General features: G+C 35.0%; 12 protein-coding genes and 1 long non-coding RNA gene across 17 annotated transcripts in view; 5 read left to right on the top strand and 8 right to left on the bottom strand.

The window, feature by feature from the left end:
• Positions 1-1,120: 1,120 nt before the first annotated feature.
• Positions 1,121-6,006, bottom strand: LOC106716155 (zinc finger C4H2 domain-containing protein). Its single transcript, XM_014509606.2, has 5 exons — positions 5,832-6,006; positions 5,435-5,606; positions 3,496-3,674; positions 1,972-2,160; positions 1,121-1,641 (listed from the first exon to the last, which is right to left on the bottom strand). Exons 1-5 carry the CDS (start codon positions 5,888-5,890, stop codon positions 1,515-1,517), a joined length of 726 nt encoding a protein of 241 aa, XP_014365092.1. The 5' UTR covers positions 5,891-6,006; the 3' UTR covers positions 1,121-1,514.
• Positions 6,007-6,264: 258 nt separating this feature from the next.
• LOC106716129 (PHD and RING finger domain-containing protein 1-like) lies at positions 6,265-16,167 on the top strand. Its single transcript, XM_045679974.1, has 9 exons — positions 6,265-6,656; positions 6,732-7,211; positions 8,040-8,135; positions 8,822-9,172; positions 9,589-9,876; positions 10,251-15,054; positions 15,146-15,243; positions 15,356-15,484; positions 15,995-16,167. Exons 1-9 carry the CDS (start codon positions 6,519-6,521, stop codon positions 16,097-16,099), a joined length of 6,489 nt encoding a protein of 2,162 aa, XP_045535930.1. The 5' UTR covers positions 6,265-6,518; the 3' UTR covers positions 16,100-16,167.
• Positions 16,168-17,196: 1,029 nt separating this feature from the next.
• On the bottom strand, positions 17,197-26,357 carry LOC106716172 (lysosomal aspartic protease). The gene is made up of 9 exons (XM_045679973.1): positions 26,266-26,357; positions 25,999-26,125; positions 19,485-19,608; positions 19,289-19,407; positions 19,066-19,175; positions 18,627-18,713; positions 18,233-18,386; positions 17,824-18,030; positions 17,197-17,602 (listed from the first exon to the last, which is right to left on the bottom strand). Exons 1-9 carry the CDS (start codon positions 26,340-26,342, stop codon positions 17,441-17,443), a joined length of 1,167 nt encoding a protein of 388 aa, XP_045535929.1. The 5' UTR covers positions 26,343-26,357; the 3' UTR covers positions 17,197-17,440.
• Positions 26,358-33,127: 6,770 nt separating this feature from the next.
• On the bottom strand, positions 33,128-35,228 carry LOC123721378. The gene is made up of 3 exons (XR_006756223.1): positions 35,189-35,228; positions 34,387-34,523; positions 33,128-33,380 (listed from the first exon to the last, which is right to left on the bottom strand). It is a non-coding gene; the product is annotated as an uncharacterized LOC123721378 (long non-coding RNA).
• Positions 35,229-35,310: 82 nt separating this feature from the next.
• On the bottom strand, positions 35,311-40,496 carry LOC106716130. The gene is made up of 6 exons (XM_045680080.1): positions 40,395-40,496; positions 40,086-40,212; positions 39,073-39,278; positions 36,774-37,050; positions 35,995-36,316; positions 35,311-35,459 (listed from the first exon to the last, which is right to left on the bottom strand). Exons 1-6 carry the CDS (start codon positions 40,475-40,477, stop codon positions 35,311-35,313), a joined length of 1,164 nt encoding a protein of 387 aa, XP_045536036.1. The 5' UTR covers positions 40,478-40,496.
• Positions 40,497-40,816: 320 nt separating this feature from the next.
• On the top strand, positions 40,817-42,685 carry LOC106716144 (CD151 antigen). Its single transcript, XM_014509589.2, has 4 exons — positions 40,817-41,049; positions 41,203-41,556; positions 41,812-41,961; positions 42,314-42,685. Exons 1-4 carry the CDS (start codon positions 40,984-40,986, stop codon positions 42,542-42,544), a joined length of 801 nt encoding a protein of 266 aa, XP_014365075.2. The 5' UTR covers positions 40,817-40,983; the 3' UTR covers positions 42,545-42,685.
• Positions 42,686-52,086: 9,401 nt separating this feature from the next.
• Positions 52,087-75,373, top strand: LOC106707627. The gene is made up of 6 exons (XM_045679961.1): positions 52,087-52,223; positions 71,692-71,880; positions 73,313-73,516; positions 73,732-73,803; positions 73,996-74,241; positions 74,835-75,373. The coding sequence occupies exons 1-5, from the start codon at positions 52,158-52,160 to the stop codon at positions 74,236-74,238; spliced, it is 774 nt and encodes a 257-aa protein (XP_045535917.1). The 5' UTR covers positions 52,087-52,157; the 3' UTR covers positions 74,239-74,241; positions 74,835-75,373.
• A 3,475-nt stretch (positions 75,374-78,848) lies between these two features.
• Positions 78,849-81,728, top strand: LOC123721422. The gene is made up of 5 exons (XM_045680128.1): positions 78,849-78,916; positions 80,085-80,288; positions 80,754-80,954; positions 81,044-81,189; positions 81,495-81,728. The coding sequence occupies exons 1-5, from the start codon at positions 78,857-78,859 to the stop codon at positions 81,568-81,570; spliced, it is 687 nt and encodes a 228-aa protein (XP_045536084.1). The 5' UTR covers positions 78,849-78,856; the 3' UTR covers positions 81,571-81,728.
• Positions 81,729-83,722: 1,994 nt separating this feature from the next.
• On the bottom strand, positions 83,723-88,878 carry LOC106716169 (major facilitator superfamily domain-containing protein 6). The gene is made up of 8 exons (XM_045680126.1): positions 88,332-88,878; positions 86,280-86,978; positions 86,017-86,209; positions 85,715-85,882; positions 85,156-85,305; positions 84,933-85,046; positions 84,557-84,836; positions 83,723-84,347 (listed from the first exon to the last, which is right to left on the bottom strand). Exons 1-8 carry the CDS (start codon positions 88,454-88,456, stop codon positions 84,052-84,054), a joined length of 2,025 nt encoding a protein of 674 aa, XP_045536082.1. The 5' UTR covers positions 88,457-88,878; the 3' UTR covers positions 83,723-84,051.
• Positions 88,879-89,884: 1,006 nt separating this feature from the next.
• LOC106716132 (glutamate receptor ionotropic, kainate 2) lies at positions 89,885-96,674 on the bottom strand. The gene is made up of 17 exons (XM_045680129.1): positions 96,518-96,674; positions 96,165-96,307; positions 95,849-95,998; positions 95,492-95,640; positions 95,186-95,382; positions 94,791-95,047; positions 94,343-94,564; positions 94,180-94,243; positions 93,819-93,961; positions 92,946-93,107; positions 92,621-92,820; positions 92,134-92,335; positions 91,640-91,725; positions 91,475-91,556; positions 91,035-91,083; positions 90,722-90,837; positions 89,885-90,435 (listed from the first exon to the last, which is right to left on the bottom strand). The coding sequence occupies exons 1-17, from the start codon at positions 96,585-96,587 to the stop codon at positions 89,968-89,970; spliced, it is 2,760 nt and encodes a 919-aa protein (XP_045536085.1). The 5' UTR covers positions 96,588-96,674; the 3' UTR covers positions 89,885-89,967.
• Positions 96,675-99,259: 2,585 nt separating this feature from the next.
• LOC106716133 (PWWP domain-containing protein 2A-like) lies at positions 99,260-101,683 on the bottom strand. The gene is made up of 3 exons (XM_045679953.1): positions 101,412-101,683; positions 100,022-101,324; positions 99,260-99,584 (listed from the first exon to the last, which is right to left on the bottom strand). The coding sequence occupies exons 1-3, from the start codon at positions 101,609-101,611 to the stop codon at positions 99,426-99,428; spliced, it is 1,662 nt and encodes a 553-aa protein (XP_045535909.1). The 5' UTR covers positions 101,612-101,683; the 3' UTR covers positions 99,260-99,425.
• A 378-nt stretch (positions 101,684-102,061) lies between these two features.
• On the top strand, positions 102,062-109,847 carry LOC106716153 (sideroflexin-2). The gene is made up of 9 exons (XM_014509603.2): positions 102,062-102,157; positions 106,621-106,781; positions 107,074-107,244; positions 107,792-107,993; positions 108,311-108,389; positions 108,476-108,563; positions 108,945-109,070; positions 109,352-109,399; positions 109,591-109,847. The coding sequence occupies exons 2-9, from the start codon at positions 106,624-106,626 to the stop codon at positions 109,700-109,702; spliced, it is 984 nt and encodes a 327-aa protein (XP_014365089.2). The 5' UTR covers positions 102,062-102,157; positions 106,621-106,623; the 3' UTR covers positions 109,703-109,847.
• A 2,278-nt stretch (positions 109,848-112,125) lies between these two features.
• The window catches only part of LOC106716163 (uncharacterized protein DDB_G0284459), a 69,467-nt gene continuing 37,413 nt past the window's right edge, over positions 112,126-144,179 (bottom strand). For 3 of the 5 annotated variants that reach the window (XM_014509620.2, XM_014509621.2, XM_014509624.2), the window contains exons 2-6: positions 115,269-117,729; positions 114,476-115,113; positions 113,715-114,030; positions 112,934-113,276; positions 112,126-112,762 (exon numbers count right to left, since the gene is read on the bottom strand). In XM_014509620.2, coding sequence (XP_014365106.2) covers positions 112,351-112,762; positions 112,934-113,276; positions 113,715-114,030; positions 114,476-115,113; positions 115,269-117,729 — 4,170 coding nt within the window. In that variant the 3' untranslated portion in view covers positions 112,126-112,350. Of the gene's footprint in view, positions 112,763-112,933; positions 113,277-113,714; positions 114,031-114,475; positions 115,114-115,268; positions 117,730-131,469; positions 131,548-136,910; positions 137,213-144,179 lie in introns of those variants that run through there. The other 2 variants (XM_014509623.2, XM_045679890.1) reach the window with 2 other exon arrangements.

Genomic DNA, 144,179 nt, shown 5'->3' on the forward strand with positions numbered 1-144,179 from the left:
AAAAAAAAATTATAATAAACATACTTAACAAAATATTTTTTTTGACCGAGTAATTTTAACGTAAACAAAATTTCACTGCACAATTTGACGATTTAAATCAGTCAGTTTATAAACTGACAAAAAATGACATATATGTAACAGTTTATAATATGCACAGACAGATTACAAACGGGCAAATTTCTCAATCAATCGGTGACATAACATTAATATATTTGACTAGATCATGTTGTTGTAGTAGAAGGTATAACTCAACCTTCATCCTTTTTCCCTAGTTAGGGTCAGCACAGTATATCTCTTGCATTGAAATGTCATACAGACTTACAGCTATAGATGTATTACCTATAGATAGTGGTTCATACAAATTTGACTACTAATAGTGAGTCAATTTTCGAAAATATATTGAGGAAATTTAGGACATGTTTTAGTCTTCTTTCCCTTCCCACCTTTATCTTATACGGAAAATATGGAAAGGGGAAGATGATTTGATGGAGGGGATGCATCATCATCAGCTCACTATGCGACCCCACTGAGTTGCTCGGAGTCTACCCTAAGTTAGGGGTGACTAGGTCATAGTCAACCACAGCTAAGTGCGGGTTGACTTCACACATATCTTTGAATTTCTTCTCAGATATGTGCAGCATCATGATGTTTACCTTCATCGTAAGAATGTCAGATAAATGTACATATGTAAATCGAAACTCGAAAAACACATTGGTACATGGTAAGATTCGAACCCTGGACCACCAGATTGCTAGTCAAGTGCTTAACCCCTAAGGGGTCGCATAGTAAGGTAAATTTTCTCATACTGAACATCTTCTCCATCAATTACAGATAGGCAATCTACAATTGCGGTTGTCTATGAGCAGCGGTTGCTTCGCCATTTTAGCGAATTTAGTTGACCGTTTACTCATTTGCCACTTTATAATATAAAAAAATCTCCGGATTAAGTATCTATAGATTATAAATCTATACAGAAAGCATTAAGTTTTATGATCCAAATTATACAAAAACATTAAGTTTTAAGTTTCTTTTAAGTTATATTAAAAAGTTTTAGTATTTATAATTATTTTATGATATAATAAAATATATACACTGTACATTAGAATCTATAATAGCCTATACACAAAGTTCTTAAATGTAATCTAGACCGAAAACATTATCTTAACCAGTGAGCTGACTATATTACAGATTATCAGCGCCTCCTTGTCAGTGACAGTGTTACAAGATCTTTCTCATGCCTATGTAAGTTTTACATTTTTTTTTTTGCAAAAGCATCACTTCTTTCATTGGATCAAATAATTTTGTCTGAATTTATAGTGAAGTTATCAAACAAATATGACATTGTTATAAAAATTTACAAATAAATACCATAAATATGAGAATATGTATTATCCATACATTTTGAATTGTATGGTCACAATCTGTTTATAACCTCAAAATTTACTTACCTTTGAAGTTTACATGGAGATATTGATTGAATGTGTACATAACTGTGTCATAGAACTTTATGGTGACTATTTCTTTTTGGGTTTCTTGGGATTCCTGGAGCGGCTCTTGGCCTTGCAGAGAGGACATATTGGTGCATTCCTGTGTATCTGCTGGTGACAGGACAAACATGACTTCATCGGTGGTGGCTGTTGTCTGCAAATACACAAATCTTCAACAATAAAAATACATATATTTTTAATTATGAGTGATTATTAATTTCATACTAAAAGCAAATAATAAAAGAATAAATGAAATTTAATAAATACTTGCTGCGTTAGTTTCGGTAATACTGTGGTGATTTGTTTATTTAAAACATGTTTATAAATCTCCAAATGAATTGTTTTTTTATAGATTAAGCATCAGAAATCCCATCAAATTGACCACAACGCAACAAGCTTCAACAAGGTAAACAAAATAACAGGGAAATTGGAAAGGAAAGGATCGAAAGGATCAAAATAAACAAAAACAAAATCATAATCAAACCTCAGCGAGACGGTAATGAAATCTTGTTGTAGGGCAGACCTGAACGCGGGCGGTGGGGGAGGCTTGCGAGGAGCGGGGGGCAGGAACGCCGCACCCCCAGCGCCCCCCACACCCGTCGGTAAACCAGCACCCCCCATACCCCCTGCGCCCCCAGCTACGCCAGAGCCCCGCACTGACGCTGGAAAACGGCTGCGAAACATCCGTCGTCACAGATTATAAAATGATCATGTCATAGATTAAAAAATATCTATCATGTCAAAGATTAAAAACATGTTTGTTGTTTTTTATCAAGTCTATGACACGGTAATAATAATACCGTGAGTGAGAGAGATACAGTTATACACAATTCCTGTGACGTGACAAAGACAGGGATAACTATCTTCTGTCCCTTTCTGCGTACCAGGCTTTGGAGTTTGTTTGGAACAAAGGTTGTCCCCTACAAACAACCTAGGTTGTCCCTAACAAAGTTTGACATTCGTTTTATTTTTTCGAAAATTGTGAGTACTTAGTCGCTGTAATTGTGTAAAAATATTTTGATATTTCAGTTTTAGTTAGGTAAAGTTTATAAAACATGGTATACTGCTGTATTGTTGGATGTAAAAGCCGTAGTGAGCGAAAAGAGGAAAACATAACCTTTCACTCGTAAGTACTGTAACTACGCACCTATTCAAATGTATTCATACAAAATAAGGAAGAAAATACAAAATAGTTGTTCTTTACAGTCTTTGAAATAACTAATATGTTAAAATACGTGTAAAATCAGCTAAAATAAAATCGTATTTTTCGAACATTATGCGCCCAAACGCAGATGTCATTTGTGTCAAATAATATACTGTGGATCTGGGAAACAAGCGGCCATATTAAACTTCTTTTCAAATTGGTTGGTTATTACCCGTAAAAATAATACCACCATCTTGTTGTAAAAATTACCCTGAATTTAGGGGAAATAAAGTATATTATTTTGTAATTTGTCATAAGAATCTATGTTTTGTTAAGTTCATTTTGGTATATAAATGATCACATAATAAATAAACTTGTTTCAATTATTTTATATTAAACATGTGACAGAATTTATGACCTGACTAAGTATTACTAAATAATCTGTTTACCTTATCTTAGTCACATAAATAAAAATTACGCATTGTTTTTTATATTTATTACAATTATTAATTACAATATAATTGGGAATATATAAATTGGTATATATTAAATTATATCGTAATTATTCACTTTCGGGATAAAATAAATAACTGGTAACCCCAATCCTTTTACTTATATATAGGTATAGTCTATAGTACTCTCTATCTGTCCCTTACGGGTGAACGCGCATGCCATATCTACATAATTCTTCATCTGAGTTTTTTATAGCTCATAGATTAAATACGAATAAACACTTTCTTACATTCAGCCAGCACTTTGGTTTTACTAATAAAGTTTACAGATAAATATGTCCAAATGTCCGAGTGTTTAGAGTAATCTTACTATGCTATAAAGTGCAAAATTTTTGTAAAGTGTGAAACTCACTCCGGCGTGATGGGAGAGCCCTCCTCCTCGTGCAGGTCGGGCAGGCGGTCGAGGCCGAGGCACTGCCGACGCAGCATATCCACCTCGGCCTTCAGCGGCCGGTAGTCTTCGTGCAATCGTGATGCATTCGTCAGCTTTCGACCCATGCTCTCCTCTGTCTGCTTTATCACTGTCTCCATCTGAAAAATAAATCGTTTCTTCTTTAAATTTGACTCCAGATGGCTTGTTGACTGATCACTAATTATCTTGTGGGTCATACTCACAAAAACTTTAGATTTGTATGAGTTAATTAACATTAACATATGAACCTTAAGTCTCATTTGTTGGAAATAGGCTAATGTGTTTATGACATTCAGTATATTACAGTATTTATGAGAATTCGGCAACAATAAAAAATATAAAAAATAGGTGTATTCTATGGTAAAGAAATATGACAAGAATTATAAGATTACATATTATATATATATTACTAGCTTTTACCCGCGACTCCGTCCGCGCGGAATAAAAAATAGAAAACGGGGTAAAAATTATCCTATGTCCGTTTCCTGGTTCTAAGCTACCTGCCCACCAATTCTCAGTCAAATCGATTCAGCCGTTCTTGAGTTATAAATAGTGTAACTAACACAACTTTCTTTTATATACATATATAGATATATATCAATATTGATATGATTTACATTTTACAAGACAACAGCATAACCCTAATTTCATATGCACCTGGATTTATAATTGAATTTAATGGAGAGATAAACTAGCATGTGCACAGAGTAACTAAGTGTAGACACATTAAATAGCTAATAAACATATTTTGATATTCATTTGCAAAAATATGGAAAGAAAATTAAAACAAATTAAGATAATCATATACAACAGAACTATTTGAGAATTTGTCAACTATACTTTAATAAAATTGTGTATATAATACAAACACAGAAAAAAAAATTCAGAAACATATTTGACATATTTCAGGTATTTTAATAAATTCTTTAGTTTAATCTTTCAAGAATAACTCTTAATAGTGTTTAGTCTGTTGTTACATTAGTCTATGCGGCGGCGAGAAGCGCGGGAGAGCTCTCAAACTAGTTAAAACAAATAAACACAGTAACATGTTACAATTGTGCTCCAACAATAGCCCTCCTCTAGAAATAACAAACATTCTATGTCTAATACAGTGATTCTCAACCACTACGCCATAGCACTTTTGTGTGCCGCCAAATTTTGCAAATATACAATAATGTTAATATTATTAAATTATATGTAGTAAGTAAATAATTTTTATCTTTTTCTTTGTGTGCCGCCAAATTTTGAAATCGTTAAATATGTGCCGCAACAAAAAAAGGTTGAGAATCACTGGTCTAAAAGACAAACAATCCACTCAAATTCTTCTTGATGATTCCAATATTGAAAAAAATAATATAATATATATATTTTTTTTAATGAAACTGCAAAAATATATCACAATGTAAAGTTTTAAATAAACCAATTCTCATTGGATAAACATAATTGTAAATAGATAAATTAATTATGTATAGCTACAAAAAAATAGGCAATTTGATGCAATTTTAATACGTCTTAGCCATGGAAAAAATAGAATTCAACAGTCAGCTTCTGTACAGTGCTTTAGTGGTTAACAGAAAAAAAACTAGATAGTTTTGCCTCTTATGTGTTAAAACTAGTTTTCATCCTATTTTATTTGTAACAATAATTTCCAAAATAACTGAATAGTAACCGTGGAATTTGATGATGTTCATAAACTATGGATTAAATTTACAATTTACTTAGGGGCTAAGAAGGTATGTGCAGACCAAAGAAAGGGAATGTGTAAAGGTAGTGAATTCAGATATGACCTCTGATAGCAATTTATAGAAGAGTAGTAAAAAAGAGTAGCCGCCTCTACGCCGACCCGCCGGAGTAAAAAGTACAGGTGATGTTTACTCACCGCATTTATATCTGCATGTATCTGTCGAAGCTCTTCCACATGGCTCATTTTCTCCTGCTGTAGTAGCTCCATTTCTCTCTTGTATTGTGCCAAGCACCGACCCTCCTGATCACCACTGCGCACTTCATTGAGAATACTTCGCTTCAAGCGTTCCAAAGTTATCGTCTTATTTCTAAAAACAGTATTTTTTTATTTAAATACTAAATGTTATTGAATTATATATCGTCTTTTTTTAATAAAAATTACAACAAAATTGAATTGATGTTTATCAATGCAGCCTCCTGCATATTTCTCGTAGTGAAATAAATTTAAATTCAATAATTATTTTGTGTCAAGTACTTATTGATCGTTGCTACAGGTGCGAAAGCATTTGAAATAACAATCTTAATGAGAGTACCTGATTTCTTTCATCGCTTCTAATTTATGATATATTTCTCGTTCGTTCTCTGCTGTCATTTCTTTGTTATGTTTAATGTAAATAAGCTGTCCGGATTATCAGTTTTTCGAAAATAAATACTAAATGAAAACGCACAAAGCGACAATGCAATAAGCCGCACATGAGATTAACTAGTGATGTGCTGCAATCAAATCAATTTGCTATTAATAATGTCGATAACAGTCGATTTGAGTTACCACAAACAATATAATAATGCAGTTCTACTATTAATTTAGTGAAATCTATCCAACTTTACGGATTTTCAGTTATAAACTATTGAAATTGAAGTAATAATACAAAATTGTGTCGTTAGTGTTAAATCTAAGAAAAAAAAATTAAAATGAAAACCAAGCAAAGCTCATGAGTCGTCCTCATTGTCTATGAATGGCAATAATGAAAATGGCCGCTTGACCGTCTTAAGCGGCTTGCTGTCAAAATATAAAAATAATTTAAAGTAGCGCGTATGAATAATTTTAATGAAATCAAACGAATTTTACCACGTTCTTTTGTATTAAGATTGGATGAAACAAATAATTTTTAGCTCAGATGTTGTAACAATTAGCTCGCAAAGGTCATTTACACCTTTGCAATTCGCTTCGTGTCGTGCGTATTGAAGCAGCACTTGTGAATCGGTGTTTACGTCTCAGGATGAGTGAGGAGGATAGCGAAGGTTCGCCCGTGCGGTTCAAACGGAAAAGCAAGACTGTGGATGTCTTAACTTCTTCATCAGAGTCCGATAGCGATGATAGCATCGGCGTGGCGGATACACGTAGAAAGAGGCTTCGGGTAAATAGCAACATGTTAGTTTAACAATTGGATTTATTTTTAAAAAGGTTTTCTGTAAAAATTGTGTGTTTTCAGGTTTTAAGTGACGAGGAATCTGCCAGCGGTAGCGACAGCTCAGTGGTAGTTGGTGGTGTCCGTAGACGTGAGCTGTATAAACTGAGATATTCAGATGATGAGAGTGACATTTCGGGATGGACTACTGATGACTCCAATGCAGCAAAGAAGCTACCAACACCCCAAAAACCTACAGGACAAACATCAGGATTTGCATCAGACAGTTCTGAAGGCAATTCTGATAAATGTTCAATCTGCCTTCTCCGCTTCAAAGACCAGGAGGTGGGCACTCCGGAGAACTGTGACCATATATTTTGTGTGGACTGCATATCGGAATGGGCAAAAAATGTCAATACATGTCCGGTAGATAGGATTACGTTTAATTCTATAATTGTGAAAACCCATGCTGGTGGAAGTGTCATAAGGTCTGATCCCGTGAAAGTGCTGCCACGGAGACCTTCATCAGATATACTTATAGTGGAAGATTCAACATATTGTGAGGTTAGTATTGAGGTATTATTTGTAATAGTTACAGTAAAATAAAATCTTACAGATTGAATCTATGATCACCTTTACAGTGATATTAAGATATAAATAAGAATATAGACATTTTTAAGTACAGTATGATGGTTTAAATCCTTAGATGATTGGATATTTGCTGATCATACAATATACAAAATATGCAAAGAAAAAAATCATCTGTAAAGAAAATAATCTTAAAAAAAATACTATGATCACTGTAGTGATTTAAAAACAATTCCATGTGAACCCGATGCTATTGTAATTCTTACTCAATGGAATTTATTAGTGTAGAGAACAATATGATTCATCTAGTAACAATGTTTTAACCCAAATTACTATGTGATAAAGATGTGAGATATGAATCTCAGTTTACACTAAAACTTTTTTATACAAAAGATGTTGAACACTTAATACTGTTTATTTTTAATTTGTCACATTTAAATGACAAAAAAAAACTAACTTAAATTAACTTTAATTCAATTATATATATATTATATATAGTTTTAATTCAATTTATATTGCCTTTTTAAAGGCCTATTTTAGGCAAAAATCAAAATGGAGTTCACAAATACAAATATATTGGGTAATAACAGATCATTGAACTGTTAAATGAAAATATGTAAATAAACCTAACCACAGACAATATATATAATGAAATCTATAGTTATTTTAACTTATATTTAATGTCAATCCTAAAAAACATAGACTTCCTTAGATGATTCCGGATCACCAGTACTCTTATAATGGGTTCAGTTGAAGGTTGTTAAATGATACTCAAGTATTAATTACTTTAATTTTATACTACAGGTGTGTTCAAGTCCAGATAATGAAGAAACAATGTTACTATGTGATGGTTGTGACCGTGGATATCACATGCAGTGCCTCACACCACCTCTCAATACAGTATGTACTTTTTTAAAACACTAGCGTATGCCAACAATTTTATCCGAACGGAATAATTTCTATGAATGCATATCTATATATATAAAAGAAAGTTGTGTTAGTTACACCATTTATAACTCAAGAACGGCTGAATCGATTTGACTGAAAATTGGTGGGCAGGTAGCTAAGAACCAGGAATAGGACATAGGATAATTTTTATCCTGTTTCCTTTTTTTTTTTAATTCCGCGGGAACGAAGTCGCGGGCAAAAGCTAGTATTTTAAATAAAATAACTCATTATCAACCTGCCCTTATCCCTATGGAGGGTCGGCACAGTATGTACTACTCCTCCATACATCTCCATCAGCCGTCATATCTGAATTTATTCCCTTCTTATGCATATCCTCTTTCACACATACCATACAAAACTAACTTTTATATTTTAAAGAAACTTTTAATGTTTTTTAATCAAATCTGCAATTTCTGTAGGCTTAGATTCAGTTATATTATTAACATATAACAAAGAGTAAAAGCTTTGCTATTCTTGTCCTTCCTAATCTTTGTTAATATCTTCTTCAAATACTGAAGCATTAATTATAATTGAATTTAACAATAAGTTATTAACTTGAAAAATCATTATTTGGTCAGTAAAATAAAGCATATTTTTGCAATTATATTTTTCTCAAAAAATCATTTTTTAATTCTCAGGTGCCTTTATCTCAATGGCTTTGCTCATATTGTCAAGAACTTCTGGATGCTAACAACACATCTGATGTCGAAGACCTGGAAGCCATCAGGTCACGAAGGTTGCGAAGAAATTTAAGAACAGTGCCAAGAAATTATGACACAATTGAAGGGCCGTCCACATCAAATGGTCGAAGTAATGAACGTTTAAATGAACCAACTACGTCTCGGGGTACGAGTACGTCTCAAAGAAGGTCCAGATATTCTAGAAGATCAACAGGAACGCAACGCAGGAAACGGAAATTAAAGACTAATGCAGATGGAGACAGACAAAATAGAAATAAAAAACTTAAGAAGCTAAAGAAGAAAAGGAGGGTTAGTAGAATTATTAAATAGAATTTTAAATTTGTTTTCTGTTGGTCATAAAATCTTGCTAATATTATAAATGTGAATGTTTGGATGATTGATGTTTGTTTAAAGGTATCTCCCGAAGGTCTGAACGGAATTTGATGAAATTTGGCACAGTTGTAGTTTGGAAGAACACATATACCATTTATAAAGTATTTTTTTAATATCGCGCGAACAGAGTCGCGGGCTATAGCTAATGTAATAAATTCTTGTAGTTTATGTCAATTTTGGATTCGTCAAAAAGTATTTTATCACTAAATTTTATAAGACAAAATATAATGTTTGGTTTGTTAATGATGAACATATGTTCACATTTAGATATTAGTTCAGATTTTCTTATTAATATGTCCTGTAAATGTTTTAATGTTAAATAATATATGCAGACGAGACGGCAACCGAGAACAGCGGCTCGTCGTTCCCATGTGAGAGCGAGTGTGAGAGCACAACTTGTCAATTTGAAAATTACATCAAATGATGTAAGGATCTTCTCCTCGCCATCAGAAGCACAGAACTTGTCCAGTCTACGGCAAAGAGCTGGCATCACTTCACTCAGTCTGTTCGGTAATGACTACGAGCTGGACCATTTCACAGATGATGAACAAGATAATTCTAGTGGACTGATGACTGCCGTTATGAGACCGACTTCTAACATGCTGTCTGCTTACAGACAGGTAATCATTATCTTATACATAAAACGTGATAATACATATACATACATACATTATCTATACATAAATACGTAAAATTTGATTATCTGTATGTAATTTCGAAAAAAAAAACATATTTCGTACACATAATGTATTTACCAATAATACTAAAACAAATTGTTACATTTTTTTTCTGTTTGTTTGTTCCGGGTAATCTCTGAAACGGCTGAACCTATTTTGTAGGGATTTTGACTGGAAGGTAGCTGTTGGATTCGGGAATGTTATAGGATATTTTTTTTAGTTCTGCAGTAACAGAGTCACGGACAACAGCTAGTTTAAAATTAAAGTTAAATATAAATGCAAGGAATGTGAAATAAAATCATGGCTTATGTTTTCAGGCAAGAAGAAAGATGATTTCTATCCCATCTCCTCCACAAACTTCAACAGCACCGGATATTCTATCTAGTATAATAGAAAGTCAAACTTTATTACATTCTAAGAATTCTATCGTCTCCGTATCTGTAGATGGTAGTATTGATATTAAATTAAAAAGAAATAAAAAAAGTAATTTGACGAAAAATAATTCAAATCCAACAAAATCTGATGATAAACTTGATTTATCAAAAGGCGAAGACGCATCTAAGAAAGCTCCATCTTATCCCGGACAGTCTCGTGGCGGTGGTTGGGGCGGAGGATACCGTGGTAACTACCACAGGGAACAAAACTCTAATAATTTCAACAGAGGCAATAATTATGACAATAATTACGGAGGCAACTATCAAAATCAAAGACAGGGAAATATGAATTTTCAAAATAACATGAGGCGTGATGATTCCGATAATTTTGGTAACTACGCGAGACGGCCACCGCAATATTCACACAACGATGACAACTTTTATGACAGACAAGTACCGAATAGAAGACAGATTCCAAACGATGGTAATAGAGGCCAACATTATGGTCCACATCAGAGATTAAATGATCAAGGACCAGGTCGATATAGTTTAGGTCCATCATGGCAATCTTTCCCAATGGGAAGTGGACCACGTCCTGATAACCCAATAACGCACAATAGACATTCTTTCGGTGGATTCGAAAACCCACTTGATATGCGAATGGGACAAGCACCTTTTCCTGTTAACACAATGAACTCAAATAGTGATATGTTCTCACGCTCAGAAACCGTCGTTAATAAATCTCAAACTTCAGATTATCAGCCATTACCGGAACCACCTATATTTAATTATTCAAAAATTACAGAACCTGAAAAATCTGAAGATGAAAAAAGTGATTCGGGCTTGGTGATCGATACTGAAAAATATGATCCTACCGAACCTACAAATGATGATGATGATAGTTGCGAAGATGATAAAGCAATAAAGCAATCGAAATCAGTGTCCCTACCCGCCCTACCCGCTCTGCCCGACCTGCCAGCTCTGCCCGCCCAGCCAGCAGCGGCCGGGCACTCTCCCCCGCCCACACCCGCCGCCGTTCAAAATATATTGGCGGGAATCGATACTAGTACAATGAATGTGCCTCATAATATTTTAGATAGTGCAGTTAGGCAAGTTTTAAAAGAACATAGAAATTTAATATCTTCACCTAAGTTACAATGTAATGTGTCTAATAATGATAAAAGTGATGACGAATCAGATGGTGATTGTCCAAATTTTTCTATTTATTCCGCCACAAGTGTTCACATTGCAAATAATAGTAATAACTTACCTGTAGAGGTCGCTAAAGAAGTACCGCAAGACAATCTTGAAGACCTCGTGCAGGAGGACGATGATCCTCCGCCCGAATTTACCAAAAATGAGGCCTCAAATACACCTGTAATTAATAGCAAAACAATAACAGATACAACAAGCATTAGTAGTAAACCTCATTATTCTAGTTCAGAAAGCAGCATTAAAAAGAAAACAGACGAAGAATATAAAGAGAAAGTATCAAAAAGGTGTCCGATAACTACTAACACGAGAAATCCTATTAAAATAAAACTTAATACACATTCACTTATAAAAAGACATTTAAACTTATACGATGAAGAAGAAACTAATGAAGAAACAGAGACAGTAGATAAAGTTGAGACAGTCGATAAAACTGAGAAAAGTGATAAATGTGAGACAAACGATAAATCAGAGACGACTGGCAAATTTGTCTCCATTGTCCGTGAGCCAAAGCCTGAAGACGAACCAGAAGAGAATTTAAATACGAACCCGGATAAAAATAAAGAAAAACGGGAAGAAGAGACCAATAACCACATATCTAAAGACACGGCTGTTTCTGAAGACAATAATGATACGGAAGCACCAACGAAATCTCCAGAATCTGATAAATTTGTCACAGAGAAAAACAAAGACAACAGTGACTCAGAAAACGCAGACAATGCCGAAATAAATAGTGAAATAGCTACAGAAGAAGTAAAAGAGTTAGACGAAGAGGCTGAGGAACTACCAACGGAACTGTTATCAAAAGATACAGATGCTAACAATAAAGAGCTTGGTAAATCGGATAGCGAAAAGTCTGACAACGAAGTACATTCTGAGGATGAAGATTCCGACGATGAACTCTGCCTTAAAGCTCATTCGCCTGAAAAGGATAGCGTCCCGGAAAAGGCAGGTGTTGAGAAAATGACCGAGTCTATAAGTGAAACCGAAGACGAACGTAGCTACACGCCTTGCCTCGACGAGAACAAGTCGAAAGATACGTCGCTAGAAAACGAAAAAGATAAGGGGATAGAAGGTCTAGACACCGAGATGATATCCGAAGACGAAGGAAACGAAATGTTTTCTGAAAATGAAAAAGCTCCCTCGGAAACGTCGCTCACATCACCGGTTAGAACGCAACCGACCGCCGCTGAGGAGGAAATAGTTTCAGTTAAGAAAAAAGAAAGCAAAGGCGAAGATCGTGATGATGTTAAAAAGAAAAAGAAGAAAGAATCTAAAAAGGAAGCCAGGGATAAAAATAAAAACAAACATAAGAAAGCCGATATTTCCTTTAAGAAGCTTAGCAAAAGTGGTAAAGAAAGGAACTACAGAGAAAGGGATAAGGATGACAAGGGTAAGAATAAAAAAGATCGTCGCGAGTCGAGCGAAACGGCGGAAGAGAAACAAAAAAGGCGCAAAGAAAAAAGAAAAGATTTAGAGCGATACGACGTCCGAACTGTGGTAACGGAGAAAAGAAAAAAGTTGAAAGATGCGTTCGGGCGAGACATCTCTCCGCGTATGAGGTCCACCTCGCTATCGCCGCTCGAAGACCCCTCGCCCTCGCGAACGCGACGGTCCTTTTCCAGGAGTCGAAGATCTGCGTCTCGAGGTCGAAAATCATTGTCCAGAATAAGGAGGTCGCCGTCGAGGGGACGCAAGTCACCCTCGAGAAATAGGCGGTCCCTCTCGCGCGCCCGAAAGTCTCCATCCAGGAGTCGCAGATCACCGTCCAGAATCCGCAAGTCGCCATCGCGCGGCCGCAGATCGCGCTCCCTTGGAAGAAAATCGCCTTCCAGAGGGAGGTTGTCGGTACCGAGAGTGCGCGGCTCGCCTCTCAGGGCGAGGAATTCTCCGCTCAGAGGTCGCAGCTCTCAGCTCCGAGTGCGACGCTCGGCGTCCAGAGGTCGGCGCTCGCCGTCGTCCGTTATACTGAGGCGCGCGCGCGTGTCTCTGTCGCCGCGCTCCGCAACGCCGCGCATCTCCCCGCGCCGCTCGCCGTGCCGCTCGCCGCGCCGCTCGCCGGAACGCAAGCGGCGCCGCTCAGTGTCGGCTCGCCGCCGCGCCTCGCCGCGCCGTCGCCGCTCGCTGTCGCGCGGCAGGAAGCGGCGCAGGTCCGCCTCGCGCAGTCCCAAGCCGAAACCCACTAAAAAGAAGAAACGCTCGCGCTCCGAGCGACCCTCCTCCCGCCGCCGCTCGCCGCGACAAAAATCGCCCAAGAGGAAAAAGAACAAACGCCCGACTGCCAGCCGCTCGCCCGAGCCCGCGCCGCTACGACCCGTCGCGGCAGAATGGTCGCCGCCCTCAGTTGACTCGCGTCTGTTGTCGCCGCGCACTCCGCCGCCCGACCTCTCGCCCGACCCCTGCCAACTGAGAGTCATCGTCGCCGCAGACGACAAGCGGAAGCGCAAGGAGAAGAGGCGGCGCGACCCCGACCGTCAGCGACACAAGCGGATTCGCGACACCGTCGGCCCCTCCAAGGAGGTGTTCACCTCCGGGGACAACATTCTCGTCAGCGTCAGCTTCAAAGATCAGGAGCGGGACGAGCAGGGGGAGAAGCGCAAGCGCCGGGAGACGAAAAGAGAAAAGAGAAAGCGGAAGAGGGCGACCGTGCCGCCCGAGGCGGAGACCGCGAAGCCCGTCGCCATCATCGATCTCGAGCGTTCGCCCTTCCGCGAGCTGACGCCGTCCCCGAAGAACGTCATAGTGCTGAGCGACAGCGACCACGGCGAGAAGGAGGAGACCGAGGCTAGCGAGAGGCGGGAGGTCGGCGTCGTCCGGCCGGCGGAGGTCGAGAACACGGCCGTCGTGGAGCCCCTGCCGAGCGCACCCCCCCCTGCCGGGCCCAAGACGCCGCCCGAGCCCGAGGCGCCGCCGGAGCCCGCCGCCTCCCCGCGCTCGGCCGCCTCGCCCGCATCACCCGCCTCCGCGGCCTCCGCGCGCTCGCCCGACGCCTACGACCCGTACGAGCCCACGCGCTCGCCCTCCGCGTCGCCCGGCGGCAGCGCGGCGGGCGGTGGCGGCGGCGGCGGCGGCGGCTCCATGACGCTGGAGGCGGCGCAGCGCACCAACCTGTCGGCGGACGAGGTGTTGGCGCGGCGGCCGCTGTCGCCCATGGAGAAGGTGCTGGCGCTGCTGCAGTCGACGCGCGAGGAGGCGCCGGAGCCCCCGCCCGGCCCGGAGGCGGAGGCGCCGCCGCGCGTGATGCTGCCGGAGGCGCCGCGAGCACCGCCCAAGCTGTTCGTGGGCAAGGCGGAGCCCATCAAGTCGCAGCCGGTGAAGCCGATGGCGCGGCGCGAGGACGAGGCGGCGGACTCGCCCTACTCGCCGGGCTCCAGCGACTTCGGCGACCTGTTCGAGCCGCCCGCGCCCTCCGGCCCGCCCTCGCTCGCCGGCAAGCGGGACATCTTCGACGCGCTCTTCGACAAGCCGCCCTCGAAGCTGCGCAAGAACAAATCCTCCGCCGCCAAAGTGCCTGTTAAACTTAATAAAAAGAAAGGTAAGTGTGTGGTTCGTGTGCAGAAAAGTTTAAATTTAGTTTTTCAGTCACATTCAGTTGTTACTTCACTGTAATATATATAATTTTATAGGAATCAAAACTCATGTGGGAGTCAAAATAGACGAGGATAACCTGAAGATCTTGGACGACCTGCCGAGCTCAGCCGTCGAGATGCAGGTCAAGAGCAAGGTGAGTTGAAAGTGAACGCACAAGTCTGCCAGGATATAGACAGCAAAAAGAGAAAAGGTCAATAATCAATTGAATGAATATCTCTCAGTCAGCAATGTAACATGTATTTCAGTTCTTGAAGAAGCTGAACCGTCAGGAGCGTGTGGTGGAGGAGGTGAAGCTGGTGCTGAAGCCGCACTATAACAAGAAACACGTCACCAAGGAAGAGTACAAGGACATCCTGCGCCGCGCCGTGCCCAAGGTATACCTCCCCACACCACACACAACTCTACACTGAACTTACACTCCTTGAACCATCTATACTTATATCTTAATGTTATTTTCATCTTTTTACTACCTTTTTTTATGTTTTCAAATATATTTTAAACAAAAAGCAAAAACTAGAAAGATGCGCTACGATTCCAGAAATAGAAGCTTTATAACGTCATACTGTCGCTCGCGACTCTGTCCGCTCTCAATTATATAAAGATTTCATTAAAAGTCCTTCTTCCAGACTATTTTCTATATATGTACCAAATTTCAACGAGATGCGTTCAATGATTCTGGAACTTGTAACAAACATCCATCCATACATCTAAACATTCGCATATACATTATTAGTAAGAATAAGAAAGTATTCAATAAAACATTACAGTTAATTTAGATGAAATTATTATTTTAAAATCTTTTAAAACATAGATAATATATGGCGCTATATTATCTAGTTAGATCCTGTGTAGGAATTTTTTACTGTAAATTGTGTTCATTACAGATTTGTCACAACAAATCGGGCGAAATAAATCCTACGAAGATTCAAGCGCTAGTTGAGGCTTACGTGAAGAAGTTTAGGAAAAAACACAAACTGGGCCTGGCGTAGCGATTGTGTCTAGTTTGTATCATAGTGCAGGCAGATAATCAGATTTATTGTAATTAATAATTTATGTATGGTCACTGTATTTTATGTTTTATTTAATATAAAAATAAATATAGAGTTTACTTGAAATATAGACCTTTTTTTAAATGCAGTGCATTTTCATTTTATAACCCTGATTCAAATCTTTTTAAATGAAACCAAATAATTACTTTTAAATATTTATTATTTATTCACAAACTAAATTATACAAGTTTACATTATGTAGTGGTTTATAAAATAATAATGTAGAGTCGAAAAATGATAAAAAAAAATTAGAAAAATGGACTACAAAAAAAATCATGTAAAGAAAAAAATTTAATTTTTAACTGCAATGAGGCGAAAAAAAAAATGATACATAAAATTGCATGAAAACTTAGTTTTTAAAAAATTAATTCATACAATAGTTTAGTTTCATTAGAACTTTGCTGAAAGTTAATTTTCAAAAGAGATTCTCTTATCTTTGGTAGATATCCTTGTTTTAATGTCTGATATTTAATATAGGAAAGGTAAAGTTTACAATCAGTATTGCATTATAACAATTGCGAACAAAAGTGTTTTTTTTTTGTTCTGAAAACATTAAAGCTAGATAACAAATCTCTAAAAACACTTTACGAGTAAACTAATTGTAACAAACACCGGACAGATAAAATTAACTTTAAGGTTACATGCTTATTGTGTACTCCAGTGTTTCCCAAAGTGGGCGATAACGCCCCCTTGAAGGCGTTTGAAACCTAGGAGGGGGCGATAAGGGGCCCAAAAAATGGGGGTCATTGAAATTAATTAAAGTAATGAAATTGTGGTCTTTAAGTTTTAGGGCTGAATAAAAATTAGAGGGTGCTGAAATATAATTGATTTTCAAAGGGGGCGGTGAAAGAAATAAGTTTGACAATTACTGGTGTACTCTATTATTCTTCAATAACTTATTTAAATTTAAGTCACCAATTTCAAAATGATACTCAAATCTTCTATATATTTATTTAATTCTGGTGAAATCGAATATATGAAATAAAAGTTGTCATCTTTTTGGAGTCAAACAGAGTGAAAAAGTAACATTAATTTCATTATTTTGGAGTCAACAAGAGTGAAAAAGTCACATTATTTCATCATTTTGGAGTCAACAAGAGTGAAAAACTCACATTTATTTCATCATTTTGGAGTCGACAAGAGTGAAAAAGTCATCTTAATTTCATCTTTTTGGAGTTACTTTTTTATTTAATAAAGCAATACTTAACAAATTCTCTCACAAATCATACAAGTTACATGGACTACTATGAAGGTGTCTGTCCGGTATTATTTCGGATGGGTTTACACGGCGGGAGCGAAACCGAGCCGCTTGTTGGCGACGTCAAACTCCGTGTAATACTTGCCTATGAAGACGTCGCCGAGGATCCACAGCGGGCCATTGGGCGGTGGGATGTCCAGCCCCATAAAGCCTGACAGGCAGACCGTTTTACCAAACTGGGATACCTGGTATTAATAATGTTGATTACTTAAGAGATTTAGGAAGTCTCACAATTAGAGTATTTTGATAGTTATAATATTTAGGGAGTGGTGGTTCTTTTAGTCTTCTTTTCTTCCAAATCTTCAGTAGTAATAAAAAAGATGAGATGGGGAGGTTAATTTGTCGGGGAAGGGGATGTTTTCTGTACAGCTTTCAAGGTGACAATTATCAGCACACACAGTATTACCCTTAGTATGTAATCAGTGCCGTCCAGTTCGAAGGTGTTCCCTCCCAGAGAGAAGTATACTCTGGGCAGTTTGGGAATGAGTGTGCAGTCGACTGCGTACTGTCCGAAGGCGATGGGTGTGGCGCCCAGCGCGCGGTTCAGCGCCGCCACCTCGGACACGGGCCCACCGATCAGCGAGGTGCCCGTGTCAGCGATCGCTGAACAACCCTGTTATAATATAGTGTATGTTATAAAACATTTCCAATATCTTGGCGGTGACATATGAGAGTTACAGCGGCATGTGAGTGTAGTGATGGCGGCATGTGAGAGTAGTGATGGCGGCATGTGAGAGTAGTGATGGCGGCATGTGAGAGTAGTGATGGCGGCATGTGACAGTGGTGACAGAGAGGAATGAGTATGTGTATGTGACCTTGGCGCAAAAGGTCTGTCCGGCGAGTGTGACGCTGTCCATGCGGAAGCGCCAGTAGGTGGGCTGCACGGGGACGTAGGTGAAGTTGCCGCGGTAATGCGCCGGGTCAGACCCGCCCAGTATTATCTCCCCGCCCTGGGCCGCGTTCGGGTCCCTGGCAATTAGATCACAATAATGTAATCCACAGAATAAAACTGTACCTAAATAAGAACCCTTTTCCACTGTAGAAATGTCGCCAGTAGATTTGGCTTGTAGCGTTTGCAGAAAAGGGATCTATTAGCCGTTTGGAATATAAGTCACTATAGATATCCTAAAAACTTTTTGTATCGTTATTTTCAGAATCGAACTCCCGACCTCTAAGATATTGGTGTGTCTAACTTTTATGTGAACGTACCTGTTGAGGTAAAAAGAGAAGATAGGCTGCACAAGACCCTGCGCCACCATGTTGTCAAACACTGGAGTCACGCCGTCCACCGCAATGCTGAAGGTAAAATTAACATCACGCTCGAATAATAGGTGGATAAGCAGTATTATAGTATATTGTGAGGGATTTAATTTAAAGACCGCATAAGCCGCTGTTCTACATACTATTATAGGGTTACCAAGAGGTTTACTGTTACTTGGCTAAATCTTAGTAAAATTATAAATGTTAAAGTTTTTATGTATGGTTGGATGTTTGTTAGAAGTTTTCTAAAGAACAACTCAAGGTACCTCGATAGAATTTGGCATATACATAGAACATAGTCTACTAATTAAGTTTTTTTTTTATTCTAGTTAATGAAGAAACTATGGTTTCAAAGACTTTAAATAAAAAAATATTGTTATATGAGTACCTCTTGAATGCCATGCCGAGTATTCCATCAAACTTGGCTGCGACGAAGGCCAGGCCGGGCTCCGATAGTGCCTCCGCGAATGTCTGCCCGCGCACCGTCAGCCCGCCCACCTGAACACCTCCTTGTAGTCAATTTCTAAACCTAAACCTAAACCCTTGGTACTACCGCAACTTGCTGCTGTCATACTTGTTGTGCAACATGTTGCACAACATGATATACTCACGGTGACGTCATCCTGCGAGAGGTAGCCGGAGAGGCTGCCGGAGCCGTAGTGTATGGCGAAAGAGGTACCATTCTTGACGTAAGATCGCGACTTGCTGCTGTCGTACTTGTTGTGCAACACTGCAAACGTAACACAGGCATAAAAAAACTACTAAACAGTACAATATAGTACTATTAACTTCACGAGAGTTACTCACAGCAGGCTATGTTGGTGAAATGACACTTCTTGGATGGCACCCATAGGTTCGAGGAGCCAGTATCGAAAACGACTTTGAATGTCTGCGGCGGGTTACCAATAGAAATTGGTCCGTAGTATTGTGCCTGTGAAATCACATGTTTATTGATATGTCCTATTTACAACTATTGAAAGTTATTTTATGTAAGGACAGTAGCGGTGTTAGGGCAAAGCCAAGTGGGGTGACTGCTCAGGGCGCCATGCATAAAAGGGCGCAGCAGACGCTAGAGTCGGATGTAAATGGGCACCTATGGTGTTCCCCTAAGATACCCTATATTTTGAAGATTTCCCCCGACACACAAAAAACCGGCCTTTTGTAAGGAACATTATTGTATGTATTTTCATATATCTTCACGGTTCAAGGTCATGTATGCGTTCCACAGTTCCCTTCTACGAATCCCTTTAGCTCGCTACTAGGCGTGTGTAAAGTCCAGATCACATAGAAACAGTGAACTGCAGCTCAATAAATAAATTGAGAGTTCGCTCATCGCAATGTAGAATATGCGAGTTGACGCGACGAGAGCTGTCTAGTGTCTCGCAGTTCGCAGCTCGAACAACAAATCATAACTCTATGCAGATACAAATTGAAAGCTGGGAGCACACATCGATGGCTCATACGAATAAGGGCCAACGTACAAATTGACCACTTTACAGTAGAGGCTCTCAAAGTTTCAACCATATAAGAAATTAGGCGGCATAAGCACTTCTACTTCAGCAAAAAACAACAATTATAAATACATAGAAATCTGTATTTTGTTTAGTGCATGTTGTAAACTGTACTAAGCTTAGCTTTTAACACAAAAAAGTAAAGATAATTGATTTGTTACTTTGGCCCTTACAAATAGGACCCATCGACATGTGAACCGTAAGCTGATCTGCAAGTCATCAATTTCGGTTGAACTACTCAAAGCTACGCTACCCTCAAAATTGTGTGGAATATATACCAATCAATCCTTTAGTTCATCCTGACAGTTGAGTTAGCATTCATTTTGCAACATCATGTTATATTTGTGTAAATAATTTTGAAACAATGCCGATAAGAATTTTCTTAAAAGTACTTGTAATGTTTCTAATTATAATTCGTCACAGACATAAATCACCTCAAACTGTATAAACTTTTCAAATCCGTGTAATTGTGTTTACATGCTTGTCCGTACAATGAGGAAAATATTATTTTATTGCCCTATTATATAGCGGTAGAAAAGCATTACTATTGATTATGTATCACAAATGAGTTTAAAAAAAATTATAATTTGATATATTATTAACAAGATTTTACCCGCGACTCCGTCCGCACGGAATAAAAAAAATGCACACAAAACAAAAAAGTTCCTATGTCCGTCTCCTAGTTCTAAGCTACCTCCCCATCGATTTTCAGCTAAATCAGTTCGATCCGATCTTGAGTTATAAATAGTGTAACTAACACGACTTTCTTTTAAATATATACATGATTAAATTATTACATTTTTTACGCCTTTACGACTTTGTCTAAAACAGTCGATTATTTTGTAAAATAATAATAACTAAAATTGATGTGACCTTGAGCAATCACGATACCCACCCAACAAACAAGAGCCCAAACCACACTTTAAAGACATCTGGATACAGTCAAAACCACAGACCAAGCTCTATGAACTGGATTTTGGCGAAATAAAAACGACCGCCATTATAAAAGAAATTGAATTTAGTTTGAGTTCAAACTGTTCTAATTTTTTTTTTTTACAAAAACTGTCTAATTTATTGTTGCTTTCTGACATCCATATATAAAAAATATTATTATCTCTGTTTTTGCCCAAGAAAATAAGGATGACAATGTTTTATACAGTTATTTCAGTCTCAGAAACCAACAATCATTGTTCATTACACAAACAGCTCATGTTAATGTTGATTTAAAATTAAATCAATACTCTAATCTGACAAATAACTTTCAAGTGGCAAATATTAACACTCAGTTAAGAGTTAAGAGGTCAAACTGATTGTATATAATAAACATATAAACATAAACATGGAAGCGTTCACTGACATCATAAATGTATTGTTAAGGTGGTAAGGTTATCACATGACTGGAGAAATCATGGACAATCGTGAAATGTAAAATTGAACCTTATTTCTTTTATGTATAAAGTACTATTTTTATTTGGGATAAAAATCAGTTCTGCTCTAAACAAAGACTGTGTGAATGGGGCCTAATGCTTTGTTATAATATATTCTTGCCTTACATCATAAGTCTTAATAATATTATAAATGCAAATGTTTAGATAGATGTTTGTTTGAAGGTATCCCCTGAACCTGAATGGATTTTGATGACATTTGGTACAGATGTAGAATATAGTCTGGAAGAACACACAGGCTAAGTTTTTTTTAATTTCGCGCAGACAGAGTCGAGGGCGACAGCTATTTAATATAAACTGTTTACATTGAAGTAGTTGATATCACAATTTATATTTGTTATTACAATTATGTTTGTTTTTTTAAATTATCTTAGTCTGTTTATGAATTTGTATTTAATGTATGAGGTTGTGAGGTTGTTTATGAGGTAAATTCCTTTTAACTATTGATTCTTATGTATTAGTTTTCTTTAACATATAGAAAACATAACGATGGGTACCGGGAATAAAGCCGCAATCGTAAAAATGAAAATGTTCAGGAAAAAATATTTAATGAAATTATGGAATAACTATAAAACCACTGAATATCTTAAAATAAATTATATGTCACCTTGTTCGTTATTTTTTGCCTAAAGTACTGTTGCAGTTACAAGATTGTATATTTTATCCAAATAGGAAAAAATCGGTAAAGATCATATTGCTACTATTTATGTCGAAAGGTTGTTCCCATAATAGTCACTTACAGCTTTGTTCCACGAAAAAAAAAATGAATGTTGATACAGTAATAATATGTTACAGCTTTTTTCAGTGTATTATAGGATACACGATGGATACAGTAACCATAGTTTGTGTTCTTATTCCTTGAACTTGATGAGCGTTTTGTGGACGGTATTCATATTTTACTGTATATTCATCGTTGTATGTTTTTTTTAAAATCTTTTATTTTTGCGTGAATATCTTATTTTGATTGACAGTGCTTTTATTATTATTATTTTTTTACTAGAAATATAAGAATGGATCATTTAAAGTGGTAGAAAAAAGATCATTATGTTATTATTAAACAATCTTTTATTGAATCAAAGTAGCATAATTAAAATGACAAATTCGTGACTTTATAAGACTTTTTTACTTATATTATCCATGAAAATTAAGAATTCCTAATAAAAAAGGTACTTATGCTTAACTTTAAAACTTGTGCTATTTAAATTAAATTATTTTATAAAATGTACCTACTCTAATTATAATAAACTAAGACTAGTTTATTAGGAACTGTAGGAAATAAACTCATCTAAACCAACATTCGTATTATCTTAACATAATAAAAAAATTGGGTACCAAAATATTTAAAGCAAAATCACGTCTAAAGACTTGACTCCTGTAGCGGATCCTGTACCTCAGCAGCTTCGTGGGTTCCACATGCCAAAGATTTATAGAAATCGTGATAATATTGTGGAATATCATGACTGTTACAAAGACTCAGTAGATCAGAGTACAGAGCTTTCGACACAGGAACCGGTTCGTTGTAAGCTCCTTGTAATTCAGGAAGAGTTGCAGATTCAGCTGTAGAATACGTAGAAACAACGTCTAAACGTGTAAATTTCTCTAAAATGTCACCATTATGTTTTACTCGTATTTCGGTGTTAATAAATATATATTATCTGCGACATTTAAGTACATGTCATTTACTAAGAAAGCCATCGCAACTGCTAAGGCACAGGCACAAGATAAATTATATGAATCCCTGAACAGCCCGCCGGGACAAAAACGCCTGTTCCGTATAGCAAGAGAGAGAGAAAGGAATGCAAGAGATGTAAACCACATCAAGTGTATTAAAGACGATGAAGGAAATGTATTGGCGGATGATAATGATATTAAACAGCGTTGAGTGGTGTAGGAGTTCGCTGGTGCCAATTTTTAAAAACAAGGGTGATGTACAAATCTGTAACAACTATAGAGGAATAAAGCTCATGTCAAACAGTATGAAAGCTTGGGAGAGAGTGGTGGACGGAAGAATAAGAGAGGAGAATGAGGTAACTCGGAACCAATTTGGGTTTACACCAGGACGGGGGACTACGGATGCCATTTTTGCTATTCGCCAACTTTGCGAGAAATATAGGCGTGTGCATAAAAACCTGCACATGGTGTTTGTAGACCTCGAAAAAGCATACGATAGGGTTCCGAGGAAGGTTTTGTGGTGGGCTTTGAAAGTGAAAGGAGCTGCAGCTTATTCGTGCTATGTATTGTCGAGCCAATACACACATCCAGTCCGCTGTTGGCGATAGTGACAGGTTTGGTGTCTCGGTAGGCCTACACCAGGGTTCGGCTTTAAGTCCGTATCTCTTCCTCCTGGTAATGGATGCGCTAACATCAGACATACAGGAGGAAGCACCCTGGTGTATGCTTTATGCTGATGACATCGTGCTTGTCGGGGAGGATGAATGCGAGGTGCAGAGCAGGTTGGAAAAATGGCGAGATAAATTGGAGAGAGCTGGTCTTAAAATCAGCAGAACCAAAACTGAACATTTGTTCTGCGATTTTGGTGGTCCGACCAGCTTTTCTCCAATCGCTTTAAATGGTGTTGACCTACCAACCTGCTCCGATTTTAAGTACCTCGGTTCACTCGTCCAATACGATGGTGGTGTTGACCGGGATGTGAAAAGCCGAATAAATGCAGGTTGGATGAAATGGCGACAGGTCACCGGTGTGACTTGTGATCCAAGAATGCCACCCAAGCTTAAGGGACAGATCTACAAGTCAATCGTAAGACCTGTCTTATTGTACGGATCTGAATGTTGGGCCACCAAGGTTTCGGATGAAAGAAGATTGCATGTAGCTGAGATGCGTATGCTAAGATGGATGTGTGGTGTGACAAGAAAAGATAAAGTTAAGAATGTGCATATCAGAGGAAGTTTGAAAGTAGCGCCAGTTATCGAGAAATTGAGGAGCAGAAGGTTAGCGTGGTTTGGACATGTTATGAGATTGAATGTGGATGGCTATAAAGGTAGAGGAAGACCAAAGAAAGTATGGATGAATTGTGTGGAAGAGGAGGGTAAATTAAGATATGACGGCTGATAGAGATGTATGGAGGAGTAGTACATACTGTGCCGACCCTCCATAGGGATAAGGGCAGCTTGATGATGATGATGATTTAAGTACATGTCATTTGTAAAATATCAGAAAACAAAAATTTTGACACAGGTACATTAATTCGAATCATGAACAGATGACTATAAAATTGTAAAATAATTATTGTAGATTATTATCTTCAGTAATACAAATAAAATAACTATAGTTTGGTAGTCTTGTGCGTGATTTAATATTTGCTGCCATTGAGTAACGACTCAACGATAGTTTAGTAGGTACAGCAATGTTTAGTGCGAATCTGTTAACATCAAAGTAGGTACAGTAATGTATAGTGCGTTTAATGTTTACATGTTTTATTCCCTGGAAGAAAGCCGTAATTACAATTGCTGGTCTAAAATTGAAACAAAAATTTCACTTTCAACATAACCGTATTGTTCCAGTAATATTTTTCTAAACGTTTACCAGGAACAAACAATTAATGTACAAAGTGATTTTTCTATTTTTGTCATTTTTCATCAGAATTAAGTAAAAAAAATATATAAGGTGTATTTAGGTCCGTAGATACCGAATCTGACTTAACCCGAAGACTGTCGCAATATCCATTGCGACATTATTCCAACTACCCATCGATAACATAGTTACTATGATTTCTTAACAGGAAATTGTTGTAAAAAAAAAAATAACTTTTGCACTTAGACAAGAAGAAAACATTCCAAGATAACAAGGGAATTAGTTGTCTGCACAAAACAATCAATATATATTATTTAATGATAAAGCATTCAAGGATTTAACATAAGAATTACAGTTATAAGAAAAATAGCCAATTTATAGACTAGTGATTTAAGCCACTATTAAAATTTGGAAATTAAAACATTGTCCGCACTATACTTTTGTCAAATCAATTCATTGTTAAATGCAGAATGGTTATTTACGTAGTTTGTATTACTATTTATTAATACATGTATATAATAAATATATTTACTATTATGGGACTAAATTATTCAGTATTTTATAGCCACATTTCATCACTATTAATCCTATCAACATATTTAATCCTCTTATAATAAGAAGTATATATGAATTCATGTTATATATTAGAAACTAGTTCAGTCTACTATTATATACATTATTTTTGGAAACAAAACATTACAACTAGTGTTACATGATTCCAATTAGGAATGTAAAAAATAACAACCAATCAGCACTGATCCTACACTGTTTTATAATGTCTAGAAGTTAATAACTCAATAATAAAATAAATATGATTTTAGGAATTACACTCACATCAAGGTAGTTGGATAACGGTTCAGGCGCTGGTCCGGAGACCGCGTACTTCAGTCGAACCTGTTGCAGCTCAGTACCAACTTCGTGGAAGTGTTTGCGTACTGATTGCATGCGATAGAGCGGCACCCTGATCACAATTAATTGAATACAGTTAATTAATTAATTAGGACGACCATGAAGACAATCTCGTTAATCGTTTGGAGGTTTTTGTAATTAAAAATATTGTTTATACATCTTTTAAATAAGTGGTGTATTTTAAAAGTATACCTGGAAATCCCACTGGCGCATGCAGCGGCGAAAGCCAAGAACAGAACAAATAACTTGCGCATTTTCTTGCAAGTCATACACAGACTCTGAAATTTTTTTTATAACTGTTACATCGAAGTCATAACAGATATATAATTTAACTATTTTTTCTAGATACTCACTGCTAATGGAATGTTTCTCTTGCACCGTTGGAATATACAAGTCGCCTAAAATTATAAAATCGACGTATTTATTTTCTTCGCTTTGACAACTAAACTTGGACAGAGTACAAATTAAATTACCGGCGTTTTTAGACGTCACGTCATTTGTCAACATCCGTGCACAGATTATTGAATCGTAAAATATCGATTTTGAAAGTATAAGTATATCGATTTTTCAATGTTTGATTTTTTTTGTCGATTGCATTTTTTTAAAATGTAGGACAAATATGCCGTTCACCTCAAACAGTATTTCAGCCTTTTTAATTTCAATAAATCGAACGATAATGGGATGCAAACGTGTAGTGAACTTAGGCCTAGGAGGCTTAGGAATGTGTATTACACATATTTAGACCAACAACAAAAAGGCCTATCTGGCAATGCCATAATAAATTAGATTCTGTTCTATTCGATGGTACTTGATTTCTGTGTTTTTGTGGTACTGCCGACATTTACATGTGAAAATTCTATTCATCGACAAACTCTACGTGTAGGGAAAGAATCATACAATCAAGTGAACTTGTGTCTTATTGGATGCTTCATTTAAATTATATGTTAGTATAAGGTTCAATTTTAAAATCAAACAAACCGCAAGTTACTGGCAAAGAAATGCCCTAAATACATACATTTATTAGATTTAAAGAATGTACCATAAAGATAAATACATAAATTATCGTCACTTTTGTGACTGAAAGGCTTATAGCCATTGTCACAGGCTACCACAACAAAACAGCTGCAGATGCTACGTCGACAATCTATATAAAAATATTTACAACTTAATAATAATCTATTCTTGAATTGTTGTGCTTAAAAATGTGGGTACTTAAAAGAAAAATTATTAAGCCATAAATATTTAAAATAATTAACAGGAATTCCTTTGGCGTAAGTCAAATTACTTTAACGACCAAATTCTTTCTTTTTTTATTACACTTTTATTCGCATTACACAAACATCTTCGAATTAAAATACATAACAAGTAAAATAAAACGTGTTATGTTAATAATTAAATTTATGAAATGCAGATTTAAAGAATGCAAAAAACGTAATTTTATTTCACTGGATTGAAGTTCTTGATAACTTTTTTTATTATTTATGCAGTACTTCAGAAAATATTTATATTAAAAATAATATAACATAGCATGTACATTTAAGAAAATGACAATAAAATATTTATCTTTTACTGTATACATGAAGCTTTCCTCATGAGTAGACTATTTTAGAAGTATACAATAAATGTATTGGAATGCATGCAACCGATTGAAACAGTGTAGCAAATGCGGCTGCAACATTTTAATACTAAACAAATAATTATTCAGACCAAGCTTAAGTGCACTCTCGCTATTTACATAAGATTTTAAAAATAACTATACTATTTTATGAACAGAGTCGCCTTCAATACCAATATAAGGCACCAATATAATAATCCAAAATATTCGATTCTCTTATATCCAAATTTATAATTTGTTAAATTTTTTCGTTATGTATTTCTACACATTAACTGTTATATTTATTCAAAAAAATAATTTTCTGACGGTTTATTTTGTTTTAATTTGAGCCAATTCTTAGTTTACACGGACCTAACTTGTAGAATAAACAAGATATTTGTATATATAGGTGGTCAATTTAATAAGTCACATTTGACACTTCATCAAAATCCAACGACGTAACTTTGTGACGGAACGCATAAAATATTATTTATTTTTTTAATCGTGTAAATCGAACGTTGTTACAATGTTGCGACATTGGACTCTTTTTTTTTTTAAAATTTAGAATGATACAAAAAATCGAAAGAAAAATATAGATACTTAAACTGCATTCGATTCCCATTTTTTTTTAATTTCGAATCGATTCATTCCTTTTAATCGATGTTTTTAAGCAGCTCACCTCACTATGAAGTTACGATAGATGTCAAATGTGGGCTATTAAATTGGCTCATCTATACAATAAGCGTTAAAACAAGGGACGGATTCGAAATATTTTTGTTACAAAATATAACTTTTATGAAAAATTATTTTAATATTAAACTATTGAAAGTTAAAAATATAGTAGATAGTAAATATAAATCGATACATATTTGTGCTAAGATCATAGAGGGTCAGTTTGCGTAAAAGACTATACTGAAATAAATTTACCAATTTTGACTATGATTTTTGTATAATATTTTTTGAAGTCAAACTTCTTTAGGCGGAACATTCACGAACAAAGTGCAGTTTTTATTTAAAAAAAAAAAAACTCAATATCGTGAAGTTATTCAGCAAAGAGAAACGAACAGAAAATAATCGATACGTAGAAAATTAAATCGATTTTACCCAACATAACCTGTTTTGACTTCTGTCATACTAAAGTTGACAGATGTTGAAATATCCCTTCTTTCTTTACCATATTGACTCTAAGCGGATAACTTCACAATGAAATTTTTTTAATTAATTTTGGTATTTTATTACAAAATTAGAATTCCATAGAATCTTGTGCTTTGGCACACAAGTCAAAAATATATAAAAGAGTGCACTAAACTTAGTCTAGGTATTGAGGTCTCGAGATTTTTAAATACCCTGCCTCCGAGGTTTATTGATAAACACTAAATTACAAGTTACTTACAAATGGCGACTTTATAAACTGCATTGCCTGATATGTTTGTTGACTAGTTGGGTAGTTATTTATAAAACTTTATGACGCGGATCTATGGTTAGTAAATTACGACATTATCAAAATTAGGGGTAAATAGACATGTTGAGAACATACTAAGATGTAAGACCCTGTAATCTGTCTGATATAATTAAGACCCGCGTCACAGTACCCTTATTTATCAACTATAGTATACAAACAATTTAGATAATGCAATTTTAGCCTGATACGTTTATAGTCGAAGAATTCAATAGAAATGAGAAATAATACATAATTTTACCTTTACAAATCTGTAACCACAGACTTATTAAAATCAGACATGTTTGTATCAAGAATTCAAACACAGAAACTTGTCAAAATAAATTCATAGACAATAATTGACATTGTCAGCCATTGAAATGTGTGAATATAATTTTTCATTTCTATTGAATTGGACTCTTATAATACAATGAGTGTACAATAACTTAAGACAATCGGGTCACACAAGACGTACCCGTCATATGTCGGGATATTTTAGGAGATAGTCTTTACATTATACTATCTCGATGACGTCATTGGTCCTAATTATCATGTTATTGTAACCACATAGTTGTTCTTTATTTAATGTTATTTGGTATATACTACAAATGATTATTGATAACATACATAAATACAGTGAAATTCTTACATACTATAAAGGAAACATTTAATTACAATGTTGTTTTTTATGAAGAATGATAAGGATAGTAAATAAGCAATACTTATGTCTAACTTATGTATATTATAAAGTTATTTGTACACGGGAAATTCGTGTAACAATAGAATTATTAACAAATTAACACATTCAGTGCCACCAACTCAGTTTTATTATTTTACAAGGTGACAAATGAACAAGCCTGAATTCGCCGAAATGGCGAATGGATCGCTGCTCATAGACATCCGCAAATGCAGACGCTTAATCAATAGAGGAGAGAACCCACAGAAAGAGAATATTTCCTCTTCCTATGCGTCCCCTCCTCCATCAAATTCCCTTAGCGTTCCCATCTTCGTCTGATAAGTTTTGTCAAACGAAGAAATTGTGGCACAGAAAGTGTTAATTTATTTGAAGACAGACACAACATATTTTTGGTATTAGCCTTAAGTTCATTAATTAATCTGGTTTCTACATGGTTATGGTCTGGTTATATTTGATATCTATTACAGAGATCTATGATGCATGTTTAAATTAAAAAAAAATATATAGAAATAATTACCAGAAATTAATTATTTTAATATTATGCATCTCTAATATTTACAAAAATATATATATTATTTTGAAAGAATAATATAAATAATTCAAAACTATTTTTTTTCCGAATATACGATGTTAGAAGATGTTTGAATTGTATGGATGTTGTACAAAAAAAGAGAATGTTTAACAAAAATCCATATTTACCAATACGTAATACAAGTAAATCCATCAAAGACATAAAAACTTTATTTTCACTTTTTATAATTAAGTCTTTAATACTAGATTGATGTATTTGAACCCGGAATTCACTTTAAAACTTAACCACTTCACCTACAATCACCATATTGTCAATTTTATAACAATAAAATGCTTTAAAGTCGAGTAAATTTCCTAAACATTTCTATTAAATATTATGTGATTCTCGAAATGCAATTAGGTCGAAAACTTGTCATAGTAACATATATAAATGCCAAATTATAGCTCTTATGACAGTTATTGTACGATATTCCATCTTAAATGGGAAGCAAATTAAATTCTTAGACTACACCATACACATTTTTTTACAATTCCAACTTAATGTTACCAGATATAATATTCACAAATAGTTTTTAAATCCAAGCACAACAAAAACATGTCAAGTTAAATCTAAGTTATAAGCACTTAAGTCTATAAAGCCGCCACATTCTATGAACATTTTTTTGCATTAACACAATTACTTAAAACATTTATGAAAAATTAACAATAGTTAACAAAACGTTACTCATTTTATATTTACATAATTAATTTAATAATCTAATTAAAAAAAAAACCAATATTATTAATGTCTTGAATTATTTTCTTAAAAAAAAATACAAAACTCAATAAATTTATTTTCTATGAATTGCAAAAAAAAAAGACTAGTCATTTAAAAAATGACAGCAATAAATAGAAATTTCACAAAAATGACAAAAAAAAATTATTGTCACCAATTTATTTATCTCAGATTTATTTATTTTTTAATATTAATTACAATGAAAATATAGCATATACAAAATAAATACCATTATATGTCATACATAATTTAAAAGATTATTTATATATTAAAAAAATAACATAATTAAGCAATCATAATTTTACAAACAATTCGTGCAGTGAAAAGATTTTAAATAATTAAAAAAAAATTGCAAATAAATCGAATACAAAAAAAAAATTACTAAATAATATATTTATAATGAAAAACCATTATAAAATTTTGAGCACTACTTGATTACATTCGGGAAAAATGTCTTCACAAAAACAGAATAAAATGCGCTTTTTTTTCTTATAATATAACAACATTTAAAGCATTATCTTACAGCTTTCATGTACATTATATAAACTGTTAAGAAAATATCAAAGTTTCCAGCAGATCAAAACATCTGTTAAAGTGTAAACAACAAATTTAGTATATTTGTTAAAAAAAAAACTAATATTAAAGTAAGAAATTATAAGAAAATTTTGCTTGCCGTTTTTATGTAAACATAGGTTTCCATTGATTTAAACACCTTTCTCTTAGAAATATATAGAAATAACAAAATGTAATCCCATAGATGTCACTGAGAATTAATGGTTTTAAATGTAAGAATTAAATAATAATGAATTGATATCCAACCATAGACAACGAAACTTAGTTTTTGAATAATTTTGGTAGCTAGCACCCATAGATAATCAAGCATTAAATAAATTTAAAGGTACATTAGATACAGATGAACCTGGATAAGTGAACAATAATTTTCTCGCTTTTACAGGTTTCTCTATTATCTAGGTTTGACTGTATCCATAAATAATACTGTTAAAAGTTTCTGGATAATTCTGCTATAAAACCCTCATTACCGATATTATCTACAAGTTTTGAACGCAAGTATCATAGACATTTACAATACGAATTGACCATAGATAATTTTAAATACTGAGATAATGTATAAAGAACGTCAATATCTATACATTTAGACCGAAAATAAATCTCCAATTTTGATAAATTGAAGTTTTTGTTCTAGTCTATTTTTAATGTATACAATTTTTTTAATCTTTCAAAGTCACGGTTACAGAAATCTATATTTATAAGAACTCATTGTACTTTGAAGTATACAGAAATATTAACGTATGGCACAGATTTCCAGAAACCTTACCAATAATTCCATAAAATCCAAAATTTATATTCTGGTCCAATTGTGCTTGAATTAAGATGTTCACAATCCTTGTCTTTGAACACACAACACTTGTCACACACATGATTTTTGTCACACACAATTAAATCTTAACGCACAGGTCAACCTTTATCATCCACTTTTCTTCACCATGCACAGTACTTCATCACTTCACCGTGGGAGCGGTTGCTCCGAGTCTTGTTGCATCACAGTGCGGTACAACCTCTCGTCAGTAGACAAGAGACGCACTGAGAAAGAGTTTGTTGTCAATGGTGGACCTTGCACCATGTCTATGTTGCCGGCGTTTGCCTGGAAATTAGGAAGATTCTTTAGACAAGAAAACATATCTTAGACAAGTAAATTCTAGATAAGTGATAGATTAGAAAACCAATTTATGTTCTAGTCCTATCATTTATTTGATACTAGCTTTTACCCGCGACTCCGTCCGCGCGGAATAAAAAAAATAGAAAACGGGTTAAAAATTATCCTATGTCCGTTTCCTGGTTCTAAGCTACCTCCCCATCAATTTTCAGCTAAATCAGTTCAACCGATCTTGAGTTATAAATAGTGTAACTAACACGACTTTCTTTTATATATAAGAATTACAGTTTTTATAGATTTTTTCTTAATAATTCAAAGCAAATGTAGTCACAAGTAAATTACCAGGAAAAGTGTTGCGAAGAACAACTTTGAGACATCAGTTTGTTCTTTAGCGATGCTGAGGAGTCTGTCACAGTGCACGAGGTCTTGGCTCTGGTTGTGCTGTGTCTGTTGCACATGTTTGAGCAGTAGTGCAGCGGAGGCCTGTATATCGACGACTTTGCCCTCACTCAGTGCAGCGCGGCGCACCACCTCAGCACGCCATGACTGCCAGTCCGTCTGATCTGTGCCTGATTCACTTGAGTTCTGACGTTGTGTCTGTCGGAGAGCGGGAAGTATATAAGATTACTAGCTGTCGCCCGCGACTCCGTCCGAGCGCAGTTAAAAAAAAAAACTAAATGGGTATGAAAAATAGATGTTGGCCGATTCTCAGACCTCCTCAATATGCTCACAAAATTTCATGAGAATCGGTCAAGCCGTTTCGGAGGAGTTCAAGTTCGAACCCCGTGACACGAGAATTTTATATATGAGAGATTGTATTGTTAGCGTAACATTTTCAATGCCTAAAATGCCAATGGTAGTCTCTTCCCCTTCCGACAACCGTGGAGTATAGTTCGTTTCAAATATATTGGTGGCCCAAGGTGATCGGCGCGTTGAGCAGTGCCCTCCCGCCATTCCCGCTAAGCATAACAATGTAATGTAGCGGGAAAGGGAGAGGACTGTGCAACTTCATCATCTTCATCAACCTTTCCTTATCCCTATGGAGGGTCGGCACAGTATGTGCTACTCCTTCATACATCTCTATCAGCCGTCATATCTGAATTTACCCCACTTCTTACGCATATCCTCTTTCACACAATCTATCCATACTTTCTTTAGTCTTCCTCTACCTTTATAGCCATCCACATTCAATCTCATGACTGCAACACTTATCATACGAAAAACACAACTTTGTTTATGAAAACATTAAGTACAATCACTAAGAGTGTATTAGTTTGAGTGTGATTGAGAGACAGAGTGTGTGTGTGTAAGAGAGAGAGAGAGAGAGAGAGAGAGAGAGAGAGAGAGAGAGAGAGAGAGAGAGAGAGAGAGAGAGAGAGAGAGAGAGAGAGAGCGAGAGTGCGAGATAGAGAAAGAGAGAAAGGGAGAGAGAGGGAGAGGGAGAGGGAGAGGGAGAGAGAGAGGGAGAGAGAGAGAGGGGGAGAGAGAGGAAGAGAGACAGTGTGTGTGTGTGTGAGAGTGAGAGAGAGAAAGAGATTGTAAAATGTTATATTGTAGTCCATCGGTAAACATGTTTCTCATACAAATATGGAAGTATACATACAATATGAGATGGTGTGTCATCAGTGGGTGACTCAGCGAACCAGCTCTGCTCAAAGAAACCATCGTCATCAGACTCATCAGGTCGCTTCGCTGCCAACAACGCTGCTGCTATCTCTGATTTAGTCCAGCCGAGGAAACCTGAATCCAGGGTAGTTTGAGTTATTTACATTATATGAGGAAAATACGATCTATCCTGTCCTTTTTTTTTGGATGAGTGGATGCTGAATTAAAAAAAAACTAGTAATTAATATATGACTATGTCATAACGTAGCCAGTAGTCAGTGAAAGAAATTTTTGAAATCGGTTCAGTTTCGGAGTCTATTCAATGCATAAAACAAACAATCAAATCTTTCTTATTTATAACTAGCTTTTACCCGCGACTCCGTCCGCGCGGAATAAAAAATAGAAAACGGGGTAAAAATTATCCTTTGTCCGTTTCCTGGTTCTAAGCTACCTGCCCACCAATTTTCAGTCAAATCGATTCAGCCGATCTTGAGTTATAAATAGTGTAACTAACACGACTTTCTTTTATATATATAGATTAGTAAAAATCAGCGTTTCCCAAAGTGGGCGATAACGCCCCCTTGGGGGCGTTTGAAACCTAGGAGGGGGCGATAAGAGGCCCAAAAAATGGGGGGCATTGAAATTAATTAAAGTAATGAAATTGTGGTTTTTAAGTTTTAGGGTTGAATAAAAATTAGGGGCGCTCATAAAAGTAATTGATTTTCAAAGGGGGCGGTGAAAGATATCACAAAAATCAAGAGAAAAAATTAAAAACCAATAAAATATGTTTTTCGTCATACCTTCAATGTCTCTAGGTTCTAAAATGCCACGAAACTCTAGAACAAGTAACAACATAATTCATTATTTTTACTTCTTTTTTTTAATATAGAGTAATGTATGTTTAGCTAAAAAAATATGTAAATTACATACCTAAATTAGGCGGTCTAGGTTCATGTGCTAATAATTCTTTACGGACGATAAGAGCTCGTTTTTTCCGTTTATCAATAACTCTTGTTATCCACTTGTCCGGTAAACTGAACTCATGCTCTTCACGATTTCTGCGTTTTTGTTCTGTAAACAAAATGTGTTTTAATCTTTTTAATATATATAAACGAGTTGTCGCCCACGACTCCGTCCGTGTGGAATTAAAAAATAATAATAAATAGCCTTTGTATACTTCCAGACTATGTTCTATGTCTATGCCAAATTTCATCAAGATCATTTCAGCCGTGCCGGAGATAACTTCAAACAAACATCCATTCATCCATCTAAACCAGTGTTTCCCAAAGTGGGCGATAACGCCCCCTTGGGGACGTTTGAAACCTAAGAGGGTGCAATAAGGGGCTCAAAAAATAGTGGGGCATTGAAATTAATTAAAGTAATGAAATTGTGGTTTTTAAATTTTGGGGCTGAATAAAAATTAGGGGCGCTCTGAAATATAATTGATTTTCAAAGGGGGCGGTGAAAGAAATAAGTTTGACAAACACTGATCTAAACATTCGCATTTATAATATTAGTAAGATCGCAATGACGTATAGAGACTTTGATGGATGACAGTCTACTTTTAGAGCTAGATTTAATTTTTGTCCTTATTTAAATAACTTACCATCACTAATAACCAATGTGACAGAAATGCTGACTACATCATCAAGTGACATAGTCCTTTTCCTCTTTAGTTTTTTCTTTGCTGGTTCATCCAATATCGGTGACAGGTCCAACATTTCCATAGGTCTTGGTTCCTCATCATGCTCATTCTTAATATCTCCGTTGGTGATGGGCAAGGGTGTTGAACAACGTGGGGGTGAATCTGGTGGAGCACCATTGTCGAACTCTGTCTGTAGTTCTGTCAGAGATAATGGCCGTTGTGTAGCACCTATAGATTCATTGTCTATGGGCGGTTCTGCTAGATCATCTACGAGGAAACCATTCTGAAAATTATTGTTAGATTAAAATTACCTTTCTTTAAATGACAAAAAAGACTGATCTGGAATATAAAAAAAAATCGCCACATTGCAGGAAAATTTGGAAAATTTATGTGCACATTAGAAAGTAATAATTGGCAATTGAAAAGGCGATTCAAGCACAAGGATTTCTATATTCTTGGTTAGTCAATAAATAAGATATTATATCACTAACAAGTTCAAGTATTTCTTTCTTTGTTATTGTATATTGTAATTTGTATTGTATTGTATGTTAAAAAATTATATGTAACGATGCCTGGAAAAGGCGAAATGTTCAATAAATAAATAAATAAATAAATAAATATTACGAAGGAACTTCATAACAACACCCAACACTACATAATTTAGATTTTTTTTAAACATGAAAAGATTAATTCAACATGACCAGGATATTTATTATCTCTTATCTTAACTTGGTAGCTACCTGTAATCTCCAAGTGACATGTAGATCAGCAAGCATGCCAATAGGTTCCCCATCGTAATCCATGAGTTGTGCGTCATATGCAGTGGGAGCGCGGGGCTCCAGCTGCAGGTACAGCCGAGGTAATGTCGGCGGAGGCCGGGAAACATCCAGCTCTCGCTTGCAGCCGGGACATTCCTCCAGCTCTATGGTTGTAAAGTCATTGTTTGTTGATGCTTTCCGCTTGCGACGATTTGTATTTGGTGTTTGTGGTTGTTCCTCACCAGAGCTGGCTGATTCCCTGGAGGATTTAATAATCAGAGAATATTTAATAAAAAAAAAAAGGTTTTTTGAATAAAATACTTGGTTAAACATGTCACTTTTGAGTTCATGGAGTCTATTTTAAGGATATACCTTCAATGTTAAGACAATAGGGATTTTATTATGTACATAAATAAATACCTAAACCTGCCTATAACAGTATATAACTAAGATTATTATTTTTTTATATTTCGGGTAGTAAATAATCTGGTATCACCCTAGAACATTCTCAATTTAGTAACAAAATTAAATTGTTTTTAAAATTCCATTGTATGTAAGATACTTGGTACCCATTTACAAATATTTACCTAGCTTGCCAACAAGTTTACAGAGCTGAAAGCATTATGGTGGTTTGGGTGTCATTGAACGATAAGAGACCTTGAAACTATAAGTGAAAACATATATTTGCTAATTAAAATTTTCTTTACAAGTTAAATTGTACGAAAAAATCTTTAATTACGAGCATAGTATTTAAAGTAACTGTTAACTCCTTAAATACTTATGAATATAACTGGATAATAATCGTAACGTAAATACGCGCTACACGAAATTGTAAAATTGTCACTTAATTTGCATTTTTTTTTTGTTTTGCGTCTGGCTAAAATTACAATTCGACCTCGTGTTGTGGCCTTTAGGTGACATATATCAGTGCAAACGCACCCGTATACGAATGTATGGAGGTCAGTTACATTTGCATTAGACTCAGTTATTGGTATTCTATTTTTTTAAGGAGGTCATGTTAGCCAAAATTTAAGATTAATTCTATAATCAACACTAGATGCTTTTATAAAGGTGTGCTTCCACTCCTTAAAACGACTAGTAAATAATAAAAAAAAAGATTACATTTTGTACAATAGTTTGAAAAGTTGAAACAACATAATATTGTTGTCAATTTTGTCTATTTATTTCTTTGATCTTATCGTGGGTTTCTAAGACCAAAATATCCATTAAAAAATATTGTTATCTCTGTTTTATCAGAGATAATGAAAGTGATGACAATATCTTTATATATATAAAAGAAAGTTGTGTTAGTTACACTATTTATAACTCAAGAACGACTGAATCGATTTAGCTGAAAATTGGTGGGCAGGTAGCTTAGAACCAGGAAACGGACGTAGGATAGTTTTTACCCCGTTTTCTATTTTTTATTCTGCGCGGACGGAGTCGCGGGTAAAAGCTAATGTTTTATAAAGAGATTTTGGTGTCAGAAACCAACGGTAACGGATGAGGCATATTAATAAAACTTTGAACTGCTCAAATACTCAAATGGCATGCCTTAGTGTGTATTTCCATTGAGAGTTATAAAAACATATTTATCAGTTTTTCAAACAGAATGAAAATTTTTATACATGTTACAGCAATGAAAACCCACTGTTAGTTAGCTAGTAATTTACAAAACAATCCTAAAACTACATTTTTTCCAAACTGTTCCGAAGAACAGAACAATGTCATATGACACGGTTGAATATAAAAATTACATACTTTGCAAGATTTTCTTACCAAGGCTATTTTTTGTAACGGATAAGTCATTTGATATTGAGTGTTATATTACATACAAATTCTTTATTCTTCAAAAATATACATAGGATGTGTTTTATTTCAGAGATATTCAAGTAAACTGGTATATAAAGTTGAATAATAAAAAACTAGCTTTTGTCTGCAACTTCGTCTCCGTGGAATAAAGAAAAAAAATTTAATAAATAGCTTGTGCTTTCTTCCAGGCAGCATTCTACATCTATACCAAACTATCTGTTACCCGCGACTCCGTCCGCGCGGAATAAGAAATAGAAAACGGGGTAAAAATTATCCTATGTCCGTTTCCTGGTTCTAAACTACCTGCCCACCAATTTTCAGTCAAATTGATTCAGCCGTTCTCGAGTTATAAATAGTGTAACTAACACGACTTTCTTTTATATATATAGATAGATAAGATTTAATCGAAACACCAATACATCTAAACTTTTGCATTTATATTAGTAAGTAAGATGAAGGTAGTACTTACCCAACACTATTATGTAAGGAGTCACTAACTCGTAGAACATGTTGGTAAAGGTAGTCCACTTTCCGTCCATATACACTTGCAGAGTGCTGCAGAACTAAGGCCAACTCCGCAAAGTTGGGAACCACATCAATTTCTTCACCGGAACTGTCACCTTCGCTCGCCTCTAGCGCACGAAGACCCGCCTCTGTTAGGTACTCTTCTAAAAGCTAAGAAAAATAAAATTCATTTAATTAAATAACTAGCTGAAAAACCTAACTTATTGTAACCCTATGACACTTAGAAAAAGAAACCAAATTGAATGACACCACACTCGTCAAAATTTGTTTAGGTTTTTATGCTACAGGTGGTTACTACGTATTGACATACATATGTCCGAATAACATTATCCTCTTGTCAGTCAAGTAAAAATATTTTGAATTTTTAATTAAAAGTTAATTAAATTTTCTGATTGATAAAATATGATTAATATATGCATTTCTAAATTTAATAAATCACTTCCAATGACAATATTTTGTTTAAATAATTAACAATAATGAAATGCAATGTTATGTTATTACTTGTTTAACATATCCATCCATTTACAGTATATAATAAAACCAAAGTATATAATATTCTTTGTATATAAAATTAATTAATTTAACTTTATTACATAATGTATTTGTTTTCATGTGGGTGTCTTAATGAAGCTTGAAACAAAATAACATCATTAAGGCATTTCTAAATAATGATTCAGTTGCTATCTTTCTATGTGAATATTGGATATACAAGATTAAATATAGTCATATAAATCATATGCATTAAGAAATATTTAAAAACTTGTTGTTTGTTTGGATAATATGCTAATGAAGAAGCGGCATATCGAAACATGGTGAGCGTGAGTATATTCATAGGTAATGATGCCAATACTTTTATTATAATTATTAGTCTTATTCTTTGCAAATACTAATTAAATGCACATATTTATTAATGTACTGATATTCTATGAAGCTTTTATTGAAAAACACTGCACTCACCGCACAAAGGTCTGTATCGAAACTTCGTCGAACATCACTAATAGGTTTCATCAACTCCGCCACGATTTCTTCCAATCTTTGAGAGTTCATACTCCACCGTTTTACCCGCTGATGCGAGTTTCCTTCCCTGAAAATAATAAAATTCCATTGGTAACATCACAGGAACGCGACGCGGTCACAAGCAACATAAGTTGTACCAATGGCGCGAAACTTTCTGTCATCTAAACTAATTTAAGTTGTTAAATGAAATTTTAAATATCACGCAATATTAAATGGATATAAAATTTTATCACAGGAATAGTAAATTACCTAAGTGTTTCCAAACTATCGGCGTCCATTTTACAAACATAAAATCTTATGATTAGGAAGAACGTAACAAGAACGGTGGCCATTTATTTTTGTTTTCATGGGAGACATTCCATGTTCGCTGTCAAAATGTTCGCTATTCGGTTGTTGTTCGCTTGTTGTTCGCGTCTATTGTATTATCTGTGGATTTGTTCTGAAACAGATACATTATTTTTTGTTTATGTGAATAAAACTAATCCAAATAGAAATTATTTTAAAATCAGTCTCAAATTATTTTACATTTAAATTAATACATTCTTAAATCATTTTTATTTAAAACATTATTAAAAGTTCCGGCTACCTACCCAAGCCCTAGCTGTCAAAGCTATTTTTATTGTCTTTGATTTGGTTTTGTCTTATGTGAATGTTATGTCTATCTATTTGATTGCTATTCTGTGTATTGGATTTGAGATAAATATTTGTTTTATTGACATAAAATTGTATCAAAATACAAATTCGTATTATTTAAATGCTAATCAGAATCGTTAACTGCAACTTCACAAAATAACTTTAGTGTTTTAATTGTGATTTACATCGCAACAAACGATAAACGATGGGCATGTCGCGTTGCTACGCCCTCATTAAATGTTTGCTGATACTTTTCAACATTATTTTCTTGGTAAACCCTATTACATATATTCCTTACAATTACAAGCTTATCTTCGCTGATAAAAAATCCCAAAGCTTAACGCTTTAGGATTAAATATTTGATCTTATCTATTTCACACAATTTACGATAGGTTTAGGTTGTTTATGTGGCTGTTGTTTTTAGGTTGTTGGTCTTGGAGCGTGCGCTTTCTCAGGCTGGGCGTTGTGGGAGGGAGCGGGAGGTGTAGGCGCAGGAAAGGCAGGATTGAGCTGCGTAGCGGTCTGGGGCGCAGTACTAGCCCTAGGCGCTGTCGGAACTCTCCGAGGCGTCTGCGGTGCAGGGCATGCAGCAGCGTTACGCGTAGGCTTAGCATTGCTGGCGCTGGCTTGCGCAGCAGAGGCAGCAGCTGCTGCCTGGGGTGCTGCTCATGCCCCACAGCTGAGACAGGCACTTCGTGATAGACTAAGAGACACAATAACTCATGACTACGGACTTGTGCACTCACATACGCATATGCTAGATGTTATACAGCATGAGGTATGTTGGTTTTTTTAATGGGATTTGTAATGGTATGTTTATGAATGGTAAAAATATTAGAATTGAGTTTGTGAAGTGTTCTAAAAAACAGTGTCTGAATGGTAATTTTCTATCTTTTGAAATTAAAATATAATTTTTTTTTTGGGCAAAAGCCACTGGCAGTATTCATTATGGCTAAATATGATTTGAGCCTTATGTAGATTTTTCCCGTTTTAAGTTGTAAATATTTTAACTATAAAAAATGTTGTATTACAGTTGCAATGCTGTGGTGCGGAGAGTGTGCGTGACTGGCAGGAGGCAGCGTGGGCGGGTGGCGACGTCGCCGAGCCTTCCCCACGAGGCTCTCTTGACTTGTCAGTCAGTGCTCCTGCCTCTTACTATTGGGTGCCCACCTCTTGCTGTGCGGTGAGTATTATACAATGAGTACAAAGTAAAAATATTTCCTTGGCTCTATGTAACTTAATATAGGATACTAATAAAAAAATTGGATTGGAAATTTATCGCATAAAAGCGAGTGTTAGTTTTGGCTGAGGTTGTCTCAGACGGATTTAAACTGTCCAGATTGATGGTATACTCAAGAAGACTATATTAATAGCACTCAAAACTGGATGTATGAATGTAGAAGAAGCAACAGAGGTGTGTTAGACCTCGTCTAATGTTTATCTGTAATTTCTGCTTACCCCTCTGGGTTAAGGGCGTTGTTGTTTGTTTGAAGAGACATTACATTTTACTCTTTTCCTATCTTGAATATCAATAGACGGATGATCCATTCGAGTGCGAGACATCGCGTCGTATAGCGACAGCATCACGCGGTTCTCCTGGTTTGTATACAGTAGCATGCGCGCCGCGCGTGCTCGCCGAGCTTGCTCGTGTGGCGCGCGCACCACTAGGTATTGCTGCCGCGCTGCTCGCCGCGCACGTGCTCGCGTTATTGCTCGCGCTCGCGATCGCAGCACGACCGAAACATGATACTAGATATAAAGCATAGACAATGATTGGAGTTACTTTGTATAATGATGTGACTGTTGACACGGATGTATAAATCAAAAGAATTGAACCAGTACTTTATCATATGCAGTCACTAAGTCTAAGCGTACTTGCATCATGAAAATAGCTAAAAATATTAAGATATTTTTGAACATACCAATTAATTAAAAAAAAGAGAAGCTAATCTTTGAAATTACATTATGCAAATTATGTTTTACATTAGTTTTTTTTTATCCAAAGCCAGTATTTAGTCACATATACAGTTAAATGTGTTCAGTAATTAATCTATTAATATAACTTGTAATAGGTTAAGTGAATTTATTTCAAACATATTGTTAGAAAAATGAACCAGTTCTAATTTTTTTTTGTAGTTGCTAAGTTACTGTGTGTTTCCACCGGTGAAATATAACATGTCTTTTTTACAAGTCTTTATTCAGTGAAAATTAATTTACTATGTTTTATGCATAGAAGATAGTCATTTGATAAGAGACCGAGTTTAATTTTTTTTTTTTGTTTAGTACTTTTGGATTTCCAAGGCATCTCAGTTCAGCATCATAATGCATCCTATGTCTATTGATTTCCTTGAAGTAACATTCCGTAACTCAGAATTTTATCAGACTGAATTTATGTTGATCTTTATCTATACAAGACTGATTTTATCCAACCAGCCATATCTGACTGAAATTAAACCAAAATATTATTACAATAGTTTAGAATAAGTTATTAATATCACTTTATAAATCAAGTAAAAATTGGAAAGGATTGGAATCTTATGTATTAGGTTTTTTATTTATAAATATTTTATTATTAATAATAAACTATAAAACTACCTACTAATATAACTACAACACCCTGTATGTGTTCAGTTGAAACAAATAAAAACATGTTCCTCTCTTTCGGAATAACTATCCATCTCTTTTCAGCCCTATTGTGTTAGAAAGAGATAAATAGATTGACACTTAATGCGAGTGAGAGAGAAGCTATTCCATGTAGAGTGTAAGGTTTATAAAAAATAATTTTTAATAATAACAGACTACATTAACAATTATTAAGTTATTATTTTAAGTTATTTGCGTGCCATATTATATGTTATTAATTCTACTATTTATTTATTTGTTCTGTCTTAGTTGTAGTGAGAAAAATATTTATCAAGTTTTAAGGCAAAATGTAATTTTTTTTTTCAAATGTTTTTGATACAAAATATGTATGTAACCGTAGACTTTTATAAATAAGGAATTTAAAAAATATACATGAAGCTATGGTTTTGTAAAATTATAATGACCTCTATAAATGGACCGGCTATTAGAAGTGTTTTTTGTGATCATTTGATTGTTGCCATTTTGGCGCTTAAGGTTTATAGCAGTGGGGAGAAATAGAACTAATAATAGAGTTACAATTAACTGTCAGTAATATCAACAGACGCGTTTTTTTACGGTACGTAGCAAAAGCATTTCCAAGCAATGACCGATCTATTCATAGAGATTAGTAAAGATGAGAATGGACGTGACTTTAAAATTCTAAATAAATTTATTCTTCATTGTGTTTTTAAATTTTATACCACATATTATTTATGTTTTGGTGTATTCTGTTTATTACATGACTTATATAATTTTAATATTTTTCGAATACAATTCAGGAGTTTAAAAATAATTAAATAAGATTTTTTTACAGATGACGTCTTAATTAAGATTGAACATTGTGTATTTATTTCACCAAAGAGACTGTGCCGTACTTAAATCTTAACCACTAATGTACAATTTATATTTTTAAGTTTTTTCTCTGAGACTGATTTTTTTTTTCATATTAATTTTACAATTTCTACTTGAAAATACAAATTGCGTTTATTTTGTAATAAGATTTCTGATTTATTTCTTAATTTATAATTTGCGAATACAGTCGAACCTGTATAAGTGAGTGTCCCGAGGTATTCTCGCTTATCCCAGTACGAAATATTATTTATTTTTTGTCTGGATTTGTCAACTCTTTAAAAAAAAATAAACGCAACTTTGTATTTTTACAAACTCAGTACAAATGTTTTTAGTCATTGTTTTACGTTATTTTCTTCTATATTTAGTAAACATATACTATATATCACATATTCTTATAAGATATGATATAAATACTCTTAGTACATTAGTAAACACTGTGTAGTTACTTATTTAAGTTTAATGATTTGTTATAAACATCCGAATTTTTGTAATATGAAATTAATATCAAGCCATATCCACTTTAATCCATCCAAAGAAAAGACATTTGATACAAAGACCTCGTTTCATATGAAATTGTTTTCATCGGATGGGTCATAATTGCTGTTTATACATCTGAAGTGGGTAGGTAATAAACGTCTTTGACTCTGTTATTAGATATTAAATCCATTATACACACAGGTGGGCACAGTTAATCGAAGTTAACTTCGTTAATTAAAAAATTAACTTCGTTAATCGTTAAAGCGTTAAATTCTCGAAAATTTAACGCAAGTTAAAGTTAATCCGTTAAGCAAAATGTTAAATTCGTTAATTAATGATTAACGGATTAACGAGTTAATGCCCAGTTCTGATTATACAAATATTCGGATGTTAATATTACTAATCAGTCGTAGATGTGTTAGATTAAGATTGGTGTGCTTTTTATAAAATTTATAAATAAAATTAATATAAAACTAAATAATTAGTAATTGTTAGTCGTATTGTTGAGTCTGTGGAAGCTTTGTCTTTAAAAAAAAACCAATATCTATGGTTGGTTTTCTGGTTGATGGTTAAAATCCGGCTGAATGTGTTACCAGTGCCTTATTTACACTAGTGAGGTAGTTGTTTGTATTTTAAACACCTTTTATATCAATATATAGGATGTTTCAGTAAGCCACCATTAAAAAAACATCAAAACTTACCTTAATTAACGTCACTTTTAAATCGGATTATAATTCTCTTAAAGGAAGTTTCCACTGTTGAAACATTTACACAAAAACCTTTTCTCTCTCTCATTATCTTTTACAAAAGTTAGATAACAATACTCATTCCTGTCACTCAAAAGGGTAGGCAGATTAAACTGGTGTAAATGTTTTTTAATAGATGTTTTTGGCAGTGAAATTCCGAGTAACTATCTTACATCTAGAAAGTCGCTCTAGTTCTTGTCTTAAATGTAATTGGTCATGAATAACACGATACTGTTTTTCTTTTCTCAATTATAAAGTATGGAGATTCAGTGAGGGTACTATTGAAAACTTACTTATGTTTTTCTATCGCAATAAACCTTTAAAAGAGAAATTAATATTTAAAACATGATAAATTTTTCCTCACTTTCTTATCCTTTATTTTTTAGTTTTAGTTACTTGTAGCCTTTGCTGTTTGATTATTTAATTTTGTGTTAGCTAAGAATCGCTTTGCGTCTAAGTTGACGCGACTTTTTTTTAGTAACTGTAATACACTACATTTTTCTTACAACTCCATACTCTAATTATCATCAACCTGCCCTTATCCCTATGGAAGGTCGGCACAGTATGTACTACTCCTCCATACATCTCTATCAACCATCACATCTGAGTTCACCCTGTATCTACGCATATCTCTCTCACATAATCCATCCATACTTTCTTTGATGTAAGTAATAAACAATATTTTGATAGTCAAATTGTCAAGGCTTCCATAGTATTCGTTGGTACGTAGTTGTAGATCGCCATCTAGCGGCGTCAGATGCAAATGTTAATTTAAACACTAATAAATGTATACATTAACAATTCTATGACTTTTATTTTCCCAAAATAAACATTCTGTGTTTCAAAATTCCAGGTTCCCAAAGCCTTAAGTATTTAATGATAATTTACGACAACGGTAAGATTTGATTTAAAGTTCATTTAATATTAATAAGTGAGAAATTAACGGAGAAATAAGAAACCTCTTGTTAAATAATAGATTTTTACTTAATTTGCAAGATGTAAAAACTTCATTGTTAATAATATTATTTCTCATTATATGAAGAAGTATAAAGGCAACAACAATTTATTATAATATGTATTACTAGCTGTCGCCCGCGACTCCGTCCGCGCGCAGTTAAAAAATGGGGGGTGGGTTATGAAAAATAGATGTTGGCCGATTCTCAGACCTCCTCAATATGCTCACAAAATTTCATGAGAATCGGTCAAGCCGTTTCGGAGGAGTATGGCAACGAAAACTGTGACACGAGAATTTTATATATATAGATAGAGGCCTGTTAACAAAATCGATGCTTACAATATTGCCAGGAAGCGACTGCATTATTGTAGCAACATTTTCATACAATGTTGCCATACAACTATGATTGACAGTTGACACTGTCGCAAAATAGATTGCATTTAAATTCGATATGCTTTCACGTGGTTAAAGTTACATTACCGGTAACAAGGTAGACTTCAAACTGTTACGTTTTTATGTAAAATAATTTAAGATTAGGTACACTAAAAAACACAGGATGATGAGAAAATAATAAAATAATTTACTCATTGAGTACAAAATGAAGAAAACACAACTGTTAAATTGTTTAAATCTTAAGTTCGAGTCCTTCTTCAGGGCTTGCTTTATAAGGCAGAATCAGCGGTCGCGTGGTGCTTCACATTCAAAATTTATGTTTTCTGTAACTCGCCTTATTAATAATGAATGTGATCAAATGCCATTATGTCTGAGAGATTTTTGATAGCAAAAGGTGGCAAACGAGCAAGCGGTTACATGAATACACCAAAATAACGAAGTGACAATTGCCCATAGACATAGAGATGTCCCCTTGAGAAAATGAAATTAGAATAACATGTTGAGAATCATGTTGAAAATATATTTTGTATGAGAGTTTAAACATAACTTCAGTTGCTAGAAGCAGTCAGCTTTTAGTTGTATACAACGGTCATGGAAACGAAAAGTTCAGCTAAATTTATAATTTTTGTTTCTCAATGGCATTCCTTTAATGTTTTTTTATATTTTCCAGTTTCACTGATTAATCGCTCGAAAAGTTCTTTTGTAAACGTTTTATCTTACAATTCTTTTTGTCTGGAGATCAATCAAAATTATCAGTAAGTAATTTCTATTAAAAGTTTCCAGTCCAGAATTGCGTAACAATGATTGATAAAATTATTGGATTACAAATAACAAAGTTGTTCCATCCATTTCTTTTCATTTACGTTCAACTTTTTAATTAATCTTTCTAATATTATAAATGCGGTTGTTTGGATGGATGGATAGATGTTTGTTTGAAGGTATTTGCAGAACGGATCAACGGATTTCGATAAAACTTGCCATAGATGGCATTGGAATAGTCTGAAAGAACACATGGCCTACTTTTTATGTTTTTTTTTATTCCACGCGGACGGATTCGAGGGCGACAGCTAGTTTCCTAATATAACAAATATCTTCTCATATTCTTTCGTATTATTCCATCTGTCTTTTAAGATTAATAAGGTCGGTACAGTGAAATAAATTCGTCTTTCAATTATCAAAAGCGCGTTGTTATTAAAAAGATTAATCCAATATTCAGATGTGACCGCCGGTATATTGCTATCCAAACTTAATGGCGGCATGCAATTTCACACAAACTACACATATCGGCGTGCGTGATAAGTTGCGGATCACACCACTGCTGGCTGTTTCTTTTACCCTCAATTAACCTACTTTCCAACCTGCAAAGATTTTCAAGAATAGAATAAGATTTACTAAGCTAAAGCGTACCATCATTAGACCACTTTACATCATATGAATTGTGGTCAAGCACTAGTTAATACATAATGAAAATTATCCACGAATTGTCCGCGGCATAAAAAAACAAGTCATAAATAAAACCATGAAAGAATTTTTCAGTAGTTTCAGAGACTATTCAATGCAAACAATAATTCCTCTTGATAATATTAGTATAGATAATCTAGCTAATCACGAGCTGCTATAAAGTTTGAATCGTATAATACTTAGCGGCTATTTGCTGTAATTGTGATGATTGCCGTCTTAAGAGTTCCCAATTGATGCTCCGCCTTTGCAACATGTCGCTAGTTACCGCCACGAATGCCAGTAGCGGATTCTTATAGCAAAAAATGAAATAAGTAAACAAAACAATAATATTTGACTACGTAACCCTTTTTTTTTCCAGAGAGGAATGCTTTATGCATACTCCGCGACCCGTGGGGGGACGCGGTAGTTATGTGGGATTCTATTCCTTATTGGAAGCATACCCACTAAACCTCTCTGTTCCACCAAGTCATCGGGACGGAACCACGGGCATTACTACGTAACCCTGGGTATTATCATCATCACCGTGTACTTATCCCGCTCGAATACATACATATTGCATGAAAGAAGCAATAACTATGATTAGGCATAGATAAAGTTTCATAAAAATTAATAATCCTAATTTTGTCATAAAAATTAAAGCTTAGTATTACTCGTGTAAATATGTAATATTATTTTAAGATTAAATATTATTGCTGTCATCTGAGTACGGATCTGTAAGAGGACTATTGACTGCAATCAATGAGACATTGTGAACATTGGGCAACTGACTGTATCGATTCAGACCACGTCGACCATTCCAATTGCTATAACTCGTAGCCACAATGACCGAGGACATCTGTAATTCAACGACATGAAGGAAACATCGATAGCAAGGACGTAGTTATTAAATTACGTTATAAAAAGTAGCATAATTAATAGTCATTGCAAATTAATATTTAATGTATTCCGATCAATAACTTTTTTTATCGAGAAGCAAAAGAAAAAATTGATTTGATTATACCGGTTTAGTTTTTTTTTTATATAAGAGAAGGGGGGCAAACGCGCCGAGGTGATCATCAACGCCCATAGACATCTGCAAGACCAGAGAAACTGCAGATGCGTTGCTGGCCTTTGAGAAAGAGAATGGCTCGCTTGAAGGACCCTACGTTGTACAGGTTTGGAACCTCCGAGGACAGACCATTCCACATCGTGGCCGTGCATGGCAGAAAATTAATTTACATTAGTTTTCATGTTTTTGCATTAAGTAGTTACTCAAATTTCTCTTTTTAAAAAAGTTATGATAGTTTCGTCACGATTATAAAGAGTTGGAAAAGGAGTAGGAGCTGTTTCAGCCAGAATTCAACACGGATTTTCGGAGAAAGATCTACTAGTAACTGTTTAATTGTGTGTATAAACAAATTCTGTAAACTTCAAAATTAAATTTACAATCTAATGTCGAGATTTGCAATACAATGTGACAATCTCAATTAGTGCTAAGCTGTATAAGTAATAAATATCTGCAATTACTATTTTTGCTAAAATTTAACGCTTCACGGTCCAAAATGTTACGGACCATTGATTTATTTCTCGGACATTGACTTAAGTTTTGTTTTATGATAAAAAAACTAATCACGACTTCGATATCAGAGGATTGGGTAAAAAACCATGCTCAACTTTTTCACTTGACTGACCCTGTCAAGATGTTTGACTATATAAACTAGCTTCATCATCATCATTATCAGCCTGAGTTTGTCCACTGCTGGACGTAGGCCTCCACCATCGATTGCCACAATGCCCGATCCTGTGCCACCTGCATCCAGTGCACTCCTGCAACCTTGACCAGGTCATCGGTCCATCTTGCAGGAGGCCTATCCTAAACTGGCTTATTAGACTAAAATATTTATATTTTCAATGCTGTATTCTAATTAACTATGTATATATAATATACAAGCTGTCGCCCGCGACTCTGTCCGTGGGGTATTAAATAAAAAACTTAAAAAGTAGCCCAAGTGTTCTTCCAGACTATGTTCTACATCTGTGCCAAATTTTATCAAGATTCGTTGTGCCGTTATAGAGGTACCTTTAAACAAACATCCATCCATCCATCAATCTAAACATCTGCATTTATAAGTAAACCATTTCGTTCGTACCGCAAATTGTTTCAACAACTATTTCATTGTTTCAATGCTTCATTGAATTTCAACAAAATTAAATGCCCTCACCATTTTATTCTATCCGTAACGGAGCCTAAATGGATAAGTAACGCGATACGACCTTTTCCAATCCGTTTACTGTAAATCAATACTACAATTTTAGGAGGAAATCGAGTATTAAAGAATGGCTCGACACAACCGATGTGACGAAAAGAGTTACATCTCTTAAGAGTTACATGTACATATGTAACTCTTATCGTATATTGGGTGGAAGTATATATCATAAAAAATTGTCACGCCTATTTATCAACCATTATAACTCGTGTTCACTTATTAGATGTAACTAGATTATAAATTAAAATATTAGATTAAATATAATACATAAAAACTTAACCATTATAACTTGATCTTTGTTATATTAAAAAACGCAAATGAGCTTTGTGTAAATAAACCTAACTATAAAGAGTGGCCGAAGGAGATGCACCTTAAGATACAGATTCTTAGCGTGGGTTTCCAATTCCAAACAAAGTACACAGAAAAAATCTGTTCTTTATAAAGAAAATGAACTGCAATTTATTTTTGTATGAGTATTTGTACAGTGAAAACAAACAGTTCTGGGCTTGTGCAAATTTCATTTAAAAATGATTATTATTATTATGTTTTTTTTACTGCTAAGAACTAAGTTAATCTTATCCTTATGGTTACCTAATGTTAATAATTCATACATATTTCAAAACTTTTAATAAGTTCTTTTGACTTTATTAAAACTTTTTTAATTAAATATTTAATTAAGTAGCCCATTCTTTAATATTAAATAGAAGCCGTACTAACCATACTGGGGTTTCCCTTTCATTTGATACCAAGAGAAGCAATGTCTTCGATATGTGATATCCAATGTGTCATAGCCGAGCCGGTGACAATCGAAAATTAAAACTAAAAAAAAAAAAATAGCCTTTATGTAACTCTTATTCCCGGACTCAGAGTTTGTATAGTTTAAAACTTACCTTCATATATAAATATAAAAAAGTACTCTAGTGAAGATATTTCATGTTGAATAATTATGTTAGGCAATAAATGCGATTAATTAATTAATTAGCAAGTTTTTTTGGGAATTTTGGTCCATTACAAGTGGTAAATTGAAAACTAATCAGGGTCCGAGTCATAAAAAAAAAGGATAAACCTTTAAACGAAATGTGGAACGATGTCGACGAAATGTTCGTTGAACTGAAAATTCTGTTCAAAACTTTTATTTTTGTAAACTTTTTATAAGGTGGGTACGAAAAATTATTATAATTTTTGGGTCAGACTGTAAAGAAATTAGGTAGCGTTTGTAATGGAACGGTTCGGACTCGGGAGCTTGTAAAATAGTGCGACTGAAGAGAGATGTCGATATATTTGACGGCAATGAAAATATCATAGCAGCGTTTAATTTCTTTTAATTGTTTTTTATAGAATAGTAAATACGTAAATACTTGGTCTAGTTTAAAAATATTTTTAGCATCTTTTGCGATAACAGAGAATTTTTTACTGATATTTAAGCATTGGAACAAATAAGGGTAAAATTGACATAGTTTGTATTTTAATTAAGTGTAACCCGGACGTCGATACGCGGTGCATCCCTAGACTTGGCGCGCGTCACCCACCCGGCCCAGCCCGCGCCCGCCAAACGGCAGTGCCTTACGCGGTGTGCTCGCGGCCAAACGTGTCTTATGTCGTGATAGTACAGTGAGTGAGTGCAGCCATGGGTTGCGCCCGGGGGCTCTGCACCGCTGAGAAGATCTTCATATTCATCAACATCGCATTCGCGGTAAGGATATGTCCTAATACAAGTATTTTAATTCATGCTTTTTTCCTAAATGCATTCGAAATGTCAATATAAACACTGGCTTTGTTCAATTTAAATCCCTAAAGAGCTTCTGTATAGGGATAAATTATGCAATGGTTAGTATTATAAATGATTGCTTTAAGTATAATTTAATGTATGAGCAAATTAATGTTTAATATTTTTAAAAATAACGATCAAAATAAACGTAAAATATGCACATAGTTGTGATACGCGTGTTCAGTCTTCAAGTTTGTGGTTTGTGCATTTACACCTTCCCCCACCTTTCGTTAGTCCCAAGCTACCTGATCATAGACGTTGTGGTTCATTTTATATACAATCCATCCCGAACAAAGGCTTGAGACGATCCGATTGGTTCCAACGAACTTGCTTTCGGTTATTATTCATAAATTCTCCGCCAAGAACTTGATTGAATTTGTGGTGACCAAATATATAAGTACATGGTGGATTATCCTGATTTTTTTAATGTTAAATGCATATTAATTTGAGTTTTTGGTTTTTGTAACTTATCCTATTTCTTATATCCTACGATATTACGTAGGTTTATATCAATTAAAGTAACCGACGTAAAAAAAAACAAAAAAAACAATATCAAATAATTAGTCAAAATCACTCATGTACTCGTAAATACCGTGTTCGGATGTACACTTTTTGGTATTAGGGTCGATTTTAATGTCCTTATTTAAGTATTGTATCGTGTGGCAAATATCACGGATTATCTCAAGGGTCATTGCTGCCGTAACTGCTCATTGAGATGTACTGAGTAATCGCTGCGAAGACGTCACCCAAACTCAAGTGGTCCTTGTTAACTGTTATCAATTGTATGAGTAAACGCGAATGCACACTTCTAATAAATATTCCAATATAAGAAAGCTATCTACAAATATAGAGGTAACGAAAACAAACAGATGAATTGAGAATTCTTCCTTTTTGAAATCTATCCTCCTGTCAGCCTTTACCGGTGCATTGGCAGACACAGGGCTCTTTTTGCACCATCCCTGCTATATCCTGTCCTGCACGATGTCAACAACCCTGGCTGGTAGTCAACAGACTGATCTTTTGTATCGTACTTATACTTTTTATTATGAATACCATGAGAATTTTTGAATTATTAAACAAAAATATAAACCAGGATTTCTTCTGATTGTAGATAATTTGAATGTTAACATGCGTTTGCTGAATATTATAATTGTACAGCAAAAAATAACAAACTAAGCCTTTGTAATCCACGAAATACTCTCGCAAAGTTTGATTAATGACTGAGGTTTTTATTTTTAATAAGCTCACGTATTCTTCCAATCATTCAAAAGGTATATGGACTTAATTCAGAGATAATCTTCTAAACGCGCCAATCGATAAAACACGTTTGGAATATTCATATTTTGTTTTTTTTTATGAAAACTGTTGTTTTTTTTTTTTTGTAAAGTAATAAAACAAATGATTTATATTACAACTGACTGCCACCTGCGACGAATCCGAGCGTATTAAAAAAAACATTAGTAGCCTATGTGTATCTTCCGGAATAAGTTCTACATCTGTGCCAAATTTAATCGAGATCCGTTGAACTGTTCTGGAGATACCTTCAAACACACATACATCCATCCATTCAAAGATTTGCATTTATAATATTAGTAAGGTTGTCTGTTTTACCATCAGAAGCGTATTTTATTTCAACAAATAGCATCTTAAATAATAAAACATTGAATAGTGTTAAATTACCTAAACATGACTAAACGATTCACGTATTGACCTTCGATAAATGTGCTGAAAATTGTACTTTCGTAACCGTATATTGAGACCTCAAATGCATTGCACAAGACAAGATGCAGAATTAGCGGGACACGAGGTTAAACAGGTCTCTTGGTTTAGTTTTCTAGTCGTGAAGTTGCGGAAACCATACCTCTGACAACTACAAGGGTTCAAGTACGCATATACCTTACTACTTACTAATATTATAAATGCGAATGTTCGGATGTAGCGTTTCCAGGCGTCCGGATAAAGCCGGACATAGGTAGGCTTTTTAATTGCGTATCTGGCCACAATAAACGGCGTCCGGGTTGTCCGGCTTTTGTTAGGCTTTTTACATTTCGCAAACGAGAGTGGTCGAGCGCCGGCGACGAGAGTCGACTGACGGTCGTGTCCGGCCTTTCTACCCAAATGTCCGGCCAAACTGGATGGTCTGTCCGGCTATTAGGTTTGGCGACCTGGCAACCCTATTTGGATGGATGGATAAATGGATCTTTGATAGTGTCTCCGGAATGACTCAACGGATTTTGATGAAATTTGGCACAGATGTAGAACATAGACTACTTATGACGTTTTTTTTAACTCCGCGCGGACGGAGTCGTGGGCGACAGCTTGTTTGTAGCATAAATACACAAATTGCTAGACATATTATTGATACACTGACTGAAAAATTACTAAACAAAATAAACTGTTATTTCAAGTATTCATTAACTTAAAGCATTTAAAGATGGTAATACCAGCAGCGTGTTTACTTTGTCCCGTAGCACGCTGAACTTGCTGACGGGACAAAGAGCGTGACGTGACGTGCCCGTCCCGCGAAACTGAACAAATGTCACGTATTGTTTGCTTACTGTTTACGCAAGTGCCTTATTATAATATATCCATAAACGTTCTTTATTGTATAATATTTATATCCATAGAGGTCAAGGTTAGTTGTTTTCCTTCTACTCAGTTATTTAACGATTGATAAATTAAAACAAGATTGTCTCTGGTTCTAGTGTACGTTGTTAATTATTTATACATAAATAAAGTTATTTAGTTTCTTAGTACTTTTTAAGAAATATATTGTCATAAAGTATTTTTTTGTAATAACAAAAAATTACTAATTGTTTATTTTTATGTCATTTTTATTAACGACTTAACATTAACATTGGATTCTGCTGTCGTCAAAAATATTGTCGTCTCAGATTTTTCTACGGTAATGAATGGGGTGGCTATGTTATTTTATTTCAAAATACTAAAAAAAAAAGTAAAAGTAAAATTGGATATTAAACTAAAGTCAGCTACACACCTTCAGTTTTAACCGTTCAGTCTTAACTGAATAGTTGGAGTTTTAACGCACGTGTTCAGAACTGTACCGTTTAACTGAGAGTTATGATGTATACACATGAACATATTAACTGAACAGTACTGTTCAGTTAATACTGAATGTATGTAGCCGGCTTACAATTATAATTTTAATCTATTACAGTGGTTGATTTATTTTCGATAATTAAATAATTAATTCCTTTTGAAACCTTAACCGTGTTTTTTATTAAAATATTTATTTTTAACTAGCTTTTACCCGCGACTCCGTCCGCGCGGAAAAAAAAAATAGAAAACGGGGTAAAAATTATCCTATGTCCGTCTCCTAGTTCTAAGCTACCACCCCATCAATTTTCAGCTAAATCAGTTCAACCGATCTTGAGTAAATAAATAATTTGATAAATAGTGTAACTAACACGACTTTCTTTTATATATATAGATTAAAAATTATTTTCCAATATTTGGGAGCAAATAATAATTATTTATTTACTAAACCAAGTAAGCTAAAAGTCCGGCCATAAATTATCTATTTGTGTGTTTTGACAAGAACATAGATGCCTTAAGCTGCGCCTCAACTTTTGAAAGCTTTGCGTCTAACTTTTTGAGGACAAGAACATGGATCCCTTAGGCTGCGCCTCAATTTTTGAAAGCTTTGCGTCTAACTTTTTGATGTGAGCTTTAGAAACCCTTTTAAAAGGCAAAATGGCGTCACCTCTTGTGACATCAATTTGTGGTCCAAAGCTTTCAGGTAAATAAAACCTAACTAAACTTTTGTTCTATTTTTATTTTAATACAAAAAAAAGATAATGAAATTGAGATTGTTATTATTGTTATCTTAATTCTTACTAATATTATAAATGCGAATTTTTGGATGGATGGATGGATGGTTGTTTAAAGGTATCTCCGGCACGTCTAAACAGATCTTGATGAAATTTGGCACAGATGTAGAACATAGTCTGAAAGAACACAATGACTACTTAATAAGTTTTTCATAATTCCGCGCGGACGGAGTCGCAGGCGACAGTTAGTACATTCATATTTCGGAAAGCTTAAATATGTAAAAAGTGTTTGGGTGTATTCCTTGTTTTTTTTTAGACAGAAACACTGGCAACTATCACCCTACCTTTTCATCGTAACACGATCAGTAATTTAGGTATAAATCGAGGGCTTATATACAAGTAATTATTTAAAACACATCGATTTAGTAGAAGCATCCTTTAAACATTTAATACGGCAGTAAACCAGTTTTGGGTCAGAAGGTCTTAACACGAGTTGGGTGCATAAAACAAGTACGCAGAACGTGCTTAGAATTTAGTACACCAAATGAATTCATGTTATCAAAACAGTGTATTTAAAAAGCTACTGTTTTTGAATACTTTGTTTTAAAGCCTGTTTTTTTTTTGTCAAAATTTTAGTTCTCGATTAAATCCTTCATTCAAAATATGCGGTTCAAATTTCCCTCTACTAATCTACTACACCAAACTATAAATTCTAGTTTTACGAAAGTCTTTTCACGCGCACTAGACCACGACCGATTCAAAGTGTAGACGACACGTGCTCGAGTTGGTATGCGGATTGTAACCAGGATGACAGTAATGCCCAAGTAGTACATGAAGCTAGGTCACTGACCGAGACGGCAAAAAAACCTTCTGTAACAGTTACCGTTCTTCTATAATTCTTTGAAGTTGTCTGCATTTCGGTTTAACTTTTTTACTTAGTTCAGACTAGAACAAAATTCTCGATCGATGATTTAAGCAAAAAGTCTTGGATAATTCGTCATGACTATCATCGAAATCACACCATTTATGTAAAACATTGGAACCTTTTTTATTCGAAAATAAAAAAAAAAGTTTATGTTGGTTTATGGTCTATGTTTATTCTTGTTTTTATAAAAGTTTATTTATCTACTAATTAACTCTAATGTTATCCCACAAATAATTACGACGAGTGTTAACTTTAAGCATTAAATCTTAAAGGTGAAAACATTTTATGACTTAAGGTAAAACGTATTTTAAAGTCATGAAAGCAAACGTTTTACTAAAAGCGGTAAACGTTCTACAACTAGGGTTGCCACCTCTTCTAATTAATAAATAATACTACTTCATCACAATTAGTTCATTATACAACCCCATTGAAGGGCTAGGAACCTATCATAAGTTAGGGGTGACTAGGCCATAGTCCCACATTGGTCCAGTGCTGGTTGGTAGACTTCACATCTATTTTTGAATTTCTTCGCAAAGATTTGCAGGTGTATAACGATGTTTTTTGTCACTGTAAGAATGTCGGAAGATGTACATATGAAAATGGTACATGAAGGATTCGAATCCAAGACCTTCATATAACAAGTCAAGTGCTTAACCCCTGAGCCACCGAACTTCCACTACTGCATCGTGCATATTTTGTTTACGAGTTTGACATCGATATCTTCAGGTCAGTTGGAGTCAAACAAGTCAATCTATATTTTCTTCGTCTGCGAGGAGTCAAGGGTTGACAAGATATTGGTTATCTTTTCTGTCGAATGACCATTGTTGGTACTATGTTTTTTCTAAGTTGACAACCCTAGCTACAAAACACCGCTTGGGTTATGAGTACGTTGTCAAAGCTCGACCTAATTAGGAAATACGGTGCGCCACAGCTGATAGTTGACGCCTGAATGTCGGTGAATGCAACATGGCATATTGCATGGCATTTGCCACATATCCTGTCGACCATGCCTGAGGTAACTTTTATAAAAAACATTAAAAAATTACTTATTTTAATAATTTTCATTAGAAATCTTTTAATTGGTAATTATTGTAATTTTAATCTATCAAAAAAAAATTAAAGCTGTAGTTAAAACAAATCTTTAAAAAAAAAGAAAGAATAAACGAGGGATAGTAAACTAATTACCTATAGTAACTAATTGTAAAAAGAATTAAATGAATATCTAAAAAAACTCGCTTAAGATTCCCCTTATTGAACGAATTAAGGCGCGAGTACAAAGAAAAAAAGATTCACATGAGATATATATTTTGTACGAGGTTCAAATCTATATATATAAAAGAAAGTCGTGTTAGTTACACTATTTATAACTGAAGAACGGCTGAATCGATTTGACTGAAAATTGGTGGGCAGGTAGCTTAGAACCAGGAAACGGACATAGGATAGTTTTTACCCCGTTTTATATTTTTTATTCCGCGCGGACGGAGTCGCGAGTAAAAGCTAGTTATTTATATAACAAAATTAACGAACCGCAAATATACAAAATGTTTACCTATCTTATCAACTGTTTACATTTCATATAGATAGCCATATAGCATAATATATTAGTTATAGTTAGGGACTATCGCCAGAGACTGTTCGCGCGGAATTAAAAAAATAATAACAAATAACCTATGTGTTCTTCCAGACTATGTTCTATATCTACGCCAAATTTCATCGAGATCTGTTGACCCGTTTTAGAGTTACAAACATACATCCATACATCCAAACATTCGCATTTATATTAGTAAGATAGTAAGATGAACAAGTTACGCTTGTCTGGTTATCAAAAAGGTCATTCAGTGACCTCTATCATAAATATACATAAGCATATTGTGAGACGTAAAATTAATGCTTTATAAAATATTTATGAAATTAGTGATAAAAAAAATAAAGTCAAATGTAATTAAAAGTTACTACAGTCAAAATCTGTTATAACGACATCGAAGGGACTACTCATATTGAGTCGTAAAAACCGATAGTTGTAACAACCGGTGACAGGTATTAATAAGAAAGATATGATAGGTCAGGGATTCAGCCAGGACCTTTGATTTTGGTCAATTTAACCGGTATGTTGTTCTAAACGATGTCGCCATAAACGGTTTTGACTGTATAATTAATTAATTATTCGTATAAATTATAATTATTATAAAACATTAACTTTACCGAGAGCTTATCATTAAATTATGCCGGGAACAAGGCAATGTTTACACGGATGAGTAATTGAGGTGACAGCGTTAGGTATCTGTGACGTCACCGACACGTGCAGGCCCGCTCGTATTATACAACGGTTTTTATTATTAAGCTTCACGGCATAACATACAGAGGTGGACAGGCGGAAAGAAAATTACTCCCACGATAGGAATCGTCAAATCGACAATGCTTTGCTCTAAATAAAAAAATTAACGGTGTAATTTGTCATATCTTTCAGGTCATAGTATGAGTGTTATACTTTTTATATATGTAACTGTGTATATATAAGACCTATTGTGATTAAGAAATAAGTTATTCGATTACATTAATTTGTCTTACCTAAAACTAAAACTGCCACCAGAGGAGCTGTGTCAAATGTCACCTTAACCATCTATCTTGACGTCGACCACATTATATAGGTATATTAATCTCACTAATATTATAAATGCGAATGGTTAGATGGATGGATGGATGTTTGTTTGAAGGTATCTTCGAAACGGCTGAACGGATCTTGATGAAATTTGGCACAAATATAGAACATAGTCTGGAAGGTCACATAAGGTACTTATTACATTTTTTTAAATTCCGCGCGGACGTAGTCGCGGGCGACAGCTAGTTAAGTGATAAATTTAAATAATCTAACGCTGGGATGATTAATATGTTCTACATCTGTTCTAAATTTAATAAAGATCCCTTCAACCGTTCCGGAGATACCTTCAAACAAATATACATCCATCCATCTTAACATTGGCATTTATAATATTAATAAGATTTATTTCTTTCCAGTTGAAGACATTAGAAGAGAGTTATTTTATAACGATAAAACAGTAGGTAGTTGTTCAATTTAGTAATGTAACCGCAGCTTCGGTTTACATCTGCATTGTTCTCGGAGTTCGGCGAAATGCGAAACGATGACGCGATCAACACGCCATCTTTTGCAGCCAATGAACTTGCGGAAAACAAAATCACCACCAATAATAAATAACTGATCATTTGAAAGGTTAACATAAGTGATGTGAACATTCTAAAATAGTGACTGAGGTATAGCATTTCTGAGAAAGTAAAACAAATTAACAATTATTAACCGTGGATTTCTGAGACCAAAATATTCATTTTTACCTTTTTTTATCTCTGTTTTGTCAAAGATAATGGCATGGATTTTGGTTTCAGAAACCAGTGGCAAGTACAAGACAATTATGTACCCAGTAATTACGTAGGTTAAAATTAAATATTTAGGTTGCTTAGGGCTAGTTATAGCAACATAGCGTGGTTCCGTGTTGCCATATTGTTTGATGGCGCGAGGAAGTATATCCTGGGGTAGTGCAGAACCTGTGTAGAAGGTCCCGGTGCATTCCATTAGAGTTAGAGATCCCGGGTCTCTCGCAGTCGCACTTTAGGATGACCACTGAGGGGGTTTTAGTGAGTAGAAATCTCACATAATCCTATCTTTACCCCGAAAAGGTAGGTGTATTTATAAAAAAGGATAGTTTAGTTAATAAAAAAACATAATATTTAAATCTTCAAAAAATTGCAATTCGAAATAGACCACCCTGATGACTGTCACTACATCAAATTATTTACTTTGTATTTATTGCTTCGTTGTTATTCCCGTAACAGGCAAACGTTGTTTGTCTGGTATCAGCATATTCTAAGAAATGTTTGTTTTATGAACGAATGCCATCGAAGCATTCTGTGACCAATAAAAGCTTTTTAATTTAACTCTTAATATTTTGTTACGTGCTATAAGATTTAATTTAAAGTCTTCTAGTAAAAGGAGGACATTAAAGTAAAAACTAGAGAACTGGGAAGAAAACTCTAGCACGTTCACTGCGGATCAGGCCTAGATCGACCTTCCGCGGAATTTCAGCTGGCGCGGACGAAGAAAACTATGTCCCTCTCACTAGGTGCGGTACGATTATCTCATAAAAAATCACGGCAGGCTTTTATCGGCCTACCACGCACTGACGGTGAAAAATATCAACTCGGTGCGGCAGGGGTCTATCGCGGCCCGCCGTCCCAACAGGCGGTTGGCGACCCGATACCGCACGGAGCGCCCCGCTTCGCTAGTTAGTGTTGAGCCATCTCATTGAACTGTACGTCGCGTTTTTTCTTTTTGTAAAATTAACGACGCACGATGGCAGGAAACAAAAGAAAAATACAAATTTTGGAAAATAAACTAATTCGCGAGGCAGATAAAAGTGATAGTGACAGCAGTGAGGAAATATTTTCCTTCAAGAAAAAAATAGATATTTTCCTTCAAGAAAGAAAAATAGGATGTGCACACAAAATCTTTGTGCGAAATGTTTTAAAGACAAGCATAAATAAATAATTAAATAAACTATTTTTCATTTCTTTTCTACAATTCTATTTTATTTTCGATATCTCCTTATTTTTGTCTTTCCCATCACTACTAAAAATACTTTCTAGTGCGGTGCTGGTCGATATCGACCCGCCACTTTCCCTGGTTCATTTCTCATTTCCTGTTTGGCAGATCTCGGGGCGAATCAACTCTAAAGAAGGTGGGTTCAAGGTTTTTCTAACAGTCCAAAAAGTACACACCTATATTATGTTTTCGCAAAGTTATAGCGATTTAATCTAACCTTATGCTGGTGGGTCGAGAAAGGCCTGCCACGCACTGGCGGAAAAATCATTGGGGGCACACTTTGGCCCGCCGCCGCACCAGACGAAGGTTTAAGATTTTACTTGCCGCAGCTAAGGTGTTAATAAGCTGTTTTAAATAACGAATCTTGAACTTTGAGGACACTATCGCTGATCATTTAATTGCGATTAAGATAATTTTAATATTATTTCTTCACAACTATATTCGCGGTAAAAAATATCTGTGACGTCACAGCTTGAATTAACAAATGTCTATAAAAGTTCAAGCTGCTCCAAGCACCAATGCCTAAGGAAAGGTGGAGTGGCCTGGGGTGGATACGCCGACACAAAAACTTGATCGATTTTCGATTGTCATGCCACAGCAGGGTTCGTTACTCGTCTTCAAAAACCGGTAATAAACTCGGATCAAGAATAACTGGTTTGAATACAATATTTGTTTACACGCATTACAACAGTCAGTTTCCACTGTCGGTAGACATTTACGAAGTATATTATCTCATGTTTATTTAATGAGATTGAAAGAGACAACGATATTTTTATGTAAGAATGTTTCGGTAGTGGAAACCAACGTTATGATAACCTAGTTGTAAACTCGTTGCATTCTTTATCCATTTATAGTTCGGAGGAAGCGAGAAGTATTTACACATATGTTTTATGTTATTTATGTGAATAAAAATACGTCAACAAAAAAAAACATACGAACTGTTGCCCTTCTTGATCTACGCAAGTGCCTACATACATAAATTCCCAACAGTTAGACAGATTTTATCAGTCGTTAAGATGAACTGAAATAAGGTATGAAAAATTACGACATAATCATGGTATAATTTTATATTACACGTAGCGTTGCCAAGCGTCCGGATAAAGCCGGACAAAGGTAGGCTTTTTGAATTCGTGTCAAAATAAACGGTTGTCCGGCTTTTGTTAGGCTTTTTACATTTTTCAAACGAGAGTGTACCTATTAATACTGAGACAATATTCTAAGTAATATAGGGTGTCCGACTTTTCTACCCAAATGTCCGGCCAAATTAGCTAGTCTGTCCAGCTAGTAGGTTGGAGACCTGGCAACCCTAATTACACGCCTGTCTTCTGTATAGTTCTAACAATTAATTTTTTGTTTAGCTTTTTATTATTGCCGTTATTGGTTGTTATTTATTAAGTTACAATTATTTGATTTGAGGAAATCTACAGCTGTTGCATTCCTTTAGTCAGTGCATTGCTCAGTTGAGCTGACTAATCCTTCCGTATTTAACGTAAAAAAAAAAACAATGTTTTCTTGTTAAGTAATGCTTGTAAAAACTATTCTTGACTGTTGTAATTTGTTCTTTATTTAAAATCAGATAAAAAAATGTTAGTAAAAACGTGAAAACCACGTAAAACAATTATTCATTTGTTAATTAACGTATTGTAGTACAAATAGAGTAGCTTTAGGTATTTTTTATATGCTATATACGAGATATCCTGTAGTTATATCTTTTAAAACTGCATTTTTATGATAAACAACATTTTATTAAATTGCCTGTAGAGGGGGGAGCTTAGCACCCCGAATGTGACGACAACCAGTGTCTTGTTACTTCTAGGAAGAGTTTATTATACCCTTTGTTCCTTATCAGATGAAAAAAATAGTATATACATAGAGTTAAAATATAAAAGTTTATGTATTATAATACAAATTAAGAACTATGATATAATCTGTTACCGGATAACAATGTCCAAAAGTTTTAGTAACAAATAAGAAGTCTATCTCGTTAACGTTCACGTCACTATTATTAGTAATTAATAGTCCCAGTTGGGTAGCGTGAAGTGTAACAAATTGCCTTTGCCCAAATAACTACTAACCCTGATTCATACAAAGCCGACATTATCCCATACCTTGAACTCACAAACACTGCCGCATCTTAACACACTTACTGCCACTGTGATTTTAAAAGTGAACTTGTCAGGAAACTCAGTGGTACTGAACGTGTTAAAATAATTTAGGCATGTGATAGGTTATTTAATCTGGCTATGCCACTTCAAAATTGATAGTGAAACTCAAACTTTTTAATTTCGAAACAGACAGAATAAGAAGAGACCAACTAGATCGATGGCTCCTACGAATAAAGGCCAATGTGCAAATTGACATCTTTACAGGAGAGGCTCTCAAAGTTTCAACCATATAAGAAAATAGGCCGCATAGACCCTTTTACTTCAGTAAAAAAATAACATTTACACCTGTAAATGTGTATTTGTGTTTAGTGCATGTTGTTAACTATACTAAGAGGTAGTTTTTAACACAGAAAAGTAAAAATCATCAATTTGTTATTTTGACTCTTATATATAGGATCCATCGAGATCGATTTAACTGTAATGTTTAAATTTAAATAAACTGCGTTTTAGCTGAACATGGTGTTTAAATATTTTGTACAGTTTTTTCTCATATATTGAACATATACACAGAAACTCACAAAGGAAACGACCGTGGCCTATAACTTTGTGATTTACGTACGCATTGAAAACTGAATAACTTGGCTCAGTGACGCCGCTTCGGGTAAACAAAATCCAAGATGGCGGTTACTGTACGTCTAAAGTACACACTTTTATGTTCAAGTCACTATTCATATTGAAACATCTGTATACGTACGTATTAATTTATTTAAAAACATATTTACAATTTAATGGCATGTTTACTTCTAATTAAGTAGAAGTAATCAGGAAACCGTGCCAGGACTGTGCCAAACCAAAACCTCCTTTTACTCCTCTTTCCGCAGAGCTTCTGTCAACAACATAAGATTTACGATGCGAACGCTTGATATATTGACAGTGGTTTATACTCGTAATGTTAGATTCATTGAAAATTAACGCAGCATCGCACAAATATTAATACATACGCCATTTATGTAATCCGACACCTGGTTATAAGAGCTTTCGCACAATTTGCGGTCGGCCTCCACTGCCGTTAAACATGTATTACATTATTGTATCCCTCTCATTTTCGTTCCAATAATAGACACAGCAATATGCGTCAATACAAGTGTTGCGTCAGTGAAATTCTATGGTTAACATACCTTAACCTATAGAGACCACACAAATCTAGTGTCAAATATCATTATGTGTTTGTTTATATTATATACGCATGCATTATATATTACAGTAATACATAACGTTACAATAATATACGAGAGATGTAGTTAGTTGCGGGCAAATAAGTATGTCAGTCAGTCCGAGATCATTGTGTATGCAATTGTACCGAAATATCGGGTGCTCAAACACCTTAATCGTGGTAAGAATTTCATTTTTACGAACAGTATATAAGTATGTTCCGTCGTATAGCCAATACTTTGGGAAAAAATAAAGGGAAGATATGTTTTTGTACAATGTTTCAGTAGTAAAAATCCGTACACTGAACTAAATATTTATGCCCGTCGTCCAACAAACAAGTAGGTCGTGCTTACAGAATCAGAAAAATGTTACAATTTAAAATATACATCTGTTGTGAATACTTGTGGTAAAAACAGAAAAAAAAAACATTTTAAAATGATTGAGGAAAACAATGTTATTAGAAAAATGAAACTACCCTACATTAAGTTGAATTTAAGTAAAATAAAAATTTGATTTGGATTTCTTATGGATGTTGTTTGTGAAGTTTTCACTGACATAAACATTCTTGACTAAATCTGAAGTTACAAGTTCTCTTTAGAGCAGGGATGGTGAACCATTGGCACGAGTGCAAATAATATTTTGAGTCACTGATCATAAATTATTCACACCGAAAAAAGTATGAAATAGGCGAATAAGCGAACGTAATGTTCCCAATAATAACAAAGTCAAAATTAATTCATGGCACATCTATGATATAATTAAACATTTCTTTAGAATAATAACACTATGATACGTAAAGGTTCGCTATCCCTTCTTTAGAATCTAATTATGAATTTCCACTGCCTTACTTACTATTGAAATATTGTCAACCCACACATTCTCTTTGCAGTCAAAAACTACTGTAAAGCTTAGATATACGAAGATATGATATAAAGAGCTTATAGACTAGTTCTCCTCACTCGACCTCTTTACTTCACACCGCATTCCAGAGGTCGATAAAGTATCAATGAGTGACTGTCTCTCATTGGAGGATTGCAAGAGGAACGAAAGAGGACCGATTGATTCAACTAACCTCTTCACCTTTGATTAAATATGACCAGTCGGCAGTTGGTATGTCATTGAACATAATAATGCTATCATTGATGAAGAAATAACGTTTTTTTATAATGTTATCTTTAGTAATCAACTAGCTTTTGTCCGTGACTCCGACCGAGCGAAATTAAAAAAAAAATGTATACGTAATCTACGTGTTCTTCTAGACTGTTCTACATATTTGCCAAACTTCTTCAAACAAACATCTAAAATCGAAACTTTCGCATTGAGAATATTACTAAGATGAAAAATATCCAGTAATGGATTCATAAATCATAGAATACTAGCTGTCGCCCGCGACTCCGTTGGCACGGAATTAAAAGAAAACTTAATAAGTAGCCTATGTTCTTCCGGAGCCTATGATTTTCATCTGTGCCAATTCTCATCAAGATGGTTGAGCCGTTCTGGAGAAATATTCAAACAAACATTCATCCATCCATTCATCTAAACTTTTACATTTATAATATTAGTAACATATATTTTACAGCAAGCTTAATATTATATTTAATACTGGAATTAAATTATTCGTTCAAAATTGTAGGACACATGTTTATATGATTAACCACTAATTGTTACATCGTAATAAACAATTCTACGTATATTTCGTTATAAATAATTTAACATACATATAGTAAGTAATTTACCTATTTAAATAATTAAACATTTGAATACAATCGAACGGAATACAAAGGAAATATTTATAATAATACGAACGTTTATCAATAATTGCGGTATTGTATTTAATTTTTATTAATTTATTTTATTGTTTGTTTATCTTATTATAATACGTATTTCTGTTTACTACCAGTCATGAAAAATTGTATATTCAAAAAAAATATAAATTAACTGGCTGTTTGCGACTACGTCCGCGAGAAATTAAAAACAAACTTAATAAGTAGCCTATGTTTCTTCCAGACTATGTTCTGGAGATACCTTCTAACAAACCTCTGTCCATATATCCAAACATTCATATTTATATTATTAATAAAATTATTGTGAAAATCATTTACAGATTATAATATTAAATCATCAGATTAAGATTAGGGTTGAACTAAATTAAATGTCTTCAGAATTGAAATATTGAACACAATATTCCGGAACTATTTTTCGTGTCAACCCTGAGGTAAACGCATTGTAATCATGCTTTAACTACTTATGCAAATAGATTTCCATTGTATTTGTAATAATCTAATAAACAATACTTATCATCACGAATGCTTACACTATAGTTTGATTTTTCTAAAAAAAATCAGTGCCTGCATTGGAAACTTTGAAATATTTTGGATATCACTACCAGCGGGGGAGACGTATAAAAAAGCCAAATATACTTTTGACATATATCCCCCCCTATCCAGTAAAGGTAATGTCTTTTAACTCAGGGTCGCAGCATATGGCCACACGCGACAGGAACAAAACGCTGCCACCGGCATATTTCCTATGATTTTCATACATTTTATACGGACTCGACAGAAAAAGGATATATCCCTTACCTATGCGTTCCCTCCTCCTTCAAAATCACTTCCCCTTTCAATCCAGTGGTATGTAAGGGTGGAAAGGGGACTAAGATTAGGGCTCCGGCACGCAAATGTTAGGCAAAGTTGTTAAACACCTGTTGTGGAGTATTCGTTTCCATGAAGGTTGTCTGAAATTCTATTGGGGTTAAACCTGCGCACGACGCTGAACGATTATAACATAATAAAATTATACTTGTCTGTCAGTATGTTTAAAAGTTATAATACTAAGGAGACATCAAGGTCCAAAGTTATATAAGAAAAATATGTAGGTTGTTTGAAATCTATTTCGCCGTAGGTTTCCACTGCTATACAATACAAAGAGTAAAAGTATACACTTAAATATGAATGTTTCATACAAACTAATTGACATTTCTAATTAAAAAAACCGACCAAGTGCGAATCGGACTCGTGCTCCGAGGGTTCCGTACAAAAAATTTCAAGATTCTGAGTTCACGGGAAGTACCCTGTAGGTTTTTGATTCCTTTGCGAGTGTCAGAAATTTGCGGCACGAATGGCTGTATCTTTTGTTTTTGTCGGTTTAGAAGTTTAATTGTTTTCACAGCTCCAAGAGACAGTAGACCTGAGTATTTGATGTAAATTCCAGCTTGTTACCTCTTCGCTTTCCTGAGAAAAGGGATCTTGACAGACAGACAGACGGACAACAAATTGATCTTGTAAGGATTCCGTTTTTTCCTTTCGATGTACGGAACTCTAAAAAAAACTTTAGTATAGAAACCAATCATCTGTAATGAACATGGTATTGACGACTTACAACGGTGACTAATAGTTTGCAATGAACTTGAACTATGTAATTAAATTAAACTGGAAATCTATACCACAATGTTTACTACACACATGTTGTTTTTTATTTTAAAATAGTTTTGTTATATCCGTAAAATATGTAAATGAGCATTTTTATATCAAAACAGGCGGCAAACGGTCAAGAAGGTTACCTGGTTTTAAATGACCGCTTATTTACCCGGAGTTGCAGGTGACAGCTAGTAGACCATTAACTCAAATCTATAGACCAAAAAATCATAAAATCAATCCTATTTACTCTATAACAACATCATCCCACTTTTTTTCTTTAGATCTATTCTTTTGTTAAACGTAGCTCTGATAAAAATTAGCAAAACATATATTTCAATCCGATAACACGAATACTGGTGCACGGGACGAGTCGGCAGACAAAATTGCATTAAAAATGGTAATTATATTAAATAAATAAATAATATGTTAATGATGAATATTGTAAATAAATGGAGAGTAATACGGTTTAAGCCCCCCGTTGTCCTAAGTATCCCTTGTGGTGTATATGAGGAGGCGCCCGAGGGACATCACAAGGGGAATCATATACAGTCTACTCCAATTGTCAGAAGTTCTGCCTTTCGAATCAACCAGTGCATATTTCATTACCAGCTCACATCGCTGTGCATCCTGCACAACTGCAAAATGGGAATTCCTATATACTGTAGGTAATTTCGATAATTCGTGTCAACAATTCTTTGTTCCATTTGTGACTAATTGTATTTCGACCTTTGTATAAGTTATTTATATACATAGACTTGAAGTGTGTTCTGTATGACTTATTAAATATACTAATAAGGTTTTATATACTTCAATAGTTTGTATATAAAGTTATACATATTGAAATGGATGGTAAAGGTAGAGGCAGACAGAAAAAGGTATGGATGAATTGTCTGAAAGATGATCTGCGTAAGAAGGGAGTGGAACTCAGATATGACTGTTGATCGAGATGTAAAGAAGATTAGTACATACTGTGCCGAAATTATGTAGGAAAAAAGTCAGCAAGATAATGAAATATTTAAAAAACCGATTTGAAAACATTTTACATAATTATCTATAAAAAACAAACCGAGACACGTATTCCGGTATGCGTAGTGCGGACGCACAATAATACTATACCTGATAATGTTGTGTAAAGTGTAAGTTATGGCTTGGATCATCGTGATCTTCGTGACAGTCATGCGCAGGTTCAGTACAGTATGTACTATTGGGGTACCTAGCGGTACTCTACCATAAAAACGACAGCAGTTTTAACGTTACGAGATTAAGTTACGTTACGTTATTGAGACGCTGACGTGGAAAGTGGAAACAATAATAAGCTTTAAAATGTGTCTGTACGAAAATATTTGTAAGAATGGAAGAAAGAATTTTAAATAGTAGACGAAGAGTAACGCTGTGAAGAAAGAATTTGTAAATGGAACACCGCGAAGGGCCCTGACTGTACTGCGCTTCCATACATCTCTATCGTCGTCAATCGTCATATCTGAATTGACTCTCTTCATACATTGTATGGCTTGGAAATAACTAGTGCCATAAAAGTACACTTCTGCCGTAAAGTGACACAAAAGATAACAGCTTTTTGAAGCTCAGACTATTATTTTTTAAACCGTTTTCGACTCCTTTGTTGAAGAATTAGGTCAGTTTGGGTATCGCTGTAGGCAACCGGTGCTGTGGATACATAGTTTTTATGCATCTGAATGTAGATAAAAAACCTATCTGAACCTACCTACTATGTAATATTTAATAGTTTTTAAATAGTAGCTTGTGCTAGAATGTGGTTTTTAAGTAATACGGCGGGATTAAACCCACAACAGTGAGATCGATCAAGGCTATAGGAAGTTCAATACTTTGATTTAAAAGTTTTTTATTTTATTTATCGTAGGTTTACATTGTTATCTCTGTTTTGTCCAAGATAATGACAGTGATGACGATATATTTTATACAGAGATTTTGGTCTCAGAAACCAACGGTTAAACTAGCAAAAACGTTGCTTTAGGAGGCCTCACATACACAACATTACGACAAGGTAATAATTTGTAAAATATAATTAAAAAAAAATATAGATAATAATGTAGTTATTGGTTTAACAATTTTCTAATAGATGGCGTTAGAAATACACGAAAATTCAAATTAAATTAAAACTTTTTTGACTATAAAATAGGATTTTTACGGTAGATAACACATATAGAAATACATCAAATTACTGTGCCAAAGACTAAATATAAAAGTGTAATAGTATTTTGGTAAATTGTACCACAAAATAGTGAACATTGTTTAGGACTCTTCAACATATTACTAACCACGCAGGCAATGGCGACAAGAAATGTCATAATCAAAGAAATTTGAACAAAACAGCACACGCATCTAGCAAATCGAGACATTACTACAGATTGTAACAGCAATATTATTACACATACGGACTACAGAGGTTTTTATACAAGTTTTTGTTTGAAGCGGAAACATCACATGTTCTTAATCTACTAGGAAGACATAAGTGTGACGCAATTGGACACATGCAATGCATTCCTGCCGATGTATGACGTCACCAGGCGTAAGGGAAAGTGCTCTATCTGTCATACAAGTGTCCTTTATAGATTCCCAAGGGACAAATCCGTGACGTATTTGTCTTTATGACGTATTATAGACATCTGTATTGTATTCCCACCTTAGTTTAGCCTTTAACTAGTTCTTTAATTAATCAGATATACTGAAGACTTCATAATTACGAAAGAAATAGGGTTAGATAAAAGGCGATGAGAATGTTGACTGGATGTATTGATGACCAAGAAGTTACTAGTAATTAATTAAAAAACAACGAAGCTTTACTTCTATATTAAACCCTGGAAGAAGACCAAACAAATGAAACCTTACTCTTTGAAATAGAACACTCTGTTTGGGTTGCTAACATTACTCTGTCAGTCTAGGAAAAATACGGCCATATTCGAATCAATCACAGATGTCGAATTCAATGTAAATGAAAAATTATAATTACAGATGTCACTGGTCGGTTTTATTTAAACGATACGAAAATGAGGCCATATCTGTTTTTAACAAGTTTCTGATTACAGCTTTATAAAGGAAAAACTGTTCCAGTTCCATTGAATATATATATTTTTTTTTATAAAAGAGAAGGGGGCAAACGAGCAGCGGGAACACCAAGGTGTTCATCGACGCCCATGGACATCTGCAATACCAGAGGAATCGCAAATGCGTTGCCGGCCTTTGAGATGGTGATACGCTCGCTTCTTGAAGGACCCTAAGTCGTTTGCTAAATTGTTCAAGTTCAGATGTACGCTGTTCCATTGGTTAATGTTTGCTTAATTGTCTATGTGCAGATGTACGCTGGGGCGCTGCTGGCGACTGCTGCGAGGCTGGCTTGGGATCCCAGCACGTACACGTGGTTCAGATTCCTGTGCGCGGCGCAGTACCGGGTGTCTGCCGCGTACGTCCTGTTAGCAGGGCTGTGGCTCATTGCATTGGTATACATCGCGGCAGCCGCGCGACGAGCAGCCTGCCTCCATATTGTATGTATATTCTATATCAAATTAATGTAAAACAACTTAAACCTCATATCTATATATAAAAAAATGAATTGCTGTTCGTTAGTCTCACTAAAACTCGAGAACGGCTGAACGGATTTATCTTATCTTGAAATGTTCGTGGAGGTCTAGGGAAGGTTTAAAAGGCGAGAAAAAATTCATACCGCTATTAAGTTGTTTTTTCCTGCGGGCGGACGGTGTCGCGGGTAAAAGCGAGTTATATATAAAATTATAATATTTATTAAATAAAATAAAATTGTACTTATGTTCTCTTTGTGAAAACTGAGTAGTTTTAACACGGAACTTGTGTCAATAGAAATCTACGTTAAATTGTACGTAAACGAATTCATATTTACAATTCCAATGTGTAAATTAATCTCAATAGACGCTGTACAAGAGATTGTATTATTACATACAAACTGGCCGGATATCTGGGGCACAAAGTTCTGACTCAGCGGGACTTTAGCAAATCTAATTCGGCTAATTACCACTGATATACCACCCACTGCTATAGTCAGTGTTGCTGTGAGCTAATTGCATGTACTTCTGTATTATTTCATGTATGTTACGATGTTAGGATTTTTGGAACGAAGTTCCTTATCGCGCGTTGTGAAAGGGGGCTAGACGGGAAAAATTCTTACGAAAAGTTGTCACGACACTTTTTGCTATAGTATGTTAACGACGAATGAGCGCTACTTCACCATGGCAACGATGTGACAATATATAACGAAAATTCATAGAAATAAAATGTACTTCTTGTGAAGACTTAAGTTTTTTTTATTCATAGAATAAACATTGGTTCCTTCACTAATTAATCGAAAGGAACTTCGTTCCATCCGGGTGTCCCAACACACCTCTCAAGTTTTTTTTGTTTTTAATAATGGTGTAACTGGCCACTACTGAATAAATTGTTGAAACATTTAAAAAAAAGAATATCAGGGTGTTGGCTAGTTTAATTTGCTAATCGAAAATCGCGTGTTTATCAGCAGTTATTGCTAGTGACCGGGGAAAACCATTGTTTTATTGATTCGTTAATGTTCCAGTATTGTAGAAAGCGAATATGTTCACCGACAAAAAATCACCTATATGAAAGATACTTTTCTAAATTTTGCCTGATGTCGCCAGGGACCACTGCCCCTAGAATATTACTTCGAATAAGATTATAATAATGGTAGCTGACCACCTCTGCCCACCCCCTCTAGCTTAAATTATCGGCTGGCGACGCCCATGTATATAGACTGTATATAGACTATATCAATATTTCTTTATGTATGCGGGTTTGTATGTATTTTAAAACCATTGTGATGGCTCGTAGCATGAAAGGTAAACCGATTTGAGTAAGGTGTGAGGAGGTGAACGGTTTGTCGGACTTATTTTTTTTTTAATTAACAGCTTGTATGTACTATGTTGTTTTCAGTACGCGGGTGGTGTGGCGTGTCTGGCGGTGAGCGAGGTGGCGTATGGCGCGTGGATGGCGGCGTCCCTTGCGGCGTGGTGGCGCAGCGCCCCACAGGCTGAGTTGGCGCGCCGAGCAATGGACCTTGTGCACGACCTTAAGCCCGCGTTACTCGCCGTGGAACGGTACAGGGACATCGCTAGACCAATTTATGACATTATTGAGGTAAGACATCTAAAAGAATATAATGCGGGCCAAACATGTTAGGTCTTGTACACACAGTTTTGTTCAATACACACTAGTCTGTAGTGATTTAAGGTGAAGTCCGTCAACCAAAATCTAACGTGTATGGTTTTATATTTGTGTTGTATTACATTACAGACAGTTGTTACCAACCTTTTCTTTCTAGTTTTAATTTTGTAATTGTTCATGTTTTTCAGGAAGTAGAACGAGAAGCGCCAAACAATGTTGTCGTCATCGTGATATTTGGTGTCGTTGGAATGGTTTTACAGGTCTGTGGTATTTAATTTTGCAGTTAAAAACTGACATCAAAGACTTGCAATAGGCACATATCGTGGCAAATTGTTTCGCATTATCTTTTGCTAATTGTCTGCTTGGAATTTACGTAGATTTGGATCCGGATTTTAATGAAGCATACTAACTGCATGAAGACTATTGTTGACTGATTCATACTGTATTTGTAGATAGCAGCATTTGTGATGGCGCGCCGGCTGGCCACTAGACGTAGAAGTGCGGGAGATGCTGCTGTGGTCGGTCACAGTGCGGCCAGCTGCAGCAGCGTGGAGTTGGAGAAGCGGCCGTGTGGACCTGGAGCTCCAGATGATGATAGTGATGTGGAGCCTGCGCCAGCGCTGCATCCATTACCGCCTGGTAGCCGCAAGAACGCCAACCTACGCATGTACACTATACTCGACAAGATTTTCTAGCAGGTTAGTACTATGAATACAAAATGTTTATACAATTCTTTGTAATAAGGGAATGGGAAGAAAAAGTGCCTTTTACTGAGTATAGATGTCAGGATGATTAAGAGTGGAACTAACATTAAATATACCACAGATATACAAAAAATTATAATCTATATATATAAAAAAGTCGTGTTATTATTATTAACGTCGTGTTATTTATAACTCAAGATCGGTCGAACTGACTTAGCTGAAAATTGATGGGGAGGTAGCTTAGAACTAGGAGACGGACATAGGAACTTTTTTATCTTGTGTGCATTTTTTTTATTCCGCGCGGACAGAGTCGCGGGTAAAAACTAGTTTTATATACAAATTACTCTGTGAATTGTAGTCATAGTAACGACTATTATAAAATTTTAATATTCAAAAGTAAGTAATTTTTTAAAAAAGGAATACGTTTTTTTTTAAATCGCAAGAATGACGGTATAAAAAATTTGACAGATGACAGCCCGTTCGACTCTAGCGCCACCTACTTAGAGCTTTCAGTTATTGTTTAAAATAAGAAAACGGAACAAAAGAATCGTATGTGTAAATGAGACAAAAAGTGATTTTAATTCCAGGACGAGATGGAATCAGGCGCTGTCGGCACCAGTAGGGGGCGTGTACATCGCAGGGGGCGGAGACGTGGTGCGCGCGCCAACGCTGCGGCAGGAATGAGCCGCGACGCGCGATGGGACGCAGTGCACGCGCAGTTCCGCGCCTCCCGCACCCCCCACGCGCCCACTGCACCCACCGCACCCACCGCACCCACCGCGCCCACCGCACCCCCCGCACCCCACGCAGCGCTCCTCATACTCCGAACTGAGCTTTAACGTCTCGAATAATAATGAGTGTGATATTCGAAAATAAACATCCTAAAATGGACTTTAAAACAATAAGTTTAAGGTCTATTTTTCTATATCCACTGTCAATTAGTGGCCAACAACAAGTGATACTCGAAAATAAACATCCTGAAATGGACTTTAACACAATACGTTTAAAGTCTATTTTTCTATATCCACTATCAATTAGTGGTAACATCGAAATATTGTGACTCGTGTTGTGATTAACGAGGTTTGATTTTTCTTTAATCAAAGTAGCACTTTTATATATAAGTAAAATGTTGGAGTATTATTTTTTTATAAAAAGAAAGGCTTAGTAATTCAACCTTAATTGTATTAAAGGTGATCCAAAATATTTGTCATTGGTTTCCGAGACTGAAATCAATTTATAAAATATATTTGTTATCTCTATCTTGTTAAAAGGGATGAAGATATGTTTTATATTTTGATTTATTGGTCTCAGAAACCAACGATTAGACGAACACTGCCATAATGCCGAGGTATCTCTGACTTATGTTTTTTATAACATCAAATGTCACATTTTTTTTTACGAACAAATGTTAATCGAAACTTTTAACGAATTATTCGAATTTCGCTTTTAACGAATTATTCGAATTTTCAGCGAAATTCTATTAATATAGATTTTAGATTAAGGACAAATCATATCAAATATCTACTTTTAGTTATCTGCGGACTATTTACTACATTATTCCTAGTACATTAGTTTTATATTTTTATATTAATAATGAAGTTATATAGAGAAATTGTAGGTAGGTTTGTTCGCTCACTAGGGATGGTCGATGGAAATATAGATTGTTATCGATGTTTACATATCGATATTTTTAACTACATGTTACAGTATTTTTTTCTACTTATATTTCTTTTAATTAATTTTAATATAAAAAATGTTGGCTGAAATACTGACTATAAGTCGTGATAAAGTGTAATTAGTAATAAAGTGTTCATAAAATCGATATCTCTCGATACAATGACATCGATAACCATCGATCATCTCTACGGTTTGCATTTGTTTATGGTAAAAGTTATTTACTAAATATATAACCTTTTATCTTTATCTTTAAAGAATTAATAAATATTCTGTATATAAATTAAAATATATAACGGCACAGCCTAAGATTTTTCAGTTTTAAAATCTGGTCGCTAGGTGGCGTTGTTTCTAAAGCGCCATCTATAAGGCGATAGCGGAAACGACAAAGTTGTTACAATTTTATATATAAATATAATTTACTAAATTAGATAAAATTAAATATTCACAAAACCTAGTTAGAAAATGTTTACTAAATTCTAATCTGATTAAAATATCCGTAATAATAAACAAACATTTTATACTTTATAAGATTTATTTCTAAATCATGTTAATTTTTTTATTTTATACAGTTTTCAACATGCCATGAATTAAGAAGTTATTTTTTAAACAGATAACAAAAAAACAATTTTAATGATTATTTTGCCTTCCGTGCTATTAATTTATAGCCTTCGTATTCGTAAAATAATTAGTTTTTTTTTAATTTTTAACTTAAAAATATATGGACCAAGCTTATTTTTGGGTTACGCTAAATTAATAAAAATACACAAGTTTAATAAATGTTTAATGCATTTTGCTAAATATAATAGACCTACAAGGATATCAGACCCGGTGGGTAAAAGTTAGTCTTACTTTAGACAACTCTCTAGCGCCCTCATATTAACGTCAAAAGTGACAAAGGATCTTCCTTTTTTGTACAGTAGCTGTCTTCATAATTTTTCTTTTGGAACGAAGTTCCTTATCGCGCGTTGTGAAAGGGGGCTAGACGGAAAAAATTCTTACGAAAAGTTGTCACGACACTTTTCGCTACTTCACCATGGCAACGACGTGACAATATATAACGAAAATTCATAGAAATAAAATGTACTTCTTGTGAAGACTTAAGTTTTTTATTCATAGAATAAACATTGGTTCCTTCACTAATTAATAGAAAGGAACTTCGTTCCATCCGGGTGTCCCAACACACCTCTCAAGTATTTTTATTAAAGCTGATGTATAGATGTTACATATTTTCCAAAAGAATTATCCGCGACAGCAGCGCCTGTCATTGCCTCTGATATCCTTATTTGATTAAAAAAAAGGTTATATTTGTCACTAAATTGCTGGTCTTGCCATAAAAAATAACATGAAGTTCATGTTATGAATATATTTATATATTACTTCGAAAATTCGGATATTTTACGATATTTACACATTCCAGAGTTTTAGTTTTATCAAACTTTAGTTTTATTTCAGTTTTAAAAGTATTAACGGAGCCAACAAATTAATTAATTCCATTATTCTGTGATTTGTTTATTAACAAAGAGAATTATTAGAATACGTAATAGATAGTACAGTGAGTGTTGCCAGCCACGATAACGTGACCTCTCATATATCTGGTGCCAAATAGCTTTAAGGAAATAACTAGTTTTGTTGCCATAATTAAGGTTGTATTTTGCAATTAGGGACGCTTCAACACTGGACTACAAATTTAATCTTTTTTATTATATATTTTTATTCTTTCTTACTTCAATATCCACGTTAATAGAAAGTAAAAATTTAAAATCTAATTTCTGGATTTAAAAGCTAATAAAAATTTCATTTAAATAAAATTAATAACAGTGACAAAAGAAAATAACAAAAAAAACCGTTTATTCGAATATCGATTTATTGGTTCACATCACTAGTTATGTCACAATGACAGCTGTCAAAACTGACTTCTTTTTTTAAATTGAAACGTATTGCAGCGTCCCTGATAGTAAATGTTTATATTTAGAAAATAAGGTGCGTTCGGGATGACCCGACTAGACAATAAGATGTAAGCGAGGCGCACATTGCGTTGACACGTCACGTGTCACTAAGCAGTTAAGACTTTTGAAGCAATAAAATAATATTTTTATACGAATCTCTTTTATTTTTACCTTTTACCTTATTAAATCTTACTAATATTATAAATACGAAAGTTTAGATGGATGTTTGTTTGAATGTATCTCCGGAACGGCTCATCGTATCTTGATGAAATTTGTCACAGATGTAGAACATAGTTTGGAAGAACACGTACGATACTTTTTTTTTCTAACTACTGCTTATTTGAAATTGTTCTAGTAATTTGTTTTGAACAATTGCAAAATCGAACCCACGACTTTGATTCACGGTCCAAAAACATCAATCTATTGAAGCTTGCATCCTCAATAATAATAAATATATTGCCCAACAATTTAATAAATCATTAATTTCTTAGAAAAACGAGTCATTCCACAATTTTGGCAAACATTGATATAAAAAAGTAATCCAGATAATATATAATCGGTCGGCAGCTGTTTCAGAATAACTGATAGCGTAGATAAGATATGGACACCGAACTTAAGACTTCCCAGTCAGTAATCACTCACCGAGAGACATGCATACGAATTACGAAGGCGTGTACCCGTGAAGTGACGTGACGACCACGTTGCGACAAAGTGACGTGACATAGGATATAATCACGGCTTCACAGTGACGGTAATATGGTGTGAAGTGACGAACTTTGGTAGCGTATCTTCTCGTCACCGCCGCACCGTAAGGAATAACTTGACAGTATTATGGTGTGAATCGAAGTGACGGTAATACGACATGGAGTGAAGTTATGGTAATAAAGTATCGAGTGAAGTTTCGGTAATAGTGATGGTAATACTGTGTTTGGCTCGCAATTTCATAGTGGTGAATGTATTAATGCACTTAGCTTACATTTAGCACCATGGTTTGCTGTGCCCGAGCCCTTCCCGCCATTTTTCTGCAACTCAATCTCATATTAATGGTTCGTAAAAATGATTATATATATAAGAGTCTTTAGATTTATCATAATACTTAACTTTTGTTTAAATTTTATGTTTTAGCCTTATCAAGAGGACTGGATAAAGAAAACATAGAATTACGAATTATAAATGTACCATTTTCTTTGTCTAAAATGGTTCTATTAGTTTTTTTTTTGTACGTCTGAAACAAACAAAAAAGAAGGCTTAATATTTCACTCTTACTAATATTATAAATGCGAATGTTTAGATGGATGGATGTTTGTTTGAAGGTATCTCCGGAACAGCTTAGCGAATCTCGATAAATTTTGGCACAGATGTAGAACATACAGAAGAACACACAGGCTACTAATAAAGTTTTTTTTACTGTCGCGCGGATGGAGTCGAGGGTGACAGCTAGTGATTCATAAATAACTCACATTTCAAGCTTCTTTAACTGTCATAATAAAATTCTGACATGACCAAAATTAAAATAATCTTTTATTTGGCAAATGCTTTGTAATCTGTTTCAGTGTTATCTTATCACTAAAAATACTAACTTGCAGTACAAGAAAACCAAATAGCTTAATTGTACCTTACTATCATAGAAAATAAGATTAATTTGCAGTAATTGGGTTAATAAATAACATAAACTGCTCATCTAGATAGTATTTATACACTTCTTTTAGATCTGCTAATGTCCATGTCAAACTGTGTTTTATTATTGAATGGCGGGTCGTTTAATATCAAGTACATCCGCCTTTAAATATCTCTTACTGCTGATGTTAAGCAATTAAACTGTAGGTTCATAATTTTAAAAACACACAGTAAAAAGTATGTTTTAATATTAAAGTTATGGCAGTGGAATTTCGATGTTAGAAGGCTCTTGTATAAAGGTAGTCATATATCTTAGCGGCCAGGAACATCGCACGAGTCGCTGCGCAGAACATAATTATTGTTCTAACTGACTGTAAAGAAACGCCAATGTATTTGAAAAGACGTAAGGAACAGTGCAATGCCTACTATGTTACTTAGCGTTGGGGAAGGGGGGGTTAACAGGGTGAGGTGAGACTGTGTTGAGGTGAATTCGTTGACCTGTTGCGCCCCCTTCTGACCAACTCCCTGGGCGCTCGTCCAATCTCGCCCTTCTCTAACGTGGTTACTGGAACCGTGAATATTACGGTGTCGTTGCAGATGTACGCGGGCGCGGGATTCGCGACAGCGGCGCGTCTGAAGTGGGACCCGAGCACGTACGTGCCCTTGCGCGAGTTGCTGCCTCACGAGTATCGCGCAGCTGCTGCACTGCTGCTCGCAGCTAGCATTGTGCTGTTCCTGCTGGCACACTTAGCGCTCGCAGCGCTGTACTCACGCCGTGCTAGACGGCTGTTGCTTGTTATGGTTCGTTACTTTGATAAAAGTTGAAGCAATTAACTACTGGACTAAATACTAGTATAGTAAATGGTAAAAAAAAAATATAACTAGTTATATATATATATATATATATATATTATATATATATATATATATATATATATATATATATATTAAGCAGGAACAATGTAGCACAGGGATATTAATAAAATAAAAAAAAAGATAACTAAAACCTGTGCAGAAAAGAGTACGGACCAAGCGTCTGTAGGTGTGATTTTATAAAAAAAAAAAGGAAAAAAAAAAACTACTGGACTAATAATATTTTAAAGTATTAGCAAGATCTTTAAGTAATAGGAGGAAAACAAATCTGGATATTGGATTATAAGTGATTTTCACTACTAAAGAAGATGCCACATGAAAGGGTCGGTGGCGGAACGACAATACGACGATGTGGTCAAATATCAGCCTGTGATGATGTATTTATGTTGGCAGTACGGCTGCGTCATGGTGATGATGGTCAGCGCGCAGACGGCGTGGGGCTGGTGGACTGGCGTGCGTGTGGCGAGCTGGGCGCACTCGGCGCAGGCGGAGGAACTGCGCCGCGCGCTGCTATTGCGGGAGCATTTGGCGCCGCTGCTGCAAGACCTGGCTCAGTGGCATCCTCTGCCGCAGAAAATTAACAACATCATTAAGGTACAATACCATACAAGTTTAGCAAAATATAAGTACTTATAAGGGTTGTGCGCATCATTTTTTACCCTTATAAGTCTTCTGTTGTGCAGGAGGCGGAGGCGGACGCGCCGCGCAACGGTTACGTGGCTGTGGCCGCTTTAGCAGTATTTCTAGTCCTGCAGCCTGCAGCAGCCGCGCTTGCATTACTGTTGGCTGCACGCACACAGCCTACGCGACGTGATGACCAAAATGTTAGGTAATACTGCAAGTGGCCATACTAAGCACCAAACACAACAATGGTTGAGTAATAACAGGAGCAGTTGTTGCACGAATGCTTATCTCAGTTATGTAAAATTCTATTCAATCAAGAACGCTTGTAACCTAAAGGGCTTGACTGATTGAAGTGTGAAATGTTATTTGTTGGTGTTTTAAATTTTAGAATTTAGTTCTTAATATTGCCTAATCTTTAAGTACAACATTGAATAGATGCAAAGAGGATAAAGAGAAGGAAAAGGTGTTTTCTGCATTTATTTATATCTTGTCTTATTGACGTCTTTCCAGTGTCACCACGAGCTTAGACAGCGAGAGGCGGCCGCTGCGGACGGCGTACAAGAACGGACGACTTGTTCTGGTCTAGTCTTGATTTTTAGGTTATAAAATACGAGCATTTTGACATTGTATGTTTGTTGGTATTATTTTTAAATGACAGAATTTTTTAGGTTAGGTTGTTTATGTCTACTATAACTTTGCACACTTTTATATACATATAAGTTTCTTTTGTAAACTAAAGTGTGTTTAAAGTGTAGTAATGTAGCCAATTTCTTGATTTTAGATTTTAATGAAAAATGCATTTATATTTAGGAGAAAGCTTAATATTAATACTGTTAATCTGTTAAGTGTTCTTTTTTTGTATTTGATATGTGTTCAAGTTCTGTAATTTTAAATTTTTAGATATTAGATTAGATTTAACTTTATATTTACATCATAACATATTAAATGTATTTTATATAAAGACTTTCAAACTAAGAAATAATATGAAATATGTTATGGTTATGTTTAACTGCCAATAAATTACCACGAGAATTTATAAAATAATAAAATATATATATTTAGTCACTTTACTTATTTACCAATATGTCATTATTTGTCAATCAAATCTTACCACAATTTATTATTTCTACCAAAAATTTATCAAACAACCAAAACTAACAACTAATAATTACCTTTGCCTAGCGTTGCCAGACGTCCGGATAAAGCCGGACATAGGTAGGCTTTTTGATTGCATGTCCGGCCAAAATAAACGGTTTTCCGGATTTTGATAGGCTTTTTACATTTCCCAAACGAGAGTGTACCTATTAATACTGAGACAAAATCCTAAATAATATAGGGTATCCGACCTTTCTAACCAAATGTCCGACCAAACTGGCTGGTCTGTCCGGCTAGTAGGTTTGGCGACCTGGCAACCCTACCTTTGCTTATACTTACGAAACGCTGTTCTTTTAATCTCAGTGCTGAGAATATGAGGTAAAATAGGATATAAATAAATGAATAAAACATCTAGTTTGAATAGTTCAACATTGATTGTAATACATCAGAAGTTGAGAGCCGGCGCTCAGGCGCGCGGACGCCGTGCAAAAATATATAACTGTGCCTCGCCGCGAACGTATCTCACAACAAACCTATGTATACATATACATATGTATATAGCTATTATTTAAAATATTCACTACATAGTCAACAAAAATATAGAATCAATAGATAGAGCAATGCGCCGATTTAATGTTGTCATGTGACATCTTTGTCGATACTCAAAAATTTCTAACTCAACACTCAATTGAGCATGAAGTCAAACTGAGTCACAACAATACTCAAAGCAATACACATTAAATGTATACACATAATTATTTAAAAATATTTTTAATCAATACTAAGTAGTGCAAGTTTTTTTTTTGTTTTTTTTACTATCTTTTTACCTTTCATTTACATATATTAAACAATTTTCTAATAAATACACTCAGGCAGAGATTTACCACAGTAAATTGTTGGACATATAACCTTGAGCATCGTCACATAAAATAGAGCGTTTAGTATTACAATACTCAAAGACAATGCTCAATATTAGACAATAGGCGCTTTACTCCATCTCAATACATACATCTAACACATCACACCATGATATGACATCGTCAATTAGCTCACATACATACATTTTTTAAATATAGTTTATAATTACAAAGAAGTAGCAACAGTGAATTAACTGTCGACGAACTTTGCGACTTAAAACTCAATAATGAGTACTGATATAATCTTATAACTCAACTATTTGTCATTACTCATTTGAGTAATATTATTTAATTTTAATATTTTCAATTGTTTAAAAATAAAAATGACACGGTATTTACTTTGTAGTCTATTACTGCTATTTTACAAAAAATCGAAACTTCACAAAATAGTTAACTTTAAAATTGACAATTGTCTACCGGCTATTTAACTTGATATTGTTTTATTATGTACAATGAAATCCTATTTTCATTGCAGGAGGTGTTTTGTTTATTTACAATGAAATTAATCATGTTGGGGAAAGTTTAATCGTGTGCTAATGGCTATTTTCACTGAGTGCGTTTAAAAAGCAGAATCCAGTAGCGATTGTAATTTGTATTTACCACAAATAATAAATATCCGTCGACGAAACTTTAATATCTAAATACAGGACTATAAGGATCAACATGAAATATTTAACACAAGCAATAACAAATAACATCTCGGAATTACTAACAATAGTTTTTTTTTTGCCATTACTACGACATACATATAATTTGTCTGTTGTATAATAATTCTTTATATATTGAAAAATACATCAAAGAATGTATCTGGGTAACATGGACTTAATAGTAGAGCAACATTGTGCTTGTAACTTGGGTTTGAGGTTAGATGGAGGGTTGACTCGGCTAGTTGGAGCAGCTGGGGCGCTTATCTGTATGCGGGGCCGGGGGCGGGGGCGGCCTGCTCCGATAAGAAGGGGTTGGAAGGTCGCGGGGGCGGAGCGCCCGGTACGCTCAGGCTGTCTGCGCCAGCATAACTCTGCAACAAAATTACAAATGGTTCAGTGAAACGAAGTTTATTTGATATGGATCATGATAATGGTCGATAATCTGGCAAAAAATAGGGGTAGGTTTACTTGTGTAGCGCCGTAGGTCTCATGGTTGGCGAGGTCTGCGAGGCGCGTGGAGGAGAGCGCGCGAGGCAGCGGGTTGGAGGGCACGCCGTGCGGCGCCAGCACGCCCGCCTCCGCCAGCGCGCGCGCCTCCTCCTCCGCCGCGCCGCCCGCCCCCGCCCCGCCCGCCGCCTCCCCGCCGTCGCGGAAGTTCACGAACGCGAACGCCGCCAGCGCCACTCCGCACAGCAACCCGTAGCCTGGTAAACATTAGCAAAAACTTTTTATGCTGTTCAACATAAATAAAGAATCAAAACTGGTCGCAATCCGTAGAAAAGAAAATTTCAATGATTACAATCATATATTGGTAGGAGCAGATGTAGATCAGCTTGAAGAACCAAGAAGAGACTAGAAAGAATGACAGAAGTTAATTACGAAAACACCAAATGGTTCTCTGGTATTGATGTACCTGCAAAAGTCCTGGTAGTGCCCCATCGTGTGACGGCGATGCCGCCGAGAACGGCGCCGCAGCCGCGGCCGAGGCCGTGGTGAAGTCCCTGCAGCACGCCCTGTGCGGAGGAGCGGAGGCGCGGCGGAGCGCCGTGTGCGATGTACGAGCAGCAAGCCGCCCACACCGCCGCGTGCGTCACGCCCTGCACGAACTCGAAAGGCAGCACCCACCACGGGTCCGGCAGCCACGCTATGTACAGGAACCGGAGCACGTTGCCCGCAAGACCAAGGCACAGCACCTACCAAACAAGACGATAACGATTAAATCTATAGCGAAGCAATGTCTCTGAAGTTGAATATATTAATAAATCATTACAGTTTTATTACTAAAATACCTTAACATGTCCCATTTGAGTGATCAATTTAAAGCTGAAAAAGTATGCGAAGATCTCAGAGATGTGGTTGATGACGGAAGCAACGCCGAACAACGTGGGGGATCCGCCTTTGTCCTAAAAGTAAAAGTCATCCCGTTATCAAAGTCGAAAAAACTCGAAAACAGAGAAATTTCTACTTTTCCTTGCTTAGGTTTTGATTTGGGTAATTAAGAAATAAGTAGACCTGCAGATGCCAGAAGAGGAATGTAAAGATGAGCCCAATGCCGAAGCCCATGAACCAAGCGACCAGTAAGAAGGAGGCGGCCTTCACGTTCTGGAACTGGCGCAGCACTGTCACCCACTCCGGCATCTCACGCGTTGTCTGCGCGAACACCTGCACACGAACCACCAACATATGACTATTCTGCTCACACTTTAAGTAGGGGACTATACGAGTCACTGTTCTTCATGGCTTTCTATCAAACAAAATCTCGTCAGTTACCCCGAAATATGAAAATCATTTATCTGTTCTGGTTCCTATATCATATTTGGTTCTTTCTTATCAATGCCGAAGTTATTTTTAGAACAAAAGGTGAACAAGTTATTCAAGTATTGATCGTTGAAGGTGAGATTTAATTTATTACGCTGTAAAATGTGAGTTTCTAAAATCATCGACCTATTTATTTTGCTGGAACATTAAATTTCAGAGGTCATTTTAAATTGACCTGTTTAAAAGTGATTTTCTTCCATGAACCAGTTTAACTTGACTTGATGTTCGTATCTTGGGTTAATGTTTGGTGTACCTTAGCTTGTTCAAGTGTGGGCTGTGGGCGCGCAGGGGCGCTAGTGTCGAGTCCTGGTAGCTGGAGTTGTTCCGCCAGCTGCTGCTGCAGCTTCTCCTCATGGGTCGGAGACTGCGGTGCGGCGGTCACCATAGGTTCTGGCGGCAGCTCCTCGTACTTGAACTTCACCTGTATTATGGAGTTAAAGATATGATTGAACTCTCCGAAAACCATCGAAAATTAACTGAAAATCGAGTTATTGTGTCTCTATTTTATCGCGCGCATGAATCAATATGTATTGTTTAATAACAAAAACAACAAACCTGTGTTGCAGTGATCAGTGCGGCTCCCATGAGCACAGAGAACGTAGCGAAGCAGATGGTGTAGTTCTTCTCGTAGCGCTGCGGGCCACCGCAGGGGTGTTTGCTAAACGCCGTGCTGTGGTCCAACGCAATGCCCACGAAGAACATTGCCAGACCCCAGCCCAGCGAACCGAACATGCGCTGGTGGCCGTATCTGCACCGTAACGAAATATATTATTTTATCTAATGTTATAACAAAGACTCAAAGTAAAACTTAAACTCACCTATCCGCATCCTCTCCCAACAAAGTAATAACAGCAGAGTCCGCAAGAGTTATTGCAGGAGCACTAAAGAACTCGCCAATAACCACCAGTAACAGAAGTAAAAAGAAGGTCTTCTGAATATCCGGCGTACTGTATACGATAAAGGAGTGGAGAGGAGTGACCCAGTTGCCGTTGGTATTTGGATCATAGTCGATAGCGTCATCTACCGGAAGCGGCGACCCGACGTGAGCTGCCGCCGCCGACCTGTGGAAGGAGCGAAACTCGTTCTTCGTCCACTCGTCGTCATAGCTGGGAGTGTCGAGGCGGTAGTCAGTCTTGTTGATCGGGTGGATGCAGGCCACAGCGCTAGGCTGGACCCAGCTCAGCGGCAACGTGAAGATTATCCAAGCGCCAAGAGAAGCAAGCAGTAAAGTGCGTCCCTTCTGCCAACGGTCTGCTAGACCTCCCCAGAATGGAGCTGATAAGAATTCAACGAAAGGCCGGGTCCCGATGAGTAAGCCGCATTGTCCTGCGTTCATGCCCATCTGCTTGAAGTAGACGCCCATCAAGGGGAAGAGGGAGCCGAATGCGGAGTAGAAGAAAAAGTAGAACGTCTTGACGGTGAGAAGCTCGGGGTCGACAGCGCCGGGGCCACACATCAGCTCCAGCAGGTCGCTGCGCCCGCGCACCTTGTGCGTCGCATCCTTCGGGGCTGGGTACCTGTACAAATTGTGTATTATTTCAATATCTGTTTGGTTTCTTATAATGAAGATCACTACTTTATAAAAATATGATAAATTTTACTTTTATTATTACCATCCTCAACAAGCGCTTTTTCCTGATAACGTGAAAGCTTTTACAATAAACCTAAGTTATAGTTACTTCAACTTGTCGCCAGATAGAAGCAGCGTATCAAAATCTTGTAAAAAACCTTAGCAAGAAAATCACTAAAGTGTCCGTTACCTTGTGACCCCGCTCTTCGTTAAAACACAAACATGCGTTGAGAAATCAATACATGCGATGTTACTAACAGGAAAACAGTCCTTGCGAAACGAAAGATCAAAGGATTCTTGTAAGATTAAGGATTAATTCAACAAAGGAGAGGAAGAAGGATACGTAAAAAAATAAAAATGTAGCTAAAAGCGATTAACAGGTTCTTGTTTTAAAGTTGTTAGGAAGGCTGTAGATTAAATTTTTTATCTTGAAAAAATAAAATAAATTCCACTTTAACAATTATTTTTCTCATTTCTGATCTAAATTAAATTTCGCTTTCATTTTCTTTACCTATGTTTATAAACGTTTTCGTTATGCAAAATGAATACGCAGTCGTTGTTTTTCTAACCTGCCAAGAAATCAATAGAGGCTGATCTTGAAATATTGACCGTCTATTTGAGCGATGAAATCACGAACAGCAATAAAGAATAGCATATTTACGATAGCCAAAATTTTATGTAATGCTGCCGCTCTCAGAGTGTTAATGGGTCGCTAATGGAAACTTTTAGTGTAAATTTCTTTTAGTACGTTTACATTTAAGGCCTCCTTTAATGAAATGACTGTTAGTGCGATGTGTAGTGTATGAAACATAAATTTATCTATCATATATGACGATAAAATGTTCTGATCGAGCAAGCTTTGTAGGTCAGGGTCAAGTTGGTTAGAATTAGGTCACAACTGGAGAGAGGGGAAAGTCCCGACTCTGATAACAAGGCAAATTTACAGATAAATATGCCTAGTGCAAATAATATATATTATTTGCACAATTATAGTAGCACATAATGATCTTAAATTGTGTTTTTTTATCAATTGTTACTTACAAATAAATTTTAAAATAATTGTTTATTCATATTTTTTTTTCAATATTAATAATGTTTTCAATAATACGGTCAAGATTTTGATTACGAGCTCTGCGTTGTTTCGATGGATGGTCTACATTACCCAAATTTTCAACAAGCTCATCAACATTGACGTCTTATTCTTGGTTACAGAAAAAACACCAGAATAAAGCAGGCAATTTCATACCGGGATCGTTCATACAATAGCAGTAGTAATGGATTAAGGGTTGGTGGCACAGACCTGGAGGTGTCGACCTCGCCGGTCTCGTCGGGGCGCACCAGGGGACGCACAGCGGGCGCGGGGGGCGCGAAGGGCGCGGGCTCGTGCGGCGGCTCCATAGTGCGGCCGCGGACTGCCGCCGGCATAGCCAGCACAGCGCTCGATGCTGCCACGCAAGCGCATTGCTACTCGTTGACACGCAAGCGCAGTGATCTCAGCTGCCACGAAGACCGGCCGCAGGCGCCCGCCCGTCTCCTGCCTAACGATCTGACCTCAGCCGAGTACACATTCATCCACTTACATCAAACTTCCTCTTAAAGTTCCTGCTCGAGTTCGATTTTCGTAGTAGCTAGGTGTATAACAAAATATTGTTGATATTTTAACATTTAGTTTGCGTTGATGTATTTCTAGTTTTCTGGTTCCTTGTCATAAAAGTGGTCCTTTACTTTTGAATGCAACGGCTAAAATTTTCCTTTGATACAATTGGCTACCACCTGGATAAAGCGATTCCATCACACTATCTCTTCATATGAATAGTTTAACAAAACTATTGATACAAAATCGGAGTCTGGCCTTGTTTAACTTAAATTTAGTACTAGTTGCTGTTATTAATGTTATATTTTAAATTTATATATACCTATATAATATAAAATTTACTAATGTAAAACCTGGTTGTACTTAATGTGTTATTTTTCTTAACACAGAAATCCTTATCTCAGTCTAATTAATTTAAAAAAAAATCCACTCTTGTACACGCTTAAGAATCAGAAGTAATGTTTTGAGAGGAACGACCGCTTTAACTAACTGGAAATTGGCACGTGTTGGCCAACTGATTCTTGGATATTAAGTTCGTATATTTATATCGAAAATAACTTTATAGCTCTAAAATAACTTAGGGTAATCCTTAAATAAGAGTGATAAATTAAAGACTCTGAGTACGGGTGAAATTTTTAATATTAGTCAACATAAAAGTAAATTTATATTACGTCACAAACATAATTCGTTCCATCTACGGAGTGCTACGGCGTAGCGCGGCGTGTAGAGCTGGTGTGACAAAATATCGTTGTGGTATGAGAGCCATAACTTCACGAGTATAAAATACAATGATTACCTTTTTTATACCTTTTAGCTAAGAAAAAAGATATGGAAACATTTCTGAAATAACAATGAAATCTGATCTGATCCGAATGCGTTTTTATGAAATACATTTTATTAATAAAAAACAAGGTTACAATTATTTTAATTTAACTTGAAATAAGTCACTAACTGATTTTATTATTCACAAAAATAAATCTCTCGAAAAATACTGCACGTAAAAGTATAAATTATTTTCTTTAACTATTAATATTTGTAATTGAAATTCGACAAAATTGCACAAAGAAGTTTAAATTTTTTATAATTTGGTTTTGATGAAAAGCTTTATGGAATGTCATACCATGTCTAGAAATGTTAAATTTATGAATCTTAAACAAGCATTATAACAAGAAAAAGTTTGTTTTTGTCTAATGTCAAATTTAAACAGTCTACAATGATAATAAAGTTTATTTTGCTATCGTTACTTGTTAAGAAATGACTAGATTGTAAAACTTGCTGTTACATAATGATGAGTTTTTTTTTAAATAACTGATATAGTTTTAAAATGTCTAACTGCTAATGTCTAAGGTCTGGGTGTAGTATGTCTAGCCAGACGCAAACTGGCCGCATGCATCGAAGACCGTCTCGCACTGGTGCGGGGTCTTAGCCTCGGAGATTGTTCACGAGAGCCGATCTCCTCGGCCAGCGAACCCCCGGACATCGCCGACCCCTCACGAGATCCGTCCCGGGAAGCAGAGTCGACCAGTTCAGCGAGACCTCCCGACCCTGACCGAGCAGGAGACTCCGGTGTGGGCGGTAACAGCGGACCGTACAGCGGCTTCTCGGAACGTTCCAGACTGAACACGAAACGGATTTCAGTCCACAGACGACGTCTGTAGGATTCTGTCGGGTCCCTGGGATGTCTGGCCGCCGACCACGCCAGGTCACAGAAGGAGACAACCACGCCCAGGGCACATCCCACCACAAGTACCACAAATAGACCGAGGAAACTGTTCATATCCAGTTCTTCACCACCGTGCTCCTCTTCTTCCTAAAAAATGTATACCCTTTTTAATAGTAAGTTTTGAAATGTCAAAAGTAGTGAGTTAAGTTCATGTCAAGTCAAGTCTTTGGACTATTGAAAAGTAAATTATTATCGTAGAACCTCAATCCAACATTACCTTCCTTTTTAACTCTTAAATTATCTGTTTTACATCATTTCTAACTAATTTCCAAAAAAAATTAAGTTTATACAAAAATGATAGACATAAGAACCAGTCCCCTTTTTCAACTGGCCCTGCAGCATCAAGAAGAAGGAACAATGAGTATCTGTTAACCTTGCAGGCGCCGCCGCCGTGCATCTCCTGCCACCAGCGCTGCTTCATCTCACGCAGCTCCCCCGCCTCCTGCAGGTTCAGTAGCGCCAGGTTCATCGCCTGACGATACTCGGAGTCTAACCCAACAACACGACAACTTCAATAATAACGGAGTGTACCAAGATAAAAATATATTTACCCTATAAACCTATTACCTTCTTGTTATTCGGACAACAATTACAATTACAACAATGAAAATAACACAAACAATTTAAAAACATCTTTTTTTAATCGAATTGTTATAAAAAATCATTGTTAATAAATGAAAACTTACTTTTCTTCATAGCGATGCCATATCCCTTACTGTCGAGAGGTTCACCAACCTTATAAAAAAAAAGAAAAATTATCGTAGTAGAAACATGTCATTTATTTAGTTAATCTAATCGTGAGTTGACACCAGACTTCGCCGAAATAGCGAAGCAACCGCTACCCATAGACATACGCAATTGCGGATTTGTTGTCTACGTTTGATGGATGGAGGAGGGAACGTACAGAAACAGAATATTTCCCCTTCCAATACGTACCTGCCTCCATCAAATTCGCTTTCGCTTTCCATCTTTCCCTTATAAGACAGGGTGGGAAGGGAAAGAGGACTCTAATTAGGGCTCCACACAACTCATTATAATGTTGTTTTTTTTTTTTTTCAAGTAGTAAAAGGGATTACAAAATGTTTCTGTGTAAGTTTTCCGACAGTTGAGTTACTCCTGTACTGACCATAGTGATGTCACACTGTCGCTCTATATTGTACTCTATGGACGTTGACTCCATGAAGAAAGCGTAATTCTCGTTCCTCACTCTGTTAAATAAATAAATTTTACTTTTTTATATTACTTTTATTGATGTTGTGTAATTTGAAGAAAAAACTAAAAAAGCGCTCACTTCTCTATGCCGGCGACATTTGACTCTGGTTGCTTCTCGTCCTTCATCTTTTGGTACATCCGCTGGTAGAGAGCGTTCTGTGAGATCTGAAAAAAATATTAAGTGTGAATATACGTAATTAGTATCTATAGTAAACTGTAATTTCTAAAGGTGGTAGACACCAGCAACAGTTACAGTCAGCTCGTCAGGTAAAATACCACGACCACACAGAAGACAGGCGTCAAGTGGAATCAATTTCGCGTAGTCTCATAAGTGTGGTGCCGAAAGCCTAATTTTAGTCCTCTTTCTGGTGGGAAGGTTAAGTGGATATGGAGGACATATAGGAAGGGGAAATATTCTCTTTCTATACATCTCCTCCTCCGTCGATTAAAGGTAGGCAATGCATTAACTCTTGTGGATGTATAAGAGTAGCGGTGGTTTTGCCATTTTGACGAATTCATTTAGTCTAAGCTCTTCAAATTGTGACAACTATGTTATAGTTGAGTTAAGTATACCTCAAAGAAGGTGTATGTGGATCCGCCAGCTTTAGCACCGAATTTAATGCCGTATGGATTGTCTGCGAGTTCCTGCACGTTGTGTATGAGGTCGGTGGGCGTCTTCTTGGCCAGCAGAGTGGCCAGGTTGGCGGTGTACGAGCTGGTGATCACCAACGCGAACAACCACCAAGCGCTCGCCACCGCACGCGTACCGTACGCACTGGTACATAGCGTGTTATTCATAAATAATTGCCAGAGATACACAGAGACGACAATATGTTTGCATATACATACGAGTAGATCGAATTCTAGATAAGGTTAGGTCATTATTATAGGTTAGGTTAGAAGAAATCGTATCAAATTTAGAGCAAAATCAGTTTTTCGTTTTTATTTTTTTATTAACGATGTTATTCTTCGCTTTTTTTGGCTATGTTCTAAGGGTGTTATGATATTAATATTATTAGTAAAATACAGTTGTTTATATAACAGTTTAATATAATCATACACGGGTGCGATTTCGGAACCCTGAAGTAAAACAGCTCCGAGATTAAACCAGAGCGCGTTGGCGAGCGTGAACTGGTTCTCGAGGGCGGGGGGGTCCTCGATGCAGGGGTAGGGGTTCTGCCACTCCTCGGGGCAAAGCCGCCCCACCACGTACAGCACGAGAGAGGTGCCCAGGTATGCGAACCCTAAGCATACCCATACCTAGAAAACATCTCGAGTTATTTGCATGATTTCTTAATGTGAGACGAGGGAAAAAATATCTTGGGGCATGGACTTTTTTGTACCCCCTCACTATGGACTTTTTGTTTGTCTGTTTGTTTGCGTACCCCGCTGGAGAAGGGCAGAAGGAAGGCGAAGAAGGCGGGTCCGGGTGGCTTGGGTTTGCGGAACAAGATGCTGATGCCGAGGTTCATGAAGGGTGTGGTGAAGTCCACGGCGCGCTCCCTGTCCGCTGTGATCGTCAGGTCCGTGATCGCAAAATGGATGTCCTTCACACAAACATAACACAATGTGTAACATGTAGTGTAATCACTGATCATTGCTTAGAAATTACAGCTTTTTTCGTTCCGACTTAAACGCCCCTTGAGATTGTTGACGGTTAATTTTACATCTATTATAAGTTGCTATTCTCACGACTGCTTCCAATAGCAACCGTCAGCTTCAAAATGGCACGAAATATCACAGTTATAGCCTATCCATTTATAGAAGTCAGTGAGTAAAACCCTTAAATTTACACGGTTTCAGGTACATCTGTACCTTTCGCTGTCGAAATATCCTTACAAAGTATTTATTATATGTATTTTCTTCAAAAATACTGATATAGATAATAACATGCTTTATTATGATTGGTAAAGTGGTCTTTTTTTTTTATTCACAAAAAACTGTACACTACACTAGATTCATAATAAAAAGTCGCCAAACTGCACAGCATTTTGATGGCGACAAAAACTCATTATCTTTTACTTAACCTACTTTGATTTATATTTTCAACTGAGCAGTCCAAATAGTAACAATTAATGAGACGAATTATAATTAACTTTCTTTTTCTTATATGACATGTGTGCGGGGCGCCGGGCCACCGAGTATTGAAAGGCGCCAACAAGTGTTACTACTTTTAAAGGCGCCAGATTTTCACAACCGGGCGCCCAATAACGTGAATACGGCCCTGGACCGTACTCTAGTGCGGTAGCGATAGTTACAGGGTCGTCCATGAGGCGCCGCATCATGCCGTTCCAGCCGCGCCCGGGAGTGTAGCTGCCGTACACACCGTTCTCCTGCTCTATGAATGTGTAATTGAAGTTCAAGATCTTGGCCAGTTTCTCTATCAGCTCGATACAGTAGCCTGAAATAGATAACAGAACAAGATTATAAACACAACTCCAGAAGCCCAAATAAACAAAGTGCAATGCGAATTAAATTGACTGTTAGATGCTAAAATTGGCTGGAATAAACCTGATCGATACCAGATTCATATGAAAATCAGTCGACCTTCACTTGTGTAGGCCCCTCGATCCCTCTCCAGGTCCCCGGAGTAAGGTCAAGTCTATATATTGTACCAACCTTCGTACCGGTTGTTGCCGGAGAGCCGCTCTGTCGACTGCTGGATCATTACGTACGGATCATTCTGCAAATATTTACTTTATTTTTTAATCTGCATTAATTTTGACAATTGAAATAGTATGACTGTAAAAATGTTAGTTTTTGTTATGTTATGTTATGTCACCAGTGCGATGAGTATGTTGAATGTGCGGTTGGTCATGATGTCAGAGGGGAGGTCGGGTGCGGGCGCGGTGCGGCGCTGCCAGGCGAGGCCGGTGCGGGGAGCCCAGCGCGCCACAGCCTGCGGGCGCCCGCCGCGCTGCAGCTCGTGCACGGACAGCGCCGCCGCACGCCGCGCACCCCCCAGACCCCACCGCAGCGCACCCCCCACACCTCCCCACTCCTCCTACACAACAATAACATTCACATTACACTATTTTACTGAAAAAGAAGTTATTTTCATTAAGGTAGTTTAACTAAGCACGACGATGGAAACAAACGAACAACAAAAAATGCCTATGCCATTTGTAATTTAAGTGTAATTCTTACTTTTGTGTAAGTGTGTGTAACTAGTGTGCACTATTGTGTAACTTAGTGCTATGTTGTGAAATTTTCTACTATGGGAGATGTACCGATCGTATGTAATTAAGCAGGGTATCGGCATGGAAGGCAGCGCAGCCGGTGCAGGAGGCTCCTGCGATGGCTGGAAGCTGCAAGTACTTCAGCGCGGCGGCGGCAGCCCGCGCGGCGTCGTGTGCCAGCACCAGCTCGCTGGCGGCCGCGCTCGGCTCGGTACCAGCGGCTTCCTGCAGCCGCCGCGAGTACGCTCGTTGCCACTGCGACATCAGCTCCGTCACGCGCTCAGACTCCGGATCGAATAAGTGTATACCTTTGAGAAATAAAAAAAGCGTATAACATAGACCACAAGCAGGGGCTTCATTCTTTTCTTCAGGTCTTAAAGTGGTCAGTCGGCAGGAGTAATCAGGATTATCTTACTGAATTAGGATGACAGAACTACATATCTTACTGGTGATGTTGGCGCCACTGTGGCTGTAGCTAGCGAGGTCCAGTGTGTGGAAGTCTAACGCGAGCAACAAGTAAGAGTGGCGCGCTCCCAGCAGCCCCGCGCGCTGCGCCGCGTCCAGCACGCGCGCCGCGCACTCCGCCTCGCACCAGATTATGAAGTTGATAGCACCAAACTTCTTTAATACCAGCAATAGATTCCTGGCAATATCAGTAAAATGCCGAAGGTACACTAAAATGTATAGAATCATCATATCGGTATTCCGATTGATTATCCTATAAGCATTTGAAAAGTCCTTGTAAGGATTACCTAAGCAAAGCGTCGTCTTCGGGCGGCGGCAGTTGGTGAGGTATGATGTCTACGCCGGCGCTGGCCAACCGCGCTGCGCCCCCCGCACCCCCTTCGTGCAATAGTACCGCGCTGCTCCATCCCTTGGCCAGACACACCTCTGCGCACGCCTGCACATTTCACACCAGGCTAACTTGCAGCCAAGAAAGCTGAATAATGGCAGAACTAAAATGTCGATTTATCAAATGACATTTCAGACATTTAATTATGTCACCTTTCTCGCAATCCATCGATCTCTTCCTAGGCCTACCCCAACCGATATATCACGTAAATTTAACGTACACGTATGAAAAAAATTGTTTTAGAATATAGCGATACCTGAGCAATAAGGTCAGGATCCGGCAGCAGTTGTAAGGCAAAGACGGCGTCATTAGAGGGCGCGGAGGACGGCAGCAGCAGAGGCAGTCCTGCGCGCACCGCGGCAGGAAGTGCTGCCACGTCACCCACCAGCGCACTTAGTCCTCCACCCTGACGTTAAGCAGTAGCAGTAGATAGTGTCGCTAAATCATCACCAGTGCGTAATTCTAAGTCTTTCTATGCAATAAGCTTTGGAATTCAAAATTGGAACTTTTTTGTTACAAGTAATGTACTTTTTGTTTGGTATTTCTTTCTGGTATCGTGAGTGATACCATACCTGATCGCAGACAGCTTGCGGCAGAGCGAGCGGCTCTAGCGGTTCAGCCTGCAGCAGTACCGCGCAGGGCTCTTCGCAGCCGAGCGCCGCATCAACGGCCGCCGCCAGCCGCGCCCCACGCTCCGGTTCAGTGCACACCACGCCTGCACACACAAACACTGCACCAGGTCTACCCATTTCTATGCCTAGGCATATCTATTAGTTTACAAAAGCCGTCGCGTCTTCTAATCTCACAAAATTCTTTCCCCCATGTTTACTTCTAACCACAAGAACATTTTGATAGTCCTCAAAATGTTAGCTTTGCACTTAACAATGTGTTTTTAATTTTTCTATAGATAAACACTTATTCTAACCGATTTGCAAGTCATCCTCCGCGACTATACAGATGATGTACAGGAGAAATACACACGTGTGAGTCCACATAGCTCGAACGTGTTGTGTTCCCGCTGTCACTCCCCTCCCCACTCTGCTATTTCTGGCGCGTCCAGACTATGCGTAAGCGTTCCCGCGCTTGTTTTTTTTAATTGTGTCACTAGTTTTCCCATTTCTCGTGAATTCAAACAATCAATTTAAAAATAGTACAGTTGTACTATTTCTTATTACTTGTTTGTATGAGTTCATATCTTGTTATTCATTGGTTTATTTTCTTAATGGGTTTACTACGTTTACTAATAATGTCATCTCAATAAATACGATTTGAAAATTTCTTTTACTGTTGGGAAGCTAAACTATCCCCGACCGTGACATAGGCTATATATTTACTAGATTATTTTTAATTCAGTGCGGAGAGTCGCAGGCGATAGCTAGTTCTGTATCTAAAATAGCAGTTGACCTCGACTTTATGCGAAAACTTAATTACTAGCCTATGTGTTTTTCCAGGCTGTGTTCTACATCTGTGCCAAATTTCAATGAGATCCATGCAACCTTCCTAGTTATACCTTTCTAACAAACATCCATCCAAACATTCGCATTTATTATATTAGTCAGATAAGAATGAATAATTTGTTCTTGTAACAGTCAGATTTGACGTTTTAATTTTTATAAAAGTAGTACATATTAGGAAACATTTAGTAGGAAAAAGGAATGGATGGGAAGGATTCTAGTATCATAGATAAAAAAATGTAAAGAATAAATCGTATTTCATTAACCTTAAATCTATTTAAAACAAACCTTCAACTATACATACAATGGAATCTGTTTTACATATAGTTATATCACCGAACAATTAAAAAATATACAATATATTTGAAACTATATGACAAAGATCATCAAACTTTGGCATTTATATTTTAGGAATTATATATATATATATATATATATGTATATGTATATATATTGCAACATTCACAATACAAATATCGTTGAGGATGTTTTCCGAATAAGTACATTATATAAAAAAAAAATATATTTTTCCATTTTTTTTTCATTTTAAAACGTATTATTATTTAGCGGTAAGGTAACTGACATTACTTAATTTTTTTTATATCATATATACACGTTTTTCTAGTGATTGCGCTTAGAAATGCATTTATCACCCGTAAAATTTATAAAGTTTCCTATTTATAACATTAATTTAATTTACAATTAATTATCTGTGTCTATAGAGTAGGTGCTTAATAAAATAAAAGCAAAGACAAAATTAACAGCCAGATTTCATTGTCATGCAGAAAAAAAGAAAATCGTTCAAATTGGAGCATAAATATTTAACTTGCAACTTTTACTATTTTATTTAAAACTGGCAATTACTAATTCAATTTCACAAAAAAAAAAGAATCAAAAAATATTTAAGCTATATAAGCCTGTTTAGAAATATAAATACCCTCACAATATTACAGAAAAATAGTCAAATAAAGCACCTCCGGGACAAGATTTTTGTATTCCTGGAAATCATAATTAAATCATCTTAAAAATAAATAACAATTTTACTAAATAGGAATTATTACAGAATATTCTACAAAATAAAAAATATACATTTTTTGAAAACAATCATTATATATTTTTTAAACATATAAATCATTGAATCTGAAGTTTACGACATTTTAACAGTTATATTACGGATTTATCGATTTTACGATTTTTTTTTTAAATAAACCTTCAGATTCAAAAATTATTATACAGAAAAATATATAAAATATTAACTAAATTCAAAGGAATGGCAACAAAACTAAACAACTATCCAATCAATAATAATCAAAATATATAACATGGCCATTTTTTATATATAAAACAGGAAATATAAAAAAAAATTAAAACATAACAAAGCCATTAAGATTTTAGTTCGAAATAATTGAAAAAAAAAATCAGAAAAAAAATTAAGATATAATTTTTTGAATGCTCAATTAACTACTCAAATAAGAAAAATTTATACCTAAACACCATTAATTGGTAACATTGATTCCTTATAAGTACTAGTTTTTTTTTAAACTCTTCGGGCACCAGATTTTAATATCAACAAAAGTCTGTATTATTTAAAGACTCTTATTTTGTAAAAAAAACAATGATTTTAGATTTACTTGATGTTATCTAGAGATATAAATGCACAGCAAATCATATAAATGATTTAAAAAAACTATCGCTTTTTATTTTATAATTCATGTGAAAAAATGTTGCATAAAAAAAAGTAAATAGGTTTAAAAAAACTTTCTACTACACTATGATTAAAAGCTTAAGGACATTTTCCCATATTTTTATGTCAATCACTTTTAACAAATAGAAAAGATATACAGAAAAAAGATAGACCCCTCCCCTGTCAAATGCGCATTCCCTACCCATCTTTTTATTACTGTAAATTGACAGAAAGACCATTGCAATTGGACCTTAGACTCTGCACTTTCCAATTGCGGAATACTTCATGACTGTCTTCCACAACAGGTGCGTTCCACACTCAAGGTAATTCATTAGTTGATATGGTTTATTTGACAATAAATGTTGATTCATTTAATCGTACAAGACATAATGGCGAGGTCATAGATCATTATGAATACTAGTACTAATTAAATCACACAAACTGTCGCAGCAAGTCACAACATATGTGTGAAATTATTGCTATCTCTATTACTTTCTATTATAAAGATAGCAATATACAAGTGCTATGACAATAGAAACTCACCTTAATAAGTGGTCAATGAACTTGTGGTTACAGAATTATCACATCAATTTTAAATTCGGATATAAATCGACTTATCTAACGAAAAGGGTGATATCATTTAAGAAATATAACTCTTTTCATTGAATGCATCGAAATATAATATACAATCACAATTATGAGAACACATCAATGGGACGTGGGGAGACTGTGGTCAGGTTGCTGTGAGTCGGGCTTGCCAATGGGTCCATGTGAGATTCTAATCTCCTCGCTTCTATAGTAGCTTCCTTTACAGCCTCTTTGTATGCACCTTTTTTCTTTTTATTGAAGCATATCTGGAAGTTAAATACCATTTACTTAATACAGACGAATAAATATATGCCAAGATATAATAAAACACAATTTTTTATCTACTATGAGTCAAGGGGGTGAATATTCAAGTTAATAACAACACAACTTTCTTTATTTACTACCTATCTATATCTATACATATATATAAAAGAAAGTCGTGTTAGTTACACTATTTATAACTAAAGAACGGCTGAATCGATTTGACTGAAAATTGGTGGGCAGGTAGCTTAGAACCAGGAAACGGACATAGGATAATTTTACCCCGTTTTCTATTTTTTTTATTCCGCGCGGGCGGAGTCGCGGGTAAAAGCTAGTTTCTAATGTTTATTTCCAGCTCACAAGTTACATGTGATATTGTCAATTTACAAAATTATTAAAGAACATAACATTGTGTAACAACAAATAATATAGAGGTATACACCTTATAATCTTCTAGAAATGGACATAAATTGTCACAGGGCATCAAAGATGATGTGGTTGATGCAAACCAAGACACATGAGCTCTGGAAGTTTGTGTAACACTCAGCACCCTACCCGGCCACCATGGAAAGCCAACAACCTTCCCCCAAACTATATCACCTGGAGACACCCTCAATAATTTCCCTCCGATACCTTCTATAGAGTTTGCAGGGAAATCTGGCACTGTTTCATTTTCCAAGTCCTCAGAATCAGTCTCTTGCTCAGTTTGTTTTTCATAGGAATTACTGCTCAATCTACGCAGACTAATGGATAGTTTTTGTTTAAGACAGTGCTCTTTGATATTACTAAAATAGTCTATACTGTCATCACTTTTACTACTGTTTTCATCTCGTTTCTTTGTCACTTTACGTTTCTTCTTGTGTTTTATTTTGTGCTTATGTTTCTTTTCTAATGGGTCTGACATTGGATTGTCTGACATGTTATTGTGCGGTGATAATGCACCAATGTGTTTTGGGGAAGTTGTGTTGCTTTCTTCATCTTTATCTGTGATATTTATCTTCTTAGCTTGTTTTTTAGCTTTCTTTAAAGCTTTTTTAACTGCTTTGGAATCAGGCTTTCCCATATCACAAGACACACCCGAGTCTTCATTGTAGTCTCCGGCGAGGGGAGGAATTTTCACGACAGTGCCCTCGCCTTCACCAAAGCATATTTTTAAAGTCCGCGCGTTAGAAAACAATGAGCTAAATGACGCGTCATTATCCTCCTTCGATTCACTTTCATCACAGACATTACTATGGCTAGAAACACTAACAAATGCTAACTCGGGTGTAGTCTCACTCACTTCCGATTTTTCACTTTTAGCATTTTTAACTTTTTTCTCACTTGTTCTAAAAGTACTTATTTCACTTTCCTCAAGCCTTGTCAGTTTAGGTATCAACATGCTGCTCATTAAATATTTTTTCTCGACCTTCTGTGGCCTGGAACCATTTTGAGGAGTGTCGTCATTGCTGTCTAGTTTCCGTTTTTTAGACACGTCCACGTTTTCATTATTTTCGTTGCATATACCTTGACAATTTGAGCATAGTACCTTCCTAGGCCTTAATCTTACTGTCATCTTTTGTCTAGGCTGAGGCTTACCCTTGGGTCCGGGTTTCCTTGTCTTTTGACCATCTTCATCTCCATATTGAGGCTCTTGGTAAGTAAACCTCTGACTAACGGAATGCAATTTTTCATCTTTTTTATCGGTGGATTCAGTCTCTTTATTAAAAGCTGGATGTAGGCTATACACGCCAAAAGGCAAATTACTGTAAAAGAATGAGCAATTAGATGGAAAATATTAGAAATTCTTCAAAAATCGATTAATATTTCAGAAGCAATATTCCAATACCAACCCTTTGCTGGAGTCCAAAAGCACACCCTGAAATTTTTTATCTTCAGTACAATACGACACAACTAGTAAATCAGTCAGTGCTTCTTCAACATTTACTAAAATTTGAGAATTCTTTTGAATCATCATATCGGCTGTTGGAACGACAGCCGCCATATTCTTTTCTCTGTCCTTGGCCATAGAGTCTACAATGTACAATTTCATGAAAACAGTATAGACAGATCATTAGAAAATGTGCCTTTTGTGCCAATTTAAAGCGATCGCTTCCTCCGTCTGAAACCCGAACAACTGGAAGATCATTGATTTATAAGCTCTCTATTACAGTTTTGTTTAAATACATGCAGAGATTAAAATGTTATACTTTAAATTTTCACTAAAAAGGTCACCAGTTTAATCATACACACTAAAATGTGCCCTATTGTGGAAAAAATTGTCATTCATCGTCATTCAAAGACTTTTTATATTACTTTATATACGTCATGATTATGATATTGATGTCATTGTATAGGCTCCTTTAAAATTGACGTTAACGGTTTTTTATAACTAAAAGTTATAAGTTATAACGATTTCTCTTCGAAAATAACTGCTACAGTCAACCTCATATCATATGGTTTTGACAGCAGATAGCTTGACAATTGACAGCCTTTACTTCTATCTGACAGTTAAGTTCGTAGCGTGCAGTCGTTTTTGCGATTTCGCAAATTTGCAATTTTTAAGTTAAAAGTACTTAATACGACTTAATACAACACAGTAAGTAAATATCTTTACGTAACTAACGATTATTTGTTAATTTTATTTGTATACTTGTCAACTTACATAATCTATATAAGCGTTAAATAATATATAGATTTCCTTTTCATTTTAGTTTTGTTCGGCTTAAATTTTTTTCAAGGATAAGAATGTCTGCATTAAAAATATCATAGGATAATATCTTTTTATAAACAGTAGTCCAAATAATTAATTTTTATTCCATTTTCTGTCACAAATATTTAAAAATTTAATTATGTAATTTAAAATAACCAATGTTTAATCCTATATATAAAAAAATAAGTAATGTAAGCAATTTATTTCAAACTTATCATACTTTAAATATGTTAAAAAAACTGCTATCAGTTTACTGTAAAAATTTAATGAATGTCCTTGTGCTCAATTTAGATGTTATTCTTGTAATTGTTATGCCTCTAACAAATTTATGTATTTGTATTTATTATTTATATGCTAGCTGTCGCCCGCAACTTCGTCCGCGCTAACAAAAATCTTAATTAGTAGCTAAGTGTTCTTCCAGACTATGTTCTACATCCGTGCCAATTTTCATCAAGATCCATTGAGCCATTCCGGAGATACCTACTAACAAACATCCATACAACTATCCATTCATCCATCTAAATATGATATGGAAAGATAGAAGAAATGAAACATGTTTAAGTCATGGATTTTCTATTTACAGTTATTTATTTTTGTATAATTAATTTAGTGCAGATTAATTTTTTAATTAAATAGCTCTGACTTGATTTTTCATCTTAACATTTACCATCTAAGCTTGGTAATTGTTGGATAAAGATTGTGAATATCTCTAGTTTAGAATTTTTGACAGCGGTAGATCCCGCAACAACAATATTTGTTGGGTGCATGAATTGGACAGCTTGACCGGTGCAATACCACAACCAAACAGAAGACAGGTGTGAAGCAATTCCGCATTTCGTCAGACATGTGTGGTGCCAGAGGCCTAATTTTAGTCCACATTCCCCTCCCACCGTTTTCTTACTATGAAAGGATGGGAAGGGGAAGTGGTTTTGACAGAGGAGGGGTCGCGGGATATATCCTCTTTCTTCGCATCTATTCCTCTGCTGATTAAAGATAGGCAAAGCATCTGCAATTGCAGATGTCTATGGGCAGCGGTCGCTTCGCTATTTAGGCGGATTCAGGTGCCCCGTTGCTGATTTGCCAATTTATGATTTAAAAAAAATGTAGAAGACCTTGCATATATATCATTAAATGAAATAACAAAAGATGATATTACAATGATTCCTTCAATCACACTATTTTGTTCACAGCCATTTGTAGTACACACGAAGTGTTTTTACATAATCTACTAGCTGTCGCTCGCGACTCCATCCGCGCGGAATTAAAAAAAAACTGAATAAATCTCTGTATAAAACATCGTAATCCCTGTCATAATCTTTGACAAAACAGAGACTAAGAAAACAATAAAAAAAAAGAACCATAACCTATAATTTTGAAATTACAATTTGGTCGTATATCTATGCATGCATGTATCAAGTCGATGTTTTATTGGTTTATTTAACTACTAGTTGTCGCCCGCGACTCCATACGCCCCGAATTAAAAAACATAAAAAGTTGCCTATGTGTTCTTCCAAACTATGTTCTACCTTTGTACCAAATTTTATCAAAATCCGTGAGCCGTTACGGAAATACCTTTAAACAAACATCCATCCATCCATCCAAACATTCGTCTTTATCTTTATTTATAATATTAGTAAGATTGATACTATAATTATATTGTATAACAAAATATATTGAATGTAGTAATTTGAAAATGTTAAGAGTTACTAACTTTATGTAAAATCGGGTGAACTAACGTTTTTACCGCATTGCGGTTACGTTTTGCGGTAAAATTTCAAAAATTAAAAAAAAGTTCAATTTTAAAGTTAAAATTCAATTGACGAAAATTTTAACTATTTTCGCTTCTTGCTTAATAACGTATTTGTGATACGTATCTATTTTAATTACATGTTTTACTTAATTATTATTATTTCCCGCTAAAAAGACAATTAGAGTTGCGGTACTTATTTTTGGCGCGTTATGTCAACGTCACATCAATTTTTTTGACGTTTATTTTTTTTTAATTTTGTTATAATATGACATGTTATAATTATAATGCCACATACTGGTCACGTTCGTACAATAACATTTTGTATTTGTATCTGAACAATATTACTGGCAGCTAAAGTCGCTATTTATATGGTAATGCTTTACAAATAGTACAGATAATGTTAAGATGATGTTTTAAATACCGATAATAGACCACTGATGTAAATATGAACGGACAGACGTTTCATTTAAACCACAAGGATACTTGAAAGAATCAAATGACACCGTTCGCAAAATGCATAAATGACATCAATAAAAAATTAATATAAAACGTAGAAAATAGTGAAGAAACTTTTCAAGAAAAAATGTTGCCTGATAAAAAAATACGATTTTCGTGTTCATAATTAATAACAACAATTAATCAAAACATAATAAAATGCATGGACATCTTATAAATAATACGATATCGATAAATGCAATATGACTAAAACATCTTAAAATTTCTTGAATTAAATTTATTTCTTATATTGTATAAAAATACACGTGTAACATTAATAATATAGACACGGGTAACTCAACTAAAATGTTTAACTCACAGTTCACATGTGTGTAGCAGATCAGTGAACCGGATCACAGATCAGCTCAATTTGTACCTGCATAGAGTTATGACTTGCGTTTCGGGCTGAGAACTACGAAATGGGCAGTTCAACGGTTCTAGTATATCTATCAGAGCTGATTTGATCATCATCAGTTACTTCCCCACCGAGGGGCAGGGAGCCTACCCCAAGTTAGAGGTGACTAGGCCATAGTCAACCACGCTGACCCAGTGCGAGTTGACTTCACACATATCATTGAATTTCTTCTCAAATATGTGCAGGTTGCATCACGATGTTTTTTTTCACCTTACTCGTTCGTACGGTGAAAAAAAACGGAGCTGATTAACAAATGGTTAATTATACATTTGTATATTTATGCGGCTATAAAATTACACACGTTAGGTTTAAAAACCCTACTGTTTGTGTAACTAAACTGTAAATACTATATAATTCGGTTACGCCTGCAAAGTTAAAACCAGTCATAAAACCGAACGTGTGTGGCCTGCTTAACGCAGCGAAGAATAGATTCATAAAATAAATGTTTTTTAGATTTAGTTTACAAACTAATATTAAAAATTGCTTCACCAAAAAGCTTTCATTAGCGAATAACATTGTTTGTTATGTCCTCTTTGCAGTGAAATGAATGTTTTATGTAGATTAAGTTTCCTAACATTAATGTACTCGTATTTGTTTTTGTATTTATTGATATGAAAGTTTATTATTAATTTGTTTTGTTTCAATGAAAAAGTTTACACGTGTAGATAAAATGCATTTTTTAATTTATATCTTTTACAGTTTTTTCTATCTTTCACTCGTCTTTGTTGTTAGAACTGAATTCGTGTTTTGTAAACTTTGTCCGTAAGCACAGAGCACTGTTTATCTTTCCTGGCTTCAGAGGTCGCTGCAGTCACAAAACATCCTATTGAATAATTGTAATGTGTTTGATAATGTCTTACTGTAATGTTATAAATGCAAATGTTTGGATGAATGTATAGATATTTGTATGAAGGTATCTCCAGAATGGCTAAACGAATCTTGATGAAATTTGGCACAGAACACAGTTTGGAAGACACATAGGCTATTTATTAAGTTTTTTTAAATTTCGCATAAACGGGGTGCTGGGCGACTGCTAGTATTTTAATTTTATAATGTTTGTCGCCGATTGACTTTGAACTTTGTCAGTACACACAGACGGATTAGATTTACAATGCTGCTATCTAGTTACGTTTAATAGATAAACAAATAAACATTGCACCTTGGACTTGTTATTAATTAATAGCGATATTATATCATACTTCATACTAATATCATAAATGCGAATGTTTAGATGGATGGTTGTTTATTTGAAGGTATCTCCGGAACAGCTCCTCGAATGGTAGAACATAGTCTGGAAGAGCACATAGACAACTTACGTTTTTTTTATTCCGCGCGGACAGAGTTGCGGGCGACAGCTAGTATTAGAAATTATTGTTTTAATGTCAACATAATGATAGCAATGTGCATGTTATTATTTTATGTTATTAACATAAAATCTTATCTTTGTATGAATAAATAAAGATACTCATTTCGCGAAATAAAAGACCAACATCTTTATTTAGATTTTTTTGTAAACTAAACTTTCACAAACATTTTTTTTGTGCCTATTTTGGGAAAGTTTATTGGATTAATGAACGACCATATACAGATTAGATGAAACAATGTATAACTGTCACTAAATTATAAGTTCTCTTTTGTTTTATGCTCCCGCTTTCTTTCGAATGTACCATAGAGTTTTATTGTCCATAGACTATGTCGACTGAAAAGAGAATAGATATAACACAGCCGCTGTGGGATCAGAGCACGTTTGTGGGCCGGTTCCGGCACTTCGCGTTTATCTCCAACCCATTGCTCACCTTCGTGCCGGAGAAGCAGCTATACGAAGCCAGAGACCTCTATATGAAATATAAGTGAGTATTATTAAACTCAACAAAAACTCTAAGTTTGCTTTAAAACATTTACAAATTTTATGACTTAATTTCGATAAGGTCTTAATTTCGTTTGAAATTTTTGATTATTGATAAATGTATTACTGGAATAAAACCAATTCCGTTATCGTCCGTCTGAGGTAAGATTTTTTAATCTAAATGTCTCTTACAGTGACGGACTGTTATTGTTTATTTTTTTAAATGAAAATGCCAATGCTATAAATTCGTAGTAACTGCACTGTGTCCGTTTGAAGCGAGCCTTACTTGCCCACAGAGCCGGTGAGGAGCCAGAGGGGACAACTATGGCGCAGGTGGTGCGCGCCAAGCAGCTGTACGAGTCAGCTTTCCACCCGGACAGCGGCGAGTTGCAGAATGTATTCGGCAGGATGTCCTTCCAGATGCCCGGCGGCTGTCTCGCCACTGGCGCCATGCTGCAGTGGTACAGGTCGGCTCTTACCTATAATTACGATCTCTAACTACAATAGTAAAAATCTTATGTCTTAACGTATAAACCTGACGTCTATAACTTTATGATACGTAAGGAAAAACATTCACACAATATTACCATATTATATCATATACTAGCTTTTACCCGCGACTCCGTCCGCGCGCAGTAAAAAAATGTGGGGGGGGGTATGAAAAATAGATGTTGGCCGATTCTCATAGATACCGGATAAGCACAAAAAATTTCATCAAAATCGGTCAAGCCGTTTCGGAGGAGTACGGTAACGAAAACTGTGACACGAGAATTTTATATATTAGATATAAAAAGGACATTACTAAAATCACACTTAGTATGAGTGACTTCCACCTTAATGTGGAGAAAAACTAAAAGCTCAAAATAGGTGTGGCAGCGCCATAAGTCGGCTGTCATCTGTCAAAAATTTTTGATGTAATTCGCGATTTTTTAAAAAAAAAACGTATTCCTTATTGACTATGCTGGAATTAAAAAAGAACTTCATTATTATATCTACAATCAATGACACATACAGATCAGCAACAGCTGTGGTGTTCTGGCAGTGGGTGAACCAGTCGTTCAACGCGCTGGTGAATTACACGAACCGTAATGCGAACGCACCTCTGACCACAACACAGATGGGTGTCGCCTACGTGTCCGCAATGACGGCCGCCATGTCCACTGCCCTCACTTTCAAATTTGTTATACAGAAACGAGCAACTAATCCCATATTAGCGGTAAGTATTTGTAAAGATAAGTACAGGGCCGGCTTCAGGTTAACTTGGTTTAGGCGATCGCCCAGGGCGCTGGATAGAAAAGGTCGCAAGAGCTCTGCGAATTAGTCTCACTTATTAAACATCTTGTTAAAAAAAAGTGAAAAAATCAGTTTTGAGCTTTAAAGGAGAATAAAGCATTTTTTTATTATGTTTTTTTTACTACTATAACAAGATATTTTTTTAATTTTTGGTATGAAGTAATAAAGTTATATAGTGCGTGTAAAAATTTATTTTCGGCTGCATACCTTATGCATAAGTGTTTTTGCCTCTCATTGCAGAGGTTCGTGCCGTTTGTTGCGGTGGCGGCCGCTAACTGGGTCAACATACCTCTCATGAGACAGAACGAAATTTTATTAGGTATCTTACACATTCAATATCATTCATTGATCATACAAAAAGAATGAATGAATAATATTTTAACTGTATCTATATTGTTATGTAAGGTTTGGATGTGACAGACGAGAGCGGCAAAGTGATAGGCAAGTCGCAAGTGGCGCCCATCAAGGGGATATCTCAAGTGGTTACTTCCAGGTGTGTTTTTTTTTTCTTTTATATCTCATTATTACATATATATGTATGTAACATAATAGTAATGGTAAATTATTTTTGTACTATAATTTTTTTTGAACATTTCTTAAAGTTTATGTTTCAAGTTTCACGTGAAAAATGGTCGAAACAGGATTATACTTATAATGTTACAATATTTTAGTGTAAAAAAATTTTTTTCCTACATATTTCGTATCAGCTAAGGTCTTTGAATTATGGCTTTAGCTTGTAACTTCGTCTGAGTGAAATAAAAAAAATCTAATAATAAATATAGTTACTCAGTGATAATCTAGCTTTATAATATAAAAAGATTTTTTTGAAATTGGTCTAGTAATTTTTCCATTTTGAAATTTGTGTTTGTGTCAGGATCGTGATGTGCGCTCCGGGTATGTTGCTGCTGCCGGTCATCATGGAGCGCATCGAGCCCAAGCCCTGGATGCAGAGGATCAAACGAGGTCACATCCTCGTACAGACCGCTATTGTGGGCATGTTGTAAGTAGTAATACCAGAGCTAAAAGTTTAATCGAAAGTAAAGTTTAATCGAAAGTCAAAAGTTTAATCGAAAGTTAAAAGTTTAATCGGAAGGTGTTTTTAAATAAGTTTTTTACTTTTTCGATGTTTACACACTAATCACCTAGAAATATCAATTTATAAGACCAATTTGAATACCTACAATAAAAAATATATTTTTTTTCCAGCATTATGATTAGGTTTTCTATAATCGAAACGATTAATTAGTTTAAACATTAAAGTATAAACTTTGTATTTTTCAGCCTAACATTCATGGTGCCCACAGCGTGTGCTCTCTTCCCTCAGAGATGGTGAGTTGAAATACATAAATACACGAATTACTTTCGTAAAATACAATACATTAATACATTTGCATATTTTTTGCTGTCTCTGTGTTTTCTGGTAAAATGTTTTTGTGGTAACTTTCTAACAGTTCAGGTTCTTGTGTTGTTACTCTTCTACATTTTTTTTTTCAATCTCTTTCTCTCACGTTCTCTTTCAGCAAACTCTCAATAGACACAATTAAACGTTTTGAAAAGGAGAACTATGAAGAAATATTGAAGAATACATCCGGCAAACCACCAAAGTATGTTTACTTCAACAAGGGATTGTAATATAGTAAATAAGATTACAGAGTAGTAGAATTACTTTATAGAAATGCAATAATTTAACAGTAAGCAAATGTTATTTTAGGATTTTTTTTTTCATCTGCATACAGTTAAATATTATATAGACCAATGGTTACGACTGGATATTATCAACCCTTTAGAAATTATAACCGGTTTGGATTCTACAGTCGAAAAAGCTTATTTCCTACCCACTTCAATGAAATGTCATTTTCAAAAACTATTAAATTATATGATGACTGTTGAATATTCCTATGTGGGAACCATATTTAGTTCTCCGACTGTAAATTGCTAGCGCCTTTTTTTTCAGTATATTATAGTATAAAAGATAAAAGCAATATTAATGTTATCTGCAGTATTTGTTTGCCTTTTTTTTAAATGTTTTTTAGTTTTAGTAAAAAGAGATTTATCCTTAGGTACTCTTTAGAGCAGAGATGTCAAACTCAATTTCGCAGACCATATTATTACATTTTGAATTCGTAAGTTTGCCAGATTAAAAATAAAAAAATGAACTAAATTATTACAACATTTCATTTATTAAATTAGAATCAAATGAAGTGTAAAATCTCTAAAAAAGATGATTCTTTTTTCTGTGACATTGCGATCGCGGGCCATATCTTTAACATGACTGCTTTATAGTTTCGGAGTTAAAATGTGTTTTAGGATAAAGTTGGTAACTTAATTTCAAAACTACATAAAAAGGTGTAATTAAAATAAAAATAATATTTAAAAAGCAATGAAAATATCAAATATAGATTTTAGTATTGAAATAAAAATTATTGTGATGACTGTTATGTCAAATCAATAATCAACTGTCATATTGTTTATGGTATTTTTGTTGCCAGTGTCAAAAATCTTGTTTGACTTAATTATAACTGTTTCCACTAGGAAAAAACTTGTGTAAAACTTGTCTTTGTTTTTAGGGAAACAACTATAAAGTTAGAACTACGTTAATATTGCGCTTTTTGCTTTTTTGTTTGCCTGTTTGTAAAGTTTTATGTAATAGTGTTGATGTTTCCAAATCGCTTTAATTATTATTATTAAACATTTGTTATTTATTGCAATAAGATCTGTGTTTTTAGAAAATTAACAAAGAAATTTTTTCCGATTTTTTTAAAAAAAAAATGGTTCCTAAGTTTTGAATTTTAAAATATATTAAATTCTTTCATAACAGTAGAGTTTATTGACTTTTTTACTTTATTTTGGTTGTATCCAAATAGGCTTAAACTTAGTAAAATAAAATTTTTTTTAAAAAAACGCTAAAAAGTTAAAAATAAGATGATATTGTCAATTACTTCTTAAAATATTTTGTGCTTGTCTATTTTTTTAATGTGTGATTTTTGTTTTTGTAATTGGGAATTGTTTTATAGGATATTTTTGTTGTTGAATAGATTTTTTTAAAATTGTTATATTTTTTTGTTGAACAATTTGTAATCGTGTACGAATTTATCCTGTACATACATTCCGTTATAATATGAATTAATCTAATTTTGTATTTCTTTCGTTTTTTTTGTTTTTACATTTATTAAATTACTTTTTTTAATGTGCTTTTTACAGAAAACATAAATTGATTCGATTATTGCTTGTTTATTTGGATCTGAAATGGTTTGAACAAATAAAAAAAATAAATTTTTAAGACATAACTTTCGCAAAAAGTGCTATAAAATCAACTTCAAAAGACAACGCATTGTATAATCTGTAATTGTCTAATCTTTATTTTTTGAGATCGTTCAAACTTTATTTTTATATATTTTTTTGCTTGTCTATTTTTTTTTTTGCTTGTTATTTATAGTTATAAGATTTAAGTATTATTCTTGATGGTGAGTGACAATAAACTAGTTATCAGAAATGTGTATTTTTTATTTTTTTTTTAACTGCAATCCAACATACTGAACTTTTTTTTTATAATATTTCGGTATAAAGGAACAAACTTATCTGGGAAGATAACATGTTGCTATTGCAGTTAGATTCCCCAGAAAATATGTAAAATCTGCATTTGCATAGGAAATATAACAACAGTACAAGGTTCATGTGACAGTTTTTGGACATTAGTATGTCAGGGGGGCGTTACTGTGTTACTTGGTTAGAAACATTGATATCTTGTGTTTTTTTTAATAATTTGGGATAAATTCGTTTAAATAAAACGTCAGTTATAATAAGAAACATTTATATTCGATGAATATTTATAAAAGATTAAACATTTTTGCACTGAAGTCAAATCGAGAACTAAAATATTATGTAATATTAAAATAAATTACAATTCAAATTTACAATAAGATTGTGTATAATACAATGTAAGGCACCGGAATACTATGAGTATATAAGAATTTAATACAAACATCGCATTTTAGTTCTAATTTTATTTTATTTTAAGGTTACCTACAAACGATTTTTTTCTTTCAATCAAATAATTTAATCTAAATATGAATGCCTTATACGTATATTTGTGCGTCTATCTACAATTTGCAATACCACATGCGTCATTCAAATACAATCCAGACAATAAAAAAAACTAGAATGTTTCAAGATATTTCGAATCCTGCTCGAGAGACCAAAAAATTAAAAATAATCATAAAAATATAATTCATCATCCTCCGACATCCATTTCGAAACTTATACATATGAAATATACAAAATCAGTAAACATTCGCCTTCTCTAGTAGTACTGATGCGTCGCACATTGCTTTCGCTGTGGATCGTACCAAAAACATTAGATGCAGTTGTTCGAAAACGTTCAAATGTACTCTTGTTCTTACAAGACCGTGTAAAACAGTTGCTCTTTCTAAATCTAACCATCTCTGAAGAGATAATTCCCTTTCTTCAACTGGAACACCTTGAACTACATCTAAAGGTCCCCATAACATAAATTCCAGGACAGATTTAGCCTGATTTAAGGAGATAGCTCTCTCCTCTTGTAGTACTTCCTTCAGTAATGGTGTAAGCTTCTCTCCCGGCAGTAAGATGTCGACAGCTCGTATCGCACATTTACAAAGAGAACTGTGATGTTCATCTTCATTAGACTTACCGTTATTTATCTCGTCACTCAAACTGAAATACAAATTGAAATTTTAATAATTTTAATTAACTTTTCACGTAACAAGGGAAACTGTTTATCTGTCTACTAGTTTGTATACGTCAATGATCAACTGTGGATTGTAAAATCTGACACATTTTGAACTCATTTTTGGGCATTGTTTAGTTTAAAAAATGAATACTGACCCTTGTAAGACGCAAAGTCTTCCATAAGAGTTAGTCTTCGGAGCCCACAGAGAGTTGAGTCTATCATCAGGCGACGGCAGGTTTAATGTACTACCATGAGAGGTGAGGGGTTGGATCTCTTTGAGTGATATAAAGGAGGTGAGAGCTTCAGATATTTCCTCGACACCTCGCGCCTGCAGACATTTGAGGCCGTTGATGAGTTGAAGTAACATGAAGATGGCCTCGTGCGTCTGCTCGGTGGAGACCAGCTGGTGGTCTTTGCTGTGACCCTCGCCGTTGTGTAACGACTCTCCGTACGACTGCAGCGTGTCTACCTGCGCCTGACCTAACACCACGATTGTTGCTGGAAGAAGAACGATTCGGTAAGAACAATACATTTTAAATTGATTGACAAAGTTTTAATACTATTTCTACGATTTTTAGTTAAAAGTTATAACAATTTCTATGTAAAGAGTCTTTACCCTACCCGTAGTAATGTAATACTATAGTTATGACTACGGATAATGAATGGCGATTATCTCCAGAAGTTATAAACATATAACATTACATTACAAAATAATAATATTTTTATTGCTTTTTAGACCTAAAATATGGTGATTTACGTACCAAATGTTCACTTTGAATCATCAAGACACTTGAAGTAATAAAGACACAATATTTTACGGACTTTTAAAATAGATTTAGCAAAATATGTCTAATTGTTCAAATAACCACTGCACTACACAGCCAAAAGTCAATATTCACAGCTATACTTTGTCAGATACAATAAATTAACGCTCACCTTGCACCAGATCCTCTCCTTCTTCCCCGAATTGCTGCAATGGCACCAGGTCACAGAACTCGGTGACTGCATTCAGGCTGAGGGTCGGCTGCAGCGACTGCTGGCATACCAGTTGTGATGCCAGCTGCTCCTTGTACAGCATCAGGGTAACCTGCACCGGGCCCTGGTTGGAGTTCCACACCGCAGGATGGAAGACTCGCTTGCCCGCTCTTGTCAGACCTTTACTCTGTGGTTGGATTGTGAAGTCACTCCAGCGTAAGTTGGTACAAGCTTTTAGACCTCTGAGAGATGGTTGCATTGTAGCACTTTGTTGTACCTGAAATTTATTACGTTGAAATTGATTAGATTTATTATATTTTCACCTTTTTATTTTTGTGCAAGCATTGCTGTTTGATTTGTTTACCTAATGTCGATAAATCACTGACTCATTTGGTTATTAGAGTCCCGTTTATATTAAACAAATGGTTTCTGATTTGATTGATGTAAATTTGATTATAAAGGATATGCGGAGTGTATGCGGGCCCCACATCCTTATACACAATCGTTACAATTGTAGACTCTACGTAATAAAGTATGCGATAACTGTTTAATGCAATGAATGAATTTGGAAGAAGCTTTTTACTATTCAAGTTAGTGTTACCTACACTAATAAGAAGAGATTGCATTGTTTCTAATAGCGAATATTGAGTATTTCTATATTTGTCAAGCTACCCTTATGAAATTAGTGCTAGCAGATTAGTGGTACAAACAGCAAACGTTACCTGTTCTAAAACCTGTGCCAAAGCTTCATGATTAGCTATGACAACAGCTCCGTAGTTATCCTCAAGATTCTTGTGTACAATGCTCCTGCCTTTTCGCACTCGCAGCTTGTTTGTGGTAGCCTTTGGCGTCATCTCATTTTGGTAATCATCATTCGTAGATCCGTCCATATTATCATTTGAGCTGTAGAAGCTGTACGGTGAGTATATTTCAGATTCTGTCTCGCTTCCGCAGTAAGGGATGGACGATCTGTTAAAACTGTTGTTATATTTTGGATATTCCGTATTGTTGTCTTCGATTTTGGTATCTGTTCTGTTTTCGATTTTTGGTTCTCTGGGCTTTATAGCAGCGTCGCACTCCGGCGAGCTTGACCGAGCGTGATGGACGTATTCATAGTCACTGTCGCTGTTTTTAGCTGAGTCACAAGCCTCCTCATCGTACTTGCCGGAATTGTAGACGTCATCATAGCTGTTAATTACTGTATCGTTTGTAGCTTGGACTAGTTCTTGTGGTTCGTCTGATTCGTCTTTGTCATCGTCTAAAGGTGTTCTACGTTTCAGAAGCTCGAGATGAGATTCTCGTTCGCGCATGCTTGCTGTTCGTTCGGGTTTTCTTGGCGCGAGAGCTGATCTTATCTCGCCTGGAAAGTTAAACGGTTTACATTTGAAATCAAGAGAAAATATTCAATGTATTAGATGATACTTGGTTTAAGACGTGTTCTATGAAACATTACTTGTGATCGTTGTATTTGTATACAATTATACACTATTTTTAAAATAAATAAAAAAATCTTACCTAAATTGGCATAGATGCTATTTGGCTTGGATGCTGCGGGCGTCCACGCTTGTTGCTTCTGTTTCTTCTGCAATGCTGCAGATTTCGGCGGGGGAGGGCGTGCTGGAGTCGGCACAGGCAAAGCACTGGCGTCCTCGCTGGACAGCCTCGGCGGCGGCGGGGGCTTGTTCACGATCTTCGGAGGTTCCGCATCGGTCGCTGAGCTAGATCCACTGTAAATTGATACGTCGTCGTGGCTCATACGACGTAAACTTTCCGAAATTTCACAATTCGATTTCACCACTTCGACGTTCGATCCATTAATGTCCAACGGATGGATGATGACAAGTCGCGGCTTCGGCTTCGGCGCCAGGTCGTATATTTCCTCCGTCTTGTGCGGTGATACTTTCGTAACGGTCGCCACACTTAATTCCTTCTTATCTAAATCTTTTGAAGAACCAATACGTAACAGTTTCTTGATCGAAAACTTATATTTTCCTTTGCGCTTTTCGTCTAGAAGTAAATTATCGTGAGAGAGAGATATACTCCTTCTGGGAGCCGGTTCAGGTTGCAAGTCTTTCTTGTCAATGTCTTCGACGGTTCTCGTTTTTGGAGTCGACGACATTACGGCTCTTTCCCTCTTCTCCATTTCTCTAACGACTGGAGAATCTGATTTCATATATCCGCTTGGATTTCTTTGGTACAAATTATTTGGAAATTCCTCAGTCGGAGATAACGGTGGTGTCGGTGCCTTTCGCTTGCTCAAACTGTTGAGTGATACGTCGCTGTCTTGTTTCGTTAGCACGGGTTTAGCATAATATATGGATTCTGTTTTTTGTTCGTGCATTTCCGAGCCATTGTGTTTTTCTTCGCTTACTTGTTTACTCCCTTCCCCGTCTGTCTTCGTGGAATGCATTTGCAAGATTTGATGGGAGGATGTGACAGACTTCTTAGTCGTTTGCTTAATAACTGGTTTGGTTGGTACTTTCGGTTTTTCTGGTACAGTGGGCTTAGATGGCATAATGTCGGTAATCATTCCATGAAGGAAGGATGGACGCGGGTCCATGGTGGGTATAGGACTACTGGGCAGAGCGGGTGCTTCACTCGGTTCGTCAGGATCCGCTCTCCCATCAGGCTCGCCAGCCAACTCCCGACTGGCCTCAGCAGAGAAAACAGTATCGGGCTGCTTAGGTATAATAGGGGGCATGTCAATGATCGGAGTCTGAAACGTGCTGTAGCCACTACCAGCTTTTCTGTCGGCATTTCTTAGATGCCCCATAGGAGACATCTTCATTGTTTTCTCTGATTCATTAAACACCTTTATCTTTACAGTTTCCTCACATTTGTGTGTTTCAGAAAAATGTCCGCTATCGTCGTTATCAGAATCGGTTCTTGCGCTAAAACTGTCATCGTCTGATGTCAGGGAATTATTAGCGGTCGAATTTAAAGTACCTACTGCAGAATCTACGCTACTGCTTTCAATATTTATTTTACAAAACTTAAATTCTGACCTACTTAGGTTTACTTTAGGCCTTTCCTGTGTTTTTATTAATGGAGATTTTCTTACAATTCCATTTTTCCGCGATTCAGTCATTTCTTTCTTCTCCACTTCATCTTGCATACTTTCTTTTCTTTTTTCTTCGATAACAGTAGGCTTATTATTGTCCTTGTGGTTTAAATTAAGGTCCGTGTTGCTAATTCTATTTTGCTGCAATGTCTCTGATATTTCTTCCAACAAAGATTTCTCTGTGCAAATGCCTTCAGTAGATCGAACACTTTCTGAAGCAATTATTGTTTCCGATTCTTTAATGTAAGACGTCAGAATAATATTAGTTTTATAATTATTTGTCGCTTCTTCCGTTTGAGTTTCATTTATGTGAATGACGGCGGGTTTTCGAGTATGCGTCTTAACATTTGGAGGTTTATTCTCTTGACCGAAAGGCGTCACGGACACCATTAACGTTTTCTTCTTTCCATCGGAATCTGTTTGCATTTTGCCAAGCAACAAGGAAGTATAAGACTTGGCTACCGAATCTCCCAATAGATTCGCTTTCACGGTGTTAAAGTCTGTGTTAGATTTTGTAATTTTGTATAACTCTCTCTCTTCCTCTGTATCTGGAAATACATCTTCGTCGTCGTTGTCTTCAGACATTTCGAATTCTTCTTCGTCCGACCAATCATCGCCCCCGAAGCCAATCACACTGCAAACTTCTTCTGGAAAACGAACATTACGCTTGTTCTTCTTCTTTGGAGTAATCTTTAAAATACTCGGTGGTGTTTTCTTGAAGAATGTACTTCTGTTTTGGAAGGGGGTCGCGGAATATTTGCTACCTTCCGTTGTCTTTTCTTGTTTGACGTGTTCTTCTCGTGATTTGAAGCAGTTCGAGCAGAAGTCTTTCTTCCACGCGTTTTGCACGAAGCTGTGGCATACTGGTGACATTTTGCTCTTCGTATAACGTCTGTTGATCACATAACCCGCATTCTGAAAACAAAGAACAAAAAAAATTGATATTTTTTTAGATTTTGAAACGCCATTTGGTTCTGAATTTCGGTATTAAGAAGTTAGATTTAAAGCAATTCATTCTTTTACAATATTCTGTTACTATCGTTTGTGGATAATTGATAATTGTTATTTTTTTTTAACTTGTGCGATTTTATAATCATAAGGTACGTGTAGGCACAAGGCACAGCGCGAGATTGCGTGCAAACGCGTTAATCAAATCTTATATAATTACACAGTAGCCAATTTTATACGCTATATTAGATAGTATTAGGATTCTTTTTATTTCAATCGGTATTATTTAATTAATTAATGTAATACTAACTTAATAAAGGAGAACGTCCGTGGCTTAACCACTTGACTTACAATCTGCAGGTCTTGGGTTCGAATACCGCCATGTACCAATGTGTTTTTCGATTTACATATGTACAATTATCCGACGTTCTTACGGTGAAGGCAAACATCGTGATACAACCTACACATATCTGAGAAGAAATTTAAAGATATGTGTGAAGTCAACCAATCCGCACTGGACCAGCGTGGCTATATGATCTAGTCACCCCTAACTTGGGGTAAGCTCCGAGCCCCTATATATATCATAATGATGATGATAACTTAATAAATGTATTTGTTACATATCAATTCATTTGTTTTGTCATCTTATCTGGGATTTAACATATCAAACTATTGTATTTAATATAACTATTTGAGAATTCACTTTCTCCGCTACTGTTCGTGTCTTACACTAGGTACCGTTAGCATGTCATGATGCTTTCTCTTCAAACGTTGCAATGTCAAATACTTTACATATGAATTGTCAATTCACGCTAAATATATGCGTGGCAAAGTGCCGATGGACCGTGAAATACTTGTATGTTGCTTACAAATGTCTGATTGATATAGGAATACTAAAACTGGTCTATGATATAGATGGAATATCTTTGTTTGAAGACACTTTGTAGATGTTTAACTGTCTGAATTAATTAAACAATATCAATACCTATAGAAATAGGCTTAGAAAGAGATGAATGGATTGTATAAAATGTGACCTGATTAAAATAGCAAAAAATGTCGTGACAACTTTTCGTAAGAATTTTCTCCGTCTAGCCCCCTTTCACAACGCGCGATAAGGAACTTCGTTCCAAAAAAGGAGTGTGAATTATATAAAGATAGATAAATATGGAAGACAGAACCTGGAGCGTTAACAGTACGTGAATAAGATAAGGACAGAATGATGATAATGATTTTACCAAACAAAATAATACGTGTAAACAACACCACACAACAAAATGTATTTTTTATTTTTAATTACTAATGTTTTCTTGCCTGGATACTAGTCCTTTTGGCCAATAAAATGTAAAGTTGATAATGATGCCAGCATGTAAGAAAGAGTTAAGTAAGTTAAGTAGCTTGCGAATATACATTAACCAGTTATTTGTAGAACATTCGGTTAGTAAACTTTTTTTTCTAACATGAACAATTGACTATGAACAAAATTAATGATGTAATGACGATAGTATACTCTTTTATTATTCCATTCGGAGTCAATTGTTTGCAATCAAGGCCTTCATGTGATGTTAATTTCTAACACACGAGATCGATTGACCGTCAATACCTGCCATATGGCGCCAATTGAATGAATGACAATGGAATTTAAATCTTACACTTTAACACTGAAGGTATAATTTACAATGTAATTGTAAATAATACGCTTTATCATTGTGTTTGCAGCAATAGTTAATTTTCATTGTCGTATGTGGAACAATTTCTTCACTATATTTTTATTAGCAAATTAGCAAATAATAACCGAAACGTTTGATCCGATTTTGACAGGTCTTGTTATGGAAGGTAGTTTATGTGTGCGAGAAGAACGCAAGTTCCTTTTTTAAATTCCACGCTGGTGACACCAGCTAGTATAAATAATGGCTGAAGTAGAGCAATGCATTGAAACCTAACCTCCTTTTTTAACGTAAAAGGTGACAAAGGTCGAACATGTGTTCCTTTAATTAAGTTAATTTAATTTGTGACTATTAAAACTGGGATGTGTAGCCGTGCGTTTGAATATCAAATTATTTTCTACCATTTATAAATGTATAATTCTATTGCTGTGACAGTGGCAATATTTATTTATACAAGTTTCACGATAGTAGAATTCTACGGTTATTAAAGATTGGTTTTAACTTATCTTTGTTTTATTGAATAAATAGTTGCTAGATAAACTGACAGTAATTACGTTCAACTGGAGTAACTAGACCGTCTTTTTATAATTTCACGTAAGAGTTATGAGCCTGTGCAACAATCTCACGCATGGATGGAAATGTAAAATAAAACAAACTAGTAACACTGTATAATTGTTTATTTATAGCGGATTGAATAAGTATGCCATAACTGTGTTTATATTTTACATTATAAGAGGCCACTTGAATTCGCCGAAATGGCGAATCGACCGCTGCCCATAGATATCCACAAATGCACATGCGTTGCCTACCTATAATCGATGGAGAAGGAGACGCACAGAATGAAATACTTCCCCTTCTCCATCAAATCCCCTTCCCCTTCCCATCCATACCGTATTAGAAAAGGGTGGGAAGGAAAAGAGGACCAAAATTAGGTCTAACGCGGAACAACAAAACGCGGAATTACACTGCACGCTATCTTCATTGTGGTCGTGGTATTGCACTGGGTGAGCCGCCCAATTCGTGCAACAGATGTCGTTGTTGCTGGCGTCTACCACTGTTTACCTATAAATTGACTAAGTTGGATTTGTTTCATCAAAGACTAACTGCACACAGAATCGCTTAATGGAATGACACTTATATTTAGTAAGAGAAACGTAACACTAAGTTACTGTTTAAGTAACCGTTAACGATTCTGAGTGTGACAATAAGTGTTCAACTTTACGGTTATAATGTCACAGATCTGTTTAACACAAAGAATGGCTGCAGTAGTCTTTGTTCGCGCGAGGTCGGCCATTGATTGTATCCGCATTCGATGGAAATATATTACTGGCATTGTTCGTATTGGAATCAATATATATATAAAAATAATGTTTGTATGTTATTCCTGTTTTGTTTAATTAAAACTTATTAATAACTTTTGTAAGGAATTTATAATAAACTAAATATTATGACTGAAATCGCGCGTAGTCCAGTGAGTGTATCGACTAGTTTCAAGCCGTGTCGTGTCCCTTCCTCAGTGGTACTGGGACTAGGATAAACTAGTACTACTACTACTACTACTATCATCTTATGGCCTACATTAAATATTTCATCAAACCTATTAATTTTATAAAAATCCCCCTTATGGTTACAAAGAGAAATCTTAATGTCCTTTTATAACAGCTGTGTTGAACTGAGCCGAATTATAGAGAAGGCTGCGCATGCGCATTGTAAGAGTACTGAATGGGAATAATGAAGTTTTGTTCAATATAGTGACGTGACAATATCGCTGTGTTCACGGAAATTGATTACAACGTATTAACTTTTTTCAATACTTTGTTACTATTCGATCTTTTTGGTGAATTTAACTATTTTTTTATATTTATTTGAGTCTAATAAATATGTGACTTAGGTAAATACTCACAAGAAACAATGAGGTTTATTAAGGTATTTGTGCCGCAAATTAGGTACTATGTTTGTTTTGTTTATTCAGTTTCTTGGATATATAAATCATAACAAATTAACATTAACTAGAATTTACCAGAATTTGTAATAATTTTATTGAGTTTTAAAAGTTTTTTTTTTCTACAAACCACTTGAAATCGATATTGTGAGTTACATCACTAATCAGATTATCGGGGTCATTACGCCGGCAGCTGGAAATAGTTGTGTCGAGGTGAAATTAAGTCGACAATAGTGTTGTCATGTACATCACTAGTGCTGCCATCTGTAAGCATTGTTATGTTCGGTTCACTAGGTGAAGCAAATAAAGTATGTTTGCATAAACTTGGTCTACTTATTGCTTATTATATCCATTGTCTTTTTTATTTAATTTTTTGTTACTTGCATAATTTGAAATTGGAAACATCTTTCATTATTACATAATACTTGGTCTAATTTTTGAATTTGTATTTCATGAAGCATATGCTTAGATGTATTGAGGAAGAGGCGAGACGTGTCTGAAGTTTATTATCTCTGTCTACCCTTCATATTCTACTTGTATTGTATAACTAGCGATATTTGATTCAACACGTAATTTCTTAAAGGGTACGAATTTGCGCGAAAGTCGTATAACTGTGAAATGTCAACATCCTAGATTTTAGTTTTAACCTACACAAATACTAACTGCCACAGTGAAGTTTAACGATTACTTAAGAAGATAAGTCATATTAAATCTTCACTAAGGGTTTAATTTAAAAAACTCTGAGTTTAGATGGTTGGATGGTAGGATGTTTGTTACAAGTTATCTCCAGAACGGCTCAACAGATCTTGATGAAATTTGACATAGACATAGTCTGGAAGTACACATAGGCTACTAAGTTTTTTTCTATTTGTACATACATCACATATACGTTGGTGCCGGATTTATCCAAATAGTATTTAATTATTGGAATTAAAAGAATAGTCTCAATTCACAATAGATTTGTAAAAATACGTTTGCGAGACAAACGGAGCTGGTTTCGATAGAGGAATGTAACGGTACACATTCGTAGACACGGCATTTGATAGCAAGCACTAACAGAATAACAGAGGTGATTGACTTCATACGTACAGATTTAGATTTATGGTAATACTAGCTGTCGCCCGTGTCTCCGTTTGTGCGGAATAAAAAAAAAACATAATAAGTAACCTTTGTGTTCTTCCAGATTATGAACTACATTTATGTGAAATTTCATCGAAATCCATGCATGCATCCATGCTTCAAACAAACATCCATCCATCTAAACATTCGCATTTATAATATTAGTATGATTGTCGACTCCAGGATATGAAACTAGTTGAGAATGTTTTTTGAATTCTCTCACTGTGAGTTTCCATTTGCGAGACATGTTTACAAAACATCAAACTCGGCCGACAATTACCACTGAAATTTTAACAGGTAGTATTATTCTTATGTATATCTCAAACTAGTTTTCCATATACGTTGTTAATTAGATGCAGCGATATGTTCGTGACATAATCAAGATGAGATCATCTGAAGACTCGGTAAAGGCATCGTCTCAGGATATATTTTATACGACCACGCAGTATATTTTAAGGTTAAAAATCTTGTTTGTTTTTTTATAAGTAACTAGTTTTTACCCATGACTCCGTCCGCGCGGAATAAAAAAATAGAAAACGGGGTAAAAATTATCCTATGTCCTATTCCTGGTTCTAAGCTACCTGCCCACCAATTTTCGGTCAACTCGATTCACCCGTTCTTGAGTTACAAATAGTGTAACTAACACGACTTTCTTTTATATATATAGATAATGTTACTTTGTTTACTGGATTTAATTATTAAATACATAATTTTATACGAATTAGAAACATTTTTAGTTGTTCCTGACTATAAATTGTTGTAGATGTTTTTTTGTTTTTATTCCGGTCATTTATAACGTATGTTTTATTTAAAAAAGATTACATATAATTTGATATGATAACCGGATAAACGTAGTTTTAAACGATCATTGTACTTTTGTGCCAAACTTTCATTTAAAACTGCTGCATTGCAATGAACTATGTTTATTTATTATTTTAAACTTTGGATGAATGGATGGATGTTTGTTTGAAGTTATCTCCAAAACGGCTCAAAGGATTTGGATGAAATTTGGCATCAAAGTAGATCATAGTCTAGAAGAACACATAGGCTATTTATTATGTTTTATTTTAATTCCGCGCGGACGGAGTTACGGGCGACAACTAGTAATAAAATAAACAGGAGCCTTATAAAGATTTTCTTAAAGCATTCATAAGTAACTTAATGATTTAAACGCACGTAAGTCATTATAATATTAATGTGAAAGGGTCACTTCTTCGACATTAGGAGCTCATTATATGGAAATGGCTTTCTTTCTCACGGTTAAAACTAATATTCATTATTTAATTCTTGTATAATTATACCATTTTGCGAATAAACAATTGTATTTAGTTATTAAGTTACAATTGTACAAACAAAATTAGTTCCGTTACTTTTTTATTAAAAAAAAAATGCACGCAATGTAACCTTGTTCTTCGAGTTTCACAAAACTTAAGGTCACAAACGCAACAAAGATTGACCCTGTCATTAGACGTAACGCAAATATTTCTTTTTTTATGAACAAAATGTACAAGTTGACGAAACATGAAAAAAAAAAAGGACAAGAATGCATCAAAAACGGCATATACTGGAGTAATCTTGCTAATATTATAAATGCGAATGTTTGGATGGATGTTTGTTTGAAATTTGGCATAGATGGTAGAACGGTGTCGCGGGCGACTACTAATAGGACTCCTAAAAATTGAGGGTTTACCGATCGGAAAAAATCTGATTGAATTCAATGGACCAAAGTGTTTTTTTTATTCTATTGACTACATCGGAATGTTTTTCCCAATGGACAGATTGATCAGTGGGATGATTAAAAAGTATTCATTAGATTTTACAGTCATATTTGTATTAGGTATTATAAATTGAGGCTTTGTAACCTCTAATATAACACCTTACTATAAAATGACCCGTCTAATCGTAGTAATTTATTCAAATTAGTAATTACACACTGGTGACTCAGTTAACATTAACTGAAATGCATCATATCTTATAAATGTACGCTATTTAACTGCGTTTATGTGACAATAGTACATTTTGTACACTGACTAATTGTTTAAAAAAATATTACTGCAAGTAGTCTTGGCTTCGCAACATTGTCAGTATTTATTTTCGTTTGTGTAAAGGATTAAAAAAATTATTCAAGGTCCGGAACCATTTAACATGTCTACAAATCTAAACGAGACTGAGAAAATCAGCTTAAGGAAGTCGTCAGTCGTCAGGACAACGCAATTTCCACCCGCATTTCTTTAACTACCGGCATCGAACGATGACCGCTTCCTACTACGTTTATTTAGAACCAGTTTTGACCGGATTCAACATAGGGCTGTAAACGTAAACAAAAAAAAAACGTCATCCAGTAACATTTGTTAATTTGAATCCTTCACCACTTTGACTCCTTTTTTACTAATAAAAAAAGAATCCCATAAGGAAATGACCTCCAGTAAATTATTTTCCATCCGCTTCTTTCCATCAGAAAGGATATACTGACCCAAACAGAAATGGGAATAAATACGGGTTAAACCCGAAACGGTGGCAACCCTATCTACTGGTTTACCGGTTTCTGTATTGGAGCAATCTTACCTAATCTGCAAATTGTGAAAGGGACCCCACGTTTCGGATCTCCGTCTGGTTTCCGAGAGCAAAATTAACTGCATTACGTTAATATAGTAATTTAAATTAACTCACTTTCTAAATACGTGTGTGTAGAGGAAAGGCAACACTGATACTTTTAAGGGTATTTTTTTATACTACAATATACAAGTTTAACTGACGTTTTCTAATTTATTCAACAACGTTTCTTACATGCTTCGGTGGCTCAGGGGTTAAGCACTTGACTTGCAATCTGCAGATCCTGGGTTCGAATCCCGCCATGTATCGATGTGTTTTTCGATTTTCGATTTACAAATGTACATTTGTCAAACGTTCTTATGGTGAAGGAAAACATCGTGATGCAACCTGCACATATCTGAGAAGAAATTCAATGATATGTGTGAAGTCAACCAACCCGCACTTGGCCAGCGTGGTTGACTATGGCCTAGTCACCCCTTACTGGGGGGTAGGCTCCGAGCCCCTCGGTGGGGACGTACAGTGAGCTGATGATGATGATGATGATGTTTCTTACATTTAATGTCGCAAACTTTAATGTTATTGATAAATCTCAGCCAATGGTGAAGGCCTGCGTTGTCATTTGACCATTTGAACATTGACATTTCCAATTGAAAGTTTTACGCAATGTAAACAATAAAATATTTTTTATCTGTGTAACAGAAATGAATGGAATTTCATGGAGATGAAGTCGCACGAGAACAGTTAATTTTGACATAATCGACGATGATGATACGAAGGCGATTTTTACAAATTTTCGTTCTAGACCAACTGAATTCAATGACGGAATACATAAAACCTATCAAAGTTATCAAAAGATTTATACCGATTTTTTCATTGACATTTAATATATTTCCCTTTAAAGAAGTCCTTTGTGCATTATGACAGTAAAATATAAAAATAAAGACTTTCTAAATTTAGTTAGAAAAAAATGTAGTAACATGTGAAAGCGGTAAGTGAAAATAAACATCACGGTCTCGGCAGATTCTAGTCTAGATTCCGAAACCAGTTTGCTTTTCCCAGTGTTGCCATGTTTGATCGTTTGGAAAATTCCTCGTAATGTTTTCTATGAATTAAAAAGTGTAGCAGGTGTGGCAACTTTTCAAACACCTTTATTTGTACATCAATTTACATTACACTCGTCGAGTCTTGAGTCAATTGACCTTTAGTAAATACGAGGCTACATATTTTTGTTTATTATTAAAAACAAAACAAAATATTTGTTGATGTTAAACATTATATCCTAAGCCACTAGATACAAAAACCACGTTTTACATATTTTTTTACATGTTTCATGTCACTTTTAACATGTTTTTTTTTTAATAATTTTTTTTTGTATGTGATAATTTTACTTTTAATTTATTCACACTTATTGTTAACTAGTTGTCGCCAGCGACTCCGACAGAGCAAAGTTAAAAAATAACTTAATTAGTAGTCTATGTGTTCCATGCCAAAATTCATAGAGATCCGATCAGGAGATGCCTTCGAACATTTCCATCCATCTAAACTTTCGCATTTATATATATAAAAGAAAGTCGTGTTAGTTACACTATTTATAACTCAAGATCGGTCGAACTGATTTAGCTGAAAATTGATGGGGAGGTAGCTTAGAACTAGGAGACGGACATAGGAACTTTTTTTATCTTGTGTGCATTTTTTTTTATTCCGCGAGGACGGAGTCGCGGGTAAAAGCTAGTTTATAATATAAGTAAGATTTGTGACAATAGTGACTAGCCTAAAGTTTACCTTGCAACTTTTTTTTAAATAAAAAAATATAAACAACAGAATAACACGTAGTATAGTTAATTGTGTAAATTGAAATACAATACAATTTTATTGATACTAGATAAATTACAGATTATAAAAATAAAAAGTAATAAAGTTTATCATATGACAGTAAAATCTCAATATAAACAAAACAAATTATTTACACTAATTAATTTGATTAAAGTAAGAATGACAACACAAATTATTATTATTCAATCAATTAATTTTACTATCTTACTAACATTATAAATGCGAATGTTAAGATGGATGTTTGTTTGAAGGTATCTCGGGAACGGCTCAACGGATCTTGATGAAATTTGGCACAGATGTAGAACATAGTCTTGAAGAACACATAGGCTACTTATTACGTTTGTTTTTAATTCCGGCGACAGCTAGTATAACAATAAATACAATCATTAGCCTACCAACATATAATTTAAATATTGATTGTACATGGCAACATCGGTATGTATAGCCACAAAATAGCCCACAGATTCGTAGTTTATAAGGCGTTTGTATGAGTCAGTTTGTGTGACTAATACATTATGTAACCTATCTTAAATGTCAACTCATCTGTATTGATTTTATTAGATTCGATATAAATAATACAACCTTGTACAGAAGTGGTTTTTGTAGGCTTTTGATTACGGGATAAACGGGACTTTGGTCTCAGAAGCCCACGCTAAGATTTTTATAAAATAAGCTGTCGCCCGCGACTCCGTCCGCGCGCAATTAAAAAAAAACTAAATTAGTAGCCTATGTGTTCTTTCAGACTATTTTCTATATCTATGACAAATTTCATCGAGATCCATGCAGCCGTTCTGGAGATACCTTCAAACAAACATCCATCCATCCATCTAAACATTTGCATTTATAATATTAGTATGATTTTCAGAAAAATGAAAGACTATTTTAATGAAAATGTGGCAAAATTTCAAGCGGGAATAGTAAAAAAAAAATTAAAAATATATTTATCCAATTACATACACCAATTAGGTTTTTTTTTTCCCTCAATGAACAAAAAATAAATATCCGTTGACAGCCGGTAGCATTGTTGATCATTAAGCCGCCATTTCTATCAAAATATGCGGGTCACTTCGGCTGTCACCTGCGGCACAGGAATGCGAATTGACATTGACATTTACTTTTTAAATTGCTCTACTTTATGGTCAGAGAATGGGCAAAGGTATTCTTGTTTACGGTTAACGTCATAAAAAAACAAAATTGTTTTTTAAACTACGTACACGGTTATTTCCATTGTTTAGGCGCTGAAAAGATAAAAAAAATTATAAGCTAATGTTCATAGAGCGATATATATTGAGGTATTTTTATTACATAGGTTGATAAAGAAATTAACAAAACCCTCCGTCGAATCTATAGTGGAACTTAAGTTAATATAACGTCTTATTTATAAAAGATGGAAAAATGAGCTACATTGAATGTTTTTTTTTTAATTCATTGCTTTGTAACATGAAATGTATAATCAAATGTCTTTCGTGGAAACCCTTCTTAGTGAAGTATCCACCCCATCAAATTCAATCCACCGTTAGATAATGAAGACATTCTACACTTACTGAATCCTTACATTTGTTCAAGAAACCTGATTAAGTTTTTAAGAATTAACTAAGGGCGCGCTGTACACGGACAACTTGAAGGTGTCTGCAGCATTTTTTTACAGTAAATAAATCAGCTCTTGATCACGACCCCCCTTATGTCAATTGATGTTGTGGCCGAAAGATAGTAGCTTAGTAAATTCCTATTCCGTCACGTCGTATTTGGACGGAAACTCTAACACAGGGAACTTGTTTCAAACCTCCAAGTAATCGGAGCATTCAGCTTTTATAACGACACATACAAAATTTTACTACATAATCAAAAATATTTGAACGTGAAATAATCTGAGATTTAACCTACAAAAAATTGTTTTTTTTTTTTAGTTTAATAATCAATAACAGTTGAATAACTATAGAATTGGCGTTAAATTTGTTGCCACCGCTTTCACCGCGGAACAAGTTCTACACTGAATTCCGCATTATTTATGCTCATCTATTGATTTCATCACCTCTTATTACGTCTTAAATGCTGTCTGCTTCAAGAATATATTCAAAACAAAATACAGTTTATAAAGCAGGAGATTTTTTGAGAAACTCTTAAATTAAAGTGCCACAAAAGCAAAGCTAATTTGATTTCTATCAGTTTTAGTTTCACAGTGAGATGACCTGCTTAGAAACATCGATTGAAATAAACGATTCGATAAGGAATTCAAACATATGTGTACAGAATTCAGATATTAAAAATCGATTTTTTTCCTTCGATTTTTTATAAAATCCATTTTTAAAAAGAAAAAATGTTCAATGACGCAACATTGTTACGATGTTCTGTGGTCATTATTAGCATAAACTAGCTTTTACCCGCGACTCCGTCCGCGCGGAATAAAAAATAGGAAACGGGGTAAAAATTATCCTATGTCCGTTTCCTGGTTCTAAGCTACCTGCCCACCAATTTTCAGTTAAATCGATTCAGCCGTTCTTGCGTTATAAATAGTGTAACTAACACGACTTTCTTTTATATATATACTAGCTTTTACCCGCGACTCCGTCCGCGCGAAATAAAAAATAGAAAAAGGGGTAAAAATTATCCTATGTCCGTTTCCTGGTTCTAAGCTACCTGCCCACCAATTTTCAGTCAAACCGATTCAGCCGTTCTTGAGTTATAAATAGTGTAACTAACACGACTTTCTTTTATATATATAGACTAGCTTTTACCCGCGACTCCGTCCGCGCGAAATAAAAAATAGAAAAAGGGGTAAAAATTATCCTATGTCCGTTTCCTGGTTCTAAGCTACCTGCCCACCAATTTTCAGTCAAACCGATTCAGCCGTTCTTGAGTTATAAATAGTGTAACTAACACGACTTTCTTTTATATATATAGATATAGATGTTATCTAATAAATTGGCCTAAAACTTCCACTTTCAGTATTGTTTTACGTAGTTTTTAACGTAGATTTAAGAAAATAAACCCACACTAAGGGACAATAAGGGTCTCCCTTAGTGATCAATTAACGTCGGGTGTATGGCAGTAATCTGAGAATACAAATTGATTACAAATTGATGATACCTTTATTGGTCATGGTACGCAGAGTAACTCATAACGGTACATCAAACAGGTTCCACCATAGCCTATTGATTTCGGTTCACATGGCCACAGTGAACGTTCTATGATAACTAGTCTGTGCAGGGTCATACTCGTAATTATTACAAATTACTAAGTGAGCGGTTTTATATACTCGTAACGGATTTAACTGCGGTTAAAAACTTTAAGCATTTAAGACTATAGTTATATTGTAAAACAAGTAGATACTGTATTATTTAGAAAACATTAAAAAACGTTACACAAAACGTTTAATGAAAATTACCTCTTAGTTTATTAACTAGGTATTAAACTAGCTTTTGCCCGTGGTTATGCCCATGAGGATTTAAAAAAGTTCTAGTAATAAATATACAGTCAAAACCGTTTATGGCGACATCGTTTAGAACAAAATACCGGTTAAATTGACCAAAATCAAAGGTCCTGGCTGAATGTTATATACATATCTTTCCTATTAATACCTGTCACCGGTTGTTACAACTATCGGTTTTTACGACTCAATATGAGTAGTCCCTTCGATGTCGTTATAACAGATTTTGACTGTATGTTATATTACTCAGTAATTACACTTTTTAATAGTAAAACAAAGTTTGTAGTTTTTTTAATTTTCTTCGATACATACAAAAATACAAATCTTTCTACTTTTTATATTAGTGACATATCTCCGGCAAAAGAATGTACTGAGAAATTTGTACTAAGGGACTTCCTGAGTACCCATTTAACAATTCCCAGTGTTTAAAGCATTATTTAACAGAGTCGTCACTTGACATATCGTTCACTTATCGGGAATGAAAGTGTTTCTTTTTAGGTATTTTTATCATTCGATAGGCTATCGTGAAATGTTTACCTACTTAAAACTCTGATATCATAAAAGTGACAATGTTTCTATGTAGGTGACCTCATTCTCATAATATTGGTGAAAATTGGTCCAATACGTACTGTATGGTCAATAACAAAGCTAGCGCGTACCATCTTTAGACCACATCATCACTCCATCGGGTGGGATCGTGGTCAAGCGCTAACTTTTTCAATATAAAAAAAACTTACTCGATAAAATATTAACTACTTCGAATATGAAAGGTTTTGGTTAATAAAAAAGCTACGTATGACTACAAACGTGAGTCAATATTTAAAAAAAAGCGTGCATTTTCATAGACTATCTTTCAATAATTGCACACACAAATTAAATTTGTAATTTTACGACAATTTATAATTTCAATCATCTATATAATCTTTAAATGTAAATTTTATTATAACAGTGTGCCTAGTACGAATATATACGACAATCGACTTCGTATTATCATCAATTATGTCAAAATTAATATGAGATTTTTGGTGTATTTTACGCCCTCTATTACTGTACAAACTTTGTCGATAACGACACGATGACACAAATATTCATGCTAGGCCTACAGGTACCATTTCAACAACGGATAACAAATTAATTATCGACTTTTTCTTAAGAATAAATATACACACCGTATCTCTTGGATATGTCCATTTTATCAACGGCAACCACATTTTAAATTACAATATTGCACTAAAATTTTACACTATATAAAAAAATATTATTCGCAGATCATCAAAACACAAGCAAATATGTATTCATTGAAAACTAGTATGAATACGATAATCTACTGCGTGTACTTAGATATAATTAAATACTGATAATGTATCATCAAATTGCGAATGACCAGCCAATTAGTAACAAAACAACGTATATTAATGGTGTTATCAGAGATTCTGTCCATTCAAAAACTTTACTTTTATCACGGCAACCCCGTATATACAAACATGTTGCCTGTGGCGTTGCCGCGCTGTCTATAGCAAAAGGGGGACAGTTTTGCAACCTAATGACGGACTATTGAGTTTTAAAGATTTTCTTTTATAACTCTTATTATTTATCTACTGATCTATTGCGTTTGTGAAATTATTTTATTTGGACATTAACAGTTATTTCGAGAAGAAATACAGCAGTATTCATTCATCACTAACTCGCTACAAATTCTTCAATTATATAGCATAAATTAATTAAGAATGGCTTAACTCAGGTATGACCGTCCGGTGACTACTAGTTTCGGACCCGTCGCGTTTACAGTGCGCATAGCGTCTCGCACAGTTCTTAATTAATTCATTATATATAACATCTCACGAAAGTTTAAACAATGTATTTAACCTAATTAGTAAAAGATAAAATTGTTATGTGAACTGTAAATATTTGTCTACGGATAAGCCAAGACGTCTAGAACTAAGTTTTCTTTTACAAATGTTATATAAAATAAAAGCTATATGTACACTTCTAGGGTAATATAAAACAAACAAGCTCAAACATTTTAATTGTGGCAACAATTCCGTTTCATACCAACAAAATAACATAAGAATTCATGTGAAATCGTAATGAATCCAAACAGGACAAACATTTTGCATCAATTTTAATCAAAATTTTCCTCAATATTGACACCTACTTTACCTCTATGTGGCAAACATTTATAGGTCAATTTAAACCTAAAATAAATACATACATAATCCCTTAACATTTAAAGTAACTGACAGATTCAATTACTATTAAGTAATCATGAATTTCTACAGTCCCAATACCTGTATTTGTTATTTAAAAACAAAGAAACCGATAGACAGCGCATATAAGCACATAGAAGACAGGCGTGAAGTGGAAACAATTTCACGTTTCTTCTGAAGGGTGTGTTTTGGAGTCCTAAATTTAGTCTCCTTTCCTTCACACCCTTTTTTTATGTTCCATCCTTAAGAAGGGGGAGGGCAAAGGAAAGCGAAATATTCTCTGTGCGTTTCCACCTCTGTCCATTAAAGGTGGGGAACGTATCTGCAAATATAGATGTCTATGGGAAACGGTTACTACGTTATGGCAAATTCAAGCGGCCGTTTGCCATCTTTTTACTAAAAAAATACTTTAAAATAAGTAACTAGAATGAGTGGTTCTGTAAAGTTATTCAACATCATCTGAACACTAGTGATTTCTTCTCAGAAATAACCAAATCAACTGAGTTAACAACAAAGTTAACTGAAGTCCAATAAACTATTTTTAACAGAGTTAACTGACCTTTTGTTTTGAGATTTACTCTCTGTAGTTTGATGGCGTTATTTATGTGCTTCCAGTTTCAATTGAGTTATTTCCCGTGGCGTGTTTTACGATATGAACCGCTTCTTTAATGACTCTAATGGGTAATAAATTTATATTTTTTTCAAACGGTAGTTACTGTGTTGTAGATAAAAATAAAACTTGAGAGGTGTGAAGGGACACCCGGATGGAACGAAGTTCCTTTCTATTAATTAGTGAAGGAACCAATGTTTATTCTATGAATAAAAAACTTAAGTCTTCACAAGAAGTACATTTTATTTCTATGAATTTTCGTTATATATTGTCACGTCGTTGCCATGGTGATATAGCAAAAAGTGTCGTGACAACTTTTCGTAAGAATTTTTTCCGTCTAGCCCCCTTTCACAACGCGCGATAAGGAACTTCGTTCCAATATTAGTAAGTTATTGGAAAGTATGCAAGTTTTTTATTGTTTAATGCAACACTACCTATAAACAGTATTCACTAATATACTTATTATTAATTTTTGAATTTAATTACACCTGTAACTCTTGCTCAATATGTTGAACTGTATCTAATGTACTGGCGTAATGTAAACCAGGCATCATTGCAGTGGAATTCGACTGTTACACAACAGTGCTCTAAACTAACTTTGAGAAGCAGTTATGAGATAAAATAACTAAGTAGCACGTGTTGCCATTTGTTTGGCAAATATACAAACATTTGATCAAATGTTACATGTTTGTGATTACAATATTTTACACTAGCTTTTACCCGCGACTCCGTCCGCGCGGAATATAAAAATAGAAAACGGGGTAAAAATTATCCTATGTCAGTTTCCTGGTTCTAAGCTACCTACCCACCAATTTTCAGTCAAATCGATTCAGCCGTTCTTGAGTTATAAATAGTGTAACTAACACGACTTTCTTTTATATATATAGATTTACAAAGATTAGAAACTTTTATAACACGGGTAAGTTTCAGGTTTATTTTTGTAAAATAATTCAACTTTGTTTTTCAATTTATTAATTACAAACATGCAGACATTAATATAATTGGTGTAGATTATAAAAAAATAGTTTTGTATATCGGTTAAACTGTTATTTAATAATGGTAACATATAATTTCAAATTGTAGACTTAATGATTTTTAAATAACAAAATTGTGGATTGACTTCTTTGTCTGACAGTTTGTTTAAAAAAACAGAATATTAATGAATCGTTAACAGCTAATCGTCAACTAGTTATAACATCGTTATCTAACACTTAATTATAACGTAAACATAAAAGCTGTTTATTGGAACGAGTGACGCTTGTACAGTCACCTACAAAATGTGATATAAGAAGTAACCTTTATAATTTATTCATATTTTAAATGACAAAATATTCATAAGGTATACTTTAAGAGTAAATATCTATATTAAGAGGTACAAAATGTGAAAAATTCCAAATGTTACATAATTTATTACGTTTCATTTTGCTCGAATTTTTTTTTAAATCCTTTACATTATAATAATAGAAATTATATGACTTACTCTTGTTTACTTAAAAAACTTTCCAAAAACCACTTTATCTGTTTTCTAGTTCTAAATTAAAAATTATTTTCTATTTAAAAAGAAAAAAATTAACAACCCTCAAAGTGATCATTACTCTGTGGAGCTAAAATTATCTATGGTATACGGAAACATCTGTCAATGCGTGCCTGTTGAGCGCTGGTTTTCGCGCCATTTCTCACCACATGCGCCGCTTCCCATGGCGTGTGATAAAAATAAACTCGAAATTATCTTCTATTGCCTTATTCCGAGCTGTCAAGTGTGGTGCTTATCTTTTTTTATAGGTTATACAAGAAATAGTTACGTAGTTGTGTGTGACACACGATCATTTAATGACAATTATCGTTGAATGACTCACAAGGCTAATGATAACTTTTATTTGGGTTCTTTTGTTATGAATTACCACAGTTTTTTTTTCTATCAACGCGTAAGAAATCATCCAAATTTTCTTTATATATGGCCAGTAGGTTTTCTACTAAGGAGGATAATTTATTAAAATAATTATATGATCAATGAAAAATAAAAGTTAAATGTCGACTTAAAATATTTGAAATGAAAACTTTAATGTTTTCTGCAAAAAAGTTTAACGTATTAGCAATTTATTTTATTTCAATATTTTAACTATAAAAAAGCAAATTTATGTTTATTTTGTCCTAAGTTAAAGGTAAGTAATCGGAACAAAATAAAACAAGCATGTTTAATTAAGACATTTTAAAACTTAGAACTTAAAGTAGCACTGTTCTATGAATATACGCAATTAAAAGTAGGTTTCTAAGACGAAAATCTCCGAGAAGAAAAGATAATGACAGAGATAACGATATGTTTTATACAGAGATTTTGGTCTCAGAAACCGACGGTATGTAAATGAACCTATATATTAAAAAGGACTAAGTTTAAAATACGACAATATTTAAAATATGCATAAGAAAGAAGTGTTGATTCTAATAAACAATTATACGAAAAAATGATACATGTGTATAATTTAAAATCTGAGAAACATGTTTTTATACAAGTAAATTAACAGTGGAAACTTATAGTAACATTCCTAACTTAATATGAACGCGTTAATATTAACAACAGCTGTTGAAACATAATTAAGTATATTCAAATTATGCTAAAGACTACTTAGCATTCATATAAGTTATTCAAATATTATTTACTTAAACTTTCACGGACTGTTCTAATTTCTTTAAAAAAAGTTATAAAAATTATTTAATAACGACCTAACAACCAAAAGGTTAGTACCTACTTAGATAGCGTTGCCAGGCGTCCGGATAAAGCCGGACATAGACTTTTTGATTGCATGTCCGGCCAAAATAAACGGTTTTCCGGATTTTGTTAGGCTTTTTACATTTCCCAAACGAGAGTGTACCTATTAATGCTGAGACAAAATCCTAAATAATATAGGGTGTCCGACCTTTATACCCAAATGTCCGGCCAAACTGGCTGGTCTGTTCAGCTAGTAGGCTTCGCGACCTGGCTACCTACCCTATACTTAGAGGTTATGTTGCCCAAACTTAATTCGTATTTTTAGTTAGAAAATTTCTATCTCTTTTACAATAACCGTCTCGGCGGGGGCACTGATGCCCCCCTAGATAATAGGAGACGAAGCTAATAGGTCATATTGTACATTGTGTTTAAGAATAACTTTTATAGAATCTATGATTTAAAAAATATAGCCAAAAGGAACACAAACATAAATAGGTATAGGTAGAAAGTTGATTTATTTATATTGTACGTTGTATGACGTATTTGACATATAACGTGTTTTATCTGCGAGATGACAAGATCAGATTGCGTTTGCGAAGATAAGACAATATTATGGGTAGATAGGACACCTAAGTAGGAGTTATTTTGACGAAAACTTTCACGTGATTTACGCAACATATTTTTGTAAAAAAAATGTAGTTGAATTTTAGTATTACTTTTGATGTAAGAAGAATAATAAAGTAGTAAATTTACTAAGCTTAATAGTTAACAAAATACGGATTTGAACTGACTTCTAACGTTTAGTATCTCAACCTCTAAAGTCTTATTGGCGGGATAAGAATTTCTTTGTCATAAAATATTAAAGCATTATAAATTACTTAAATGTTGTTACTTATTCCATTTGCCGAATATTTCACGGTTAAGAATATAAATTTATCTTTCAAGGTAATCAGCATACAACCAAATATTTTATTCTAAGAAATTTTATTTCAGCGCAAAATTTAACTAAATATTTTTTCCAATGACACCTGATTCGAATGGCATTTTAATGTTACTGTTATTGGGAATTAAAATTTCTATAATTACCTTTATATATTCAGTATTCTTTCAAGTCCTTTAATGTAGAAGTTTTCCGAAAGATTTTTTATAAACTTTCAGTCCAGTGAAAGTACCCTCGGCGTTCCTTCTTGGATGGACACACTCAAATCACAATTTTAATAAACATGAAACACCTTCACAAAAGGGAAACACTAATAAACACTTAAGTGTATTAAATAGTTACACTATGAGGGAAATTTTGTTGACATAACTATCGAAAGTATTTACAAAGTTACGACGAGATAAAGTTTTTTTATTGAGTGTAAAAACGCAACGCACGTCCGACTCCGCGCACGGCGTAAAACTAGTGAGAGGTTCGAAGAGCGGTCAGTGTTGCCCTCATGTAAATATTATTGTGCCATATTATTAACTCTCACAATGTCCATTTTTGAGATATCAATAATGTATTTATTTTAATAAAGAAACTCAAACTTTAAATCAATAATAGAATGATTCAAAAATGCGAATGTATTTGTGAAAAGATTTAAAACTTTAGCGTAAAATAATTTTATAATCGAAACTAAAGTTAACTTTTTTCATGAGCAATTAATATTATTATTTTTCTCTTTTACTTAAATGATTTTTGGTTATTAAATCGTATTTAATTCATTTTTGTATTTATTTCATTTACGTAACATAGCCAAAATTATAGGTGAAAATATATAAAATTGTAACACTGAAACCACAAGCAACTGAACATTGCGCTCGGCGCTGCTGTCTGGAATGCAATCTCCCTCGCTGTCTCTCTCTCTCTCTGTCACGCATACGTTTTCTCTGAACAACTTCTGTCTCTATTCCTCCTTTATGAATGGCTGTGGAACTGTTGTGAAGCTGTCCAATAAGTTTAAAGGTTGGACCTTGTTGCTTTTTGTTCACGTTTACTAAATGTTTACTAAACATATTTTTATTTTTAAAGATATTTAACTAAATTGTTCTCAATTTGTTAACCATGACCTATTCTTAAACTAAATTTGGTACGGCTTTTTTTGGTTTTTAATTTGAATTGTTGAATTTCTATTGAAAAGTGTTAAGTTCAGATTTGTAATTATTTTTATAGAAATACTAGCCGTTGCCCGCGACTACGTTCGCGCGGAGATGAGAAAAAAATTATTAAGTAGTCTATAAGTTCTTCCAGTCTATGTTCTATATTTATGCCAAATTTCAGCGAGATCCGTTGAGTCGTTCTGGAGATACTTTCCAACAAACATCCATTCATACATGTGAACATTGAACATTCGCATTTATAATATTAATAAGATAACGAACTAATAAATTGGTCAAAATCTATACCGGAAACTATTCAATTTATAGCTTGTAAAGTTTATTTACGTGGTAACTACAATATTTGTGTCCGAGTTAGGTATTTATTCGAGTATATTTTGAGTCGAAGAAATTTCTATTTTGAGCATAAGTAATGCCTACTTATTTTTCTCAAAGATAAGGTATGAACTACTACTACTTATGGAATATCATCGTAGCGGATTTACCCGAAATAAAATAGAAAGATCTATATATCTGCTGTGGCAATCCTGCGCTTTTCAGGATTAAAAAAAATGAAACCAAATATAGTTTTTTTGGTTTATTGAGGTTTCAAGAGAGGCGATGATCGCTTTATTTTATTCCTGGTCGTATTTTAAAATTTTACTTATCTGTGTTAACATCTGAAAGTTTATTAATCTGTGCCATGTACAGAGTAACAATGAGAACATAACTCAGGTTTATAATGATCGATACAGCTCGACCTGAATAACTGGCCGTCGTAAAACTGAAGAGTTTAACTGCACGTTAACTCAATAATGTTGCCATATGCAATGCAATCCAATAAATAGGGCAACGAAACGTTTACAATTTTATTAACAGGAAATCGATTTGAGAAAAGAGTACAAAATCTGGTTGTTCCATATGTTTACTTTTTAAAGGTCACATTTACACGTTGAAAAGGAAATCGTTAAAGTTAGCAGCAAGTTGCAGACTTATGTACTAAATAGACGTGTTTTTTTATGTATAAATAATAACATTTTAAGTTTTTTGTACATTTTGTATATTCAAAAGAATTATTATAGGTACAACTGTCCGCTAAGACCAACAAATGGGTACTTAGAATTTTTCCCAACATTTTGAATGATAAATTTTTATTTAAATTCCGAGGAACCAGAATGTTTATAGAGACATTGTATACACAATACCTTATTAGTCTCCACATTTTGTATGGAAGTAAGGGTTTGGTAAAGAAATGTAAAACACATCATTAGAGCTTTTTCATTCAAAATTTAAAAATTCACAATATGCCTGTTCCTGGTAATAAAACCGGTTACCATAGAGAACAGTGTTGCTTTTTAACGTCACACGTATCGTGTTTCGTCTGTCTATGGTCGCTGGGTACTCGTTTCGTGTGGCCGCCGCTTGCAACTTCCTTTGCCTTGTTTTGTTTTATTGCCACATGTTGCAGATTATCCATCTCTTGTTAACGATGTAACGGTTTGATATATTTGTGATCATTCTAGAATTAAATTTAAAAATTGGAACAAAAAGTAAATTAAATAAAATTAACTTTTAAAACGAAAAAAAGAAATATATTTTTTTTTCAATTTAACATTTAATACTTATGCCTTCATCTCTTTTACTTGTATCTTTCTTCTCTTTCATGTAACGTAATAGGCCTAAACGTAATGAATTCCTAGAAATTCATTTAAAGATCACCTAATTTTGTTATTTACTGCTCATGCAATGAGCAAATTATACCTACTTGGAAAAATAAACCTGTGAGTCTTTGATAAACACTAAATCAGCATTTCACGTCTTTATGACCTTTTCACCATTTGTCCGTTCTACAAAATGTTGTGTCGCTAACCAAGTCTATGACACGGTAATAATAATACCGTGAGTGAGAGAGATACAGTTATACACAATTCCTGTGACGTGACAAAGACAGGGATAACTATCTTCCGTCCCTTTCTGCGTACCAGGGTTTGGGCTTTGTTTGGAACAAAGGTTGTCCCCTACAAACAACCTAGGTTGTCCCTAACAAAGTTTGACATTCGTGCTATTTTTCGAAAATTGTGAGTACTTAGTTGCTGTAATTGTGCAAAAATATTTTGATATTACAGTTTTAGTAAGGTAAAGTTTATAAAACATGGTATACTGCTGTATCGTCGGTTGTAAAAGCCGTAGTGAGCGAAAAGAGAAAAACATAACCTTTCACTCGTAAGTACTGAAACTACGCACTTATTCACATGTATTCATACAAAATAAGGAAGAAAATACAAACTAGTTGTTCTTTACAGTCTTTGTAATAACTAATATGTTAAAATACGGGTAAAATCAGCTAAAATAAAATAGTATTTTTCGAACATTATGCGCCCAAACGCAGATGTCATTTGTGTCAAATAATATACTGTAGATCTGGGAAACAAGCGGCCATATTAAACTTCTTTTCAAATTGGTTGGTTATTACCCGTAAAAATAATACCACCATCTTGTTGTAAAAATTACCCTGAATTTAGGGGAAATAAATTATAGTATGTATAATGTATATAAATGAAACAATTCACATTTTTTATACTATTTTCAACAGATTTCAAAAGGAGTTTTTAATTCTGGTATATGCTGTGTTTTTAAATATTTGATACTTTCTTATCCCGTTGATTTTAAAGAGTATGCTTTTTAATTTGTCCCATGTAAATTTTGTTTCTTAGAAATTACAATCAAAATAGTTTAATATTAAGTAGTTTTACATGTAGTGTTCACTGTAATGATATACAGAGTAATTTAAAATTATATGACTATAATATTGGTATGTTTTTTGTAGCTTTTTATGAAGACTTAGGGCTTCGTGCATATCGAAGAAAAATAGGACATCGTTTGAATGCTCGTCTAATGGACCTAAGACTGAAGAGATGCCGCGCTTTGTTGAAGCAGTACGCGGGAAAAAATATCGGGAAATTCTTTTTTTGGAGTCACTCAAGACATCCTTGATTAAGGCAGCCGCCGATATTGACATGGACCTCGTTCGTGCTGTGATAGACGACTGGCCGAGCAGATTGAAGGCCTGTATTCAAAATCACGGATGTCATTTTGAATAAACTTTAGTGTCATAAGAATCTATGTTTTGTTAAGTTCATTTTGGTATATAAATGGTCACATAATGAATAAACTTGTTTCAATTATTTTATATTAAACATGTAACAGAATTTATGACCTAAGTATTACTAAAAAAATCTGTTTATGTAATCTTAGTCACATAAACAAAAATTACGCATTGTTTTTTATATTTATTACGTTTATTAATTACAATTTAATTGGGAATATATAAATTGGTCTATATTAAATTATATCGTAATTATTCATTTTCGGGACAAAACAAATAACTGGTAACCCCAATCCTTTTACTTATATATATGTATAGTCTATAGTACTCTCTATCTGTCCCTTACGGGTGAACGCGCATGCCATATCTATATAATTCTTCATCTGAGTCGCTAACAAACTTTTAGACTAGGTCTAACATTTCAAATATCTTGTCGGCCCACTTTAATCAGCGTGCGTTGCCCTCCCCCTGCATCCCGTAACGCCCCGCAACACCTAAAATTGTATGCGCAGAGACTCACGCGAAGTTAAGAGCCGCCAATATATTTGAAAACATAAATAAAAGGAAGCTTCTGGAGATTAACAGCTAAATTTATAAAGTAAAAATCAAGTGATTTTATTTATGATTATTGATAATAAAGTTTAATATATTGCTAAACAATGAGTGTTAGAAAGTTGTATTTATTACGTATATACTACATAATTTATACTTGAATTACTTTTACGTTGGGCCCCCTCATACGCTATTTCATGGACCTTGAACTTAATAAAGGCAAATTGTTCTGTAATCGCTAATTACAATTGAACACACACTAATTACAACAATAGTCAATAGAAACATGTTTCGTAGTTTGTTGGAATTGATACTTATGTTTCCAGCATCGAAACACTTGTGAAAAAAAACATATTCACATCCCTTTAATAAAGTTGTTGTTTTAATACTGTTTTTGCCAGTTTAGTTTATATGTAGTTTATATAAATAAAAAGTTTCATTTTTTTAAAGCTGCCATTTACTTTGAAACCTCTACACTTGCAGTTTGCGTGGGTATATGCTAAGTGCACTTGTTAAATGTTTAACTTAAAATTTAACTTGCCTCAATGACCCGGTTTGAATCTTCACTTATTTCATGAAATTAACACAAGAAATACCTATAAGTATGCGTAATGTTCTAGATATATTCCAGTACGATTACGATGTAAATATTCTAGACTGGTCATTTTGTCTTTGAAATACAATCAATTTTTTTTTAATTGTAGGCGACTAATAATTGAATCGGTCATTTCAAAAACCTCATAAGTCACAAAATTATAATTTTTCAGAAATCAATAAAAACTGTTTCATACACAAACAAATGAGTTTTGAAGAGCTTCTTTATGGTTAATTTAGTATTCGAGGGGTAAAAAATTAAAATAGCGTATAATCTTTTCGCTTTATTAATAGAAATAATGAAAAAAACCTGATAAACAGTTCTTGACTTATGTTGTTTTAGCGAGAAATAGGTTTAGTGGTATATAATTTAACCAAAAAAATTGTAGTAATCATATTTTTTATTGCTTGTAATTAAGAATTACACTTAAAAATAATCTTATTAATATTTCACATGTATTAATTTGTCATGTTTTAATATCTTTATGGTACATAGTCATATTCTCCATCATTCTCATCTGGATTATCTTCAACATTTGCAGTTGGCTAAAAATGTTGTTATAAAATGGCATATGCTCTTCCGGAATGCTATCTTGAACTAGTTTTAAATCGTCTATTTTATTTTTATTGATGGGCACTTTCAAATTATAGGCTTTCGTTGATGGAAGTGAAACAGAAGTTATTTTCTTCAATAATGAGAATGAATGTTCAATCAATCGGTATTATTAAAAGAGGAAGGAATGTTTTGACTTAAGTTGTTTTCACCCAGAATACACATCTACCTTTGAAAAACCATTTTCTGTAAAAAAAGCATGTTGGAAAAAATGTTGACTTAAGTGGTTTTTGAAATGACCGATTCAATTAGTTTAGGGGATAGAATATAGATTATGAAACCGTTCAATTTAGTGGTACTTTTGTTTAGCAAAGTATCACAAAGGTTTATTAATGATTGTGTGTCAATAGTCATTATTAACTTCAAAGATGTTTACGTGAAGAAATGCAAAGCTATTGTCCAGTTAAAACGAAATTAACTTTCAATTATAAGGTTCACGGGTTAACCGACAATTTGTCGCCGCCGCGGGGACCCTTCGTACGTAATCGTCAATCATTCAATTGCGACCCGAAGTGAATGAACCCCGTAACTAATTCACTCCATTACTTTCTATATCTTGTGGAATTTAAAACGGTTTCACGAAGGGCTTGTCTTAATAGGCACGGATGACATTTTTTTGCCGGCAAGTCAAAGACGACTAACGAGTTCGTTGAGGAAAGAGGTTAAACTCATTTTTTTGTGTTCCGTGAGGACAAAGGCAGTAAAGTAATTACAAAGAAACAGAGGTGTTCTAATTTATCTTTTTTATACTAAGTACTTGTGTAAGGCTCGTATTGAATTTTAAGATTATTTTTCATGTAATTATTACCTCAAAAATAGATTCAATAAAATGTAATAAAATTGGTTACAGAATAAGAAACATATTTCGAACACATAAATTATGCATTCCTGACCATGAAAACTCAATTTTTGTTCGAAATGTCGCGTTTCTTTCGAGAAATCGCCTAAACGGCTGTATCGATTTTAACAGGATTGACGAGAAGGTAGCTTATGTGTACGGGCATATTATTTAAAGGATATTTTGTTTTTTAACTGCACACTGAAGAAGTCGCGGCGAGCGCTAGTTTATGTTTTAAATTAGTATTTTAAAGTATTTGTAACTATAACTAGGTAAAAAAAGCCGTCAAAAGTTATTACAGTTACCGATGAAATCGTTTCGTACTATGAAAATATTACGTTTGTGCACGATGGTTGCTCGTTCGTGTGTGCCTTTGTAATTAGTACTTTTTTTTACATTACAGTTTTGTCTGCGGCCATATGTGGGTTGGGACACCGTTAAGCCGAGCTCAGAAGCGCGTGTAATGTGATTTCGCTTTCGTCATTTTTTGCTATAATCATTAGCAGCAATGTGGCTTGTGAGCGACGAGCGGAAAAGAGTAAAAACATAATGCAGTAATGATGTAGTTGTTGA

Source organism: Papilio machaon, chromosome 11 (genome assembly GCF_912999745.1).
Source record: "Papilio machaon chromosome 11, ilPapMach1.1, whole genome shotgun sequence".
Taxonomy (NCBI): domain Eukaryota; kingdom Metazoa; phylum Arthropoda; class Insecta; order Lepidoptera; family Papilionidae; genus Papilio; species Papilio machaon.

Bases quoted from the DNA above. Each gene is read 5' to 3' on its own strand.
- LOC106716155 (XM_014509606.2), bottom strand. From the start codon at position 5,890: ATGACAGCAGAGAACGAACGAGAAATATATCATAAATTAGAAGCGATG. The intron at 5,607-5,831 runs GTACTCTCATTA...TACTGTTTTTAG, and splicing joins GAAGCGATGAAAGAAATCAG to AAATAAGACGATAACTTTGG. The intron at 2,161-3,495 runs GTGAGTTTCACA...GATGTTTCGCAG, and splicing joins GGCTCTCCCATCACGCCGGA to CCGTTTTCCAGCGTCAGTGC.
- LOC123721422 (XM_045680128.1), top strand. From the start codon at position 78,857: ATGGTTTGCTGTGCCCGAGCCCTTCCCGCCATTTTTCTGCAACTCAAT. The intron at 78,917-80,084 runs GTTCGTAAAAAT...GTGTCGTTGCAG, and splicing joins AACTCAATCTCATATTAATG to ATGTACGCGGGCGCGGGATT. The intron at 80,289-80,753 runs GTTCGTTACTTT...TTATGTTGGCAG, and splicing joins GACGGCTGTTGCTTGTTATG to TACGGCTGCGTCATGGTGAT.
- LOC106716132 (XM_045680129.1), bottom strand. From the start codon at position 96,587: ATGTGGACTCACACGTGTGTATTTCTCCTGTACATCATCTGTATAGTC. The intron at 91,084-91,474 runs GTCAGTACAGGA...TTTTTTTATAAG, and splicing joins GACAGTGTGACATCACTATG to GTTGGTGAACCTCTCGACAG. The intron at 90,436-90,721 runs GTTAACAGATAC...TACATTTTTTAG, and splicing joins ACGGCGGCGGCGCCTGCAAG to GAAGAAGAGGAGCACGGTGG.
- LOC106716172 (XM_045679973.1), bottom strand. From the start codon at position 26,342: ATGACTTGCAAGAAAATGCGCAAGTTATTTGTTCTGTTCTTGGCTTTC. The intron at 26,126-26,265 runs GTATACTTTTAA...AATTGTGATCAG, and splicing joins TGCGCCAGTGGGATTTCCAG to GGTGCCGCTCTATCGCATGC. The intron at 19,176-19,288 runs GTGAGTATATCA...GGAGGTGTTCAG, and splicing joins TCTCGCAGGATGACGTCACC to GTGGGCGGGCTGACGGTGCG.
- LOC106716133 (XM_045679953.1), bottom strand. From the start codon at position 101,611: ATGAAATTGTACATTGTAGACTCTATGGCCAAGGACAGAGAAAAGAAT. The intron at 101,325-101,411 runs GTTGGTATTGGA...ATTCTTTTACAG, and splicing joins CTTTTGGACTCCAGCAAAGG to TAATTTGCCTTTTGGCGTGT. The intron at 99,585-100,021 runs GTGTATACCTCT...TTTAACTTCCAG, and splicing joins CATTTCTAGAAGATTATAAG to ATATGCTTCAATAAAAAGAA.
- LOC106716129 (XM_045679974.1), top strand. From the start codon at position 6,519: ATGAGTGAGGAGGATAGCGAAGGTTCGCCCGTGCGGTTCAAACGGAAA. The intron at 6,657-6,731 runs GTAAATAGCAAC...GTGTGTTTTCAG, and splicing joins CACGTAGAAAGAGGCTTCGG to GTTTTAAGTGACGAGGAATC. The intron at 9,877-10,250 runs GTAATCATTATC...TTATGTTTTCAG, and splicing joins TGCTGTCTGCTTACAGACAG to GCAAGAAGAAAGATGATTTC.
- LOC106716130 (XM_045680080.1), bottom strand. From the start codon at position 40,477: ATGGCCACCGTTCTTGTTACGTTCTTCCTAATCATAAGATTTTATGTT. The intron at 40,213-40,394 runs GTAATTTACTAT...TATTATTTTCAG, and splicing joins GATAGTTTGGAAACACTTAG to GGAAGGAAACTCGCATCAGC. The intron at 37,051-39,072 runs GTAAGTACTACC...TAAATCCTCCAG, and splicing joins TCCTTACATAATAGTGTTGG to GGAATCAGCCAGCTCTGGTG.
- LOC106716153 (XM_014509603.2), top strand. From the start codon at position 106,624: ATGTCGACTGAAAAGAGAATAGATATAACACAGCCGCTGTGGGATCAG. The intron at 107,245-107,791 runs GTCGGCTCTTAC...TGACACATACAG, and splicing joins GCCATGCTGCAGTGGTACAG to ATCAGCAACAGCTGTGGTGT. The intron at 107,994-108,310 runs GTAAGTATTTGT...CTCTCATTGCAG, and splicing joins CAACTAATCCCATATTAGCG to AGGTTCGTGCCGTTTGTTGC.
- LOC106707627 (XM_045679961.1), top strand. From the start codon at position 52,158: ATGGGTTGCGCCCGGGGGCTCTGCACCGCTGAGAAGATCTTCATATTC. The intron at 73,517-73,731 runs GTAAGACATCTA...CATGTTTTTCAG, and splicing joins CAATTTATGACATTATTGAG to GAAGTAGAACGAGAAGCGCC. The intron at 73,804-73,995 runs GTCTGTGGTATT...CTGTATTTGTAG, and splicing joins TCGTTGGAATGGTTTTACAG to ATAGCAGCATTTGTGATGGC.
- LOC106716169 (XM_045680126.1), bottom strand. From the start codon at position 88,456: ATGCCGGCGGCAGTCCGCGGCCGCACTATGGAGCCGCCGCACGAGCCC. The intron at 86,979-88,331 runs GTCTGTGCCACC...CAATTTGTACAG, and splicing joins GGCGAGGTCGACACCTCCAG to GTACCCAGCCCCGAAGGATG. The intron at 84,837-84,932 runs GTATTTTAGTAA...CTTGTTTGGTAG, and splicing joins CTCAAATGGGACATGTTAAG to GTGCTGTGCCTTGGTCTTGC.
- LOC106716144 (XM_014509589.2), top strand. From the start codon at position 40,984: ATGGGCATGTCGCGTTGCTACGCCCTCATTAAATGTTTGCTGATACTT. The intron at 41,050-41,202 runs GTAAACCCTATT...TGTTGTTTTTAG, and splicing joins TTTTCAACATTATTTTCTTG to GTTGTTGGTCTTGGAGCGTG. The intron at 41,557-41,811 runs GTATGTTGGTTT...GTTGTATTACAG, and splicing joins TAGATGTTATACAGCATGAG to TTGCAATGCTGTGGTGCGGA.